Here is a 123474-nt window from a genome sequence, read left to right on the forward strand (position 1 = left end):
CCCGCATCTCCTGACTTCAAACCTTGCCGTGCTGTGACCCGATTTTGTCTCTCTCTCAACGAGGTGGTTCTGAGATGGTCTCGAAAACCTCAGCAGATGTCAACTGTAAGTCCAGTCTCCATTTTTAAGTATTTGTTCTGGTCCAGCTCTATGCCAAGCACTGTGCTTTGTTCTGGGCGTACAGAGAGGACTAAGACGTATTTGCTACTTTCCTAGCAGAGCCCAGCCCCGCAGCCCAGCGGCCGGGAGCCACGCTGCTGCCTCCGTTTCCAAGCGCTCCCCTCACCGGCTGCCTCACCCCTGCACTCCTGCCAGGGCCGGGCCCTGCCCAGAACCCGCCACAGAGTAACAACAATCACCCGCCAGGAGAGCTTTATTGATGTGCTGACACTCACACTGAAATAGAGATTATTAACCCATTCTACAGGTGAAACCGAAGCCAAGTGGGATGGGAATTTCCCCAACTGCAAAGTGGTGTCCCCATGCCTGACTACGTAGCTTGCTCTTCCAGTGCCCTGCAGTGGCTTCCCTGGGCTCTGGCCTCCAGCCTGATGCCGGCCAGGCTCTTCCTCCCAGAACCTCCTGCCAGGAGCCGGGTCTCCACCCTGACGGCACAGCCACACACTCCTCTGGGGGCTCACCCGTGTCCTCGCCTCCTGGGCCAGGGCCACGCGCTGAGCGGGACATGCTCGTGCCAGCCCTGTTCGGCCGCACCTGGGCTGGCTGTGCCTGTCCAGCACCGTTTTGCAGATGGCCTCCTGCCCGAGCCGGGCCAGCCTTGCTGGGGAAGCCGCGTCCCCCGCCCTCCAGTCTAGGTTCCCCCTGCCTCCCAAAGGCATTATTCCCTGGCAGCCCCTCGCCACGTGGTGGCACACTGGACCAGCAGCCACAGCAGAAAGAAGCCCCTCACTCCCAGGAGGGCCAGCGAATGCCACTCGGTGATGCTCACTGGTCTTATCATTGGCTCAGTTTGGGCAACAAGCCTGTCCCTGTTCTAATCTCTGCGCTCTGGTTGGTCAGATCTGAGACACATGCCCACCCCTGATAAGGAGGTTAGGTCAGCAGCATCTCAACCACGTGGACTGAACATGGGAAATGGGGCCCTGCTTCCTGAAGTGGAGGGAGCGGATGCTGCACAGGCAAGACCGGCCCGTGTGCACCGCACAGAGCAGCATGTCTCCTTAAGACTGGGCAATGCCAGACCGGCGTGGCTCAGTGGTTGAGTGTCAACCTATGAACCAGGAGGTCACGGTTCGATTCCCGGTCGGGGCACATGCCCAGGTTGCAGGCTCGATTGCCAGTGTGGGGTATGCAGGAGGCAGCCGACCAACGATTCTCTCTCATCATTGATATTTCTATCTCCCTCTCTTTTCCTCTCTGAAATCAATAAAAATATATTTTAAAAAAGATAGGGCAATAAGACACATTTTAATTTGCACCAACATCCCATTTAGGTTCATGACATGCTATGCAAATGCAGAGATAGTTAAGTAGCAGACCCTCCTAAGGCAGAATGTAAACAAAGGTGAACTAGAGCAGAAAGCAGCCACAGTCCTGGGGCTGTGATTTTCACCGAGGAAAGGTTGCAGTTTTGGCAGTCTTCATGGAGGAGGTGGCATTTGAATTACACCTTGAAAGATAACCGAATCTCTGCCAATTAAATAAAAGGGGGGAAGGGCCCCCCAGGCAGAGGGAGCAGCATAGACAGGGCCGGAAGTCTTGAAAGGGGAACAGTGTGTGTGAACATAATGCGAGGAGGCCACGGTGATGGAGGGGTTGAGGCAGAGCTGAGACAATTCCATCAGCCCCGCACCGGCTCAGTGCCGAGCAGGTGAGAGGAGAGCCTGCGCGGCGGCCCGGGGCGGCCCCGGCCCTGAGCTCGGTCTTGCAGCTCATTGCTTGGCCCGGCCCAGGGTTTTGTCCGGCTGGAGAAGATGCCCTTGAATGGGAATAAGCCGATTTCCCCTCCCTGCAGCCACCCTCCCTTCCCTTGAAAGCATGATTTGCCCCAGATTGCCCTGCTCAAGCTTCCTAATCTTTATTCTGTTTCTAAATGGGGGAGTCTGTGGGGAGCCCCAAGTCCCTGCCAAGCGCTCCATCTGTAATCAATCCCTCCTCTGAAATCCAGCCCGTCAGAAATTCCAGCCTCACAGTAAATGTGCCAGGAGGTCTGCAGGGACGCGCTTTCACAGTGAATGAGAAGCAGAATCGCTGTCCAAACTATTGAATGGAGAACAATGGGAATCCTACAGAGGTGCTTACGGGAGGGGCAAGTATCCAGCCCGGGGGCGGTGGGGAGGCCTCTGAGCCCTGCCAGCTCCGGCTGCAGCCGCCCCCTTGGCCAGCCGGCATCACCCCCAGCCTGGCCTCCTCGCCTGTATTAGCTCTTGGTAATGGATGTTATATCTGCTCAGTGTGACGGAGGAGTCTTGGCAGTCTTCACAGACCTGCAGAATCTCCTCCGGGCCCTCCAATAAGGAGCCGGCAGCCTCCGTCAGCGCGTAGGTGGCTCTCCAGCCGCGTCAAAGAGAAATCCCAGGCGTGTCTTGTTAACGTAAAAAACCATTGAAACCTGTAAAGAATTTTTGTGAGTTTATTTGAGCCAAGCTGTCGACAGATGCCGGGAAGCAGAACCTCAACGAACTGAGATCATGCTCTGGAGAATGGCGGGTTATATTTGTATTTATACATTGCAATCAAAGGAGGGACATAGGTGGGTTACATGAAATTCATTGGTGATAGATTAAGGAGGTGGGATAAAGCAAAGCGGTGGGAAACCCCTGGGATTGGATAAAAAGTAAAATGATGGACACATACTTAAGTGGGTGCAGGAACAATTAACATAACAATGAAGGAATTTGTGGTATCTGTCCTGGTGCCCACCACATTTGGTTGTGCCCCAGGGGCTCCAGAAAAAGGGAAGGTACAAGTTACTCAGACATCTCACAGATATGTTATCTTAGAGGCAAAAGGCAAATGGGCTCAGTAAAGATCTAAGTTGATCTTTGTCAGGGAAGATACCAGCCTAGGATATAACTGCCCACCATAATTGCGTTTAGTTAAAGTTTAATTTCAGACCATCCTCTGTGATTACTTTAGGTCTCTGAGTTTGCAAGACCGCCATGCAGGCCTCCCCTGAGCTTGTCAGGTCAGCATGTGGCCCCTTTCGTCCACAGTCTGAAACAGATGTGGGCCCCTGAGCGGTGGGGTCTTCCTGAGGACAGTCTGAGCCCGCCAGGGCCTCGGCCTCGCCGTCAGGCTTGGTCCTGCCGACCTTGCCTCTGCAGGGAAGCCCGACCTGGCAGACCAGTTCCTCACTCCACGCTGGGGCCCGAGACCCATGCAGAGCACCGTGCAGCCCTGTGACCTGTGGCATGTGTGACAGAAGGCCACCTGGCCGTGGGAGGGGACAGGGATGCTGGCTTGGCTCTGCCAAAGCGTTTAATTAACTCGGATAATCATTCACAGGTTTGGACAGCAACAAGCCCCGGACTCCCCACGCTCACTTAGGGGGCCCGTTTCCCGTCCACACAAAGGGATGGACAAAAATAGGAGTTCTTGCTATTTCGAAGGGTCAAGATCTCTTTAAAAATCTGAAAAAAAGCTATGGATCCTTTCTTCACACACATACACATGTACACACATATACATATATGGGCCTATACTGGTTCATGTAACATGCATACACTCATATGCACATGCACACATATAAATGTGCACACATGCACCCACACTTGCAGCTTCACATCCAGTCCCAGAGCCTCACAATTCTCAGGTCCAGCAGGTGAAGGAACCCGAACTGAGAGACTCTGTGTTCTGGTCCAGCCCCTGTCACACTCCCAACGTTGTCTGTGTACACAGCAGTGTCCCCACCACTAAGCACTTCCCAGTCTCTTACTCTGAGGAGTAGGAGGAGGATCTATTACCGCCCAACCCACAGACAAGAATAAAGGCCCAGAGTGGGGATGGGAAATCAGAAACCAAAGTGGGTTAGCCATAGGTCTTCTCCTGCCCAGTCTGGGGCTCATGGACTCCATCACTGTTCCTTCTCCCTTTTTGTAGGCCATGCATCCTTTTGATGCATGAAAAAAATCTGACTTCCCCCACCCCAGGAATCCTAGATAATAAAAGCCTAATATGCAAATTGACCGAATGGCGGGACAAGCAGTGGAACTACCGGTTGCTATGATGCACACTGACCACCAGGGGGCAGATGCTCAACGCAGGAGCTGCCCCCAGCCCGCAGGCCCCAGGCCAGCCAAGGAGGGTGCTAGCAGAGGCTCCCCGATCGCCCCGCCGGTCGCCTCCCAGATTGGCCCTGATCCCCGGCCAGGCCTAGGGACCCTACTCGTGCACGAATTTCATGCACCAGGCCTCTAGTTTCCAATAACAGTGTGTGGAGAGCAGAATACCTCCCCAAGTTGCAGTTCACTGTGTCACAGGCCAAGGAGGCTTTTGTTAATTTTATTTCCTATAGCTTGAAATATAACTTAAACTCTGGAAATTTTAGTTGTTCTTATTTCCCAAATATGAAATATTGTAATGCTGAAAAGTTAAAAACCTTACAGCCTGCGGCAGCCCCAACAAAAAAGCCTCTTCAGGTATTGGTGCCGGATATCTAGCCCCTTCCGGGGATGCCGCGGGGCTCTCGTGCATGGAGTGCCCCCTACACAGCAGGCAGCGGGCCTTTCCTGGAGGTCTTGGGAACCCTTAACTTTGGCAGGAATTCAGGAGTGAGTTTTGGGGGTTTGCAGGGTCTGTAAGATGGCATAGCTCCCAGGATCGAAGTACCTCGCAATTCCACGACACAGCCTCTCATGAAAACTGTCCAGCCCCTCACAAGTGTATGGCACCCCCAGTGCCCCGAATACAGTCCTGTGGCTGCAGGAGCCCACCTCCCACAGCGAGACTCTCAGAGGCCCCTCACCCACTCCTGGAGGCTGGGCATGCCTGGCTGGACTGAGTGGTGCAAAGATGAGGTTCCATTAGAACCCAGTCTGTGATGGAGTGTCATGGTGAAGAGTGGCCGTCAGGCCAGCGGTGTCAGGCTATGAGAGAGCTGCTGTGCTTCATGGTGCTTGGCCTTGAGCCGCCTCGGTTCCCGGCTACTCTCCAAACCTGTCCCTGCAGCCTCCGTGGAGTCCCTGAGACCCCGATCACCTGCCACGAAATTCCCTTTTGCTGAACAGAGTCCAAGTCTGAGCCTGTTACCCCAGGAAGCGTCCTTGTTGCACGCACATCTTGTTTTATTTCTCAAGCGAATGCTGCCCTGGCCCCAGCAACACATCACTGCTTCTCCAGGCAGCAAGGGGTGGAGAGGACAAGGAAAAGAGTAGAGGAGACTCCTTGCCACAAGCCAGTCAGCCTTTCCTGCATGGGAGGCTGTAAGGAGCCTGGAGATGCCCACGCAGCATATTCTGTGCCACCAACACCCTGTTTTTGATCCCAGTACTTGGGGCCCCGCTTCCCTCTCTGTACAGAGAGGTGCTGAGCCCAGGGAGCTGAAGCTCCATCCTGCCGACTCCGACAGGTCCCGAGTCTATACACACTTCTGATCCTTTAACTTCCTCATTGGCATAAGGCGGCCCCCACCCACTTAGGAGTCACTGCCCAGGGACTCTGAATCTGGAAACAAAGACAACTCAGGCCCCCTGCCCAGCACCCCTGTCCATCACCTTCTTAGCGCTGCACCCGTGTGCCTGTTCCTCCCTTCTCACACTGAAAGCCCAGGCGTCCAGGAATCCTGTCCTTCAATCCTTTGGAAATGGACTCACATCAAATGACCAGAGGGGATGTCTAGAGCTGCCTCTTCAATCACCCGCAGCCCTTCTGGGCCAGGATGTGTTCTTGACGCACCGCGATCAGCAGGTAATTTAATTGGCGCCTGCCTGGTGAAATGCCTCCCACCGAGGTTTACCGGGAGCGGCTCGGAAAGGGATGTCTCTCTCCTGAAAGGCGGCGAAGCCTGGAGTCCCCTGAGTGTCCTTACGCTTAGCGAATAATCTAGTATATCTTTAATAAGTGAAGTCAATCCACTTTCAAAGCCCTTGTAAAATTCAGCCTTTTAGTTATTCTGATGAGAAGCATTCAAATTCCAATATGAATACATAGCCGAGCAGTGCGGGAGAGCTGCCTGGGGGTGTTGGGTTGTCAGCGGAGGAGGAGGAGGAGGAGGAGGAAGAGGAGGAGGAGGAGGAGGAGGAGGAGGAGGAGGGAGGCAGTGATAGGCCCTGGAGGCCGCCCCTGGGCCAAGGCACAGCATCTGTGCCCTGGAGGATCCTGCGGACTCCGCTTCTCTACCTGCCAGGGCACCCACCCGGGGCTTTGGGAACCCGGGTCGCAACCAAGCTGCAAAAGAACTTGGGCCACTGGGAGTCTAGTGCAGGAGCCGCAGTCTGAGCGGGCGGTGAATCAGGCTGCATCTGGAGGGAGTGGTAGAGCCTCACTTCTGGGTTTCCAGGGTCTTGTTTTTGGTCTCATCTTTTCTTGTCTTATTGCCTCTGGTGGTTAAGGCAGGATCGTGTGCATCGGAAGCGTGGGTTAGCCCTAGCCGGTTTGGCCCAGCGGGTAGAGCGTCCGGCCTGTGGACCAAAGGGTCCCTGGGTTCGATTCCAGTCAAGGTTGCAGGCTCCTCCCCAGCCCAGGCTCTGGTCAGGGCTCCTGCAGGAGGCAACCGGTCGATGTGTTTCTCTCACATGGATGTTTCTCTTTCTCTTTCCCTCTCTTTTCCACTCTCCCTAAAAGTCAATGGAAAAAATATCTTCAGATGAGGACTAACCAAAAAATAAAATAAAATAAAATAAAATAAAAAATAAGGCTTGGGTTAGCATACTTTTGCTTCAACACTTATTGGCTGTGTGAGCTAAAGAAATATACCTAGAGTCTCTGATCCTCAGTTTCCTTACCTGCAAAATGCTCATAACACCTCCCTCATGTTGCTGCTGTAAGTATTAAACGAGGTAACACATGCAAAGCACTTCAAAGTAGTCACCCAGCAAATATCTATGACTGGTTGTCATTACTATTATTGTCTACTTACCGTCGGGGAGACTAGAGCAGCCACGAGGAAGAGCTTCCCAGCTAGCCTCTCTGTTAAGAGGTGACAAGGTTTTAGCAAAGTCTGGAGGCAGGAGGATGGACAGCATGAGCCTTCCTTAGGGGTCTCCTCCCCCCAGTGACTCTGTCTCGGCATTTATTCTGCAGCTCCCTGAGCCCTGAGCTGTGGGCTCCTCTGGGGGGAATCAAGACTAATACACTGTGAGATCCGTATCCACAAGGACAGAGCTGAGCAGGGGTGGGGGCGGGGGGGCAGGGGCTGTGGCTGAACTTTCATCGCACATGGGCAGTGGGGCTGCAAGGCTCATTCCTGTGGTTGTGCGGGAGGTCTTCCCACCCCGACTTCCGCTCGGACCTCCCACCTTCTCTGCTGTCTACTGCCTCCTGGGAAGGTGCGTGGTGGGTACCATTGTACTGGGACATGCTGGAGACAGACAGTTTGTATCACAGGCCGGTTCCGGATCAGGGCTGCAGCTGCAGGGCTGACTCCGTGGGAGGCTGCAGGAGCCGGGAGAGGGAGAGGCGACGGAATGTTCTGAGCCAACAGACCCCTGGCTGGAAGTCGGAACACAGGTTCTAAACTAGGGCACAGTCGCTGCCCTGCTGGGGCCTCCGTCTTACCATCCGTCACCGAAGGCACTGACAGCACAGTCTCTCTGGAGAGCCATTTGGCCACGCGGTCTCTAGGGAAAGGGGCAGGTTCGGCAGCTCCGCCATCCCTTGCTGTGCGTGGGCCCCGGGGAATCTCTCCCACGGGGATGTGTGTTGCAGCAGCATTTGTAGCTGCGAGGGACTGTGAACCAAGGAGGCCGTTAAGAGGAGACTGGGAAAAGAGATGAGGTGTCATCATACTAAGTGCTCAGATTGGTGGGAGAGGCCGGGAGCCGGGGAGCAGGACAGGAACACCGATGCCATTCTGTGCATCTCGGGTTGAAACAAAATAAACAAAGAAGGTTTAGGTCTGGATGGTCCTCAGGACCTTCCCACGCTGCATCCCGAGTTTCCGTGTTCTCGGCCAGCCTGGCCGGAGCTGGGAGCTTGCTGGCATCTAGAGCAAGGCCCGTGCCTGAGCAGGAGGAGCTTGAGGGGAGGCCGTGCCTGAGGCAAGGGGTAGGGGAGCCACAACAGGTGCAGATAAAGCCGCCGTCTGCTGCGTAATCTGTTTACCTAACTGGTTCCGACTTCCTGCCCTTGTCCACACTGCTGCGTCACTAGTCACTAGTCCGGAGCCACAGGCCACCTTCCCTGCCGACCTGGTGCTTTTCTGGCGCCTCATCCTCTACAACTGTGTTTGGTTTTCTGAGTTCTGGAATTGGTCATAAATAAACAATGCTGGGGGGCGGGGCAGGAAGGGGAGCCTGGGGGCGGAGCTCCTCCTGGCACCTGGCTGATGGGCGTGGCAGCCGGCCAGGGCCGCCTTTGCAACTCAGTTTAGGTGTTCGCCTAGTTTCTAACTCGTGTTTGGTCTAAGTATAACTTGAAGACAACTGAGCTTGCTTGGGGCCAATCTCAGCAGTAGGGACATCAAACAAACGCAAAACACAGCTCCAGGGCTGAAGCTGAAGCTGAAGCTGGAGGAGGAGGCAAATTGTTGCTGCCTGTTGTGGGCAGGGGAGGAGGGGTCCCGTCTCCCTTACCCAGTGGGAACTATCGGACGGCCTCTGTCTTTAACCAGCTGGGTCCCCACGGTCCCTCCCCGCAAGCCCCTGTAGCAAAGCTGCTACATCTCTCTGCCTCCACTCAACCACCCTTTTTCTTGAAAAACCTCTGGCTCAGCCTCTCCAGACCCTCTCTCCAAAATCCCTCTGGGTGAGACGGAGAAGCGAGCTAAAGAGCAATTGCTGACATGAAATCCACGCGGCCTCAGCTCATCTCGGCACTCGAGTATTCATTCAATGAGGTAGCAGCTGGCCACTCGGGAGGCAGAGGCGGAACAGATGTGGTCAAGCGAAAGTCTGATGAGGTCCCATTGAGCAGGTTCTGCAAGGTGTCCCAAGGATCTTTTCAAAACACCGAGGATACACGCACGCAGATGTCGTCTGGATTTCCCGGCCACCCCCGTGGCGTGGAGAGGGGACGCAGTCTGTGTCAAGTAGAGCATTCAGCTTGGTCTGCTGGGTGGGCGTCTGTCTTGGCTGGGGGTCCTTACACATGGGGGTCTGGGGATCTCCTTGGGGGTCATTTGTTGATCTTAAGGGAATCTTCCTGCCTCTGCGGGAGACCGCAGATGAGACCCTTGGTGACAGGACCCAGGGCTCCTCTATTGAATCTGCTGTGAGGGCAGCGAGGGTGCGGGGATGGGGACAGGCAGGGTCCTAACCCTGCTTTTGGTTGAAGGTTGAAGCACAGACTAGGTAAGCCGCCTGTTGCCAGCAAGGAGGAGACCCAGCCGTGCTGGTGAAAGGGCTCATTCTGCCCAGCGTCCTGGCCGGAGGGCAGAACTGGGGGCCGCCTTTGGCAAGAAGGCGGTGGTGAGAACACACCAGCCGTGCTCCGAGCTATTCTGGAAGGCTCCAAAGAAGAGCATCTGATTCTGGGGCCACTTTTGTGATCGGAGGTGGACCCCATGGCAGTGTGGGAAGCAGTGAGGAGGGAGCCAAGAAGGGTACAGGGCGGGCCAGGAGGCCCTGCAGGGAGGGAGGACGTCTCCAGGGGCTTGGGTGAGAGGGAACAGGTGACCCTGGCAGAGGCAGTGGGACCTCACTGTCGTGGTCACCCTTGCTGAAGTGCTTGAGCTGGTCCCAGGCCTCCTTCCAGGTTCGGCAGCTCTGCCATCCTTTGCTGAGCGGTGGACAGGATTAAGTCCCTTGACCGGCCATTGTCCCGCTCCTGACTCCCATGCTGCTCAGAAGCTCACTACCGGAGAGCTGGGCAGCAGCCCTGCCAGGCCCAGCGGGCAGGGCAATACCGAACTCCACCGGTCGTAATGTGTCCAAAAAGGAAGGGAGCGTAGCCTGGCCTGACTGCCTTCCCACGGGCCATGTTGGCTCCTGAAGACTGTCACGTACCTTCCCAAGTGCTTGGGTACTGCCTGTCCAGGATGGAGGCCCTGGCCTGGGCCCTGTCGCCTTGGGGAGTCCTCCCAGCCAGCTCCCACCACCTGCCTGGAGCTCTGTCCACATCTGTGCACACACTCTCGCAGAGAGTAGGCAGCTCGGGCCTCTGCACGTTTCTGTTCCAGTTCTCTGAGCCGTAATGCTTGGCTGGGGCTGGGAGCAGCTGGCCACTCCGGAGGCAGCGACAGAACAGGCTGTGGTCCGAGCAAAGGCCTGGGCAGCGGGTCCCAGGGAAAGCGTGTGGTCTGGAGCCCGGATGCCGTCACTCTCCTCACAGGGCTGCTGGCTCCTGCTCCCCTCCTGCAGGCAGCCGAGGTCAGCATCTCCAAATTGCTAGTTATTCTTTTCTTCAATTAAGGGCGATTCTGCTGAAGCAGGAAGTGAACTCCCACCGGTTGATCTAATGGCCTCGAGTCCTGAAGTGTTTGCTCTGTCTGAAGGCAGGGCCAGCCTTCCTGGGCAGCTGCTAACAGCCAGCACATCCTGGAGCTGCCTGGAGTGGGGGTCGGAAGCGGGGACCTCCATTCCCTGTCAGACCCTAGATCCACACAATGGGCCTGCATGTCAAACGGGGCTAGGGTGGTGGTGGGTGACAGAGGGGAAGCCGTGGATCCAGCCTGGAAGTCCGTTGTCCTGATGAAACACACTGACACACACTGCGTCCCCTCTCCACGCCACGGGGGTGGCCGGGAAATCCAGACGGCATCTGCGTGCGTGTATCCTCAGTGTTTTGAAAAGATGCTTGGGACACCTTGCAGAACCTGCTCAATGGGACCTCATCAGACTTTCGCTTGACCACATCTGTTCCGCCTGTGCCTCCGGAGTGGCCAGCTGCTACCTCATTGAATGCCGAGATGAGCTGAGGCAGCGTGGATTTCATGTGGCAAGTCCCCTCCACCTCTGGCCCGTTGTCTTCCCCTCTGAGAAATGAGGGTGTGGAGGGGGTTCTGGCTGGGTGATTTCTACAATTCCCATCAACTCGGCACCTCCCTCAACTGCTCCACCCACCCTCTCCCCAGGGTTTGTGGTGACTGGGCTCCGTGGGGCTGGGGGGGAAGGGTCTCAGTGCCCACCTCAAGGTGCATCTTCCCTGAGCAGGATGTGTTCTCTCTCTCTCTCTCTCACACACACACACACACACACACACACACACATACACACACACACATACACACGTGCAGAGGGCCCCTGCCAGACGGTGGTCACTATTGCTGCCGTGAGCCAAGGGCTCAGGGGAGCTGCTCAGACCCAGGTATGTCGCCTGGGAATCAGGTATATTGCTCCTCTGTGACCACTCACACCCACAGACCAGGTGGCCAAACCTGGACGTTATCCAAGCGGCCAAGCCTCTGACTGTGCCCCACCTGCAGGGAAGGGTGAGGGCAGGACAGAATACAGGCCTGAAATCGAATCCTGCGTGACCATGGCCACCAAACCTCCTCAGCGTCCATTTCCTTACATGTAAACTGGGGGCGATAGAGTGGACCTCAGAGAGCACCTGAGCACCCTGCCTGTCCAATAGATATCCATGGCTGTTCCCATCGCTCCTCACCCCTGGCTCACACTGGAGAGCAGCTCGGGCTCCCGACCTCGGAGCTTCTGACGTTCTGTCTGCTGGAGGCAGCACTGCCGTCTGGTTCCGGGATCCAGAGTCCTTGGGACTGAAGGGGTCCCCGGGATGTGGGACTTTCAGTGCTACAACCGGGACCGTCTCTGCCCACCAGGGTGGCTGGTGAAGCCGCACGAGGGCTTTGGGACAGGGCCCCGGGGAGCTGTGGATTTGCGGGGTGAGGCCTCAGAAGGACTCACAGGTGGGTCATGAAAGACACAGAACTGGACTCAAATGAGGGAAGAAAGCATCTTCACAGTCAGCACCACCCAAAGATGGAAGAGCTCTGTCCTTGGATGTACTCGGCTGAGAGCCGCAGGACCACTGGGTGGGGATTCTGTGGGTGGAGTCAGAGCCCTAGAGGGGGTGCTGGACTAAATGCCCCTCGAGGCTCCTTTTTGCCCCACGGGTACCCAGTTTCCACAGGGGGGCTGAGGGAACCCCTGGCTGGCCCAAGGATGGAGTTATCTGATGGACCTTTTCCCTGGCAGGGTGGGGATGGGACAGGGTGGGTGGGGTGACTGGCTGCAGGTTGTCACTGGGCTTTCACCCATGCCTTAGAAGGAGGAGGAGGGCATCTGCTCGGTGCAGAGGAAAACCATTTGGAGAGTAGCTACTCCCTATCCCTTTCCAGCAGCAGGGAGCCAGGCATCCCGCCTGGGGGGTGTTGGGAGGTGCCGAAGGCTGGTCAGACATCTGTTGGGCCCACGGACCTGGTCTGGCCTTGACCAGGGAGGAGACTTCTTTCCCCTGGGGCCTCCCCTGGCTACCACCCAGGTCCCACCAGAACAGCTGGCCACCTCCTAACCCCTGTTGGGGCAGGACGGTGGATCCCCGGCTGCGGAAGCCACAACCCAAATCTCCCCGGGCTCCACCATGGCCTGTTCACCAAAACGCCTGCACCCCAGGTGCGGGAGGTGGAGGGGGTACTGCTCACAGCTGGGCTACTGGCCTCTGCAAAGCTCGGCTCCCGCCTGGGTGGGGTCGCTCGGGGATTTGCATGTGTTGTGCGTGTTCCTTTACAGTTAAGGGCGTGGGAGCCTCTTCCCCTCTGAGACTAGGTCGGACCCTAGAGATGACCAGAGTTCTGGAGGGGGCTGCTGAAGGTCCCTCCCTTGTCTCTGATCTCTGGAGCCACCTCCTTCTTGGCTTCGTGGGAGCCGCCCTGAGCCCCTTCTTCCTTCCTTTCTCCTCATCTCTGCTGCCTCAGTCACTCTCCGGTGCCAGGCGCTGTGTTTCTAGTCTCTGAATTTTTTTCTCTGAATTCCTCTCCCCGCCGCGGCTCGGCCCCAGGGAGGTGTCTCCAGCGCAGTGTCTCAGCGCCCCTGCCTCCCCGTCCCCGTCCCCGTCCCCCTCTCTGTCTGGTCCGCAGTATCTCGTGTCTCTCGCGCGGTCTCTGCGCGTCTCTGCACCCGCCCGGGGCTGGGTGGCCGCGCGCTGCGACCGGAGCGGAGCGGGCTGGAGCGGCGGCCGCGGCCGGGCGGGTGCGGGCCCGCGGGGGCGGGTAGGGCGCCTTGCTCGTTAGTCCCTCCCCGGCGGCGGGGGGCCGGCGCGGCGGCCGCTCGGCGCCTTTAAGGGAGCGGGAGGGAGCGGGGAGGCGGCGGCTGCGGTGGCGGCAGCGGAGCGCGCGGGGTGGGGGCGCGGGGCGCGGCGCTCGGAGTCCACTCGGGCCGGAGGCGGCTCGGAGCCGGGGGCCCAGCCCGGGAACCGCGAGGAGCCGGGCAGCTCAGCGGAGCCCGCCGCCCGGGACATGGCCAAGGCGGGCCGTGCAGGTGAGGGCGGGCGGGCGCCGGAGGGCAGGGCCGTGGCTCGGGGGAGGGACCCGCGCGGCCCGAGGGGGGGCTGCGGGTCCAGGTGAACCGCTCGCGCAGGTGGGCGTTGGTTCCCGAGGGCGCAGGGGGCGGCGGCGAGGCCAGACCCCGGCGCGTGCAGAAGGGGCTCGGCGCGCCCCGCGTCCTTCCTGTGCCCACAGTCACCTCGTGGGACACCACGTCCCCCTCGCCACGGCCCCGCTGTAAAGGGCCAGGGCTGCTGCGCCCTGTCCAGCCAGGCGGTGGGCGCCCTTACCACCTTCTGGAGACCCGGCCAGCCCGGGCGCGGGGGCCGAGGGGCTGTCCCGCGGCCGCCGCTCCATCCCATGCTCCCCAAACCGGGGCGCCCCCCACGTCCTGCCACTCGCTATATCCAGGACGCGACAGTCCCCCGCCCCCAGCTCAGGCAGGAGACCAAGGTTTCTTCTTGGCAAGGAGGGTTGCCCCACGCCGCATCCTAGGGACCGTCCCGCCCCCTCCCCCCATGGGACCCGGGGAGGCAGAGCCTCAGGTGCGCAGGTCTGAAGGTGCGACCTCTTCTGGGGTCCTGCGGGGCGCTGCCCTCCCTCCAACTCAAGCAGTGTAGCCTGCGGTGTGGGGAAGTGGGCGTTAGTCATTCGTTCACTCATTCAGCCAGACGTTCATTCACCAACATCTGCTGTGTGCCAGGTCCCGAGCTGGCACTGGGGATGGGATGAGGACCAGACTCTGCCCCTCTTTGCACACTCCCCGCTGGTGCCCTGGGAGGCTCAGGTCGAAGAAAGCCCAAAGGGCTGGCCGTACGTGGGGGCAGCAAGCCGGGTCTCAGCAGGGCTGGCTGGTGAGGCTGGCATGTGTGAATAGATCTGCCATGAACTCATACCCAAACCTGTGACGTTGGCAGGTGCCATGCCATCCCCTGGGACTAGGCATTGGCCTGGCACAAACCCCACCACTCTACCCGTAAGTGATGAAAGTGATGGAATGCATGAATGTGTGAATTCATGTGTATACATACTCAGCGTGCATACCACCGGGCTGTGTGTAAATCCACTGCACCCCGCAAATGCTGGCCCAGACCCTGGACTGGGTTCACATCTCCCCTGAATACCACCGGGGTGTATGATTTAGCTGCCTGAGAATAGATTCCCATTCTGTCCCCCAGGAGTCCTGTTGGGGTGGGGCAGGTTGTGTGAGACACAGCAAGAAGGGAACACATTTAAACACCCCCTTTCTCACTTCCCTCCCTCCTCCCCCCTGGGGGAGGCACAGTGAGATGACACCATTGGGGCTGGAAAAGGTTCTCTCTCTCCTTCCCCCACTGAGCTGGGTCCTTACCCAACTTCACTCCTCCCAAAGGGCACAAGACAGGGTGTGTGTCTGCCTACCGCCTCTGCTCTATGTGGGCATGTGTGTGCACGTAAGTGCCCACCCCTGGGCACAGATCACCTGCCTGGGCACTGCCATCACAATAGCTGTTAATACGTAGTGCTTGTCCTATGCACCGGGTGGTGTAACAGGAAATGTTACCCTCCCCTCTCAAAAACATCTGGAAATAGACACTCAGAGAAATGGCTGAATGAAGGTGGCCCAGAGGGTCTGCGCAGAGCCCGACTAAGACCAGCTCTGTTGGACTCTCAGGGCTCTAAGTGGCGGGATTTCTCCATCGGTGTCCGGATAGGTCACCCCTCCTGGAAGGGGGGTGCTGTCTCAGTCCCTCTGCCTTTGGTCCCCCGGCTGAGAGTCCGTGGGAATGTGTTCCAGTGACAGGTGGGAAAAATGGCCCTGCTCTGAGCATCAAGCAGTTTATCTCTTGTGCTGCAATTTCACGCTTGGCCCTTTCCCTCGGGGCGGCACAAACTCCCCTCCTCTGTGGATCGAACTGTCCATGCGCAGCTGCCACCCATAGCAGCCTTGTGGGCTTGACCCCAGCCAAACAGGATTACTCCTTTCCTCAGCTCTTCCAGGCCACTTTGCATGTTGCAAATGCCCCTCTTCTTTAGGCTCCTAAACCCACTGAATTGAGGGCAGCACGCAGCCATGGGTGTACGGGGGTGACCTCTCCCCCACTGGCAGAGTCCCTGAGAAGAGACGGGTGAGCGTCAGGACAGAGCGAGTCCTTGGAGACAGGAGCTCAAGTCCCTCACTTTACGGCGAGAGAGAAACTGAGGCCAAGGAAGGGGTGTAACACAGAGAGGGATGGCTATTCAGGACCATCTTCCTCGCAGGGACAGAGGGATGGTCCGAAGTGCTCAGGCCTTCACTCTGGGGACAGATGCCATGAGAACCAAGGGGGGCTGAAGGCCAGGGGCGGAGGCTGTGGGCACCTGGCCTGGGAGTGAGGGGAACCTTCATCATTTGTGAGGTGTTGCCTCTAAAACCTGGCCAGGGACCACCTACTGAGGGGTTTGGGCCCGAGGACCACCCCAGGGGGTGACGCCAGGGTCATCGCAAGGTAGTCTGGTGAGTGGCATCCTCAGACTCGCACCGGGCACCGCCTGAGCAGCCAGCCATGGCCGTGTCACCTGTGCCAGGCTCGAGCTGAAGGGGGGCAGTGAAAGCACTGCCACGCGCCTGGAGGTCCCGGGGACCAGAGAATCAGGCCCCAGGCAGGACTGGATCAGTCGTGGAGGGTGAATCCCAAACGGGCTATTTCTAGCTCCCGACCTCTGGGGGGGGGGGGGGTTCAGTCACACGGACCAGGATCTTCTGGTGCCCGCTCAGTCTTGAGAGGAAAAGGGAGGAAAGGGGAGCCCTTGCCCTGGTCCTTGCCCTGACGGTGCTCTGCTCTGGGTTTGGGACAAAGGGGCAGAGGGGCCCACCTTAGGGATGAAAGGCTGCTGCAGGGAGGTGGGGCCAGGGGTCGGGGAGGACCTAGGAGGTCCATTTAGGAAATGGTGACTTGCAGTAAGAGGTCCCGATGGGCAGGCCTCAGTGCAGTGCGGACACAGAGGAGGCCAATGTGGCGTGGGATGGAGAGGCGGGATTTCTTAGGAGTTGGGCCTCAAAGACCAGCAGAGTTTGCACAGGAAGGTGACGAGGGGCAGGCTTCCAGGTGGGACTCGAACAAAGGCGAGGAGGTTGCAATGGGACAGAGGTTAAGTGTGGAGGCACTGCTGCCGGTGGGAATGGCATGCGTGGGCCGGAGATGCCCCAGGGTGCCGAAATCTGTCTGGCTGGGCTGGTGGGTTCCTACAGGGGTGCAGATGGCTGGAAGGAACTCTGGGGAGCATCGAAGACAGAAGCAAGGCAGTGAGATTTGGGTGTTTCCACAGGTCCCTTTGGCTGCTACCTGAGGGCTTCTGGGAGGGCGGGGAGAGGCTCTCCCAGGCTGGGAAAGGTTTGTTCTGCTTCCTGCCAGCCTCGCTGCCCCTCCCTTCCTCTCTATGCCCCTGGGGCCCTCCCTCTACACCCCAGCAGGCTGGCAGGGTATCTGCCAGCCCAGGAGCAGGGTAAGTGGGAGGCCCCTGGCCAAGCAGGAATAGAGGGGGCAGCCAAGAGGGTCTTGGAACCTCTCAAGCTGGGACAGGACCGCGGGGAGAGGCCGGGCTGGGGCTGCAGGGCTGGGCCTTCCAGGCTGGAGGAACCAGTTTGCTCCCAGGTGCTGGCCTCTGTTTTGAGGGGAGGAGCCAGCGGGCTGGAGTATTTGGAACCCAGTAATTCCAGTAAAAAAAAAAAAAAATACTGATCCTACAGTGGCACAGCTGGAGGATGCGTCCAGATGCCCATTTTCCAAACCCTTGTCAACAGGGGGACACTGAGGCCACAGAGGAAGGTGGTGGCAGAGCTGGGCCTAAAACCTGCCTTTCCGGGGTCTCAGTTTGGACCTTGCTTCGCTGAGTCAGCTGCCCTCTCACCACCCGAAGCCAGAGCTCCTCCTGGGCCCCCTGCACCTTGGTTTGGGGGAGGGGGAGTGGCCCAGTGTCTCAGAGGAGGGGGTGCTTGGACGCTGGGAAAGGGACCAGCACCAGGCTGCTCAGGACACTGGGCAGGTGCCAGGGGACGGAGGCAGGACTCTCAGGCCCAGGGTGTCGGGATTGCATCTTGGGAAGGGCATCATGCTCTGCAAGATTATACGTTCACCTGCTCCGGTGCCAGGGGGAAGGCTGAGGCCACATTGGATGCCACTGTCCCGACTCAAGGCCTCTCTACAATCTGCCTCCAGGAAGCCTTTGTCCCGGCAGACCCGGGGGGGCTGGAGCTGGGCAGGTCTGTTCCTGGCTGAGTCACCTGTCCCTGCAGACCCGCAGGCCACAACAGGCCCCAGCTTGAGACCCTTTGTGGCCTCAGCCCTGGCTGTGGTGTGATTGCATGAGTCAAGGACAGCGCAGCTCCAACAGCAGCCCCACCTCAAGCATGTGGCCCTGAGCCCAGAATCCCCTGTCCCTATGGAATGAAGGCCCTTGCGGCCTGCCTGGGGGCTGGGAATCCGGTGGAGGAAACAGAGAGTGAGGACAGGGCTAGACCCCCCTGGTCGGGGCTGTGTCTGTGTTGTACTGGCCAGAAGGTGTGGTGTTTTCTCCCCTACCTTAGTCTACTGTGACAGTTCATGGCTGAAAGAGGCTGGGAGGCCTTCCAGTCCCCCTGGTCACCGTGCAGGGTGGGAGACCGAGGCCAGAAAGGCCAAGTGTCCTTCTCTGGGGTCTTCAAGGACCAAGAGTGTGACCTCCCAGAGACCAGTGAGGCTCTGAGGACTAGGAACTTCCTGGTAGGGCCGAACTACCCACAGGAATTCTCTGGGATCCGGGCTTGTGAGAGGGAGGACCAGGACAGGGATTAGCATCCTGAGAACAATATGGATCTTTTTTTGGCAGCAGTCCTCAACGTGCTCTCCTGTCCAATGGATCAACAGCAGCTCTTTAAGGTAGGGCAGATGTTATTCCCATTTTATGGATCAGAAAACTGAGGCCCAGAAGGGTTAAGTGTCTGGGTCTGGAATCACACACAAAGTTAGAGGCAAAGCGGGAATCAGCACTTAGGTCTCTTCTACTCTTGGGGTCAGCATTTCTAAGAAGTAAATTGTGCAACAGAGAAGAGATCCCGCTCTGTCACTGGTTGACCTTGAACTGCTCCTCCGGGCCTCAGTTTTCTCATCTGTAAAGGGGGAGGGGAGGGAAAGAGTTGGGGAGTCTGAATGAGCTTTAAGTCAGCTCTGGCTCTGATATACTGTTCCCTCTTTTTTGGCTTCCCTCCCTGCTGGCTTTACTGTGCCTCCAGGGGCCTCACCTCCTCTCTCTAGCCCCACAAGACCCTCCCAGAACGGTGGTGGGAGATGGGGAACAATTCGGGGCTGAAGGCTTGGACATAGAGACCACCTGCCTCCTGGGCCCAGGCCCCTGCCCATCACCACATCTCCCGAAGGAGCCACATGGAAGGGGTGTCAGAGCCTCCAGGGAAGGGCTAGGGGTAGGAGGGGGCAGGAGACAATGCGTAACAAGTGAGTGTAGAAACCAAATAAGATCTGAGCTCCCCACCCACTCTCTCAAATCTCTCTACACTCTTGCTTCTAAAATTCTTTTTTTTTTTTTTTTTAAGGAGAAAGAAAATGCTAAATTGCACCCCCTTTCACAAAGGAATGGGAGCCTTAGTGAGTCACTCCGGAGGTAACGCCACCTCCAGGGCCCTTTGCCTGCGAAGGCCTGCGCAGCTGCGTGGCCACCAGCCCCCGTGGAGGTCATGTGTGGAGGGGTGGCGGAGTGGGGAGCCTGCTGCCCGTCAGTGGCTCCCGGTGGGCGCTGGTCCCTGCAGCGGGGCCCCACCCTGCTTCCTCCGGGCTCTCTCCGGGGTTCGCTTGGGAATAGGGCCCTGGCTCAGGCTGGGGCCAGGCTGAGAGCCTGTGTGGCCACATCAGGGCTTGGTTCAAGACTTGGGTGGCATGTAGGGGCTGGGGCTCAGGCCTGTCTGTGGGGTGAATTCGCTGCTGGTGAATTGTGGCCGTGGGGGGTGAGGTCACTGTGTGTGGGCAGGGTAGGCAGGGAGCAGGTGCCTTTGCATCTGGAAACCAGAGTTCTCGGGTGGCACGCGGTCTTTCTAGGCGTCTCGGTGAGGCTCTTCTCCAGCGCCGAGGAGCAGGCGAGGGCACAGATGGCGCTCTGCCAGGGGAAGGTGCACCGGGGGGTCTGGGCATCACCTTCTGTGAGGGGCAGCCTGTTTATTTGCAGACCTGGGGCGGGGAGGCCAGCGAGGAGGCGCTTCTCCTTCCCGGATGACCCGTTCTTCTGGAGGGAGGGGAAGTAGCCGACTGTTAGCTGGGGATGCCAAACAAGGGTTGAAAGCAAAAATAGAAACGCGCCAGGCTGGGTCTGGGAGGGGCGCTGAGTTCTGGCGGAGGAGAGACCTCTTCTGAGCGGCTGCCGCGGATGCCCTGTTTGCTCGGCGCCCCGTGTTTGCTGAGCACATCCCGCCCTGCACTCCTGACTCCTCTGGCGAGACCTAGGTGTGCGCACCGAGCTGGGAGCTCTCGGGAGTCTGTCTGTGGGAGGCGTGGAGCGTCTGGGCCGCCCATCACTCGCACACCTCTGACCTTTTCTGGACTGGCTCCTCCTGGGGCTTCCTTCTCTCTCCCCACCCCCACTTCCCGCCTCCTGCCTCCCCTGAGGCTGGTCCCAGCTGAGCAACCCTGGAATCATCCCCGGTGGTAAAAAAGCTATTTTCGGCTCTCCTGTTACTGCCCGGTGGGGGGTGGGGGGTGGGGGTGGTGTTTATCCCTGGCTGCCTGTTTGTTTCCTTCTTGTACAGTGAAGCAGCCGGGAGAGCATTATGCAGCCCCGCCTCTGGGGTCCCTCCCGGCTGGCAATTCTCAATTCCCCGAGCTGGGATTTGGCACCAAATGGAGAGCCTGGGGATAGAGGCAACCGAGGCCCCATCTTTGCTTAATAGCCGCCTGGAGTGGCAGGTGGTAGGAATGGCCCACGGGAGCCACCTAGGTCCTGGCTGGGGGAGGGCTGCTTGCTTCAGGCTCACGGTAGCCTTCGGTGCCCTTACCAGAGAGCTGGCTCACTCACTGAGGTGGGGGTCTCAGAAAGCGCCCCCAGCATCCTCCATGGAATCTGTGACCCCCAACCAGGCCCCCACATACCCTGGTTGGGTGCCTGGGTCCCTAGCCACCCTCCCCACTCCCCAAAGGTGTCCTGGGTTGATTGGAAGGAGTGCCTTCCTGTGGATGCTGAGGGGGGCTCTCTGTCCCCTCTTTTGGGGCCCCCTCCCTGCCCCCAGCTGCCCTCCTGAGGAGCCTGCAGGTGGCAGAGCCATCGGTGGCAGATGCTGTGGGAGGAGAAAGTGTCTCCCTTCTGGAGCAAGAGTCTGGAGGGACAGAGAGGGGACATCTGGGGCTTGGGAGACTTGTTCCAAGTAACTCAGAACTGTTGGGAGCCGAGTTGGCAGAGCAAATGAAAGTACAATAGATAGCCAAAGCTATTAATCACTAATTAGTTCCTCAATAAGGTAATTAATGGGTATTTAAATGCCATATTTATGAGATACCAGCAGGTCTTCAAAAAGCACATCTTTTCCAAGGCAACTGACTTGGCCAACTGTGTCCTGCTGGGGGGCCGGATTCTCATCCCCCTCAGCCCACCCCGGGAACAAGAGCCGACAGTGGGCAGGTCAGTTTCCTGCTCCCAGCTTCCCTTTTCTCATCTGCGAACAGGGATCACGGCCCTTCTGTACTGACCTCACTTGGGCTGTTGTGGAGACAGTAAGAAGTGAAGGCCACGCAGATCCCTGGCAGTGGTGGGAAGTGCTGTGCGGGATTTAGTGCTGGCCCTGAAAACATCCTTGAAGTGATCGGCTAGGCCCCTTGATGGCGCCTCGTGCAGTTTTAAGGCCAGGGTCGGGCTGGAGTCATTGCTTGGTGGGCTGTGAATCTGCGGCTGGGTCTGATTCACTTCCTAGCTTGGTTTGAGATTGGGGCTGTGGCCTGATCTGCAGCTGGGTCTCAGCTTGTCCGGGGATCATGCCTGTGACTTGATCTGTGGCCAGCTCAAGGTTGGGGCTGTGGCCAATCCCAGGATAATTCTGCAGTCCAGAGACTCAGCCTCAGTCCTGAGTCCACCGCGGGGCCGATGGAGCTGCCTGGTTGCCCCAGAAGCTGGATTCCTTCCGGGCCCTTCAGGGTCTGGGCTCCAGGTGCTGGGAACCCCAGCAGACAGGCCCTCCTGGGACTCCTGGCATGTCCCCTGAAACAGCCTAGCACAAGCTCATCAGTGGCGCATACAGCAGTTTGGGAGATAGTTAGGACGTGTTTCTATAGCAACCAACCCCCAACCAGCACTGGTTTCCTTCAATAATGCCTTTTTCTAGAAGCAGCATCTCCGGGCCTCTCCTCCCTCCCTGGGTGGCCCCGCAGCCCCTCAGCATGGGCTGGTTGGCCCTGGATGGGTCTGGTTCCCACACTCATCCTGACCCCGAGAGGGGGCCTGGGGACCTGCTCTACGGGACACTTCCCTGGGAGGCCTCCTGCGGTCTGGCCCGTGCTGGGCCATGCTGGCATAACAGCAGCTCGCTTTGCGCCCGTCCCTGGACCGGGAGAGGCTGGGGCCTGGAGCGGTTCTTACCTGCCAGGAGGAAACCCACAGCTCAATGGGGCAGGCAGGCCTGGACCCAATCTGGGGATAGGTGCTCTGGTGAGCACAGACAAAGGATGTTTTGGGATGTAGCTCAAGGTTTGGGGGGCAGGTGAGACTCAGCCCCGGGAAGCTGTGCTGGGGGAGGGGACCAGCCAGGCAGCAGGAGCACCTCATGGGCATCAGGGCAGCTTCAGCGAGAGAAGGCAGCACCTGTTTTGCCCTCGGGGCTCCCATTCCAGGGCCTCCGGAGGAGAGGGGCATCACCCTTGGGAGACTCCACATAGGAAAGGACCAGAGAAAGGCCTGTGGGTAAGCACGATTATGTCATTTAACAAACCCCTCTTAGCACTGAGCGCCAGGCATTATGCTAGACCTTTCCCAAGTACTCAGTCACTTCATGCTCATTGCAACCCTGTGTAAGTGCTGTTATTACTCCCATTTCACAGAGGAGGAAACTGAGGCACGGAGTGGTGGACAGTGACACTTACCAAGATCATCAGCTGATAAGTGGCCGAGCTGGGATTTGAACCGGCCTCAAGTGGGAGTGGGAGGGGGCGGTGGTTCATGTGAGAGAGCAGGAAGGCCAGGCTCCCAGAGGAGGGCAGAGAGGAGGGCCTCAGGCAGACTACGCATGTCACACTCTACATCCTGCATGTGGGACCCCGGGCCAGGACAGAGAGCAGGGAAGTGTCACCTAGATGTGCCTTGTGAGGCTGTGTGTGTGTGTGTGTGTGTGTGTGTGTGTGTGAGGTTGTATGTGTGTATGTGTGAGGCTGTGTGTGTGTGTGTGAGGCTGTGTGTGTGTATGTGAGGCTGTGTGTGTGTGAGAAGCTGTGTGTGTGTGTGTATGTGAGGTTGTATGTGTGAGGCTGTGTGTGTGTGTGTGAGGCTGTGTGTGTGAGCCTCTGTGTGTATGTGTATGTGTGTGTGACTGTGTGTATGTGTGAGGCTGTGTGTGTGGCTCTGTGTGTATGTGTGTGCGTGGCTGTGTGTATGTGTGAGGCTGTGTGTGTGTGTGTGTGTGTGTGTGGCTGTGTGTGACAGAGAGAGAGATGGGGGCCCCCTGGATGAGACTCATCCGAGCAGCCAAGCACTTTCCCTCACCCCTGACCTCCCCTGAGGCACAGTCTGCTTGGACCCCACCACCGGGCCAGGCCCTGGTTTCAGATGCAGCCTCCCAGGGCTGGGCACGCTGTGGCCACAGTCACGGGAGGCAGGCCCAGCGTGGGCACCCAACCTTGACCCATTCAGAGGCGCCTGTGGCTCCCTGGAGCTCTGGGGATTGGCACCTCAGGGCTGTGGCTGTCACAGCAGACACCATGTCCCCTCCCTGTTCTGATGAGCCGGACCTTACTCTGGAGGAGAAAGTTCTAGATCCAGCTTCTCCTGGAAGTGGCCTGGTTGCTTTGACCTGTGTCCTCCCTCCCTCCTGCCCCAGCCTGGCTAACCCTGCTCACCCTCCCTTGAGGCTCAGCTCACCCCTCCTCCAGGAAGGCCTCCTGGCCCCCAGCCTGCAGGGGGGTGCCTCAGGGAGGTGCCATCTAGACCCAGGGTGGGCGGGGGGGGGGTGTGTGTGTGGCATTCAGCCCAGGGCTCAGGCTGCGCTGTCCATCCTGTGCTCCATGCAGGGTGGTACAGGGCTGGGCTCAAGGCTGCACCCCAGGGACGGGCACGGATCCAGTTCAGCTCTGTCCCCAACTCCTTCCGCTCGGCACCATCCAGTCCAAGGTCTGGCCCAGGAAGAGCTGGCCACACCCACATCCCGCACTCCCTGGCTTTTCTCACCGTGAAACAGTGTTCCCCTCAGACCCGGCTCCTGAGGGCAGGTGGGGCTTCCTTCTGGTGGGGTGCTGGCCCTCAGGCTGGGGCTCGGGGTCCTGGTATAGGGCAGAGCATGCACAGCAGGCTCTGTCCATCTGTCCGTCTGCCTATTCCCGTGTCCCCGAGAACCAGGGTTGAAGTGGGGAAGTTGGGTGTGTGCAGCGGACGATCTGAGTCAGGGCCTCTGGCTGCACCCATTCTGGGGAGACCTAGGTCTGTGACAGGACCGCACTGGACCTGCAGGCAGTGGGTAGACAGACCAGGAGAGGAGGGGTTGGCCCAGCTTGGAGCTCTGTGGGGAGATCCAGGCATCGTGGGTGGCGAAGCATCCTTGTTTCTCTCTGGATTGCTGGGGCAGGGTTGGGATAGGCCCCTTTCTCTTTTATCCTGATTTAGAGTTTTCAATAAGTGTGGGCGTGAAGGTGGGACAGAAGGACAGTGTGCGGGAGGGTGTAGGCTGAGCCTTTGAAGATGCAGAAGGAACTCTGTAGCCTTGGGGAGGACCCCGGAGGCTGCTGGAAGCCCTTCAGCCCATGAGGCCCCCGTCTCCCAAGTGCCAGGCAGTGCTGGGCATGATAATGGATGATCTTAAATCTCCTAACAGTGAGGTAAGATTACGATACCCATTTTACAGATGAGAAAAGTGAGGCTCAGAGAGCTTAATTTGCTTCAGGTCATACACTTGTAAGTGGTAGCATTGAACCCAGGTTTGTGTTGCTCCAAAGCCCCTGTTCTCACTTTTCTGCTAAATTTTCACCTATGGCTGGGAGCTGATTGTGTGTGTGTGTGTGTGTGTGTGTGTGTGTGTGTGTGTGTGTAAAAGAGAGGGGCATAAGGGAGAGAGTAAATGGATGTGTCTCAGGGATGGGCTTTGGAAGGGGGTGTAGCTAGTTGAGGACGCTCACACTGTTATTGGACAGGGGCCAACCCGGAGCAGGTCTGCCTCAGGCCGGCCTGCAGTGTGTGCGCCCTTGACTTTGTGCAGGAAAGATTTCACAACATGAGTGCAGATGGGTGGAGCGTATGTTTATTAAAGCTGGGACAGGGAAACAAAGGAAGGGCTTAGGGTAGAAGAAACAACAGGGGAGAGCCTAGGCGGGTGCTTTGTCTCCCTAGAAACGTGACAGGAAAGAAGTGAGCCACTGCCGGGCTGCTGCTAGCTCACTGGGAAGTCAGAGGAACAGGGGCCTTGGAGACAGGATCAGGGGGTGAGCCCGGGTCAAGGTGCCACTGCCCAGCGCTCCCCTGGCTGCAAGTTTCCTGCGGACCCTTAGAAATAAAAAAAATTCGTGCTTGGAAGGGGATTGGGCATGCTGAGTGAGCCTTCATTGAGTTTCTCTCCTGAGGGCCTCCTCCTCCTCCTTCCTCCTCCTCCTCCTTCTTCCTCCTCCTTCATCCTCCTCCACCTTCTCCTCCTCCTTTCTCTTACCTCCTCCTTCCTCCTCCTCTGTCCTCCTCCTCCTTCCTCCTCCTCCTTCCTCCTCCTCCTCCTTCTTCCTCCTCCTTCCTCCTTCTCCTCCTTCCCTTCCTCTTACCTCCTCCTTCCTCCTCCTCCTCCTTCCTCCTCCTCCTCCTCCTCTTCCTCCTCCTTCTCTTCCTCCTTCCTCCTCCCTTTTCCTTCCTCCTCCTTCTTCCTCTTTCTCTTCCTCCTCCTTCCTCCTCCCTCCTCCTTCCTCCTTATTCATCTTCCTCTTCCTCCTCCTCCCTCCTCCTCCCTCCTCTTCCTCCTCCCTCCTTCTTCTTCCTCTTCCTCCTCTCCTTCATCCTCCTCCTCCTCTTCCTCCTTCCTCCTCTTTCCTCCTTCCTCCTCCTTTTCCTCCTCCTTCCTCCTCCTTCCTCCTTCCTCCTCCTCCTCCTCCTCCTCCTCCTCCTCCTCCTCCTCCTCCTCCTCCTCCTCCTCCTCCTTATTTTTCCTGCAGGTGAGAATCTTAGGGAAGGGTTTCAGTAGCTTTCCAGGTGCATTCATTAGCTTTCCAGGTGCATTTTTAAATATGTTGATGCATTAAAATGAGTATATAGGGGAGTTTTGCATTACTCTTTGGTCTGTTTTACTGTTATCTTAGGTTTGTCTGGCATTAATGGGGTTTTTGTTATTTGTTCCCCAACTCATCTGTCCTTGGGTTTAGTTGGCACACATGGCACTAATTGGGTCTTTGTTCTCTATTTTCCAGGCCAGGGTGATTTAAGCTTTGTATTCTCTGGGTAGGGAGGAGAGGTATAAACCATTTGCTCTCAGTGTCCTTGGTTGGGGAAGATAAGGTCTTGCAACTCACAAGCTGGCTGCAAGCTACCCAAACTGCTTGGCCTTGTTTGATTTTCTTGCCTCAGTTTCCCATTCCACCTGCCCAGGGATTTTCCTAGCTTCTTACTATCCTGCTACAATACTTGCCAACGAATGTGGACACACATCTAGATTTTCACACAGATGCAAGGATACCCAGACACGGATTTGCAGACCTGGTAGGCAGATGGTTGTAGAACTGGGACAGCTGACCCCCAGGGCTAGGGCCCCGAGAACAGCCAGGGTCCTCCAGCCCCTTGCCAAGCTGGCCACCAGCAGGTGGAGAGTTATTTTGGCCAAGAGAGAGAAGGATACCTGGGACCTGCCCTGAGCACTGACACAGAGCACCCAGCATGTGGTCCTGAGCTCAGACCCTGGAGCCTGATGGACCTGGGTTCAAATCCTGCCTCCATCACTTCCTAGCCTTACGACCTTGAGCAAAGGACTTCCTTCCCATCTCCGAGGCTTCCTTCCCTTAGCTGTAAGCTGGGGAGTCGTGCTAGCTACTCCACAGGGCTTGGTTAGGACGGGTCATACCTGTGAAGCAGCTAGCGGAGTAGATGTCCTCATCAGACCATCTTTATTAATTCACTCTTTTGCCAAAAACACTTCTTGGCCCTGTTCCTCTTGGGACCACGTATTGGACGCAGGCTCTGCAGAGAGGTGCAGGGCAGGGAGCTGCTCAGGGGACCGAGCTTCTGGCCTTCACCCTCTCTGTGTTGGAATCACGGTGCCCACCTTTCCTGACGGTCAAGACTGTGTGTGGCCTTTAGCACACCTGACCTTGTCCGAGCCCTGCCCCGCGGGAGACTTCCTGACCCTCTGGGGCATCTGTGTCCCTTCCTCCTGAAGTGTGTGGGGGATAGATGCTGGGTGAGGCTTGGAACCTTAGCAGCCGCCTGTTCTGAGCTCCCATCCACAACAGGCCACCCTCTGGCGCCATTTCCGCTCCCACCTCCTCTTCTGTCTGCCTGCCTCTCCATCACAGCCTCCAGCCCCTCGGAGGGCCAAGCCCCCCACCCCACCCGTGCAGCGCTGCCCTGCAGTTCCTCCTTCCCGAAGGCTCTCATGCACGCCCCTGCCTGTCCAGCCTGTACGTGTGTGCAGGAGCATACATGCACACACACACACACGCGCGCACACACACACACACACACACACACACACACACACTAGCACTTAGTACGTCTGGCTCCTTCTCATTCAAGCCTCCACTCCTCTGACACTTCTCAGAAAGGTCTCCCGCTCACACTCCTCCCAAGATGTTCTGTCCATCGCTGTTTTTCCTTTTTTGAAATGCGACCTTTGCCGTTTGCGAAAAAATCTGCAAGCTGGAGGGAGAGCTGGAGGGAGAGCTGGAGGGAGAGCCGGAGGGAGAGCTGGAGGGAGCATCTCCCGCCCAGAAGCCAGGGCCCGGCTGCTTCCTGGCAGCATCCCTTTGCCCAGGCTCTTCTCTACACAAGGGCAGGCAGCCGAGGTGCCCCCAGGCACCCACTTTCCAGAGGTGGTTTCGGGCAGCCCCTGCCTGAGAGGAGGGAGGGACTGGTAGCACATTTAAAGAAACTTATAGGATATGTTTAAAAACCAGTGCGTTTTACCCTGGCCCGTGTGCCCAGTGGTTAGGGCATCAGCCCACGCATGGAAGGGTTGCGGGTTTGATTCTCGGTCAAGGGCACGTGCCTAGTTGCAGGTTTGATGCCCGGCTCATGTGGGAAGTGACCCATCCATGTCTCTCACATCTTTCACATCAACGTTTCTCTCTCTCTCTCTCACCCGCTTTGCCCCTCCCTTCCACTCTTAAAAAAAAATCAATGGGAAAAATATCCTTGGGTGAGGATTAACAACAACAAATAAATAAATAACATAAAAACCAGTGCCTTTTGAAAACAAGGAGGATGGCAGTAAACAAGATAAAATGTGCTTTTGAAGAAAGAAATTCACATACAGATTTTGAGCACAAAGAAGAGTCAATAATCAGGTGACTGGTCATTGGAAAGGAGGCACAGTGTTAGTCCAGCATTTGTAACTCAAATAGGTGAGTGTTGTTTTGATGCCTGGGGCTGACTGCCCCGGACTTTCTCACCCGGATGTACAGACCCACGTGTTCACACCGGCCTACCCTTTAGGCTTGAGGAGGGAGAACATGGTGGAGACAAGAAGGGAGAGGTTTTCTCTTCTTCATAGCACTTTCTACTGCTGAAATGATCCTCGCGGTTCCCTTCTCCAGGTCTGCCTCCCCCAGCACCCCCCCCCCTGCAGAATGTATGCTTTGTGAGGGCCCCACTTTATCCCTAATACTCCCCAAACCTAACACAGCGCCTGTGTGATGGGCAGATTTCTTTGACACCCCAAAACCCTTCCCTCTTTGCCAACCTCTAGCCGGACAAACATCTCTTTCAGATCTAGCTGCACTGGCCTGCCTGCAGCCTCCACCTGCCCGGTTCTCCCGCTGGGACGCCCATGGTGGCCAGCTCAGCACCCAGGCCCCAGTGTTGCAGTGGCCTGAGACAATGGCCTGAAGAGATGGATGCGGTGGGGGGCGAGCTTTCTCTCCTCTCTCCCTCAGGCTCTGTCTCGCACATGCTGTTCGTGAGGGGGAGGTTGGCAGGAATGTCCTCCACTTTGTTCGTGGGTGGAGTGTGTACTGTACAGGTATGAGGGTTACCATAGCCAGGAACTTCTCCCTAAACCCTCGCTCTTCAAACTCAGGGACCAAATAGACTCAGATGAGCCTTCAGATGAACCTGTCACCACTTCAGCTCTTGCTGCTCTCCACCCAGCACTCAGGAACTAAGTAGGTGAGGATAATGGGACTGTCCTGATCCTCCAGATTCGTAGGAATGGAGCAGATGTGGACAGCAAGGGATATTTGTGTGTTAAAGAATGTGTGATAGCTTTTATACCTTTAGTATCTGTTGCTTGAAAAAACATATAAATGTAAATTCAGAAAGAAGTTACATTTAAGTGATTGTATTTTTTGAGTCACAGAATCCTGCACGTACATTTGATTTATATCTCACATTCCTTTTCACTTTGTTGATTTTTGTGTGCTATTGTAAATGGTGTTGGTTTTTAAATTTCAAATTCTAATGGTTCATTGGGGATATAGGAGTGAAACTGACTTTTGCCTATCAATCTTGCATCTTGGGATCTTGCTATACTCAAAGATTAGTTTTAGTGGGGTTTTAAAATAGATGTTGTAGATTTTTTAATCTTCTATGTAGACTATCATGCCACCTGAGAATAAAGGCAGTTTTATTTTCTATTTCAATATACGTATACTTATTATTTCTTGTTCTTGTCTAATTGCACTAGCTCAGACCTCTTCCACGTTCGTTTGGGAAACAGTCCCATATCCACATTAGAAATACTCGGTTATGGTGCATCTGGATTCTCAAATTCCCTTCCAGCAAATCCAGGGCCCAGGGGTAGGAAGTTGCTGACCAGCCTGTCAAGCTGTCCACACTGGTGGGTGAGAACCAAAAGCTTAGAGGGTCCTCATGGGGAGTGTGGGGAAGGCCCAGCTTTGCACCCAGAGGTCAGTGTTCCCTGTGGCTTCTGCCTTTTCTGTGTCTCAGAACATGCTTTTGCCTGGCTCCAAGCCATGGAGTTCAAGCTGGTGCGGTTTTGGCAGCTTGCAGTGGGTGGGGCAGGAGGGACAGGCAGGAGGACCGAGGCCCTGGGCTGACCTGGGCTGGCCTCTTGCTTCAGGAACAGTTTATGTTCTGAGATCTGGGCTCAGGGTGGGGAACAGTGCTGGCATGCTGCAGGGCGACAGGGCGTGGTGAGCGGAAGCTGCAGTAGGTTCTCCAAGGACTTCATCATAATGTGAACTGTAGCTGTGGCGGGAGAGGTGGTGGGGAGATGGGATGCCCACCTCTCACTTGTTTATGGTGCCAGATGGGCTCCTCAAACATCAGTCAGAGCTGAAAAATTTCAAGGGACTGTCTCTGTCAAGGATTTCATTGTACATATGAGGAAACCAAGGCAGGAGCTTTGCTGATACAGAAGCCCAGGTCTCTCTGGAGAGAGGACATGTGCACTTGGTGGCCAGGGCTGAAGCCTCAGGGAAGATATATGCTGTGTGCCTGGGGATTTCAATGTTTTTCGTTGCATCTAAGATACAATCCTATATAATGAAGAGGTAATATGCAAATTGACCATCACTCCAACACACAAGATGGCTGCCCCCATGTGGACACAAGATGGCCTGCAGGGGAGGGCAGTTGGGAAGGACCAGGCCTGCAGGGGAGGCCAGTTGGGGGGGTCAGGCCTGCAGGGGAGGACAGTTGGGGGGGACCCAGGCCTGCAGGGGAGGCCAGTTGGGGGGGACCAGGCCTGCAGGGGAGAGCAGTTGGGGGTGACCAGGCCGGCAGGGGAGGGCAATTAGGGGCAATCGGGCTGGCAGGGGAGCAGTTAGGCATCGATCAGGCTGGCAGGGGAGTGGTTAGGGGGTGATCAGGCTGGCAGGCAAGCTGTTGGGAGCCAGCAGTCCTAGATTATGAGAGGGATGTCCAACTGCCCGTACTGGGATTGGGCCTAAGCGGGCAGTCAGACATCCCTCAAGGGTTCCCAGATTGGAGAGGGTGCAGGCTGGGCTGAGGGACACACAAACACACACACACACACACACACACACACCCTGTGTATGAATTTCATGCACTGGTCCTCTAGTCAATTATAAGATGCACCAGTTATAAGATCCCTGAGAAACAATAAACAATGCCAACTCAATTATGACACACCATCATGTAAGATGCACCCCAATTTTAAAGATGATAAAGTGTGAAAAATGTACATCTTAGAATTGATAACATAAGATGAATTCATAAAATCAATAATCATATAAAATTACATGTGCAGTGTAAAAACGGAGTTTCCCCTGCCTCTTCTAATCAAATTCTACTCAGTAGAGATAATCTCTATTGACATTTTTGGTGCATGTCCTCCAGACATGTGAATGCATCTGTAAGTATGTTTATACAGTAATTATTGTTGAGAACACTTGCTGTATGCTAGGCCCTGCGCTAAGCACTTCGAGGCCTGTTAGTTAATCTTTACCACAGGCTCATGAGGCAGGTAGGAGCTAGCCTCCCTTTATAGCTGAGGACACTGAGGCCCAGAGAGATGAAGGGTCTTACCTGACATCACAGTTTCCAAGAGGCGAGGCCTGAGCCTGAATCCAGGCCCCTTCAACCTCAGGGCCCGAGCTCTTAACTAACATGCTGCTCGGATCCTCGATGTGCAGATAGGAGTGTGTCTTTCAAAAGTGAGGCCCGAAGGAACCCACGGTTCTGGGCTCTGCCTGCAGTCTTTTTCTCCTAACCAGACCCCGTGGGCATCTTTCCATGTCAATATCTAAGGGGCGACTTCATTTTTCGAAGAGTTGCCAAGAACTCTCCTATGACGGCATTTGAACGGACGTCCAGTCCCCTCCGGCATTTCTTCCAGTTTTTTGTTGTTACCAGAACGCTGAGACGATCAACTGCGTACTTCCGTCTTTGTGTACTTCTCTAATGATTTCCTCAGGAAAATTACCAGGTCAATTTCCTTCCAACACGTTTATGGCTTTACTTTCTGCAATTAGATTTTAATCCATCTGCAATCCCCAGTATTTCATGTGTCCAGAGAGCATGCGGAGAGGTTCGCGGATGTGCTGGGCACCAGCTGGTTGCATGTGAGTCCCCAAGTGCCTGTGGAGGGGGCAGACAATGGGGGCGGGAGAGAGGCTCCTCTCTCCAGCTCTGTCGCTGGCTTTCCCCTCCCTGGTTCAGGGGCAGGAGGGGATTGGGGCAGAGTTCAGGGAAGGGGCCACATTCTCTTGCTCCTCCCTGCTCAGAGAACCCCTCCGCCCATGCCCTGGCCTCTGTAGATATCAAGAACAATAGCAATTGCCATGACGGGGCCTCCTGAGATTCAGGCTATAAACATGCACTGTTTCTGATGGTTCGAGTTTAGGATTGTTGTCAGTTTTCTATAGATGGGGAAACCGAGGCTGCCGTCTGGAAAGAGACAGGCTTGCACATGACAGAGATGGGGCAGAGCTCAAGCTCAGGCCCCTTCATTAGTGCGGGGATGTCTCTCCCGAGGCTGCAGCCCTGGCCTGGCCTGCACAGGTGTGTGTGGTGGGTGGGACCGGTGCTCACCAGGGGTCCGCTTCTCCCTCCTCCCTCTCCTGAAGTTGGGCGTGGCCACGTGACTGGCTTCGGCCAATGAAATGCACGCAGCACTGCACCTCCTGCGGGAAGGAGCATCTACGACTGGGGGTGACTTTGTGTGCTCTCCTCTCGGGCTTCAGCAGGCTTTGGGGTCTCCTTTTGAGACGATGGCATCACCAGGTGACCACCATGAACAAGCCCCTTCCAACCAGTGTGTGTGAGTGAGAAACCAGCCATTGTTGTCTTAAGCAGCTGAGAGCATTTGTTAACGCGGGGAAAGTTACCTTATGCTTCCTGATGCACTGTCACCCTGACCCTCTCCTAACTGCCCCCTGCTCCGTTTTAGGGCATAGAAGATGGGCACACTTGTTGCCGCCCCGCTGCGCTAGCTCAGAAAGGTATGGGCTGACCTGGAACCACGGCGGTGGGAGGGCTCTGTGAGGTCTGAGCACCGCGGGGAGAGGGCAGGGACATGCAGGACGCCAACGGGCCCTTGGTCCAGGGCCATCCTGGTTTACCTCCTTCACGCTGGCCTTAGGCTTGGTTAACAGGTGTGTTCCCTTTGGCAGGTGGCCCCACCCCGGGCGGCGGTGCCCCCTGGCACCTTCGAAATGTCCTCAGCGACTCAGTGGAGAGCTCGGATGATGAATTCTTTGATGCAAGAGGTGAGTGAACCGCGTCCTCCCATCATTGCTGGCTGATCTTTCTGGAAGCCCCAAGGAGGAATCTCTGTTGGGGGTTCGTATCTCTCCCCACTCAGACACTCAGTTCCACTCTTCAAACTCACCCAGTCTGGGGGCCCCCGAGGGCTGGGGCTCAGCATTTGCTCACTCACTCACTCACTCACTCACTCACTCTTTGAGATGCTTGCTGAGTCCCTTGGATATCCCAGGAGCTCTGCCAGGTGCTCCCCATACTGTGGGAAACTCATAGGCATGGTCATGCCCCCATCAAGCTTACAGTCTAGTGGCAGAGGCAAACACTGGACAGTTTCACAAAGGGAAACGCAATCAGAATGGGGACTAATGCCACTGAGGAGAAAGTACCAGCTGTTAATTCAGAGTGATGACAGGAGCAGCTAACTCGGTTAGGGCTGGGGGGTCGTTAACATCCTCTCTGCAGAACCGAGGGAAGGAGGAGGCCAGGTGAGCAGTGGGACAAGGAGCCTCTAGCCAGGACACAGTAGGTATGATGGGGCTGAAGCAGGAAAGATGGGGCCTTCTAGGAACTGACGGGGGTCCTCGTGGCAGGGAGGCAGCGAGCCAGGGGAAGAGGAGAGATGACGCTGCCTGAGATTCAGTAAGTGGTTTATAGGGTTAGCCCAGGGATGGCAGGGGAATGGTGATGGAGGTAGGGGCCTGTTAGAAGCCTGTTGCGGCCGTTCAGAGGAGAGACGATGGCGGGCAGGATGTCAGGTGTGTGCCCAGGGCTGAGTGCATGGCCAGCACACAGGACATAGCCGGGGGCATTCTGTAAGCGGGGATGGAAGAATAAGCAGCCTTGTAGAAACTGGATAAGCGGGCACCGAATGGGGTGACACTTCAGGCAGAGGGATCGGCCCGAGCAAAGGCTTGGAGGGCAGGCGTAAGGACCAGCGGGAGGCGGCGTCTGTCTGGAATTCAGGAGAGAGCACCCTCGCAGGTGTGCTCACCGGTGCTGTGTGCGAGTGGGCGAAATGAACAAGGGCCTCTTCTCTGGCCCAGGAGGGTCCCCACTTCTCACCTGGCTGGCTTGGCCCACTCTGGGAAGTCGCCATACCTGGGGGGTTAACTTCCTTCGGAGACAGAGCCAACTGTGAAATGCCTGGCAAAATGGGGTCTTGAAGGAGAAGCACACTGTGCTGGGAAGACATCTGGGCCCAGAGCAGCACACTCGGGACATGGGCTTACCCATGCCATTACCTCGTTTGTGATCTTGGGCAAGTCTTTTCCCTTCTCTGGGCCTCAGTTTCCCTGTTAGCTCTGTGCCTCCGGAAATGGAGAATACCCAGTCCAGGTGTTTTTCGGGAAGCACAGCTGGGTGGTGGGATGCTGTCTGGCTCCAGCCTCCCTCATGCTGGGCTCTGGGCAGAGAACCCTCTCCCTGATGCCAACCCTCAACCAGCCCATTTGGGGCTCATTTCCTGTCTCCCATGGGAGCCGAGTTCCTCCATAGCAACTAAGCCGCAGTGTGACAACAATGGCTTCAATATTTTGATGGTTGTGGCACATTTATTTGAAGTATTTTTGGAGTGCCTCGGGGCTCGCATTCCCAGATGACAAGGATGGCTTGCTGCAGAGGCGTCACCTTCATCCCTCGGGGCCCTGCTCACCTGCTTCCCCTGCGAGCCGCTGTGGACGCGTCTGCTCTCCTCCCTGCTGACCGCTGCCTCCTTCAGCTCCCCGTCCTCCCCTCCCAGGACCTCACCGCTTAGTCTGCGGTTCCCAAATTGGCCTCATCTGTCACCCCTCTCTCATTGGAGGCCCCTCCATCTTCGTCTCTTCCTTCGCGCTCCCCACTCCGTGTTTCCTTCTCTTCACTGCCCCAGAATTCCAGACTCTCTGTCTCTTTGCCGGTTCCCCGCCTCTCGGCACTCCCCACCAGCTTCGTGTCTCTGCTCCCTCCCCCCTCGCCCTTGCAGAGCATCCCTAGCCCTCAGCCACAGGAGCTGCTCCACAGGCCAGGGAATCCTCTTTAGTTCTGAGTTGCCACCTGCCCACTTCCTGTCTGCTCCGTGTGGCCTCCCTGGACAAGGCCTCTGCGTGTTTCCTCGGCTCAAGGCAGTAGGAGGTGAAGCCATCCTTCTTCTCTGCTCCAGGAGCTGGTCCAGGCCCCACCTGGCCTGCTCTCTCGGCATACGGGCCAGGCTGTGGGTGTCCAGCTTCCTGGGCATTCCTCGAAGGGCCACCTCCCTGGCCTCCTTTCTCCAGCCAGGCTGAGCCCTGACCCTGACCTGGGGGTGTTCTCTGTCCTCACCTGAGCAGGCCCTGCACCCTGCTGCCTCGGCGTTCCCACTCCAGCGGGACTATACTGGCAGTTGTCAGCACTGAACAGGCCCCTGGGACACCATGTCCTCCTCCTCAGTGCATGATGGGGAAACTGAGGCCTGACCATGGAAGGGACCTCCCAAGATACACACCAGGGTGGGGATGAAGGGGCTGGAACCCAGGAGTTGAGTGGCCAGGTCAGGCTGTTTTCTTTGACTTATTCCTGAAACATGGGCTTTTCCCTTCCTTTCTTCCTTAAGCTCCAGCCCTTGGCCCAGTGCTGGGTTACCAGGTGGGATGAGAGACCCTCACGGCTCATGGTCTAGTAGCAGAGGGGAGGCTCTTGGGCCCTGGGGCTCTGGTGGTATATGAAAGGCACGGGAGGGATTGGGCTTAGTCAAGCAGGGGTATGGAGCCCTCTGGGTCTATACAACCCTGGGGCAGCATGCTGGCTCCTTAGGCCAAGGCAGCAGGCCTGGGGCTGGGGGGTGGCTGATGCCCCTGATTAGATGCTGCAGGGTGGCTGATGGGGTCCAGGCTCCAGTCCAGACCAGCTGCCACTCCCTGTCCTGTCCATACAGTGAAAGGACATCTGGGGAGCCATGGCCTGGTCCACCAAGGTTGGAGGGCAGAGTGAGGGGATGTGCCTGAAACCTAGGCCATGTTATAGCTGGGGGCCCTCGGGGTTTTGAATTTGACAGCCTATCCCATTTTTCAGGCTGGGAAACGGGCCAGAGAATTGGGCAACCTGCTCAGGCTCACACAGAGTCAGAGAGGACAGGAGCCAGAAATCAGACTCATTCATCCACTCTTTCAAGTTTACTGAGTATCTGCCCATCAAGCACCAGGCAGGATTCCAGGTGTTGGGGACCCAGGGGCAAGTAGGTCCTGTCTCAGCCCTTCTGGAGCCTGCACTTCAGTGTTGACGGGCAGTGGTGGTAAGACAGTATACAAGCATGTAAATTATATTGATAATTAGCATAAATAAAATAACATAAAGGAACAGACACCTCACCAAAAATATGCATGAATGACAAAAAATTAAAATATGCGCAACATCATTAGTCATCAAATGCAATTAAAACCATGAGATACCACTACACACCTATTATGACAGCTCATTAAAACAACTGATCAGGCCCAGCTAGTGTAGCTCAGTGGCTGAGCATTGACCTATGAACCAGGAGGTCATGGTTTGATTCTCAGTCAGGACACATTCCTCAGGTTGTAGGTTCGATCCCCAACAGGGGGCGTGCAGGAGGCAGCAGGTCAATGATTCTTTTTCATCATTGATGTTTCTGTCTCTCTCTCCCCCTCTGAAATCAATAAAAATATATTTAAAAAAAAAACACTGAACAGGATACGGAGGAACCGGAACTTTCAAACTCTGCTGATGGAAATGGACAATGGTGCAACCATTTTAGAAAGTGGACTGCAGCTTCTTAAAAAGTCAATCAAAGTTAACTGCCACATGAGCCGGCCCTTCCGATCCTAGGTAATTGACCCAAGAGGATCAACTCCTAATGCATCTTTCACCTGGGACATGTCCATGAGTGTTTATAGCAGCTTTATTTGTTAAAGCTCTGAACCAAAAACAACTCAAATGTACATCAGGGGGCGAAGAGATAAACGTTCATGCAATGAAATGCTACTCGGCTGTAAGAGGGAATGAACCACGGATACACGCACCACGTGGGTGAATCTCAAATATAAGCAAGCTGAGTAAAAGGAGTCAGATGGAGAAAGAGTACATATTGTATGATTCCATTTACATAAAACTCTAGAAAATGCAAACAACTCTGTAGTGACAGGAGCAGATCAGTGGTTGCCTGGGGCAGGAAGGAGGGCTAAAAAGGGACAGGAGAAAACTGAGGGTGATGGATACATATTCACTGTCTCCATTGGGGTGACGGTTTCACAGGTGTGTCCACATGTCAAAAATTATCAAGTTGTACATTCTACTTTTCATTTGAATTAGGCAGCATCCCAACTAGTAAATAATAGGGAGGTTCTCCCTCAAATTGTACATTTTAAATGTGTATACTTGATTAAATGTCATTACATCTCAGAAATACTGTTTAAAAAATGGGAGAACTCCCTTCAATACAACATAAGGGAATGTAACACAGTGACTGGTTGGTGGTAAGAAGCCTTCAAATATGGCCTTGAGCTGAGAGCTAAATAACAAGAAATGAACCATGTGAGTATCTGGGGGAACAGTGTTCTGGACAGTGGGAACAGCCAGCGCAAAGCTTTTACCGGAAGAATGAGCAGAAAGGCGCGTGTGCTAAGAGTGAGCAAGGGGGTGCCCACTTAGTGTTGTCAGCCCGCTGCCCCAGTAGGGGGCGGGAGAGCAGGCTCGACCCAGTAGCCTCAGGACATGTGCATGAGGAGTTTACATGGGCAAGATAATCCCATGAAAATTCCAAAGACAGAGAGGCAACACTGGGCATATAAGACATTTTTGGACAAAGGAGAAGGTTGGAGGAGCAGGGGACAGGGTATTAGATCTCAGAAGCAGGATGGGCCATTTGCAGGGAGTGGAAGGAGGATGGCATGCACATGGCAGGCACATCCTTGCTAAATGACTCAGAGATAATGGGACACGGGGTATCTAGCTAACAGGCCCCCTGTTTACCATACTTAATGCAAGTTAGGCTAAGGTGACACCCTAAACCAGGGATCCTCAAACTTTTTAAACAGGGGGACTGTCCCTCTGTCTGTCTGAATCTCTCGGGCAGGAAAGGGGGGTGGGCCAAAGGTTCTGTCTGAGTTTTGCTTAACAGTTTAAAATCAATATTCCGAAAGGCAGCTTCAGCTTCACGGTGGCAGAATTTGGGTCCTTTCAACTGCAGTGAAGAGAGAGTAGTGGTGATGGCTGTGGGCGAGGGGATGGCTCGTGTCAAACAGCTCCAGGGTGGGGTAGCAGTCTTGTCTCCCCCAGAGCAATGCACATCCAGGTCCTCGGAAAAGCTGGCATCATGGGCCTGATGCAAAGGGTGATGCTCGGTGTTGGACGGACCAACTGCAGAAGGTGACACGCCCTCGCCCCATGAGCCAGAGGTGACCTCTTCCTGGTGTGGGGCAAGGAGATTGCCTGCTCTGAAGGCCCCTGGATCCAGCAGAAACAGGCCTGGGAGGAGGAAAGGCTTTCCTTACGGCACCGGAGGTTGTGCTTAAAGGGGTATACCCAGACTTTGGCCAGGGTTGGAGTCAGTCTGGGGTCCAGGCCGGGTTGTGGTGCCTCTGGATGGGATTCAGCCTGACCACCTAGTCTGGGCAGGGACTGGGCTCAGTTGGAGCGACATAGATGCAAAAACTGTGTCCACACCGGAGGCCACCGGGGATGAGAATTAGTGTGCAGGGAACACTCACCAGAAGTCGAAAAGCAAAATCAATAACCAGGACATTTATCCAGAGAAGCCATTTGTGGCCTCTGTGGGCCCTGATGCGGAGGCACGTACCGCAGTGAGGGGAAGTAGAGCGGAGACCTGGAGCTCTGATTTGCCTGAATGACTCCGAAAGGAGCAGTCGTGTGTGTGTGTGTGTGTGTGTGTGTGTGTGTGTGTGTGTGTGCGTGTGTGTGTGTGTGTGCATTCTCACTGCCTCTCAGGGAACATAGTGAGAATCTGAAGGCTGAGTGTTGAGAGCAGGGGACAGAGAAGGGAGGGTGGGGAGCAGCTGGAGAGACAGGGATGTGGTGGAGGAGCAGGGAGCGTAAGGAAGTGAGGGAAAAGATGAGAAAGCAGAGAGAGAGAGAGAGAGAGAGAGAGAGAGAGAGAGAGAGAGAGAGAGATATCCAGAAAGGGTTAGAGAGAGGGACACACACACACACACACACACACACACACACACACACACACACCAGAGAACCAGAGAGGGTTGAAAGAGAGACAGTGACTCAGAAGGAGAGAGAAGACCAGAGGAAGCACGGCAGACCTGCATGGGCAGAGAGATCCTGAGGGGCAGGACCCAGAGAAAGAGAGAAACCCAGAGAGTGAGAGCGATCAAGACAGAGACATCTTCCCAGAGAGAAGAGAGAGACAGATGCTGGGATAAAGAGAGAGGAAGAGCAAAGAGTGTGGAGCCTGACTGAGGTCCACCCAGAGAGAGGGACAGATGGGGCTGAGAACACTGGGAGCCCGAGAGGCACAGAGAAATGCAAGGACCCAGAGGGACAGAGATCAATGGAAGGATCTGGCAAGATCCGATCTGAGTGGGACAGGGCCAGACGCCCAGCATAGAGGAACACGGTGGGAGTTGGCGAGGAAGACACATCTACTAGAAAGACAGACAAAAGACCAAAAGGGAAAGATGGAGGTGGGTCATGCACAAAACTAGGAAGAGAGGAAAGAGGCCGAGGATAGTGCAGAAGTGGGCATGCTCCGACCTCAGAGTCTGGGAGGACCCTCTGGTTCTGATAGCCTCATACACACCCCAGGAATAGGGCTTACACATTGTAGGAAAAACGAGAGCTAGGATGTGTAAGCACCTGTTGAGCACCTGTTGCATACCGGGCACTGGACCAGGACCCCCAGCATACTCATCTTCCTGCACCAGAGTTATTTACTCTTTTTTCCCTCCATAAAATAGGGTAGAGGTCATGTCATGTCACACTGCACACAGTAGGTGCTCAGAAGTCCACTCATTGCAGAAAGAATGCTCGAATGAATAAGTGGGCAACAGAGAGCCAGGAGACAGAGGCACTCACAGTGGGCTACAGGCTGATTACCCCATCTGGGTGTGGGGCAGGGTCACAGGGGTAGAACACAGCATATGTGGGGAATGTTGGGGTATATACCACATCCTCTGGGGTGGAGGTGATGATGGACCATCATCTTCATGTGCTGATACCCACTGCTGTGCTGTTATTGTGTAAACACTTCAACCTTCATTGTCTCATTTAAGCCTCACAACAATCCTGTGACATAGGCATGACTGGGATGTCATTTTATAGATGAGAAAACTAAGGCTCAGAAAGCTACTTTATTGTCAAAGGTCATATATCTAGCAGGATTGGAAAGAGTCAACATAACACTGAACTGAGCTCTTACCCCTTGGTGTCCTGCTTCCCCCAGAGTTATACTACCTGATGTTTGTTCACAGCATTTTGGCTTGTGTAGCTTTTGCAAATTTAGTATGTCATTGTCTTCATGGCATCTTGCTAGACGGAGTTGTAAAACTAGAGTTGTTATTCTCATTCAAGGAAAAAAAACCACAGGAAGAGCTGAGGGATGTATGCAAAGAACAGGCTCACTTGTAGCGTTCTCTGGACTGGGACCTGGTCAGGGCTCTGCCCAGAGCACAGTGCTGCTAAGAGGTGTACACTGGTGCCCAGATGGAACACACCACACTGAATAAATTGTCTGGGTGTGAGTGGTGCTTGGCTGGAGTGTTGGGAAGCCAATATAGGATGCCCATGGCAGGCCATTGGGAGGACAAGATTATAGGACTCTTAAAAAATGATTTTATTGATTTTAGAGAGAAAGGGAGAGAGCGATAGAAATATCAATAAGAGAGAAGCATCAATTGGTTGCCTCCAGTATGCCTCCCACTGGGGATCAGGCCCATAACCTGGGCATGTGCCCTGACCTAGAATTGAACCATCAACCTCTTGGTGCATGGGTCAGTGCTCAACTACTGAGCCACACTGGCTGGGCAGATTTAAGGACTCTTGAAATAGTATATCTAGGTTTCAATTCTGGCTTTAGACAGTGACATTGGGCAAATTCCTGAAATACTCCATGCCTGAACTGGAGATAATAATAATCGTGCCTTTTTAGCATTTTATGAAAATTAAGTGAATTATATTTTAAAAACACCTATAATAATCTTAGTGCATAGTAAGGATTTGATGTGTTGTTAAAGCAATCAAATAAATCAAGTAACTAAGGAATCATCATTGTCACCACCACCACCACCACCACCACCACCACCACCACCACCACCATCATCACAGTCATCATCATCCAGACATGAGTCCTGGATTAGTGAGTTCTAGGGGAATTCAGAACTCTGGACAGCGCCCCAAGCTTCCGATCCACCATATTGGTCCCACCTGCTCTGTAAAGTTCTTTGGCAGTGAAATGGGTCTCATCCCTTTATTTTTGGTTATCATGAACTTGAGGATTCTCCTCACCACTCTTTAATGTCTATTCTACAAGGGAGGACACAAAGCTCTTTACCAGGAAGGCCCTTCAAAGAGAGAGGGGGGCCACTTCTGTGGGTTTGTTCTTGAGGAAATGCCCCTTTCTGGGATGAGGGACTACACCAGATGTGTGGGACCCTGGGACCTGTATTCAGCGTGGTTAGGTAATGTGGCCCCATCAATTTCTCTCAGAGTAATCACCAAGCTCAGACTGGGAAAGAGCAAGGATACAGACAGGGTTGAGGGGAGGAGTAGGGATAAGGAATGAAGGCATTAATAAGTTCATAAAGTTATGACATGGGCTAAGGGTTCCACACAGCTCAAGGCTCACTTAGAGCAGAAGTCTTCTGCTCTTCCAGTTACTCTAGAGCTACCCCTGCCCCACTCAAATCCAGGTCGCAATTCACTTCTCATGTGAAGAAATAACCGTGATATCTCTCGCTTATGACCACCTTCTATGTACCAAGACCTTTACACCCATTATCTCGTTTAGTCCTCACAACATTTCTGTGAGTGAGACACTTCCTGTACCATGTTACTGATGGAAAAACTGAAGCTCAAAAGGCAAGGTACTTACCCAAAGAAAAACTGCTAGCGGTGGCAAGGACCCCCTCCATCCCCAAGCACACTTCCTTTCAAGAAATCTCTCTCTTAGGGCTAGAAATGGGACCTTCTGTGAGTTTTCAGCCTCTCTCATGACTTTCTTTCGATGAAAAATTCCTGAATGTCTTGTACCTGTCATAACTACAGACACTTCAAGTCAAAGGAAGACATAAGTACTCCCTCAGATATAAGCTACTGTCAGGACTACCTATACCCTGCCCTCCCTGCTCATGCCCATCTTTGCTCCTTCCACAGAGGAGGTGGCTGAGGGGAAGAATGCCATCCTCATCGGGATGAGCCAGTGGAATTCGAATGACCTGGTGGAGCAGATGGAGACCATGGGAAAACTGGAGGAGCATCAAGGTGAGAGTCTGCTTCTCTCATGACCAGGGTGTGTACATATGTACATTGCAGGGTGGGTCGAAGTGCTAGGACTTGGGGCTTCTATCTGTCTGGGCGCCTCCCCTCTCTGAGCCTGTGAGCCCTGAATTCTGTGACCTGCAGGAACCCTCATGGAGACTTTTGTGGGGTTTTTCTATGGCAGACAAGTTCCAGCTCTTTCACAGAGCATCCTTTGTCCCCAGGAGAATGGGTAACTAAGGGCAGGTGGCAGGGTCCAAGCTCTTTGGACTGCCAGGCCAGGCCTGTGGTGCTGGAATCTGTTTGGTAAAGTAGGGTAGCACCTGGGGGGGCCTTTGCAAGGGAACAGGGCAGAGGGGCAGGAGGCGGGAGCCTTAAGTTTTTGGCTGAGTTGTTGAAGACGGAGTTGTGGCTGGGAATTAATCCAGGAGGCTTTTTATGGAGAGGAGTTTTGACCAGAAGATTAATCAGCAGACAAAGCAGCCATATCCTTTTAGGCATCCATCCATCTGTCCATTAGACCACATTGTGTCACTAAGAGAATGTTTGTTAAAAGTCTACTGTGTGTAAAGTGCTTATAGGAGGGACCAAAGGTGACTCAACTGAGGCCCTTGGCTTGTGATGTGTCTCACAGTATAAGTCAAGACCTAAGGGAGTCGGGCTTAAGTGGAAGGTTGTTGGGCCCAGAGGTGAGAGGCAGGAATTTAGGAAGGAGGCAGGAGAGGGCGGCTCAAGGAAGGGTTCCTGACAATGAAGCTATGGAGCCAGGCTTTGAAAGGCAAGTGGAGGATGTAGCAGAGGAGGTCATAACATCTGAGATGACATATGGGGAAAGTGAGGCTCAGAGAGGAACTGTACAAGATTAAGGTGGGACTGGTGTGAGGCTCCCACCTATCCCAGATGTAGGTGCTAACCTCCGTATTCGTCGTCCTGAGGCCAGTTCTTTCTCTCCCTCCTCCCCACCCCCTATATCACTCCTTCTATTTCCCCTCTTCCTCATCTCCTCTTTTCTTCCTCTCCTGGTCCTGTAATGCCTCAGTCACGGTCTGGGTCAGCGCTGCTTGCCTGGGAAGGCCATCCTATCAGGAGCTGTTTGGTGAGATGCGCTGGCCCAGCCCAAGAGAAAAACTCAACTTGATGCTGGCAGTCTCGGCGCTGGCTGTCCTGCCTGCAGCCTCTGCTCCTTTCCTCATCCCCATCCTGCCTCCTTGGTTTTGAGCCCTCCCGTGGCAAAGGGCCCATCCTGAGAAATGGACAGGCCTGGGATGATGGTTCCATTAGACAAGTGAAGAAACCCAAGGCTCAGGGAAGCTCTGTCTTGCCCAAGGTCCTCCAAGATGGTGGGAGCATCACACTCAGATCTCTAGTCTCTTGATTTCCAGACCAGGGCTTCACCTCCCAGATAGGACTGAGGCCATGAAACCCCTCGGCCACTGGCACATTCATAGGAAGGCAGGCTCTGAGTCTGATCGTCAAGGCCAGTCCAGGGCCAGTTTCTCGGTCTTCACAGGCACACATTTGCAGATGGACCCTCGTCTGCTCTTTCCTTCACCTTGGGGACCCTGCAAGGGGCCACAAGAGGTCATGGGTTCCAGCTGCTTCCCCAGGACAATGCTTGGTAGCTACAAAAAGACAAACCCAGACTTGTACTCGCCACCCATCTGGTCACCCATGTCCCACCACCAGCCTCACTTGCCTGCCAAAAAATGTGTGACTCAGACACAGTGTGAGCTAAGGAGTGGGTGAGCGAGAGGCAGTGTGACTGGGAGGGCAGGAGAGAAGGAAGCAGAGGGAGATTGGTGGGAGAGGCGGCAGCTGCAGCTTTGGAATGTAAGAGGTCTGGGGTTTGAACCTTGGCCCTGATGGTCTGTGGCTTTGTGGCCAGGGAAAGTCACATCACCTCTCTGAGCCTCAGCTTCTTCATCTGCAGAGTGGGGCTAGTACCAAAGCTGCCAGGATTAAATGAGCTAATACTTGCAAAGTGCATTCAATAACAGGCCAGGAGAATGCTGGAAGCGGGGAGAAGAGTGAAAGATGGTTCACAGGTACCATGCTAACCGACGCTTCACGGTACTCAAGAGAGGCTGAATTAGGGGCAGTGCTTTATTGAGTTGAGAATTGATGCTGTCTCCTCCCAGCACAGATGGGGAGCAGGAGGGCGAGAGAGAAGAGGAGGAGAGGAAGAGGGAACCAGCCGTGTTTCCAGCTCCTTCTGAGCCTCATTCCCCAGGAGACTCCTAATGTGAATTCCCACAACACGACAGAACACACACATTAATTTCATTCATTTCAACAGTCATTTATGGAGCCACAATGGGCTCGACCCTGTGCGAGAAGTGGAGGAAATAAACAGGAGCAAGCTGGCATTGCCACTCTCTTAGGAGCTCACAGCAGAGAGGAAAACTATGCAATGAAACAGGCTGAGGCGGGGGCCTTAGGAGAGGCTCCGAGGCTCTTGTGGGGAGAGAAATGCCTGCAAGCACTCCATGGGAAAGGCTGATATCAAAACAGGTGGCACAGATAGAGCTCTACTCCTGCCTCCTTCAAGTTTCCTTCCCTGAAACGTGGTCGTGTGTCTCTGCTGGGCCAGAGTGTCTCCCCAGTCTTAGACATTTTGCATGCTCAACTTACAGTTCTGCGTTTCCATGCTGGTGAGCGGTGCAGATTTAGACCCCATGCCCACAGGTGGCAGAAGCTGAGGGTCTTCATTACTCACGTGTGACTTTTTCTGTTTCGCTGTCTGTGAACGGTTTCCGTGCTGCTCCCCCTAAGGAGTGCTGTGTTTCTTTTCTTTTCTTTTTTTAAAATATATTTTATTGATTTTTTACAGAGTGGAAGGGAGAGGGATAGAGAGTTAGAAACATCGATCAGCTGCCTCCTGCACACTCCCCACTGGGGATGTGCCCGCAACCAAGGTACATTCCCTTGACTGGAATCAAACCTGGGACCCTTGAGTCCGCAGTCCGACGCTCTATCCACTGAACCAAACCAGTCAGGGCAAGGAGTGCTGTGTTTCTAAGTGCCTTTATGGATGGAGCAGCCCTGCCACCATCCCTACTGTGCACAGGGCTCACTTCAGTGCCTCACCAGCTCCCACAGGCTGAGGCCTAGTGTGTGGAGTTGACTGTGCGGTTTTCAGCCTCTAGTCCCGGAGCCTCTGTCCACCTGAGTTTTCCGTGGGCCTCCTCTAGGCCTGCTTCTGCTTTCGTCTCCGCATTGTAGCTCCCTTGTTGTTTCTGGCACTTCTGTACGATCCATTCTTTATCCTGAGCTTGGTTATATATTGACATTTTTTGGTAATATATTGCCCAGTCTATATGTTTTTAATGAAAGGGATCCTTCAGCATCAGTTCAGTTCACTTTATTTATTATTATTACTATTTTTATAATGGCATGCATCATTATTTTTATTTATCATTTTTTAATCGGGTAAAATATACATAATATAAAACCATGTTAACATTTTCAAGGGTACAGTGTAGTGGCATTAAGTATATTCATATAGTTGTGCAACTATAAACCATTCCTGTCCAGAACTTTTTCATCATCCCAAACTGAAACCCTGTATCCATTAAACATGAGCTCTCCATTCCCTAGTCCCACCCCGCCCCCCACCCCACCCCTGTTCCACCATTCTGCAATCTGGCTCTATGAATTTTACTACCCTGGGGACCTCATGTAAGTGCCATCATGCAGTGTTTGTATTTTTATGTCTGGTTTGTTTCACTTAGCATCATGTCCTCGAAGTTCATCCTTGTTGTAGCATATGTCAGAATTTCTTTCCTTTTTAAGGCTGAATAATATCCCATTGTATGTTTCTACCATAATTTGTTTACCCAGTCACCTGTTGGTGGACATGGTTCCACCTTTAGCTATCAACACTAATAAAAGAGTAAGATGCAAATTGACCGTACCTTCGTGACACCCACCAGCCAATCAGGAGTGACTATGCAAATTAACCCAACAAAGATGGTGAGTTAATTTGCATATGCAGGTGCTGAGCAGCTGGGGGTGGGGCAGGACGCTTGCATCGTCGTGAGGATGCAGGCATTCCGCACCACCCCAGCTGCTTCGGGCCTCTGGGCAGCGTGGGAAGGTGGAAAGGCGTCTCCGGGCCAGAGAGAAAAGGTGGCTGTGGCCAGAGTGAAGGCGGTGCTGGCAGCCAGGGGAAGGAAGGCCCATTCTTGCACGAATCTTTGTGCATCGGGCCTCTAGTTGTGAATAATGCTTCTATGAACATTGGTGAACAAATAATCACCTTATTTCTTGAATACATTTTCATTGTAAACAAAAAAGCACAAAGAAAACCAAAGTCTCCCTTATCTACTTCTTTCCATCACAGACCTCACTGCAGACTTTATCAATGTGGAGGGTATCTCTATAGAGATAGATCATATCATGTGTTATTGCTGCCACTTAATTTTCACTTTTCACTTCATAGTCGATCTTGGAGAGCTTTTCACGTGAATATACTATATATTTTTAAATTGCATTGCACAGGATCTCCAGATAGATGCTAAGTAACAGGAATGATAGCGGGTTTTCTTGTTTGATCCTGACTATAATGCTGTCATCTCCTCCTCCTCCTCCTCCTCCTCCTCCTCCTCCTCCTCCTCCTCCTCCTCCTCCTGCTCTTCCTTCAGTTAAGCACAGTAAGGTATGACTTACATTCTGTAACATTCACCCTCTTTATTGTATAGGTCTCACTGCTGCTTCTTCATGATTTTCTCTTGAATTTACTTCCTCTTTTCACTAGAATATCACCTCAGATAGGAACTGTGATAGAAACTTTACAAGTCCTTGCATTTCTTTTATTTTTAAACTAGAGACCCAGTGCATGAAAGTCATGCACAGTGGAGGGGGGGGGGCGTCCCTCAGCCTGGCCTGCACCCTCTCACAATCTGGGACCTTTCTGGGGATGTCCAACTGCCAGTTTAGGCCCTATCCTGCCTGAGGATCGGGCCTAAACTGGCAGTTGGACATCCCTCTTGCAATCCGGGATGGCTGGCTCTTAATGGCTCGCCTGCCTGCCTGATTACCCCTAATCACTCTGCCTGCCTGCCTGATCACCCCCAACTTCCCTCCCCTGCCAGCCTGATCACCCCCAACTTCCCTCCCCTGCCAGCTTGATCTCGCCCCTAACTGCTTGCTCCCCCGCACTGGCCTGATCACTCCTAACTGCCTCTGCCTAGGCCCCCACCACTGTGGCTTTGTCCAGAAGGAAGTCGGACATCCAGAAGATGTCCGGTTGATCTGGTCTAATTAGCATATTACCCTTTTATTAGTATAGATTGATTTTAGAAAGAGAGGAACATAGAGGGAGAGAGAAAAATATCAAAACCAACCGGCTGCCTCCTGCACGCCCCCTGCTGGGGATTAAGCCTGCAGTCAGGGCATGTGCCCTGACCAGGAATGGATCCTGTGACCTCCTGGTGCCTATGTGGAAGCTCAACCTCTAGTCCTTGCATTTCTAAACATGTCTATATTTTGCATTCTCATTTGAATACGAATTTGCGTGTGTTCATAATCATGTTCCCAACCACCTTTAAAGATATTCCTCACGGCCTTCTTGCATTTAGTGTTGTTGGTGAAAAGTCCGAGGCAAATTTGTGGGTAAACTGATTTTTTCTCTCCTTGAAGCTTTATGTTTTAAAATATTTATTTTTTTTCTGGAGTCACAGACAATGCTTGTGGGTGAGGCTTTGTAGCGTGTCATGCCTTTGCTTACTATGCTATTTCTTCATTGCTGTGATGCTTTCTTTTTATTTCTTCAAGTGTTTCTTTATGTTTTCTCGCTCCAAATTTTATGTTAGACAGACACTGGGATCATGTCTCAACTTGCTCTTTCTCTTCTTATGTCTTAATCCTTGCTGGGTTCTGGAACTATTCCTCCATTCTAACCTGACAAACTGCTCATCAAATTTCTCTTCCCCCACTGCTCCCATTCTTCTGGTCAGCTCTTCTGTGGGGGGTTTTTGTTTATTTGTTTTTGTAAATACGTTTTTTATTAATTTTTAGAGAGAGAGAGAGAGACGAATAGAGAGAAAGAAACATCCATGAGAGAGAAACGTCATCGATTGGCTGCCTCCTGCACCACCCCCCCCCCCCCACTCGGGATTGAGCCCACAACCTGGGCATGTGCCCTGACCGGTAATCGAACCTTGACCTCCTGGTTCACGGGTCAATGCTCAACCACTGAGCCATATTGGCCAAGCTACAGTTGATTTTTGTACATTGATTTTGTATTCTGAACCCTTGCTGAACTCATTTATTAGATTTTTTTTGGAGGGGATTCCTTAGGATTTTCTGTATATAAGATGATGTCATCTCCAAATAGAGGTGGTTTGACTTCTTCCAATCTGGGTGCCTTTTATTTCCTTTGTTTACCTGGTTTTCCGGGCTAGATCCTTTGGTATAATATTGAATAGAAATGGGGAGAGCCAACATCTTGTCTTATTCCTGATCTTAGGGGGAATGTTTTCAGTCTTTCACCATTAAATACTCTTAGCGGTGGGTTTTTCTCGTTATCCTCTATCTGGTTGAGGACGTTCCCTCTTATTATTACGAGTTCATTGAGTGCTTTTATCATGAAAGAGTGTTGGATTTTGCCAAATGCTTTTTTTTCTGCATCTGTTGAGATGATCACGTGGTTTTTTGTCATTTAGTCTATTAATATGATGCATTGCATTGATTGATTTTGAACAACCTTGCATTCCTGGGATAAATTCCACTTGGCCTTTGCCAGGTCACTAATCTTTTATGCACTGGGTTTACATTTCTCTTCCAGAATAATTTATGCTAACAGCCTATGAGCTGTCACTTATGGGACTATGTATTAGTACAATCAGGGCTCTTCTTGTTTTTGAACAGTGTCATTGAGCCCCATTTCCATTGAGAGGAAGGAAGCAGTCACTGCCTAGGTGTCCACAAACATTTGCTCTGACTTCAGCTTCCAGAGAGCTGTGTTTGCCTGCCATTCACCCCCTGACTCTGATTTATGCCCTTGCGTCTAGATACTTGGTTCTCAAAGAGTGGTCCCTGGGCCAACAGCATTAGCGTCACTTAGAAACGTGTCAGAAATGTAAAGCTTGGAGCCCCATCCCAGCCTTACTGAATTAGAAACTCCGTGAGTAGGGCCCAGCGCCTGTGTATCAGCTATCCCTTTAGGTGATTCTGGTGCTGGCTAAAATTTGGCCACCATTCATTATTATGACACTAGGTTGGTTCAAGGAATCCACGGATCCATTTCTCCACAGGCCCTGCCTTCTGCCCTTGAGCTGGATCTCATCCTTCCACATTGTTGGTTTTCCTTTCATACTCAGCAGTATTTGCACGTGTACTCCACTTCGTATTTGCGGGTCCCTCTTATCTGTCTCCGAGGAACGCAATGTCTGTTTACTGTACCCTGCTGGCCTCTAATTGTTGGGGGTGAGGGCGGGTAGAAAACGCTGCTGGGTGAGAGGACCCATTTGCTTCTGACTTGTTCAGCCTTCCAGGGCGTCCTGTCCCTCACACATTCATCCCTTCTCACCCCTGGGGACAAATGGCCCTGCTTGGAACAAGCAAGGGTTGGGGGAAGGACTACAGACCTGGCTCCTCTACCATGGAAGCCCTGACAGTGGCAAGAGCAGGAGGCGCCTGTGTTTCCCACCTATGGGCTTGCTGTTATCTTCCAGCGGCCCCATGCTGCCACAGGCCTTCCTTCGTGGGATTGTGGCTGTGGTTTCCTGTCTCCCGAGGTGGGCATTGGACCTCGGCAGTCACACAGGCTCCATACTTCACAGGGTCTCACACTGGCGTTTATGCTCTGCTGTTGCCATCTTAAAATTTTAAATCGTTTTTAACAAGGGCCCCACATTTTTGTTTTTTATGGCCACTGCAAATTTTGTAGCCAGTCCCTCCCTCCCTCCATCATATCTCTCTGCCTTCTGCCTTGGGGCGATGCCTTACAATTTCTGGCCTGCCGAGGACACCCCTTGTTATTTTACAGTGATACTAAAGATGAATTCATAGGAAACCTGTAATGTCATTTGCTAGGGCTTTGGGGCAGGAGAAAAAGGCTGGATCACGTTTACCATCTCTATCCAACCCTACTGGATGCTTCTAACGTAGAAACCCGGCAATGTCGTTCTGCTGTGGAGTTGGCAGGCCTTTATTGCCTATAGAATGAAGTCTAACTCCCCAGCCCGGTGTGGAAGGCCATCCTAACCCCTCTTTCTTTGAATCATTATAATTGTCCGGGGACAGTAAGGTTGCCATCACTACAAGAATCAAGCAGGCCTGGAGCAGCTACCAGGAGGGATACTGTCCGATCTGATTCTGGTATTCATGACATCCGGGCCACACCTCTCCTCCTCTTCGTTCACCCTGTGTTCCAGACAAATGCCCGGAGGCTGCTTGCTGACCCTCAAGCCCACGTGAGCTAGTCCGTCTCCTGCCTTCACCTGCTGTTCTCCCGAGTTCATCTCTAGCTCTTGCAATCCCATGCACCTCCTCCGGGAGCCTCCCTGATAGCGCAGCTGCTCCCAGACCTGCTCCTTGGGGTCCAGCATGGGTTAGGGGGCTGTCCGCGCAGCGCTGACCGGTCTGCTTACAGTTGGGTCTCTCTGGGGTGTGCTTTGCCTCTCTTTCTGAGCCTGAGTGGTGAGGGGCTCACATGCATTCGTGCATTCTCTGCCCACTTGTGCGTTCAGTGCACGCGCACTGCTCCTCACTCTGTCAGACTCTGTGCCCGTCAACGTTGGGGCACACGGATGACTTAGAAATAGACTCAGAATCGACCAACCCCCACACTCGGGGTGGGGCAGTTACAGTCCAGAAAGCAAATTGCTCTAACGAGAGTAGAAGCAAAGGACAGAGGGATCGAAGAGGACGTGGGCTCGCGCTGAGCCAGGAGGAGTTAAGGAAGCCTTTCTGGGCTCTGGGCCGACCCACAAGGACGCAGCAGGCGGAGGGAACAGCAGGTGCAGGGATGTGCGGGGAGGTATAATTTGGGGAACCACGCAGAGTTCATCTTGACTGAAGTTGGGGTACAAGGTGTTGGGCTGGGGGATGGTGTAAGGGCTGGGAGGTCAGGGAGAAGAGGTGGAGCCCTCACCCCCACCTTGAATGTCAGGCGAGGAGAAGGTTCTTCTCAGGAGCACCCCTGGGGACCCACGGAGCAGTGTAACCAGGGGGCTGAGGAGCTATTTGTTTTAGAAAGATCATTCCGGAAGCCAGTGTAGAAGATCCTAGCAGAGGCCAGGGCATGAGTGCTGCGGGCGTTGTGATGGCCCAGGTGAGAGGTAATGAGCGTGAACCTTGACCTTGCAACTCAGCAGAGGCTCAGTGTTGGGAACACCCTGAGCAGGGAGGGAGCATGTGGGTCAGCCCTGCTCCCTGGGCCGAGTTACCAGGCTGGGCCAGAACCTGGTTGGGGTTCAGTTACTCCCATCCCTGCTCCGTGGAGGCTGCCTGCATGTTCGGGAGTATCAGGAGGGGGGTTCCCAGTGTCTTCTCCCCCAGGCCCATCTGTCTGACCCCCCCCCAGCGGCACCCAACCCTCCCCTTAGAGTTAGGAGGACGCCCCTGTTTCGGCGTTTGGTGGAAGCCTTCTGATCTTAGCCACACAGTCCACTCTCCAGCTCTTGGGCCTCTGGGTTTGGCCGAAGGGCCTGGGAAGAGGAAACATAAAATCGCTCAGGGAGCCATTGGAGCAGGTGGTGTGGCTCCCACGTGCAGGACGGTGGGGTTGGGACAGGCAGGATGAGCGGGGCTGAGCCTGGGGCAGGCGACCAGGGCCCTGCCCCCAGTTCCCAGCCCTTTCTGTGTAGCTGAACTGGCAGCTTCCACCTGTGAAGAAAGCTCCAGCTGAGGCAGGGCTGTGGGGCCCAGGGCCCTGGAAAGCTGCAGGCCAAGTGGGGTCTCATTTAGCCAGCTGCACATTTGATTAATCACCCTCGTCCTGGGAGCCTGCTAATCTGGAAGCTGGCTTTGTGGCTGACTCCTCCGCTCACTCGCTGGTGGCTGGAGGGAGCTGGAGCCTGGGCTGGTGCTGGGGCTGAGGCAGGGGCTGTAGCAGGGGCTAGGGCTGGGACTGGGACTGGGGCAGGGGCTGGGGCTGAGGAAGGGGCTAGGACTGGGGCTTGGGCTGGGGCTGGGGCTGGGACTGGGGCAGGGGCTGGGACTGGAACTGGGGCAGGGGCTGGGGCTTGGACTGGGGCAGGGGCTGGGGCTGGGGCTGGGGCTGGGGCAGGGGCTGGGGCTGGGGCTGGGGCAGGGGCAGGGGCTGGGGCTGGGGCTGGGGCAGGGGCTGGGGCTGGGGCTGGGGCAGGGGCAGGGGCTGGGGCTGGGGCTGGGGCAGGGGCAGGGGCTGGGGCAGGGGCTGGGGCTGGGGCTAGGGCAGGGGCTGGGGCAGGGGCAGGGGCAGGGGCTGGGGCTGGGGCTGGGGCTGGGGCTGGGGCAGGGGCAGGGGTAGGGGCTAGGACTGGGCTGGGCTGGGGCAGGGCTGGGGCAGGGGCTGGCCTGGGCAGGGAGGTCAGTTTCCTGCTGTGCTGGCTCCACACTCACCTTGTTAATACAAGCTCCTTCGTGCCCAGGTTGGTGGCCTCAGCAGCCCCTGCCCCTCGGATGCCCGGCTCAGGCTTTACAGCAGGAGAGACTAAGCCTGAGGAAACATGGGTCAGTCAAGGCCTCAGGACACTTCTCACCAGTACCCTGTGCACACCCCTCTTTTCCAAACCCCCTGACCCCCACTACTCAGCCCCTGACTCGTAGCAGCCTTGTTTGCCTTGATGACTCCCTGCTTCAGGAAGCATTGCCCGGGCCATCCCAGCAAGCCCTGGCTGGAGAAAGCGCTCTTGACCCCCCATCAAACAGGGGCACAGGTGAGGTCATGGGAAGAGCCCTCAGCAGAATTGGGGTATCAAAGGGACTAGATCTAAACATTGAGTAAGTGACTTTATCCTCCTGAGCCTCAGTTTCCTTGTCTGTGAAGGGGGCCTCTTCTATGCAGCCGTGGGGTCACGGTGGTCTAATGGTGGGGGCCACGGGGCACAGGGAAGCCGTAAAGCACCTGCTGGCCCAAGGACAGCCCCTCCTGCTTACACGACGGCGCCCTCGCTCCTGGACTGGCTCTTACCTCCCTTCTAACATTCTTCCTCCGCCCGGGTACATACCCAGGTGAATCCCGCACACAAACACCTCAACCATGCCCTTCGGACTCCTTCCTCGGAGACCTGGGGTCCTGATACATTTTTAGGGGAACTCATAGTCAAGTTCAGAAGAGACAGCCTTATCAGGCCCCAGGATCTGGACTCTAGATCTGAGCTTGGGTTCAGGCTGGAGGTGAGGCCTCTACATTGCTTATCCATGTCCCAGACCCCAGTCCCGCCACTGCTGTGCCATCCCCCAGGCCCAGGACACCTCACCTGAGAAGAAAAGGCAGAGGAACGGGGGCGGGGGGAGGGAAAGGGGGATGTCAGCGTGGTAGAGGGCAACCTTCCACTGGACAGGTGGGAATGTTCAAGGCCCCAAACACACAGGGCAGCTGAGAAAGGCTGGGACTCCTGGCGCCAAGGGGCTACTGCCTGCAGAGCCTTGGGGGCTCAGACAGAGCTGCTGACTTGCTGAGCTCTCAGAGGGGCGTGGCTCTCAGAGGGGCGTGGCTCTCAGAGGGGCGTGGCTCTCAGAGGGGCGTGGCGTGAGGCCTCCACTTCTCAGATTCCAGCCTCCCTGTGGATTTAGGGAGCTTTACTGTTCCTGGGGGTTTGGGCTTAGGTCCCTTTCTGAGGTTTCCAAGGCAGATGGGGAGGGTGAGGGAAAGGGGGGCGTTGAGGGCATTTGAGAGGGAAGGGAAGGGGCCTTCACTGACCCTTGGGACCCAGAGTTGACCTGCGAGGACAGAGGTCCTGAAAATGGAGGTTTCTGGGGAAGAGTTGAAACCTCATGGAAGAGATGGCCGCAGGGTTGATTCTCACCTCCCCGCAGGCCACAGTGAGTCTGAAAGAGGGAAGTGGGAGGAAGAACAGGTAAAGGTGTGCAGGCTGTGTGACCCGGCTGGTGCAGGGTGAGCAGGAGGGGCGGCGGGACAGGGCAGCTGTATGGAGGGCCTTGCTTGCCAGGCTCGGGATTTGATGATGGGATGCCACCGGAGTGCCAGCTCTAGAAAGATGAATCTGGAGAAGCCAGAGGCAGAGAAAGTCAACAGACCAATGCCAGTGCCAGGGAGGTATCTGCTGAGGACAGCAGGTGCCTTCTGCTGCAGGTGGGTGTGCAAATCAGAAGGTGCGCCTCACTGGAAAGCAAGCGGGCGGCGACATCAGGGCCTTAAGGTTCCTGCCCTTTGACCCAGAAGTCTCCTTCAGTGGATGTCTTTTTTGTTGTTGTTGGTAATTCTCATCTGAAAATATTTTTTTCCATTGATTTTTAGAGAGAGTGGAGGGGAAGAAGGGGGAGAGAGAAACATTGATGTGAAAGAGACACATCAATTCGTTGCCTCCCACTCTCGCCCCAACTAAGAGTTGGGGATTGAACTTGCAACCCAAGTATGTGCCCTTGACTGGAATTGAACCCGAGACCCTCCAGTGCACGGGCTGATGCTCTAACCACTTAGCGACACCAGCCAGGGCTCAGTGGATGTACTTTAAGGAAATCACAGAAAATGCTGAAAGAGCTCCTATCACAAAGATGTTCATTGCAGCAGCAAGTACAATGGTGCAATTTAGACACTCCACCAATGGGATAATGTCAACGTCAACCACGATATATCATCTCAATAGCTGATTATGTAGCCATTGGAATGATGTTTTAAAGGTTTGGGGGCTATTTATGCTTCAACTTGAAGTACGGAAGGTGTATTTTATGCTTCTTTATCATGTACGATGCCTTCCATGAGCCAGCCATTGACCTATTTATTGGAAAGACAGAGCTAATCTGATGGGAGACACAGGAAGGAATGACATAAATGGGATCTGTGGTTTTCTGCCAGTGATGGGATTGTAAGGAACCTTTTCCTTATTAAGGTTTGTTAGTGTTTTCCAAATGTTCAGTAAGAAGCTTGTATTACTTTGTAATTATAGAAAAAGGCGCTCTGCATTAAAAGGAAGACGCTATTCTGAGAAGCCAGGACGGAGTTCTGTATTTGGGTAGCATGCGTCTGTGTGTCGGAGGAGAGGGGCTTGTTTCATTCACTTATTCATTTGACAAATATTGAGAAGCACTGTTCTAGGCCTGGGGCACCCCCCCCCCCCGTGAACAACACGGACCCCCACCCCCCACCCCCGCCGTGAACAACACGGAAATGCCCCCCATCGTGGAGTCGACGTCTCTCGTAGCGGGGTGGCGTGTTGAGGAGATTAGGAGGCAGACCCCACACCCCCCGTGACTGATTGAATGTGGGGACAAAAGAGGGAAAGGGTTGTGGCCAACGCCCAGCCGGGGGAGGAAGTGGTGCCTTCGCTGAGGTGGGGCCTTGGGCTGAGGCAGCGCCGGGACCCTCGCGGTGGCGTGGTGAGGGTGTGCGGCCCAGAAGCGTCCAGAGCTGATGTCCAGGAGGAGCAGGAGATCTGGATCAAACAGTTAGAAGAGGGGGCTGGACTAGAGGCAGACTTGGCCGTGGTCTGCAGGTAAGTAAGTGTGTAGGGGGCAGCGCCGGGGCAGCAGCTGCTGTATGGAGGTGGGGAGAGAGGAGGTGCCAGAGAAGAAGGCCCAGGAGGAAGGCGGCCACCCCCCTCCCCCGCCTTTGTCCCCAGGCAATGATGGGCATGCTTTGTCTTGCATGAAGAACCCAGAGCTAAGTGGGACTGGGGTGGGGCAGGGCCTGAGGGGCTGGGAGAGATGCCTGCCCACCCCCAGCTCAGGAGGGGGACATTGAGTGGAGGGGCAGAAGCAGCCATAGTGACCTCCCAGTGTCTGGCCAGCAGTGATGGGGAGGCCTGCTCATGGTTCTTTCTCTTTCTGCAGGAGAAGGGAGCGCGCCCTGCACATCCAGCGTCCTGCAGGAGAAGCAGAGTGAGTCACCCCCCCTCCCCCCACCTCCATCTTTCCTTTCCTTGGATGGGTCCAAGCTCCACCAGCCTGGGGCCTCTCTCGTCCACTCACGGACCAGGGGGTGGTAGGGCCTTCATCACCGTGTCTGTGGGCAGGATCAGAGGCCTGGGACCACTCTCTGCCCCATGAGCTGAGCCCTAGGTTCTGAGTCCCCCCCGCCCCCCACACACACTGGGCAGCTGGGCTTCAGAGCCAGAGGGACAGCCCGAGGCTGGGGCTGGGAGGCTGAGCCCAGCAGAGCAGATGGGACCTGGGAAAGCCTCGAGCGTTGTTTGCATGTGGGAGAGAGAGGAGGACGGGAATGGGGAGCAAGGCTCCCTGAGCCTTTGATACCGTCTCCTTCGGGCGACACAACTACCAGGAACCCCAGACGGTGACATGGTGTCCTGTGAGGGTTGTGCCAGGGCATGAGCGGTGCCTCCCATCCCTCAGAGCGATGCCTGCAGGGCCCGGGCCTCCCCAGGCCTTGTCCTCCTCCTTAGCGTACAGGCTCCTCCAGGCTGCTTCTGCCTGTGTTTTCTCCGGGTTCGACCAGGAAAGACTTGGTAAAGATGGCAATTTGCTGACAAAGTCACCTCAGGACATAGTGCCTGGAGGTGTGGGGTGACCTGGGTGGGCACTCTCTGAGCCACACGTCTTTGTTCTGGCAGTACTGAGTTTCCCACGAGGCTGGGGGCAGGGAGAGGAGCCTGTGTGTGTTTGGGAGGAGGACGTATGCTCAGAACTTCCCTTGCTTCTCTCTCCTGCTGTTTCGATCTGTGGTTGCAGCTTTGGGGGTGTGGGGAGGAAAAATAATTTCCCTTCTACCCTTCTAAGTTCTTGTAGCTGGACTAATGATGAAATGGACATGAAACAGATTAACAGAGAAAAAAATGACCAAATTGATTACATATGTACTCATAGGGGTTCCCTAAGGACACATTGGACTGAGGAGATGGAGGCAGGGGTCTGGGACTTCAAACGACAGGTAGGCAATTCACAGGTAGATGAGGAAGAGCAAACCTGTGGCAAACAAATGTTTGCTGGGCCCAGTGGGCCACGGAGGGGACTGTGCCGGCTCCTCCCTGTCCCACACTTGGTTCAGATTGTGCTGGGTGACAGCCCTCTTCCTGTGGGCAGGTTTTCTACCCAATTCCTTTAGTCAGGTGAGGGGGAGGTAAAGACTTTTTCTGAGTCTTTTGTTTCTTAAAAATAACCAGCTTAAAATAATATCTCAAAAGCCATATTTTGGGGTGGTAAACTCTGCTTTTCTTCAGGGGGCTCAGCCCGCTCTGCCCACCCCTTCCGCAGGCGCAAGCCTTCCGTGAGGCCTCCCTCCAACCTCTTCCGTCCCAGTGCAGGTCGGGTACCTGCAATGCCAGCTTCCCAGGGCCTGGCTCCAGCTCGAGGAGGTGCGCAGGCCTCCCGAGGAGCTTGCTATGGTCTAACATGCAGTGGCGATCCAAGACAGAGCCCTCAGGGCTGGGAGGCATAGCGTCTGTCAGGGGCACCCCAGACGCTGGCCACAGGGCACTTGCGGGGTGGGGAGGGGAGGGCAGTGCAGGGAGGGGTCACTTTCTCTTTCCTGTGTGCTCACCAAATGTAAGGGACTGAGCTCAGCAAGGTGAGGGGAGTGGTGTTAAAATGTACCCCGGGATTTTAACTTATAGAGGCGACTGAGTGACAAATCAGAGAGATCAATGCCATGAAAAACCTTATTATTTACAGTTCGCAAGTGGAGGGGCCACGCCACGCCACGCCACGCCATGCAGGGCCACGGGGGAAGCATACAGAGGTTTGGTCGGGAGGCAGGAGGAGGGGAAAGCCTGTGTGGAACCTCTTGTATTTTCTGAGGGAAGGAAGGCAGGGAAGAGGAAACCACGTAGGACTGGCTCGTTCCAAAAGTGTCTGAGGCTCCGGCCTCCAGGGCTAGTCTCTAGCCTGCTACCTGGCCCTGGGTCATTTAGGGCAGGGAACTATGGGCGTGGTGTGAGAGTTAGATAAAGGAGGTGGATCGATTGGTTTGCATATGACAGGCGAAGGCCAGTTTACTGTGTCCAGGAATTGGCACCCCCCCCCCCCAGATGTCTAAACAACATAAAATGAAAAGAACATGATTAATATGGGGATGTTGGGAACCTGAGAGAGGAAAAGGGCCCAGATCATTCCTTCTGAGCCTCTAGGACCGGAAACCACAGCCAAACCACAACGCCAGTCGAATCGACCAGATGTTTGGTGTCTTCTAGAACTGGCTCAGAAACATGTGTGTATAAGTTTATTTTTTCACCGTAAGTATAGATTGTGGTCAGAATTATGCTGCTTAAGGATATTATTTTTTTAAACATATTTTTATTGATTTTAGAGAGGAAGGGAGAGAGATAGAAACATCAGTGATGAAAGAGACTTATTGATCGGCTGCCTCCTGCATGTCCCCTACTGGGGACCAGGCCCGCAACCCAGGCATGTGCCCTTGATGGGAATCGAACCCAGACCCTTCAGTCTGCAGGCCGATGCTCTATCCACTGAGCCAAACCAGCTGGAACTGGGATATTCTTATTTAGTGGAGAATAACAGTAGGTGATGAAAGAATTCCGGAGCTGAAATGCTCGCTGAAGTCAGTGATTCCCAGGACAAACCTATTTTGACAGTGAAAAAACAGCAACACTGTTATATGTTTTTCCATTCAATTGGGAGGGCTGTTTTTTATTCCACAATTGCATCCTGCCTACAAATTTGTGCTTTCAAATACTTTCTCTTTTATAAAATGATGGAGGTAATCGACGGTGATTTGTTCATTTTGAATCCAAAAATTGGCAAAATAAAAGTCCGCGACCCTTAATAAAAACAGAATTACAGCAATGCCTGATGTTTACAATGTGATTTGCCATTTACAGTCACATCCATGTATATTATTGTAATTTCCACTGGGTTTTCAAAACCTCACTAAAAACAAGGTGGGAAGTGCCACCAATTGCCCTGGACCAGGAACCAGAAGATCTGGGGCTGGGTTAAATCCTGTGGCCTTAAATCCTAACATCTGGGCTTTAATGGGATTGACCTTGGGGCTGAGGCCCAGTTCCTTCATTTGCTCGCTGTGCCACTTTGGACAAGTTATCTAATGTCTCTGAGCCTCAGTTTACTCAGTTGTGGAAAGATGACCATAATGGCTACTTCCTAGATTTGCTGAGGGGGTGGAGATAATACACGTGGGTGCCAAGATCTGCACCTCTCACAGAGGAAGTGTTATTGGCGGGGTGCCTTCTGTGTCCCCTCCTGTAACTGGTAGAAGTGGAGCTCTTGCATTTCCTGAGGCTCCCCCGGGAGGACGAGATGTCGTGGAAAGCTTTATCGATGATGTAAGATGAAAGGGGTTCCCCTCCAAGGTCCCATCTCCCTCGGTCTTGCCTTGGACACAGTCCAGCTGCGTCTTCAGCAGGGCAAGGATTAAAGCCACTGCCCAGAGTTCCCGCTCCACGGTACAGCCCAGTCCAGTCTAGCATCTGGCTAGCTTAGCTTGTGTTCCCAGCTGCAGTGCATTGGGCGTGGGGCCCACAGGGCTGTGGGCCATGTGGTTGCTAAGGCCACGTGATGGGCTAGTGCGCGGGTGAGTGCAGGTCACAGAGCAAGAGAGTGCAAGGAAGCAGGAGAGAAGCAAGAGAGAATAAGAGAGAGAGAGAGAGAATTCCTTTGTCTGGGGATTAGGTATTCCCAAATTCTCAGGGGCTTGCATTGGGGTCCACCCTCCTAGCCAATGATCTTTCTTCCCAGGTTAGACTGACAGGCAAGCACCTTCCCTACTTCACCCTGACTTCATGGCCCATGTGCCCATTTTCCCCTCTGTTGACCCCTTTCCCCAGTGGTCTGCAGGGAAGGGACTGGCAGTGGTTCCCTGGGGAGCATGACGTTGCTGCTTCCTGGTGAAGCTGCCCAGATGACCATGCTGATGATGTCTGGCTTCCCCATTGCTTTCTTCCTATTATGAGTATTAGCTAGCTAATTATGACAGCGACAGAAGCACTTAATGGTTCTCACTTAGTATGGGCTTTTGGCTGAGCCCTGGCAACTGGAACGCCGGGCACAGGTGTGGGGATGGAGCTCATCACCTCACGGAGCTGTGTCTTTGACACTCTGCTGGTCCTGTGGCTGTCTCAGTCGTTACTGGCTGAGTGTTTCCTCATGAGTCTGAGTACCAGGGAGCCCTCATGAGTCTGAGTGCCACAGGAAGTGTGAGTGCAGGGAAAGAGGCCTGCCCCGGGCCATCTGCCCTGGCCGTGGCCGGGGGAATGTCCTAGAATCCTCCCTCCTTCGTGGCTACCAGGCGGCCCCAGCCTTCATCACGCCGTTGCTGTGCTTCTTATTTGGAACCAGACATGAGAAGTCCGGGGAGCCATTGTGTGTGTGGCTGGGTAGGGGCAAAGGAGAGAGAGAGCCTGGGTGGTGGTCCGGAGACCTGGGTCCCTCCCACTGACTTGCTGTGCAGCCTCAGCTCCTGCCTGTGGCCCGCCTTCCGTCCCGCCTCTGGCGCCCCCTGCACGTGGAGTCCCTTAGCTGCTCTGGTTTTCTGTTGCTGCCTCTTTGTCTCCTGGTTCCGTGGTCTGCATGTCTTTCTGTCCAGCCCTGTCCACGCCACTCCACGGCACAGCGGACACTGACAGAGTGCTTCCAGCCCGGCCGCCACTGTGCTGGGTGCGAGCCCTTCAAGGCACTAAGCATCTGCTCCTCGAACCTCATTCCCGAGCCTCCATCCAAAGGAAATGGTGCCATTTTTCACAAACCCAAGCTAGAAACATGGGGTCCTACTAGACTTCTCCATCTCTGTCACCTTCCAGAGCGAGATCAGACCCCTGAGAGCATCCATTCAACCTCCAGCAGATCTTTCCGCGCCTCCACCCCTCTCTGTCCCCCGTCCCTCCTCTAGCTGAGGCCACCACCTTCTCTCTCTCAGGCTGGTCCAGCCTCCCTCTGCTGCCTCCCTGCCTCCAGTCTCTCCCACTCCAGTCCTCCCTCCAGAGTGTCAGGGAGACCTTTACAGGAGACAGATCTGTCCTCGTGGCCCCTGCCATCCTCCTGCGACTCCTCGCCAGCCAAGGATGAGCCTCACCCCTGCTGACCCACTTCTTCACTATCCCATCAGCTCTCCCCCTTCCTGTCCGCACTGGCTTCTAGAAGGAGCGTGGAGACTCTTAAGCACAGTTTTCTCCTAGGCCAATTGGGAAGCTTGAGCATCCCATCCATCCCTGTGGAGGGGACCCAACCAGCCCCCTGGGCAGCAGAGTGTAGGAAGGACTGGGGTCCCAGAGCGATTCCTTGGGACCCAGCACTGTCGGTCCCTGCCTTCTCTGCCCCATTCACCACTGTCCGGATCAGAAACTGGGCCTCCCCTCCCTGCTGGTTCCTGCCATCATCTCAGAAGAGGCTGAGGGCGGGGCTGTTGGCTCAGTGGAGCAGTAACTCCTTCCTCTGCCCACCAGGCCCATCTCCAGGGAGGACCCTGGCTCTCCCGGAGGACACGTGGCCACCTCCCTCTCCCCCTTCCCATCTCAGTAGCTTTACAGAGTGCAGGGCGCTGTCCTGGCTGGTCTCTGATCTCCACGATGACCTGGGAGCTGGGAAGGGCTATGGTCATTACAAGCATGTCACAAAGGGAAGACAAAGATTCAGGGTCAATAACCTTTTGAGGAAGGTGCTTGAACCCGGTCTCCTCACTCCTCCACCTCCAGAGCTTGGTGCCATGTCTGGTCTGAGCTCCCATTTTCCTGCAATTTCTTCTTTCCACGGTCACCCCAGGTCTCTGGGGAAGTGCCCCCTTGTCCCCTGTGTCATGCAGGTGCCCCCTCAAGCGCCAGCTTCACTCCACCCCCAAACACCTTGGGGTGCAAGATGTGCACAGAAAAGTACGAATTGGAGGGGCTCCTTCTATCTCACCCCCACCTGATGGGGGAGATTCTAGGACGGGAGGACTTACTATGGGGCCCTCTGGTAGGACCTGACCCATGTGACCCACACTCGTGGTTGTCAAATGGCTTTCCCGGGGCCAGTGCCTGACATCGGAGGCGGGAGTGGCGGCAGCCAGCGGCTGCCCCAGATGCGGGAGGGTCTGTCCATGGCCACGCCTGCTCATTAGAGTGGGGTGCCCAGTGGGACTCCAACCTCTCTCTGTCTCCAGACCAAGACCCCACACTGGTCCCGACTGGGTCTCAATGGTTCCAGACTGACCTTGGTCTTCCTGCCCACCCAGTGCTGCCCTAGCCACCGAGGGAGCCTGGTTTGTCCCAGGCTGTGTCCTGACTGAGCGTGGCTCCTTCACCAGATTCACTGTCAGACGAACCTGCATGGTTGCCACAAAGGGACGTAGAGAGAAAATGGGGGTGTTCAGCATCATCTACCCCATCGTGGGGATGTGGTCTGACCTCATGCCCACAGCCAGGGGTCAGTGACCAGAGCTCTGAATGCTCCTGCACCCCCTCAGTCCTGGGGCCCCCTAGCTGCCCACACGGGCGTGGCACACAGAGCCCCTTGCCCACAGCTGGCCTCCCCACTCCTCTGCCTGGTAACTGGTGTCTTTTTCTGGCCTGTGTGGGCAGCTTGCTGAGCACAGCTGCAGACGAGCTATATTTAGCCAGCTTTAATGAGCTCAGGATGGCAGACATCCGCCTTGGGAGCACTTTTCTTGCGTGTGTGTGTGTGCGTATGTCTGTGCTTGGCATGGTCTGCTGTGGTGTGTAGGCACCTGTGTGCCCTGTGTGCCCATGCATTGGTGTGTGTGCACTGCGTGTACGTCAATGCATTGGTGCATTCATTTATACACAGATACCTGTGTGTCTGTGTGAGTCTACCCTGTGGTGTCTGTGCTCTGCTGGGGTGTGTACAGCTTCTGACACCTACAGGGGTGCAAACTGGAAACACATTATTTGTTCATTTATTCATTTGTTTGAAAATGAGTAGCTTTTGTGTGCCAGCACCTTGATAGCCTCTGGGAATAAAATAGAGCAAAGAGGACCCCCCCCCCCCCATTTCAGTAGAGGGACCGGCCTCTAGTGACCTGGCAGGGAGGGAGCCTCACTCCCCAGTTCTCCTCTGGGCGCCTTCCCCTGGCCACGCCCAGCCCAAAGCCAGAGTCTCCGCCTCAGGCCCTGGCTGGGCTGGGAGCTGGAGGGTGGGATGGGGGCAAGTGGAGACAGTCAGGCACAGCCCACAGACTTACACAGGAAAGAACAAGCTTTCCCTTCATTTTTCTAGACACCGATTTATAATGTTCACCCTGCATATCCATCCAGCTGTGCTGGGGAAACTCCCCCTCTGTGATTCCAGGGGCCTCTCAAAGCCCCAGGTGTCTCCCCGCCCTGCAGGAGCCATGTGGGGGGGCGGGGGGGGGGGGCGTGAGGGTGTGCGCCCTCCCCAGCCTGCCGGTCCCTTTGTCCTGGTCTGCAGCTCCTGGGGCCAAGGGGGGCCAGGCCCCCTGGAGTTGTTGTCCATCCCCCTGGAGTGGTGAGGGTACCCCATGTTGGGAGGGCACCCCACATTCGTCTCTGTCCTCCTCTCAGCCTGGGGTGGGGTGGGACTTGCAGCCCGAGAGCATCTGTTTCCTCAAACCCTTTCTTTCTGGGAACAAAGGCACTTTTGGAAACAAAGCGCATGGAGCTCAGCCACAAACCTCCCCAGAGGCAGAGCGGCCAGAGCCGGGAGGAAGCAGACAGTAACATCTCAGGGAAAACCACCCTGCTATGGGCGCCTTGAGAGAATTCTGAGTTTTAATCTGCCTTTTGCGTAGGTAACACACATGGTATAAAATTCTACAGGAACAAAATGTGACGAGTAGGCCTCCCTCTCCCGTCCCCCAGCTCACCCAGTCCCTCTTCCCGGAAGCAAAGGTTATGACGAGTTTCCTACAGACCATTCCAGAAATATCCTCTGCAAGCAGGAACATCTCCATAAATATTCATCGATCCACATTTTTACATATAACCCTCACAGATGGGAGCACCCAGTGCACCCCACTCTGCACCTTGCTTTCCTCAGATAATACATATGCATTGGGATTATTTTATTATCTCAACACATTTAGAGGCGGGGCTTTGCAACGGTATGTCGTATTTCAGCGTAATTTGTTTCTCCAGTCCCCACGTGGCGGGCACCGGGGGTTGCTTCATGTCTTTCATCTATATCATAAATAGTTGGCGATGGTTAGTGTTGTGCATGTGTCATGATGCACATGGACTTGGACCTGGTGGGTCAAGGGCATTGGGCATTTTGAACGACACCGGCACATTGCCCTCCACGGAGGTGGGACTGGTTCTCCCCTTCACCAGCAATGAGTGAGGGCTGCTTTCCCACACCCTGGGTAGCAGGGGGTTGGCAACTGCGAGTCTGAGAGGTGAGAACAGGCACTGTGGAGTAATGAGCGTTCCTCTAGTTTCGAGGTCTAAGGCTGAGTGCACCTTTTTGTAGGTTCAAGGGCCATCCCCAGTCCTTTTCCTGGAACCCACATTCATTGTGAGGGGATTGCCGGGGTGAGACGGAATGTGTGGGTTGGAGCAGAGGCGGCGGGGGGCGGGGGCTGACAGGGTCCTTCCTTCCAGGGACCACTCTGCTGGGCGGGCTGTGGTGTGGTGGCATTTGAATGAGTGACGAGAGCACCGCTTTCCTATCCCTCATCTTTGTGCGACATCGCTGCAGGAGGATGAAGGAGTCCTGGCCTAGTGACCTGGTTCAAATCCCTATCCCTTCACGTGCATATAGAGATAATTCACGTACCCTCTCTGAGCCTCCATGTTCTCATCTGTAAAATGGGGAGAGCACCCTGACTTCTCAGGATGAGTGGGAAGATTGCCTGAGACCCTGGATGACGATTAGCCACGCGGGACAGATCTTAAGAGGACTGCGTTTATTACAGGAGAGTCACCAGGAAAGGGGGCGCCATGCCCTCCTAGTGTCACGCTGCAGCACGCTAAGGGGGTCCTCCTGTGATTGAATATCTGGAAGCTTCCCCGGGCCTGGTTTGAGATGGTGACATTCCTGATCTGGACTGGGTTCCAAGAGGAGCTGCTCCCTGGAGCCATCCCCATGCTCACTTGGGGTGGCCAGCAGGTTTCCCAGAGGCAGGATCTGGACTCAAACCCTGGGAAGGGTCAGGCCATGGTCTGGGCTAGGGTCTCTGTGGGGGGCTAGTTGGCCCTCTGGGGTTGTGGCCTCATTAGCCAGGTGAAGCCAGGCTGACCGGATTGGGTTCTGACACTGAAAGGGTCACGGAGTCCGAGGAGGGACCTCAGTCTCGAGGTCCCCGAGCCTGGTTGGAAATTCCTGCCCTGGCGTCCCTGCTGGGCGGTCACTTACATAACTTGCTTGTGTAACCTGGTGATGGAGAACTCCCTCCTTCTTCAGGCCGGCGTGGGCCATTCCTGAACGGTTAAACATTCCTAGGTTGTGTGGAAGCTTGGAACTCTGCAGAGACCGCCACACCCCCTTTCATCCTGGCTCTGCCCTCTGCTCCTGGGACCCAGGCAAGGCTCTGCAGGGATTTACGGGCAGCCGCCAGGTCCCCTAGAGCCTGCGCTCCTCCAGGCGGCCCCCCCCCCCTTTCCTGCCCAGTTACTGGTCTGCAGCCATGCTGTCCAAGTGGCCCGAGGTGCAGGGCCCAGCAGGGATGCCCCTCCTCATGGTGAACTAAAGTCTCCGGTGCATGCGGCCTCAGAGGTACCTCTGGAGGTCCTATTATCCTGGCTCAGGCTGTTTGCAGCCTTTGGTCATGTGGCCGGGCGTGACCACGTGATCTAGGTCTTTGTCATGTGACTTGACCCTGATCGTGTGAGCCCAGGCACCTGCTAGATCCTTGAAGTCACTGCTGTATCTGATTCATCTTGGTATTTTCAGCCCTGACACAAATTTGGGCAATAATCAATAGAGTAGAAACCAGCAAGTGATGTCAAGTTTTTGTTTTTTTTTTAAGAGAGAGAGGAAGGAAAAGGGAGGGAGGGAGGGAGGGAGGGAGAGAGAGAGAGAGAGAGAGAGAGAGAAACATCCACGTGAGAGCCCAACATTGATTGTCTGCCTCCTGCACACCCCCTACTGGGGATCCAGCCCACAACCCAGGCATGCGCCCTGACCAGGAATCAAGCCTGAAACCTTTCAGTGCCTAACCAACTGAGCCACACCAGCCAGGGCTTGAGTTTTTTTTGTTTTTTTTTTTAACATTTTTTATTGATTTCAGAGAGGAAAGGAGAGGGGAGAGAGAGATAGAAACATCAATGATGAGAGAGAACCACTGATTAGCTGCCTCCTGCACACACAACCCAGGCATGTACCGTTGACTGGAATCGAACCCGGGACCCTTCAGTCTGCAGGCCGATGCTCTGTCCACTGAGCCACACCAGCTAGGACTCAAGTTTTGTTTTTTTTAACCCAGACACAGGATCGTAATTCAGTCAGTGTGTTTCATGTTTATTGGTTCCTTGCACAAGCATTTCTTTTCCTTGTTCTATTCCCTCATTAGCCTGCCAGCTCTGAGAGGGCAGGACATTTTATTTTGTTTGCAGTGTTTACATTTAGTAAAGGAGGGGCTGTGGCTTGCTTAAAATGTTCTTATCATCAATGTGACACATGCTTGTATTGTCTATTCAATAGAAACGTTCAGGAATAATTTTAAACTAAAAAAAAAAACATGGGCTCACTGGAGAAAAACTGGAAAATAGAGAGAAGTAGGACGTTAAAAAATATCACCCATTGTCCTATCATTTAGAGAAAACCATTTGTGAACATTTGGCGTGTTTCCTCCGAAAACACAGCCCCATCCACCCACCTCCCACCTAGTTTGCTGTTTCTCACAGGGTGGGGGTGCGGGGCCCTGTGGAGGAGGGCGGCCTGGAGTTGGGCTGGTGAACAGGTGGTGGCGTTTTAGTTGTGTTCTGTGGAGCCCCAGGGGCCGCTGAGGGGCAGGGGTGAGTGGAGCAGGAAAGTGAGGCTCTGGGCCCCCCATCCTGCTTCCACCAGAGCTGGTCCACTTTCATCTGTTTTGCAGATTGGGCTCCTAAAGAAAATTTCCTGGGATAAAAGATTCCCCTGTTTTTAAAGGTTTAAGGATCCTCAGAGGAGGGTCCCTTCTTTTCCCTGCTTTGTGCTGTGCCATTCACAGCAGGCAGAGCCGGGAGGCCTGGCGTTGATGCTCCCTGCGCGGGCCCCATGCATTCACCCGCACTCCAAGCTGTCCTGAGAGCTGCGCGCTCCCTTCCAGTTTGTCATTCTGCTCCTGTCCCCGCTCCCCAGTGCCCCCAGCCCTAGGTGTTCCCTTAAGTTCCCAGGCCAGTGACCCTCCTCAGCAAGCAAGGAAGTGGGGTTGACGAGGAACGGTGCAGGAGAACCTATCAGAGCTTGCTCCTTCCTTTGCTAAGGGCCCCCCAAACACGTGTTTCTTAATTTGCACCAGGACTCGTCCGGGAATCGACACCAAGCTCCCTAGTTGGGATCAATCGCTTTGAAGTCCAGGTGACCTTCGCCACCTGCAGCTCCCTGGTTCCTCTTCCTTCCTCATAGTCCCTCAAAGACACTCACCAATCGCACCTGCCGGTGTTGTTGGGGTTCTAGGGGGGAATTCTGCTGGGCCCGGAGGCTTGAACTCACGCGGGGCAGCGTGTCCTCATGCTTGGGCTCAGAATCTCTGACTGCCAGACTCGGCACCCCTCGTTCTGCCATGGTGTGGAGAGGCCGTCCAAGGTCACCCTCTGACTAGGGCATTCACTTCCCACCGGCTGACTCTTTCCATGGCCTGTCTCCTCCAGTGTGTGTCCCTCTCCATGTGGCTTACCTGGGGGCTCTGAGCCGCCTGCTTGCTGCTGCAAGAGGCTCTGCACCTCCCAGGTCTTCCCAGGTATATACACTGAGTGGCCAGACTATTATGATCTCTGAACACATGATAATCTGGCCACTCAGTGTGTGTGTGTGTGTGTGTGTGTGTGTATATATATATATATATATATATATATATATATATACCGTATTTTCTGGCGTATAAGACAACTGGGCATATAGAAGATTTTCCTGGGTTAAAAAGTCGTCTTATACGCCGGAAAATACGAGATATATATATATATATATATATATATATATATATATATATATATATATATATTAGAGGCCTGGTGCATGAATTTGTGCATGGGTGGGGTCCGGCCAGCCTGGCCAGGGGGAGGGGACATGGGCGGTTGGCCGGCCTGCCTGCTGGTCAAACTCCTGGTCGAGGGGACAATTTGCATATTAGCCTTTTATTATATAGGATATACACTGAGTGTCCAGATTATTATGCGTTCAGAGATCATAATAATCTGGCCACCCAGTGTATATCTCTTGCACCCACACCGAGCAGGAGAGCAAAGCCATTGGGTTCAAACACAAGATGGTTTAGGCCAGGGCCTGTGCTTCCACGCGCCCACAGAGGCTCAGGTGCTTTGTCCATGCATCTCAGGACATGCCCCACGGTCCCAAGCTGGGCCCAGCTCCACTCAGTTGACCCCAGGGGTGACTAATGGAAATGGGGCTGCTGCAGGGGCTGGCAGAATGGAGGGTGAATGGAGTGGTCTGTTTTAGCTAGGGGGCACCCCAGCATCCACCCCTCCCGGGTCCCAGCCGCAGGTGGCAGGAGAGAATGGAGACAGTGGGACTGGGCCAAGCCGGGCGACTGTGCTTAGGGTGCTGGGTGCGTGGGTGACGACCTTGGCTGCTGTCTCAGGAGCAGTAATGGCACATCAGTAGTTAGAAGGGATGATCACTGTTTGTGCCTTTCCAAGGTAGTGATTAAGCAAAAACAGCCTCTATTCCTTAGCTGGCAGGGGGAGCCGTGGTGAGCTGGGTGGGCCACCGGTCCCGGCACCGGGACTGGCAGGGGTGCTGGAAGCAAGCGTGGTGGTAGCTGGCCCGCCTCAAAGCTGTCACAAAATGTTGTCACAAAACAGCTGTCCCCCCTCCCCCCTCCCCCCCCGCAGCCCATATCTGGGCACGCAGGGACCAGCCTGAATAGGAACAAGCAGGCAGACATGAACAGGACGTGGGCCACCACCGGCATGTGGCTCCCACCGCCCAGGACCCCGGCCAGCGGATCTTGTCACCAGAGGCTCTGGGGAAGCCCCTAGATGCGGCGCCACAAGCCCGGGCGGGGCTGTTCCAGAATTCCCAGGGGCTCCCGGTACGGTTTCCCTGGGGGCTTTTAAGAAACGTCTTCCGCGTGGCCGATGTTGCCCTGAACCAAATTTCTCCTGGGGCTCGACAGCCCAGAGCTGCCTCACAGGCTGTGTGCGCCCTGGATCCTCCCTCGTAATGAGTTTTCACCGAAACGCCACCCTGAGCCCTGGCAGCTGCTGCGCCCTGTCTCGGGGCCACGGGCTGAGGGGGAAATAGACAGGTGACCTCACAGCAAGGAGCCTGGCCCCGCTCCCCATGCCCTGGGCAACCACCTCTGCTGAGGGCGAGCGGAGAAGGCTTTCCGGAGGCGGTGACAGCTGAGCAGGGTTCTGAGGACAGGTGAGACTTTGCGGTCTGCAAAGGGAGGCAGGGCTTACCAGGCGGAGGGAGGGCTCAGGGCAAGCAAGGGCAGGCGCAGGGAAGGAGTGATGTCTTGTGGGTGAGTCAGAGCCACTGGCCGCAGTGACGGTGGTGGGATGTCTGGTTCTTGGAAGAGCAGAGAGAGCCCTTGTGGGCGAGGAACAGGCAGGGGGCCCTGGGCGGCCTTCCTGCTTGTCCGCCGAGGCTTCTGCGAAGACGGGGACGGACCTTTCTGGTCCTGATAGTCGACTCTCTAGGGGCCAGAGCCTAGATCTGATGGGCTGGGACCACCTGCCGGCCTCCCATCCCCACCCAGCCAGGAACTGCCTCAGCAGAGTTTGCAGCCGGGATACAGCACTTGTCCCCCGATTTGATGCCCGGAACATCGCGTGGGCCCCAAAGGAGCTGGGCTTCGCAGCAGTGAGCCAGGCCGATCAAGGATGTGGGTGCTCCCCCATCTGTGTAATCAGTGAGGGTGCAGGATGCAGCCCCCACCTCACGGGGTGGGGGGGCACGGTGCCCGCGAGATGGCAGGACCCTCATGTCTTCCCTGCGACTTATTTATAGCCTCGCTGTGGTCCTTTGTGGCAATCACAGTATTTATCCTGTAATCACACTGCACGCAGGCTCCCCGGTGCAAGTAGGCACCCAGCCCAGCGAGGCCCGGAGCCTGCCAAGGCTCAGGGAGGACCTGGGGACAGGCAGGGGAGTGTGGAGGCGGCAATGTCCCTATCAGCCTCTGGCCCATCTTTTTTTATTTTTAATATGCTTTTATTGCTTTTAAAGAGAGAGGAAGGGAGAGGGAGGGGGGAGAGAAAAACATTGATGAGAGAAACATGGATTAGCTGCCTCCTACACACCCCCCTACTGGGGATTGAGCCCAAACCTGGGCATGTGCCCTGACCTGGAATTGAGCCAGCAACCTCTCAGTGCATGGGACAACGCTCAACCAACTGAGCCACACCAGCCAGGGTTGGCCCCATCTTATCAGCTGTCCTAAGCCCCCCAATGCACCCTGGATGATAATAGTAATAATATGATAACAATAATAATCACTTACATGGCATTTACTATGTTCCAGTTCCCATTCTAAGCCCTTTCTGTACATGAACTCATTGATCCTCATCACCATTCTAGGAGGTCACTACTATTATCATCCCCATATTCCAGACGAGAAAACGGAGGTGCAGATAACACAGCTGGTAAGAGCCAAGATTTGAACTCAGGTGTTCCGGCTCCAAAGTCCATGGTTTCCAACGGGTCCTTCCCAGCCCCAGATCAGGGCCCTCCCAGGCTCCACACCCACGGACTCACCTGGCTTCTCCCGGGCCACCTGCCCTTCAGCAGCACCCGAGGCTGCACACACTAAGCCACACTCGGCTTCCCTCCTGGCCTCTTCCTCTCCTGCTGGTGAACTGGTCCCCCATGGCAGACTGGGCTTCCGTCCCCGGGGTGTCGCTTCTGGATTTGTGCTCCTATTTCTTCTGCAGAGTGAGGAGTTCCTTGTCCACCTCCCCCGGAAGCCGTGGATGTCAGATGGATGAGGGAACACTTTGTCAAGCATTGTCCTCTGTTGAGTGTGGGGCACTCTTAGCTGGGGTTCATGTGCCAGCTCGCTCAGTCTTCTCAGTTGTGTGGCCAGGGGCGAGTGACTTAGGTTGTTTGAGCCTCAGTTTTCTCATCTGTAAAATGGGGTAATAACAAGAGGACCAAAACCCAGAGGTTACTTGTGGGGACTAATGAGATGATCCCTGTACAGCACACAGTGCCTGGGACGTACGTCCTCAGTCAAACAGAGCCATCTACTGCTGTCCTTCATTTTGATGCTGTCCCGAGAGCAGGGCTCAGGTGTCCTCTGGCCAGGTCCAGGGCAAGGCATAGGATGTTAGAAATAAGGCAGGAGAGTCGGAGCCCCTGGAAGGAGCCTTAGGAAGTGCTGGGCAGAGCCAGGCCTCAGAACAAGTTTTTCCTCTTCCTCCTCCAAGCCAAAGCCCTCCATCATTTACAAAATGATTTCCTGTCTGTGTGGGCAGCAGCTCCGGACTCATAAAGCAGTTACCCTTAGACCAGGGTTGTGTCTGGGAGGACAGATGATTTCAAAAATGCACTTCCCTGCTGAGCAAAGCTTCTCATGGGGGATTCCTGGCAGATGCACCCTCCCCCGGGGCCAGTGTGGCTGAGGAGATGATGACACAGGCACACGTTGGCCAAGGCTCCCACCCACACCAGCCCACCTGCTGCAGGGTTGCCTGCAAAGCCCCTGGGAAGGACCCTCCTCAAATGTGCTTCCTGGGAGGGTGCAGCAGGCTCTCGGCAGGCGTGGGGGTAAAGTGAGAAGAAGGAAAGGGCCATCCTTGCCTAAAACCGGCTGCTTTAAGAGATGAGCTCCCTGTCATTGAAGGCAAACAAGTGGTCCACAGTCCAGCTGCGAGGCTCAGCCACACAGAGAAGGTAGTATCCATCACAAGGGGAGAGTGGTCAGCTGGATGGAAGGAAGGACTCCTCACTTTCCTGTGATGGCAGCATCATTGTAGGCAGTGAGGGGGCTGCTGGATGTCTTTGAGGTCTCTCTGCACCTGAGAGTCCAAAGCAGTGATATTCAGGCATTAGATCAGGGGTCAGCAAACTTTTTTTAAAATATATTTTATTGATTTTTTTACAGAGAGGAAGAGAGAGGGACAGAGAGTTAGAAACATCGATGAGAGAGAAACATCGATCAGCTGCCTCCTGCACACCCCCTACTGGGGATGTGCCCGCAACCAAGGTACATGCCCTTGACCAGAATCGAACCTGGGACCCTTCAGTCCGCAGGCCGACGTTCTATCCACTGAGCCAAACCGGTTTCGGCAGCAAACTTTCTTTTAAAGGGCCAGACAGTAAATATTTTAGGCTTTGTGGGCTGTAAAGTCTCTGTGGAACATAAGCAGCCACAGATAATACGCAGATGAATGGGCATGGCTGTGTTCCAATAAAACTTTATTTACAAACACCGGCAATGGGCCAGATTTGGCCCATGAGTGTAGTGTCTGTGTTGGAGGCAAGAGAGATCAGGGAGAGCTGGATGCCAAGAAGCACTTCCTGAAGGTGGGGGTGTTGAGCCAGGCAACTGAGGGGAGCAAGGAGAACATTTCTGGCAGCGCTGGCTCCCCCCACAGCTCGAGGGGAAGAGTGGCCGTGAGTGTGGCCCCCAATGCTGGCCTTGTCTCTCTGAGGAGCCATGTTCCCTGCATGGGGGGTTCCCATAATTCAGGCCTCTGACAGCTTCAAACATATTCAGTTTTTTAAAATTCAGCAACTGTGGTCCGTTTAAAAAAATTATATATTTATATATGGTTTTTTAAATTGATTTCAGAGAGGAAGGGAGAGAGAGAAATATCAATGATGAGAGAGAATCATTGATTGGCTGCCTCCTGAATGCCCCACACTGGGAATGGAGCTCACAACCCGGGCATGTGCCCTGACTGGGAATTGAACCATGACCTCCTGGTTCATAGGTCATCGCTCAACCACTGAGCCACGCCGGCCAGGCTGTGGTTGTTTTCAGGAGGATGCTCGGCCCACATTTCCGTCTAATACAGGAAGTTGAAGCCATTGGACGACCCTTACGCTGTTGCTGTCAGTGAAGGAGAGACAGCAGGGTACTGTGGTTCCTGTCTAGGGTGGCCCTGCTGGCCCCTGGGACAGCGCCGTGACGCGGCCTCATCCTGCTGGGCTTCGGCTTTATAGGAGGAGAAAGGGTTTCACGTTGTGTTTGGTTCGGAGGCCAGGGCTGGCCAGGGTGATGCCCTAGCTCCGACGCTATCGCTCCACGGCCCGTGGGCCCACGCCTCCTGCCAGCTGAGCTCTGCTCTGTTCCCCCGCAGGAGAGCTGTACCGGGTGTCCTTGAGAAGGCAGAAGTTCCCGGCCCAAGGAAGCATTGAGATCCACGAAGACAGTGAGGTAGGCGGGGTTTCCGAGGCTGTCTGGGCCCACCTGTGTGCTCAGGACGTTAGGCAGAGCCCGGTGCACAGGCTGCCCGGTTTCCATCTGGCTCATCTGGCTTGCTGTGTGACCCTGGGCAGCATCCCCGCCTGCTCTGGGCTTCTGGCTCTCATACGAACAAGCAGGGCCTCCTGGGATCCTTCCGACCCTCCTGGCAGCCTGTGCCCCTCATCATATGGGGGCTGGAGAAGTCCCCGACTTGGAGCTGAGGCAGGCTGGGCACAGGGCCCGCTTCTCCTGCTGCAGCCCCCCCGCACCCCCCCGAATGTGTGTGTGTGTGATTCATTGTGTTACCCCTCCCCCACCCCGTCCTCCTGCTGCCTCTCTCTGTCCCCACCAATGTCCCTTCCAGGAAGTCTTCTCACAGCGCTCCTGCAAGACGCAAGTCCTCCTGCTCGTGTTGCATGGGGGGAACGTCCTGGACACGGGCTCGGGGGACCCCTCCTGCAAAGCAGCCGACATCCACACTTTCAGCTCCGTGCTGGAGAAGGTCACACGCGCCCACTTCCCTGCGGCCCTGGGGCACATCCTCATCAAGTTTGTCCCCTGTCCTGCCATCTGCTCCGAGGCCATCTCACTGGTCTCCAAGTGAGTCCCTTTCTGCTTGTTGGGACTGGCTGGCGCTGGTTGGTAGTGGTGGTGGGGTTAAGTGGGGGGACTGCCCCCCGCCATGTGGGTGTTGGTGGGCAGGGGCATACCTGCCCAGGCCTCTCTGGGATGCCAGGTCCTGACTGACCATGAGCATCACGTGGGAGGTGGTCAGCAGAGTTCCCAGCAATGAGCACTGTGCACCGTGTCCTCCTCTGCCGGGACCAGGCGGTGCTGGCAGCTCAGATCCACTTCCTGTGCTCACAGGCCCTGGTCTCGTGGGCCCAGGCAAGGAAGTAGAGGCACTGAGAGGTTAAGCAAAGCAACTTCCCCCCCGGGTCACCCAGCGAATGGAGCCAGGAGTCAGCCCCAGGCAGCCTCGCTCCCAGGCCACGTCCTTAGAGCCCAGGAGGGATGTGTGCTCTAACGGAAGTGGCACAGGGCACTGAGGACCCTCAGGAAGAGGGCCAGGGCGGCGCCCGGAGGCGCTGACTTTGGGGTGTGCAGTGAGAGTAGCACAACATGGTTAAGGGCGCGGGCTCTTCGGTCAGCCCGGGTTTGAGTTCCAGCTGTGTGAGCTGGGGGAAGGCATTTAGCTTCTCCCTGCTTGTTTCCTCGTCTGTACAATGGGGATACTCTGGGGCAGGCGTCCTCAAACTACGGCCTGCGGGCCACATGCGGGTGTTTTTGCTGTTTTGTTTTTTTACTTCAAAATAAGATATGTGCAGTGTGCATAGGAATTTGTTCATAGTTTTTTTTTTTTTTTTAAAACTATAGTTCGGCCCTCCAACGGTCTGAGGGAGAGTGAACTGGCCCCCTGTTTAAAAAGTTTGAGGACCCCTGCTCTGGGGAATAACCACCCCCCAGAGTTTTTCTGAGGCGTCTGTGTGCCGGCCTATGCGGAGCACCTGGCGCAGCAGCATGGGGCACTTGGAAAGCACACGGTGGGGGTGTGCTGTGACTCACCACCGTCCTCACAGGGGAGAAAGCGCTCTCCCATTGGTGCACAGGGGGCTGGGGAGGGCAGTGTTTCTGACTGCCAGCAGAGAACCCGGATGGTGGGGATAAGGCAGCAAGCTTACCAGGCCTGGCTCCTCATCCAAACCTGCCCCGTCCCTGGGGTGGGGGTGGGGGAATTAACAGGGAGACCAGGGGCCCCCCAGGACCCGGGGACCTGTGGGAGGTCCTGCCCACCGCCCCAGGACCGGAGGGCTCTGCTTCCCCGGTCCCTGCCCTGTAGGAACACAGCTAACGCGGGCACAGAGGCCTGGCGCCTGCAGAGCACAGGTCTGATAGAGCACGCGGCACACTGGGGCCGGCAGCCGAGAACTTGGAGCAGTTAGGGATGAAAGGGAGGCCGGGCACCTCTCTCCTGCCCTCGCTCCCTTTCATGTCAACTCTGCCAGAACCCGAGGCCTCACAGAGAGGAGCCCTTCGCCATGTGGGGCTCGGGCTGGGGAGGGTGGGCAGGGCGTCCCAGCCCCTCCCTCAGGTGTGGCCCAGACAGGGCTCAGCAGTGCTGGGAGGGGAGGAGGCTGTGCCCAGCGTCCTGAGGGGAGCACCTGTGCAGGGCGTGCAGGCCTCACTCCTCTGGTCTCTGAGAGAAAGGGAAGTTGGTGCCTGCAGCGGGGGCAGAGACCTGTCTGATTGATTGATCTGTGCTCCAGGACAGGGCAGGGCCGATCTCAATCAGAGTGGGAAGGAAGGAAGGAAGGAAGGCGATGGGGTCCATAGTTCCCCAGCCTGGCTAAGGGCCCCAATCCCCGTGTGATTCTTGTGAAACCACAGGGCGGGAGACCTCACCCCTAGGGAGGGCCCTGGAATCTGCTTCTTCCACAGATTAATCGGCCGCGTCTGCTCTGTGGCAGGATTGGGGAGCTGGGTTGACGTGGCTCCGTTCCCTTCACACTCCAGCAGCTGGAGTTAATTGGGCTCATTCATAATCAGTCTCAGGATTCCCCCAAACCCCGCGCCCCCAGGACATCTGACCCCCAGAGCTGGGTGACCCAGCCCAGGCCTGATGGCCAGTAAGATGGATGGCCTGGCCACTGGAGGGGCCAGCGAGGGGATGGCGGGAGGGAGTGTCCGTCTCCCCCAGGCAGCGCCTTGCCAGGCCATCCATCAGCCCTAATCACTGCTGGGAGAGAGCTCTTTCTCAGCTAATTAAAATCTCTCCGGCTGCCATCGAGGCCTGTTTCCTCTCATTTGTGTTCTTTGGAGATGAGGGATGGTTGTTAGGCTGGACTGGCACACCCTGAGGTCTCTGTCACCTGCCCAGGGTCCCTGAGCCCTGTCACCTGTCCCCGGTTTCAACCTCAGGCAGCCTGAGCTTAGGCCATGAGGGAAGGGCAGGGGCTGGGTAGCCGTTGGGTAATTCCTCCCTGTGTGGCCCCTCCTGGCCAGCTGGGCTCATTGCCCCAGGGGACAGAGGCAGGACAGGTGGGGCGGGGTTGGGGAAGAGATAGGCAGCTGGACCATGGACACACTATCGAGCATAGAGCTAGGTGCCCACCCCAAGCTGCAACATGCCTGGCAACCCTCTCTCTTCCTTTCGACTTTCCCTAAAGCCTTCCAGGAGACCTAGTTCAAACCCCACCTGCTCTAGGAAGCCTGCCAGGATGATAGTCCCCGCCCACATCCACACAGTGGCTTCTTTCCTGATGGGGGTTCCTTGGTGCCATGCAGAACAGGGCAGGAGAGAGAGATGCTGTCGCAGGAGACTCCAGGGCCCACATCACAGGCTGGCACGGGGTGGGCACAGGGGAGCCTGGAGTGGAGGGCCCCGTTCCTGGTCAGCACGTGCTCTCTCCTGCCCAGTCCGAAGCCCCTAACCCGCCCCCTGCCTGACCCCGGCTGGGCTTACCTTGGCCCCCTGTCCGCAGCCTGAATCCCTGCAGCCACGATGAGGGCTGTCTCAGCAACAGCCAGGACCACGTCCCTCTGGCCGTGCTGCCCCTGTTGGCCATCTCCTCCCCACAGTACCAGGATGCGGTTGCCACCGTCATCGAGCAAGCCAACCAGGTCTACGCAGAGTTCCTCAAGTCCCCGGATGGCATCGGCTTCAGTGGGCAGGTAGGACAGCTGCGCCCACCTCCCTGCCTTGGCCCCACGCGGAAAGAGGCTCGAATCTGCCCAAAGGATCTAGACCAGGCTGCTCAGGAGCCATGGTGTCTGAGACCCAAGAAGGCTTTTAAGATCTTTGGGTTTGACCCCATTTTACAGATAGGAAGAGTGAGGCCAACATCTGAGTTCTGATTGTGAGCCCATGCTGACCACTGGCCCATGCCTGATCCCTAGCCTCAGGCTGACCCTGGCCCCAGTCTGACCCCACACCCTAACCTGGTCCTGTCGTCAGCTGACCCTGGCTCCAGTCTGACCTTTGGCTCCAGTCTGGTCCTGTTCTCAGCTGACCCTGACCCCAGTCTGACCCCTCACCCTAGTCTGGTTCTGTCCTCAGCTGACCCTGGCCCCAGTCTGACCCCGCACCCCAGCCTGGTTCTGTCCTCAGCTGACCCTGGCCCCAGTCTGACCTCTCACCCTAGTCTGGTCCTGTCCTCAGCTGACCCTGACCCCAGTCTGACCCCTCACCTTAGCCTGATCCTGTCCTCAGCTGACCCTGACCCCAGTCTGACCCCTCACCCTAGCCTGGTCCTGTCCTCAGCTGACCCTGGTCCCAGTCTGACCTCTCACCCTGGTCTGGTCCTGTCCTCAGCTGACCCTGGCCCCAGTCTGACCTCTCACCCTGGTCTGGTCCTGTCCTCAGCTGACCCTGGTCCCAGTCTGACCCCGCACCCTGGTCTGGTCCTGTCCTCAGCTGACCCTGGCCCCAGTCTGACCTCTCACCCTGGTCTGGTCCTGTCCTCAGCTGACCCTGGCCCCAGTCTGACCTCTCACCCTGGTCTGGTCCTGTCCTCAGCTGACCCTGGCCCCAGTCTGACCTCTCACCCTGGTCTGGTCCTGTCCTCAGCTGACCCTGGCCCCAGTCTGACCCCGCACCCTGGTCTGGTCCTGTCCTCAGCTGACCCTGGCCCCAGAATGAGCACCCCTTCCCTAATGCAGCTCTCTCAGGCCTCCTGGGACAGGCTCCTTGTTATCCAGGTGCTCTGGATGCGTGGGGGTGAAGGGTCAGCAGTGGCCAGGCCTGTAGTCCCAGCTGTGCCTCCTGCAGGTGTGTCTCATCGGGGACTGTGTGGGGGGCCTCCTGGCCTTTGATGCCATCTGCTACAGTGCGGGGCCCTCGGGCGACAGCCCTGGCAGCAGCAGCCGGAAGGGGAGCGTCAGCAGCACCCAGGTGCGGGCCGGAGGGGGGGAATGGTGGAGGGGTCTGTCCTGGGGAGCAGGGGCCTCTCTGAGGGCAGTACTGATAACCCTTGACACATGCACCGTGAAATCCAGGTCACGAAGTATATATTGTATCGCAATCTTACAGGAGTAGCAAGAGATTACTATCACAGGGGAGGGAACGGAGGCCCAGGGGGGCTAATTTGGGGTCGGGCCCCCAGGTAAGCTGCCCCGAGTCCCACTAAATCGCCAATCCCTCTGGGGGCAGGAGACAGCCCTGTGACTAGACTCCCACCACTACCGTATGGTGGCTTTCACGCTTCTTTTGGAAGACGCACTGCCTCTCACGTCTAGGAGAAAGGTGTTCCTTGTGCCTGGGGAGGAGGCAGGGCCCCCAACCCCCCGTGACTGCAGTGCCCTCCTGCCCTCTCCTTGGTCCCACAGGACAACCCCGGGGTGGAGGAGGAGTGCAGTCTGGCCAGCAGCAAGCGGCTCAGCAAAAGCAGCATTGACATCTCCAGCGTGTTGGAGGATGAGGAGCCCAAGAGGCCGTTGCCACGGAAACAGAGCGATTCCTCCACCTATGACTGCGAGGCCATCACCCAGCATCATGCCTTCCTATCAAGGTAACCGTTCCCTGTGTCCCATCTTCCTTCCGGCAAAGCATCCAGAGCAGAGAGCACCTTGGCTTAGCATCCTAGGGGTGGCTTAGGACCAGTCACATGTCCCAGGTCTTTCCTGGGGGGCCCGGAGACAAGCCTGAGCCCAAGGCTGCTCCCCATGGGCCCTGGGCTGAGACCTGGGCCCTGGACTCTGTCTCCGCTCCACCACCCCAACTTTCAGAGGGAGGGGACAGCCAGCCTCACATCCCCGAGCCTCAGGTTCATCTTCTGCAACATGGCACATGCTGCCCAGCCTCCTTTCCTGGCGGTTTTAAGAACCTGGTGAAAGAACAGTTATATTGTGTGTTTTGTGAGCAACTCCAGGCGTGTGTTCTGACTGTTTCTCAGACGAGGCAGTGCAGGCGAAGTCAGTCAGGAAGGTTCCTGGGACCACACAGCCTGGGACGAGAGCTGGGCTCTGCCCGGGTTCCCCAGCCCCCAGGACACAGCACACTTTCCTCGTCGGTGCCAGGGCCTCCATGGAGCCGCCCGCCCTTGAACCTTTTAGAAGGGTCATGGTCATCGACACCGGCTAACTGAACTGTCTGCACGTTACTCAGGAGACACGTGGGTATTGAGCATAGACCCACCTCGGAAGGAACACCTCTTCCCTTTCTCCTCAGTTCTCTCCTCCGTCGCTCCCTCCTCCTTTCTTACCCCAGTGACAAGTAGCAGGAGGCCAGCTCAGCATTTGGGAAACAGATCACCTCAGCACCCAGAGGGAGCCACGGCTAATGCTTTGGTGTTATTTTCTTTCAGTATTTATATATTTTACATGCCTTGCAATTGGCTTTACTTTAAAAAACACACACACACCTACCCTTATAGTGCAGTGGTCGGCAAACTCATTAGTCAACAGAGCCAAATATCAACAGTACAACGATTGAAATTTCTTTTGAGAGCCAAATTTTTTAAACTTAAACTTCTTCTAATGCCACTTCTTCAAAAGAGACTCACGCAGGCAGTGGTATTTTGTGGAAGAGCCACACTCAAGGGGCCAAAGAGCCGCATGTGGCTCGCGAGCCGCAGTTTGTCGACCACGGTTATAGTGTGATCTTTCCCCCATATAATTAAAAATACTTGGTAGAGCCCTACCTGGTTTGGCTCAGTGGATAGAGCATCGGCCTGCGGATTGAAGGGTCCTGGGTTCGATTCCAGTCAATAGCACATGCCCAGATTGCGGGCTCGATCCCCATTGGGGGCGTTCAGGAGGCAGCCGATCAGTGAGTCTCTCTCATCATTGATGTAGCTCTCTCTCTCCCTTTCTCTCTGAAATCAATAAAAATATTTAAAAAAATAATACTTGGTAGATAGTCTTAACAATATTTTATTGAGTAAACGGACACATTTACTTAATCCCAGTCATTGGACGCTTTGGCTTGTTCCAATTCTTCAACATTATAAATAGCGCCCTGGTGACGACCTTCGTGCATCAACATTCATGTGCATATTAGGGCTTTTTTGTTTGCATGGATTCCTGAAGGAGGGATTATTAGGACAGAGGCTCTGCATAGTTAAATCTCTGGCTATTTAAAGCCCCTCTGACAGACGATTCTTTAAAAGAAAAGCAGTTATGTTTCAAGTTCGGGCTGCGAGGTAAAAATCTCCACATTTCTGGCTCATCCTTGAAAAATCCTTTAAGAAAACCCCACATTTGGGGAGTGACAAGAAGCTGGAGGCTTTCCGTAGCTGGTCCGACGCAGCCCGCTTTTCCCTCTGGTGCAGGGACAGATGGCTGTTTCTTTGGCAATTAAGTAGTTGGCGTGTGGTTAGGGACCACGCTGTACATGAAATACGTCTTGTTAAACTCCAGTCATCGTCCTCACGGGGAGATGCTCACACCACCAGAGGCAAAGGCGTGTGGCAGGCAGGACCCTTGCCCACACGCTGTTCCAACTGTGATTCCTAAAATTCCCCCTCTCTTCCAACTGGAGTATGTCCGACGAATCTGCGTTCTATCGATTGATTCGTCCATCACATAATCCCACGGGATTGTCTTCAACTCAAGGCTGCCAGCTGGAAGGTCAGGGAGGGCCCCCGTGTTCCTGCCCTTCTGGGGCAGCCTGCTCTGGGCCTGTGGCTAAACATCAACTCGTACTCTTTGGGGGCAACGGGGTGCCTGGGATGCGAGTGATTGGAATTCTGTGTCTTGCCGTTTTCTCTTTAAGCTCTGCTTCATCGGCAGGCTGGCGGGGAGGGAGGACCGAGCTGTGTGCATCTGTGTCTGCGGGTTGCCTGGAACATGAGTTACAAACGAGAGCCCTAATCTGGCAGGACCGACACCGCCCAGCTGGTCTGCGTAGTGGCCAGCTGGGCTTCTCTGGGAGCGGGGGCAGGGACTCGCTGTGTGGCCATCACAGAACCGGCACGAGGGGCAGGCCTGCCAGCGCGTGGGAGGCTTAGTGGTCTCAGGTTCTCGGCCAGTTGCAGTGGGTCAGGTTTCATTGGCCATGCGGATTTGCTGAGGTGTCATCTGCGGCTGCTTGCATGCTACACGGTGGAGTTAAGTCGATGTGATGGAGACCATATGGCCCTCAAAGTCTAAAATATTTACCATCTGGCCCTTGACGGAAAAAGTGGGCCGATGACCCCGGCCTTAGCCAAATGTTGGCCAGGCCTCGGTGGCCAATGCTGAGAGGTGGCCAGCTTGTGCTGATGGCGTCCAGCGAGTGGACTCTGGTCTGGGCCCTGCCCCAGAGATGGAGGGCGGGGCTCTCCGTACCCAGACTTCAAGCTGCCCAAGTGAATGCTTCACTTCCATGGCCCTTCCCTAACCCGCCGCCTCTGTCTCCCCCGCTCCCCAGCATCCACTCGAGCATGCTGAAGGATGAGGCCGAGCCCCCTGCGGTCAGCCTGGGCCGCTTGGACTTTGACGTGTCTGACTTCTTCCTCTTCGGCTCGCCCCTCGGCCTGGTCCTGGCCATGCGGAGGACGGTGCTGCCCGCGCTGGATGGTGGGTGTGGCACAGCCTGGGGTTGAGATGCCTTTGTGTCACTAGCCCACTGTGTCAGGGCCTCAAACTGGGGGCAGGGGGAGGGTGGGTCACAGAGTTGGGGTAGGTGGACAGAGAAGAGAAGAAGGAGGGGGAGGGGAGAGGAGGAAGAATGGGGTGGTTTCCCAGATGGAGCAAAGGTGAGGTAGCCTCTGGTGGATTTCACTGTCCTTGTCACATGCCCTGGGCTGACCTGTGGGCCTGTTGTTCAGTTGTCATGCTCTATGGGAAGAGAAGCCCTCACTGTTTGCCCTGTTGCACCTACCCTCTCCTTCCCCAGTGCCCGGGCAGGCCCACTGCAGCCAGGCCCGCCTCGGTGCCTTTGCTCACGCAGTGCCCACGGCCTTGAATGCCGTCCTCGTTCCTCTGAAATACACATGCAGGTGGTTAGGCCTTGATTCTGAGGATGCAAGAGGCTGGAGGCACCTTGGAGATGAACCCACCAGGGCTTCTCAAACTTCTTTTGTCTCAAAGCTCTCTGACGCCCTACAATACAGAACAGAGAAACAGGGAGGGGCTCTGCATGAAGTGGGGAGAGAGAGGGGAACCCCTTGGCTGCCCTGATGTCACTAAGGAACCCTAAGGCTCCCTGGATGTGGTCAGTCCAGTCCCCTGACCTAAGAGCGACAGGGAGACGCACGGAGGAGAAGGAGGCCTCAGTGGAGACACCTGCTGGTCTGTGAGAGAAGTGTACTGTGGCTCTGGCAAACCAAGGACTACCACCAGGCTAGGAGTTGAGTGGGGCTGGAGGAAGGGGCAGTTGATCCTGAGGAAAAGAGCCTGGGTCGGCTTCATAGGTCAGGTAGCCGCTAAGTGAAAGCTGGAAGAACTGAAAGGGGGTTGGCCAGCGGAGACAGAGGGAGAAGGGCCTGCTGGGAGGAGGGCAGCTGGAGCCAAGGCACAGAGAAAGCAGGCCTGCTGGGGGAGTTTCCGATGGCCATCGTGGCACAGTCTGGGTGCCTACAGCAGGGCTCCCAGGTGGGGCCGATGGGCAAGGCCTTGATGCCAAACTGAACGTGTGGCTTTGAGGCTGGTGGTAGCAGGGAGCCATGCACTTCGTGAGCAGAGGAGCAGGCTACGCAAAGCTGCGCTCAGGGAAGCCTTCTAGGGCCGAGTGAGCAGGGACCAGCAAGGGGCTCCCCTGTGTTGCTCCCAGGACTCCAGGTGCGTCCAGCCTGCAGCCAGGTCTACAGCTTCTTCCACTGCGCAGACCCCTCCGCCTCACGGCTTGAGCCGCTGCTGGAGCCCAAGTTCCACCTGGTGCCGCCCGTCAGCGTGCCCCGCTACCAGAGGTTCCCGCTGGGCGATGGACAGTCCCTCCTCCTCGGTAGGCTCCTGGGGGGTGAGAGCGTGTGCTGAGCCGGAGGCTGGGCCCCGCCAGGCGCCCTCCAGGGTCCCCGTCTCTGGTCCCGCCTCTCCAAGCTGTCAGCTGATGGAGTGACTAGACGCGGCTGAGCAGGGGCTGTGTGCTCTGGGGGCACAGGACAGGCAAACAGCTGACCCACCTGCTCTCCAAGCAGCCCACCTGTGTGAGCGCCTGCTCAGTAGGAGGCAGCTTGGGGCTCAGAGACCCAAGCTCTGCTCCCTGACAAGCTTGCTGGCTAAGCTCCTGGGCCGGGGCCAGCATAATGCTCGCGCTGTCAGACCTCATTGGAGGTCCCGGGGTCCAGCTGAGTGCTGTTGCCCAGTGCCCAGCCTGCACTCGGAGGTGCAGAGCAGGAGATATCTCATCCCAGCAGGCTTCACGCACAGGGGGCTTTTGACCAAGGCTTTTGGATCGCTGGAGAAGAGCTGGGGGGTGGGTGTTGGGGGATCTTCTAGGTCGAGCAGAAACAAGGGCAGGTGGGTTTGGGGGAGGCCAGTGAGGCCAAGGGGAGGCCTGTAATGGACAGTCAGGGGCTTGGAGATGCGGGCCTTGGCTCCACCCCCCGGAGCCTGTCCAGAGGTGTGGCCAGATTGTGGGGGGAGGGCTGTGTCTGTGGCTCATTCAGGATGCAAACCACCCCCCAACCCGTTTCGATGAAAACTCAATTTCCAAAGCCCCGCTTCGTCAGGAGCTTCCACCGACAGAAGAGGCTCTAAACCCCCCTCCCCCACCCTCCAATGCGTCCCTCTTCGGTCAGGGCATGCCCACGCCCCCAGAGAGCCCCCCAGCTCCAGGCTGCAGTGCCCATGCACTTGTGGGCTCAGCCACAGTCCCCTGTAGCTCAGGGCAGAGGTTTGAACAAGAGCACATGATTATGGGTCACCCGTGACCTCAGCTGGTGTTTGAGGGTCCTCTCCCAGGGGCGCCCTCGGCAGCTCTATTAGGGGAGGAGTGATGGTTGGGACCCTGACTTGTGCCCACAACTTAGAGGGCATGAAACCCAACTATGTATTATGGGGAAGGCGTCCCAGCCAGGTTCCGGGGGGTGAGAGGTGCAGGTTGCCTGTCTGGGGTGAGAGAGCAGGGCCGGGGGTGGTCACTGCTGACCGCCTGCCTCCCACGCGCGTGGGGCCGGCACAGCATGGGGCTCTGTTTGAGACGCTCCTCGGCCCTGACTGTGAGGTTCTCCCTCCAGCGGATGCCCTGCACACCCACAGCTCCCTCTTCCTGGAGGGCAGCTCCCAGGGAAGCCCGCCGATGGTGGACGCCCCCGCCTCGCCCCCTCAGGCCCCGAGGTCCCAGCGCCCGGGGCGGAGGATGAGCCAGGGCAGCTCGCACAGCGGGAGCTCCGAGTCCTCAGACAGCCTGGCACCCGTCGGCGCCTCCTGCAGTGAGTGAGCGTCATCTGGGGGGTCTCCCTGGGTTCAAGGGAGAGGGACCTACCTCTGGGTGGCTGCTGGTCCACCGCCAGAGCTGCCGAGGCCCGGGAGGAGGGGTAACTGAAATCACACTGAACTCTGACCTCAGAGAGAACTTTGACCCTGACTGTGGAATGAGCCAGGATCCCTCCTGGCACAAACTGAGCTCTGACCTCGGCCAGAGCCCTGATCCCAACATTCTGTTTCCCCATTGGGAACCCTGCTGACCGGCAGCCCAGCGGGTGGGACCGTGGACGCCTCCGCGGGTCCCCACTCCTGGGGACCAGCCTGCGGCACGTGTCCTAGAGGAGGGGAGGGTGGGAGGTGGGGAGAGAAGCCATGTCCCAGAGCTCATTGTGAGCTGGCTGCCGGCCTCACACATGTGCCCCGAGTGGGACGTCCACTACTGCGCCTGTGCATGGGGTCCCACACTGCCCCCAGGGTCAAGGCCCAGGCAGTCTGCTCTGTCCTCACCTCCCTCTCGGCCCCTCAGTCACGGCCAAGTGGTGGGGTGCCAAGCGCATCGACTACGCCCTGTACTGCCCTGAGGTCCTCACCGCCTTCCCCACTGTGGCGCTGCCCCACCTCTTCCACGCCAGCTACTGGGAGTCCACGGACGTGGTGGCCTTCATCCTGAGACAGGTACGCCGCCCCTCAGGGCCGCCGCAGGGTCCTGCCCTTCGGTGTCTGGAGAAGAGCTGGCCCTGCAGCACTCAGCCAGGTGGGGGGGCGACAGCCAGACCATGGGCTTCTTAAGGAGCACTGGCTCCTGGCTGATGGCCTGGTACTTTCTAGAAAGTTCAGTAGAAACTACATGGGAGAATGGACCCACGTTTCGACTTGGAGAGCGGAGTACTAAAGGCCTGCTCTCGGCGGGTCTCAGTGTCCTGGTCTGTCGGTGGCTCAGAGGCCAGAGGGTGGGGAGAGCCTGGGGGAGGAGGTGGGAGGTAGGGGGCGGGCCCCGGTCACACACAGCCTAGATGGCCAAGGTCAGGAGTTTGATGCTATGCAGGGTCCAATCAGGAGCCATTGCAGAGTTTTGAACAAGGGGGAGATTTCAACTGACTTGTGTTTTTAGGAGGAAGGCTGCCGTTTGTGGGGAGAGAGCATGAGCCCCTTCATGAGGCAAACACAGGAGCCCAACTTCACAAGGGCAGCTTGGGCTGAGGTGCTGGTGGTGGAGGCGCTGAGGGTTTGAGCTGGGGTGACAGGCCCCGCTGAGGTCGGAGCTGTAAGGGAGAGGGGAGCCTACGGGTCCTGTTCCACGTGAACATTCACAGGAGTGCCATTCCTTACGGTTGGGGAGGAGCTGGGCCGGGGCGGGGAAACTGAGTCTTGTCTCTGGGCCTGGGAGGGTGAGATGCCTGTCAGATGTGGAGAAGGAAGGGGAGTAGAGAGTCTGGAGCTTGGGAAGATGTCAGGCTTAGAGATAAAAATGTGGATGATCAGAGCCGGGATGGCATTTAAAGCCAATGACAGGGTGACAGGTTCAATGCTCTGACTTTGACACCAATTCCAAAGTGTGGCTTCTTCCCTGCACCAAGCAATTCTCCAACACCAGCCGGGTGCCTCACAATTTAACTCAGTTCTGACACTGCCTACCTGGAAATAGCTCAGATCCCACAGGGTAACGGTTCAGTCCCACAAGACTGACACCCCACCCCCCCGCCCCCCTGCCCCACACTCAGACGCCAATCACAAGTCCAGGCTGCCACCTGGGCTTCTGAGGGACTGATCAGAGGTCCCCATTTCCCTTCCTTGGGTCTGATGACTGTAATTTGCTAGAGTGGCTCACAGAACTCAGAGACATTTTCCTTACTAGATCAGCATTTTATTATAAAAGGATATAACTCAGGGGCAGGCAGATGGAAGAGACGCCTAGGGCAAGGTGTGGGGAAGTGGCGGGAGCTTCCCTGCCTCCCCCGGGATGCTGCTCTGCCCAAACCTCCACGTGCTCACCGAGCCAGGAGCTCTGCGAACCCTATTTGTGGAGGTTGCTATGGAGGCTTTATTACTAGGCTCGATTGATGAAATCATTGGCCACTGGCTGCTGATCCAACCTCCAGCCCCTCTCTCCTCTCTGGAGGTGAGGGGTTGGGACTGAAAGTTCAAACCCTCTATTCACAAAGTTGGTTTCCCTAGCAAGCAGCCCCCCACAAGCCACCTCACTAACATAAAAGACACCTTCGTTGCTCTCATCACTTGGGGAAATTACAAGGATTTTAGAAGCTCTGCGCCATAAATGGAGGTGAAAAAAACAAATATATATTTCTTATGATAAGTCACAACACCACAGATACTGAGGGACTTTCCATAGATAGAGAAGTTCAAGGTTGAGTCCTGCAGCTCCAAGAGGGAGAGAGGAGGAATCACTGCCGAGCAAGAGAGGATGGATGAGAGAGGACCTCTGAGTGGGGCAGAATGGAAGTCATGGGCGGGGCTTTGGTGAGAATGGCTTCAGTGGAGCAATGAGGACAGAAGCCTGATTGGAGTGGGCAGAGGGAGGGGGCAGGTAGGGAGGGAGGACAGAGCTCAGGGGAAGGGAGAGCAGAAATGTGATGATCATTGGAGAGACACTGGGGGTCCCAGAGAGAGTGTTTTTTCTTTCTTTAAGGTGAGCACGGTTATAGCATACTTGTATGCAAAGAAGAATGGTTCAGTGGAGAGGAACCGATCAGTCCCTTATAGGATTGAGAGGGAATGCTGCAGGAGCAATGGCCTTGAGTGGCAGGAGGGGCTGGGATCAGGGCTGGGATCAAAGCTTCAGCCACCTTAGGTGAGGGTCACCTACCTAACAGGAGGGAAGGCAGAGAATGAGTACAGACACAGCTAGCTGTTAAGTTGGGGTGTGGAGGGTAGAAGCTGCTCCCAGGTCAGAGAGCATTTGTGGGCCTGTGCTCTGGTCCCAGCAGTCAGGACAGGAGGGCAGGGACATGGGTCCTGGGGTCTCCAGCCTCCTGAGGGTTCCAAGCTGGGAGGTGAGGAGGCTTGGGGGTGGGCCTTCTGGCCACAAGCTGACGGGCCCTGACACTCTGGGAAGGAGGAGGCGGGGTTGAGATGGCCTGACCTGGAGCCCTGCTTGGCATCTATCAGGTGATGCGCTATGAGAGTGTGACCATCAAGGAGAGCGATGGCTTGGATCCTGCCACCCTGAGCCCCACTAACCCCCGAGAGAAGTGGCTTCGTAAGAGGACCCAGGTCAAGCTGCGGGTATGTGCTGGTTGGAGTCACGCCCTGGTTGGGATGTGACCTCAGAGAAGTGGGGCTGCCCTGGGGGCTGGGGCATCCACATGGCAGGTAAGGCCTTTGATTTGCTCCTCAGAGCTGAGCGCTCACACATGCTGGGCTTCATGCTTAGATGAGGCCCAGGGTGCTGCAGTGGGGGTGGGCTGGGGTTTGGGGGTGTATGTAAGATGGGAGAGTTGGTTCCAGGTGGCCTGAATCCAGAGGAACCCGAAGAATGGGGGTCCAGGGCACTGGGGATAATGAGATGCCAACTATGGAGCAACTGCTATATGCAGGGCCTCTAGAGATGTAGGTGTGAATTGGAAAGAGCCCTGTCCATGATCATGGGGCTCACAGTCTGACTCGCCAAGTATGGTCTGGAGAGAGATTTGCCATGACAGAGGGAGGCAAAGTGTAGGAAGGAGATAGAAAGGAGAATTGCAGGGCAGGACATGCATAGCTTCCATGAAGAGTCATCTTTAAAGGGCACTGAGATATAAATAGGAGTTTGCTCTACACATTCATTTATTCACTCAGTAAGCAATCAGTGCCCACTGTGTCCCTGGCCCTCTTCTAGGGAGTGAGTGAAGAATAGGAGTTTACAGACACAGCCACTGCTATGGGGGACACTTCCAGTCTGGTGGGAAGATCCAGACATAGACCCCACAAGGAGTCCTAACAGGTAGAAGGTGATCAGTGCTCCATGAATTGACTCTTCTGTTTTGACATGTTTATTGAGCTATAACTCAGGTATTATTCACCCACTTAAAATTCAATAGGTTTAAAAAAAAAATTCAATAGGTTTTAGTGTATTTGCAGGTGTATGCAACCTGACATTTCATTATTTCAAAAAGAAACACCCTTTCGCCATCATCCCCCAGCCCTAAGCAATCAGTGATCTTTCTGTCTCTATAGATTTGCCCATTCTGGACATTTCACATAAACAGAATAATACAATACATTGCTTTTTGTGTCTGGTTTCTTTCGCCTAGCATAATGTTTTCAAGGTTCATCCATGCATCAGTACTTCATTCCTTTTTATGGCTGAATAATATTCCATTGCATGGATATACCACATTTTTGTTTATCCATGAATCACTTTTTACCCTTTGTCCACTATGAATAATGTTGCTGTAACTATGTGTGTGCAGGTTTTTATGCGAACAGATGTTTTCATTTCTCCTGGGCATATACCTAGGAGTATGGATCAAAGGGTAACTCTAGTTTAATAATTTGAGGAACTGCAAAACTTGTCTAAAGCAGCACCATCATTTTACATACCCCCACAGCCATGTACGAGGGTTCTGAGTCCCCCACATCCTCACCAACACTTGTTATTATCTGTCTCTTGGACTCTAGTCATCCTAGTGGGTATGAAATGGTATCTCATTGTGGTTTGATTTGCATTTCCTTGATGACTACCTAGTAAGGTCAAGCATCTTTCCATGTGTTTGTTCCCATGAACCAACTCTTCCCCCTCCCGTGTTCCTGTGAGGGGGCCTGGGTCCCGCACTTGATGGAGTGTCCCCAGGGCAGGGTTAATGTCTGGTTCCTCTTTGTGTCCACCAAGCCCAGCCGAGGGACCGATGCAGACGAGGTGGCTACCAATGTTTGTTGAACTGAATTAAAATTCCCTGGGAACTGAGAGGAGGTAGAGGCCTTTTGGGGGCGTCCAAGCAGTGTTTCTGGGCGGGGACAACATTGAGTCAGGTCATGGTGGATGTGCTGGACTCCGGGGGCAGGAGGCCAGCGATGGCATGTAGGGTGGGGGGCCCAGTGTGAGCCAAGGCCTAGAGGCCACTGCAGAGCCCAGCCTGAAAGGACCAGAGGGGCTCGGAAGGGGAGCAGGAAAGAGGGCTGAGAGGCTGCCGGGCAGGGCTTTAACGCTGAGCTCATGGTTTGGACTTCACCCGGGGGTTCTGGGGCTAACAGATTTGTGCTTTATAAAGCTGGTGGACCTGCGGGGGGTCTGTTTTTGAATATGGAGCTTCATTAAGATGCCATTAGCAGAGCCCAGGTGAGAGAAAACACGGTGTGGGGGAGAGATGCCAGGGGGGCAGTTCTGTAGGGGAAGGGCCGCCAGACTGAGTGGCTATGGTGATGAAACCAGGCCGAGAGTGGGGGTGCTGGCCAGTGGAGGCCTCTGAGCTGCAGAATGAGCTGACACCGGGAGGGAAGAAGGGTGGGACGCTGGGATGACTGCAGATGAAATGATGTGATGTCCGGGGTGGCTCCAGATCCTCTGGGGCGGGGGTGGCATGGGGATTCAGCAAGGGAAGGGCACCAGAGTGGCCGCGCGTGGATCGGCGGAGGAGCTGGTGTCAGGCACACGATTCTCTCTGCTCTTGTCCATCCTCACTAAGAGCTAAGACAGATGGTAAAGGGCTGTGGCATGTGAGCAGAGAGGTGGAAGGAAGAAGCGAAGGGAGCAGACTGGCCGTTTCCAGCCTAGGAACCCAGGAGGATGCCAGGCAGTGAGGACTGGCGTTCCTCGGGGCCGCGGGGACAATGAGAGCAGAGAATGCTCCCCTCCGGGGACCCCAGCACTCGCGGGGGACAGCGTTAGGGTCTCAGGGTCTGTTTTTCTCATGTGAACGCGTCTTGGGAGCTCTAATGGGGACTAATAGGAAGGCATGCTTTGGCAGGTCCATGTCCCTCCAGCCAGTCCTGAGGACAATGCCACGGAAAGGCAAGCGGCAGCCCCTTATGCAGAGGCTGAGCTGGTTTCTGTCCTTGCAGAACGTCACTGCCAACCACCGGGCCAACGACGTGATTGCCGCCGAAGACGGCCCCCAGGTCCTGGTGGGACGGTTTATGTACGGGCCCCTGGACATGGTGGCTCTGACGGGAGAGAAGGTACAGAGGCTGGGCATCCCCTCCTTGACTGCCCACACGCGCACCAGGTGCCTCATGGTACCACATGGCATGTGGGCTGAGGGCTGAGGGAGGCCGAGCGGGGAGACACCCTGTCTGGGGAGGTCAGGGGCGGGGGGCAAGCCAGGAAGCAGGGGTGAACTTGGTGCATCTGAGGGGCCAGTCGTAGCTGCAGTGGGGAGAGAGAGAGGGTGGTAGGAACCAGGAAACATCAGGCAGGACCCCAAGCCCCAGAGTCCTGTTTTGGCAGAGAGCTCCCTGGCCGAGCCCCCAAGCCAAGCCTGCAGCACCCCAGTCTCAGTGCATTCCCTGGCCCCCTTGCTGCCTCCAGGTGGACATCCTGGTGATGGCGGAGCCGTCCTCGGGCCGCTGGGTGCACCTGGACACGGAGATCACCAACAGCAGCGGCCGGATCACGTACAGCGTGCCGAGGCCCCGGCGCCTGGGGGTTGGCGTGTACCCTGTGAAGATGGTGGTCAGGTGAGACCCAGGACACACTCCCATGGTGGCTGCACCACTGCTCTGGCCCTTCCAGCCGAGCCTCTCCAGAAGATGGGGCCCTCAGGGTACTCTGTTTTGGGCCTCATCCCTGCCTGTGGGGAGAGAGAAAATGGACGAGGTCATCATCAGATTCTCTGGACCCAGACTGAGCTCTGACCCAGTGGCACGCTGACCTCTGGCCCCCAGCTAACCCCTGACCTGGGCACATGGCTGAGCACCAGTGGTACTTTTCAGGGGCGACCAGACCTGTGCGACGAGCTACCTCACGGTGCTGCCCCGTGGCATGGAGTGCGTGGTATTCAGCATCGACGGGTCCTTTGCAGCCAGTGTGTCCATCATGGGAAGTGACCCCAAGGTCCGGCCAGGGGCAGTGGACGTTGTCCGGTGAGTGCTACTTCCCTGCAAGGGACATGTCCCCCGTGGGCAGGAGCCAGCAGACCTGGGGGAGACAGATAAGCTTTTTCTGGTTTCCTCCAAGAATCCCACTGGCCTTGGGGCCAGGCTCCAGTGTTAATTTACCTGCGTCCCTGAGATACTTCCTGCCGCGTCCTAGACCCCAGATCCCCCCGCCCGCCCTGCCCTCCTTCCTCCGCCCGCCCTGCCCTCCTTCCCGCTTACTCTAACTCTATCTGAGCCTTCTCTGCAGGGAATCAGGCCTGGTCTCTCACATTCTGACCCCAATCAGGATAAATCCGTGTGTTCTGATGATCTCCTGCTGTGTAACAAATGGCTCCAAACTTAGCTGCTTAAAATAATAATTATGATTCTGTCTCATGGTTCTTCGGACTGTCTGGGTTCTTTTGCAAGGTTTCATGTGGGGTGTCTCTAGCAATTTCAGTCAGAAGGTGGTCTGGGCTGGGGGCGTCTGAAGGCTCCCCTGGGCCGGATGTTCAGGAGGGCTGGCTGCTGACTGCATATGCTGCTCCTTGCCTGGGGGCTCTGTTTCTCCCCATGGCTGCTGCCCGTGGCTAGCCTAGGAGGCCTCAGGCTATTCAGACGGTGCACAGGGTGGCTGGCTCCCCCTGGGTCCCAGATCCAGGTGGAAGCTGCAGGCCTTCTTCTGACCCAGCCTTGGGAGGCACAGAGTCCTTCCCACTGCATTCTGTTCGTTATAAGCTAGTCGCAGGATCCGCCCAGATTCAAGGGGATGGGCCCACATACATGTGAATGCTGGGACCCAGGGCTCACTGAGGGGCCATCTTTCGAGACTAGCTAACCACAGGGCTAGTTGAGAGATGGGATCTATTCCAGCTGGTTGGAGAAAGCAGAGTAGGCTTCCTGGGAGAGGTGGCATTTGAGATATCCCCTAAAGGATGGATGTATACATGATTTTCAATCCATGCCATTGTACAAACATTATCAAATGAAAAAAGGCAAAGAAAGAAAGAAAATTGACTGATTTAGACAGGCCAAGAGGAGGACACACGGTGACAAGGACAGGGAAGAGCAGAGAGCATATGGGGGGCAGGAGGGACAAGGTCAGGGTTTGATTTTGGAGACCAGATTAGGACAGGGCAGGAGTGTGGCTGGAATCGCAAGGCCATTGCATTGCTGAGAGGGGTGCAGAGGGTGTTGACAATAGAAAAGCAAAAGAGGCACCACTTTCGTTCCTGCCGCCCTCCCTGCCTCCCTCCACCCCCGCCTCCCTTTCCTAAGCCAGGCCCTGTGCTGGGCACTGATGAGGGGAGAGATCCGAGGAGGAGGAGTCTCACGGTCCGTGGGGAATCAAGTCACGGGTGTGAGACGCTGATCCAGGACTCCAAGTGATCAGAACCCCAAGAGTGGAACGGGTCCCGGGTCCTGAGAGTCCTTGGTGTTGGGATAGTGACGGTCCGGCCTCACCCCAGTCGCAGTGACCGCTTTGGGGAGAGAATACTATCCTGGCTCGGGGGCTCCTAGGGGACGGCTGACTCATGACGCCCTGTGGGAACAGGTCACGGACTGGCTCAATGTCATCCCCCGTATAAGGCTGTGCCGTTTATTCCCATGAACATCTCCTCCAAAGCCGCCTTAGTCATTATCCCACAGCTGGGAAAGGGAGGCTGTGGTTGGTCCTTCCTCTCTGGGGATCCTTCTGGTGCTCTCCCCTCTTTCCCGCGGGCTCCTGGGGCCACTCGGTGCTCCCCAAACCTTGCTGCCCATCAGAAGCTGCTTTTTGTCATCACAGATCACTGGATCCCACGCCAGTGTAACCAGACTCTCTGGGGGTGACACCGGGGCCCGTGCATTGTTACAAAACCTCCCCAATCTCCTCGGTCACCTGCCAGGTCTGGAAACCCCCCATCTGTAGTAGCCAGTGGGTGGCTAGTGCCCCAGCAGCTCCCAAACAGGTCTGCGCTTAGCTGACGTCTCCCAGCCAGGATGCCATGCGAGGCAGCGGAGCGCTCGTCCCACTGTGCTGTGTGAGCACAGAGAAGGGACGCTGCTTCTGCCTGGGACGCTGGGAGGATGGGAACACCAGGAGATGGACGCTGAGGCTGCTGGGGGAGGGTGTGCAGCGGGAGAGTGCAAGGCTGGTCCCGGGCAGCCAAGCAGCTCCGTGTGACTGGGGGAGGGAGGCCAGGCTCAAGGGCACAGCATGGAGGCCACTAGTGAGGAGAGGGCTCATGACCTCAGGGCACTGGGGAGCCAGGAATGGCTTTAGGCAAAGTTAGATCTGTGATTTACAAACATCACCATGGAAACAGTACAGGGCATAATAGTGCAGCACCTGTATGAAGCACAGCAGGCCAGGGACATTTGGGATTAATGCATTTATTTCATCCTTAGCATGACCTGCGTGGTAGGTGCTAATATTATCTCCATGTCACAGGGTTAATGAACCTGCCCAAGGTTGCAGGCCCAGGTTAGATTGAAGCGTGTGGGGGGTGTGGAGCAAAGGGCCCCGCCAGGAGGCTCCTGTAGTGGCCACGGCAGACCTGGGGCCTGAGCTAAGGCTGAGAAGTGGATTGCAGTGGGAGAACGCAGTAAGGACCTGGTAGAATGAAAGGCTGCTCCCTGATTGGAGGAGGAAGGAGGGCGGCAAAGGGAAAGGGCGGGAATCAAAGGCGCTTATCTCTGGTTCCAGAAACTTGAGTGACATAGGCAGCACCACAGAGAAGGGCCATGGGCAGAGGGGCCCGGAGTCGGGCGACCAGTGGCTGTGAGCACGCGGTGCCTGTGGGGCATCCGAGAGAGATGTCCAGGACTCAGGGGCTCACCTGGGAGGATGGATTTGGGGATCCCCCTGGTTTTCCTTAGTGCTCCTTGGAGCAGCCCCCCTGTCTTCTCAGGAAGGCAGCAGGCGGGCAGACCCCTGGGCAGCGGGTGGACTGGGGCGGGGCTGGATGCTGCAATGCCCTCTCACCAGGCACTGGCAAGACCTGGGCTACATGATCCTCTACATCACGGGGCGGCCGGACATGCAGAAGCAGCGGGTGGTTTCCTGGCTGTCCCAGCACAACTTCCCACAGGGCATGATCTTCTTCTCGGACGGGCTGGTGCACGACCCGCTGCGGCAGAAGGCCATCTTCCTCCGCAACCTCGTGCAGGAGGTGAGCGGCCCGCTGGGGCGGGGCTGCGGCCTGGGCAGGGATGCGGCCCCTGGGACTCTCCTCCCTCAACCCCGTGGGCCCTCATCCCTTTACCCACTACCTCCCACTGTGCACGTTGGATGGCCAGTTGGCAAAGGACATTCGAGTGGATCTCAGTGGGTCCTCTCACAGCCCTTCCAGGTAGGTATTGTTATCCCCAGTGACAGATGAGGAAGGTGAGGCTCACCGACTTGCCCAAGGTCTTGAAAACCTTAGAAGCCAGGCCCAGACCATGAACTCTCTGCTGAGGGCACTGGGAAACTATGGAAGAACTTAAAGCCATGGAAGAGCTTAAAGTGGCAGTGTCTTAATTTGGGCTGGAGAAAGATCCCTCTGGCAGCTCTGTGGAGAACGGATTAGTGGGAGCAGCAAGAGGCAGGGATGTCAGGAAGCTGTTGCCCAAACGAGAGACAGGTAGACCAGAGTCTAGTGGTAGCCATGGGATGGAGAGAAAGGCATGGGCAAGCCGGGAGGTAGAATTGCCAGGACCCAGTGATGGTTTCGTGGAGGGAGAGAGGAGCTCTCAGATGTCCCTCTTGAGGAACCAGGAGAAATCCAGGTGCTACTCATCTGACCCGACTGTAATCTCCATGAAGGCACAGTTGTGGCTGCTTTGTCACCAATTTATCTCCAACAAATGGGGCAATGATGACACAGGGTAGGCACGCAATAAATGTTAGCGGAATGAATGAGCAAATGAATGAAATGCAAGGGGACCAGGCTGGGGGAAGATGAACTTATTTGTGGACGCCTTGAGGCTGGAATGGCCATTGGACACGCGCTACCTCAGTCCCAGCTGAGCAGGCCAACGAAGCCATGGGCGGGGGTGAGAGGGGTTGTGATGAGCCCCCAAGGGCAGCAAGAGGAGCAGCAGAGGAACCAGGGGTGCCAGATGCGAGGAGGCAGGAGGGAGGAGCTTCCTGGGATAGGGCAGGAGAAGGTTTCAAGAAGGAGGGAGTGTCCTTGTGAAGGACAAATGTCCTTATGATGAAGGCTGGACACTGCTGACTTGAGGGAAGAAGGGGCACCTGAGAGGGTCAGAGGGGCAGAGCAGTGGGGTGGGAGCAGACAAGGCGGGTCTCGGCTCAGAGGGGCAGTGGTGTGGGTGAGTGTGGACTCACTGGACTGAGGCTTCGGGGAGTGAGCTGGGGCGAGTCAGGAGGTGGAACAGGGAGGGGCAAAGAAACTGCTCCTACCTTTGGGCTAAAGGCAGGTTGGGGGAACCAGCTAATGCGGAGAGGGCCAGTGGGCTGAGGAAGCCCTCTCTTTGGTTCGACACCCAGGACTGGGGAGCAGCTCAGGGAGGGAAGTAAAAATCGGCAGGTTTTGGGGTGGGGAGCAGAAAGACTATGCGGGGCCAGGGCTGTGTGGTTCTGTGTTTTTGCAGAAGCTCTCAGCAGCCAGCATGTAGAAACGGAGAAGGTGGATGTGGAGAAAGTCCAGGCTGAGGGGTGTGTGTGTGTGTGTGTGTGTGTGTGTATGTGTGAGTGTGTGTGTGTGAGTGTGTGTGAGAGTGTGTGTATGTGTGAGTGTGTGTGTATATGTGTGTGTATGAGTGTGTGTGTGTGAGTGTGTGAGTGTGTATGTGTGAGTGTGTGTGTATGTGTGAGTGTGTGTGTATGTGTGAGTGTGTGTGTGTGTATGTGTGAGTGTGAGTGTGTGTGTGTGTGTGAGTGTGTGTGAGTGTGTGTGTGTGTGTGTATGTGTGAGTGTGAGTGTGTGTGTGTGTGTAGGATGAGGGCCTGGAGAATGCAAGGTGGAGGAGAGAGAACCCAGGGAAGCCATGGGGAGCCCCGGCAGGGTGAGGAGGGGTGAGGCAGGAGAGGCGTGCAGAGAACGCAGGTGGGCAAAGGCCAGAGGCTGTCAGAGACATCGAGGGAAGGGGGCGGTCAGCATGGGAAGGCGAAGGTTCAGAGTTCAGAGGGGGCTGTTCCCCGTCCAGTCTTGGAGGTGCTGGTTATTGACCTTAAAGAAGGCAAGACGCTGAGAGGTTCAGGCGGTGGGGGGTCATCCGTGTGGACAGGAGGTCATCCCAGTGATGGTGGGACTTCGGAGGAAGAAAAGCTGGGGCCAAAAGTCCCCAGTGAACTTGGGGGGAGGGTGAATGGGAGAGAAGATGACGTCAATGGGGGCTCTAAGTGAGGAGCCGCGAGATGGTGAGCACCTCAGAGCAGGTGGGGTTTCGTCCCGGTGGGGTGGGCGAGGATCTGGAAGTGACTCTGGAATGAGGAGGAGCTGGGCCATCCTCTGATGGATGAGGCTTCTGGGGAGGACATCAGACCAGCCAGCACCAGGCAGTGGCCAAATGGCGCCTCCAGTCTGATGCGGTGGGGATGGCACGGAGTTGGAGGACAGACAAGACTGGCTCTGTGATATGGAAACCTGGGAACCTGGCCCTCAACTTCCTTGTCCCCAAAGGAGCGCTTTGCCCCATTGTCACGTGACCTATGAATAGTGCAGCTCAGCTGACAGGGTGGGCCAGGGGTGTAGGGTCAGTGCAGAGAAGGGAGGCCACTTCAAGGCAGACCCATGACTTGGATTCTATTGGTTCACAGAGAAGGGCTCCCAGCAGGAATTTCCTGGGGGATGGAGATCCAGAAATCCTTTGGCGGGGGCGGGGGGGGGGGCGGGGGGGGGCAGTGACTGGGCCTCCCTCTCCCTCCATGAGCTGCTCTGTGTTTCAGTGCTTCATCAAAATCAGCGCTGCCTATGGCTCCACGAAGGACATCTCCGTCTACAGCGTGCTGGGCCTGCCGCCCTCCCAGATCTTCATTGTGGGCCGGCCCACCAAGAAGTACCAAACCCAATGCCAGGTGGGTGGAGGCTGGGCTGGGGCTGGGGGTCGGGGAATGGGGGCCAGGGAAAGAGTAAGGGGGAGTAGGTGGTTATTCCCTTATTTGCTCATTCCTTCATCTGCTCACTCACTCATTCATTCATTCATTCATTCAGCAAATACTGCTGGACCCCTGCCTTGAAACAGACAGGCCCTGTGTTGGGAGCAGGGGAGAGTCCCCGGTGGAATCGGGCGTCATGTCATCCAGCCCAGTAGGGAGATGGAAACATGTCCAGACAGTCACAGTGCAGTGTGGCAGGAGCCATACTAAATGAAGGGGGAGCACAGATGGTGGGGCCCCAGACAAGGACAGGTACCCTGGCCTCGGAGCAAGGCTGGCTTTCAGAAGGGTGAGGCATTGCCCTAGAAGGGCCTGCGGTTGGAGGAGCATTTGTGACAGGGGCAGCAGCAAACGCAAAGGTCGGAGGTGACAGAGAACGTGTGTATTCTGGGAACGGCCCGTGCCAGCGTGGCCGAGTGTGACGTGGGGGGAGCGGGAGAGGGGCTGGGGAGGCAGTGCGTGCGTGGCCTGTGTGCCTTGCCAGTCGAGGCTCTGGGTCTGCGGAGTGTTTGCAATTCAGAGGCTGCAGGTGGCAGGTGGGTGGGGGAGGTGGCAGCGCAGTGGAAGGGGAGGGAGGTCGGAGGGTCTGAGAGGCACGTTTAGGAAGAGGGACTGGACTTGGAAATGGCGGTTCAGATGTGTGGGACGAAGGAAGGGAAAGGCAAGGAGGGCATCCTGTTTCCAGCTTGGGGGGAAGCAGGTGGAGGAGCAGATTGAGGGGAAGGCAATGCTCTTTCGGGGCATGTTGAGTGTGAAGGTGGAGGGACCCCTGAGTGGGGATCCCTAGAGCAGTGCTGATCTCAAACTCGTGGTCCCATGGGGATGTTGTTTAAATGCGGATTCTGGTCTGTAGTCGGGGGGTGGGGGGTGGGGGCCTGAGGTGCTGCTGCTGTTGGCGCACAGACGGCACTGAGAGCAGCAAGCTGAGCGCACAGCGGAGAGGAGTGGCCAGAGGGCCACTGTCGGGGCCAGAACATGACTAAATTCCCTGGGCTAGAAGGTGGATGGTGGGAGAGGCTGACAGTTTGGGATTTTAGTGAAAGTGACAAGGATGGGAGTTCCGCCCCCATCAAGAATCCAGAGGATCCGGAAGGCCCACAGGTACAGACAGACGTGAGGGCTCAGCTGCCCAAAGCGGGGCGGGAGCCTTGAATGGTAAGAGCGTCCAGTTTCCTGCAGGTCCCACGGAGAAGCCGGAGGCTCCCTGGGAGGGAGCGAAGGGGTGACGCTGGGGCGTGGGGGCAGGACCAGGCGCCTGCCTGCCCCGCTGGCCTGACTCCTGTCCCCTCCGCAGTTCCTGAGCGAGGGCTACGCTGCCCACCTGGCCGCCCTGGAGACCAGCCACCGCGCGCGCCCCAAGAAGAACAACTCGCGGATGGTGCTGCGCAAGGGCAGCTTCGGCCTCCACGCGCAGCCCGACTTCCTCCGCAAGCGCAACCACCTGCGCAGGACCATGTCCGTGCAGCAGCCCGACCCGCCCGCCAACCCCAAGCCCGAGCGCGCCCAGAGCCAGCCCGAGTCCGACAAGGACCACGAGCGGCCCCTGTCCGCGCTCAGCTGGGCGCGCGGGCCCCCCAAGTTCGAGTCGGTGCCCTGAGGGTGGGCTGTGCGCGGAGCAGGGGGCCCCTACCTGGCTGCCTGCGGGGACGGGAGCGGCCGCCTTCTCCCGGACACCGGCCTTTTCCTGCTTTTTCCCTCCCGTGTCTGTCCAGTCGTGTCCGACCACAGGGGGGAGGGGCCCTACCCGGCCTTGCGGGGCTCCCTAGGCTGCAAGGGGGTGAGATCCTCAGTCTCAGTTGCAGCCACTGCTGCCTCCCCGGTGCCTGTGGCTTCAAGCCCAAATCGGGGTTGATGTCTGTGTAACCGGGTGCAGGCCTGCCCGGAGCTGGAGCGTTTGACCAAGTCGACCATCTTTCTGGGTTCTCCCGGCTTCCAAGGTCATGCGAGGCAGGCCCCGAAGGGAGAAGCCCCCAGACCAGGGATCCGCCGCCTCTTGGCTGTCCCGTGGAGAGGCGAGTGGCATTGGTGCCTGACATCCTGAGTCACCACCTTGGGCCTGGCTCTCCTACGGGAAAGCGGCCACTTTCTGGGAGAGAGAGGATGCCCCCGGGGCCAAGCTGTGTTCAGGTGTCTGTCCCCAGCCCTGGGGGGCGGGGTCTGGTGCTGCCGGTCTGTCCTGCAGCTGCTCCAGTCCTGCCTTCGGTCGGCAGTATCTTCAGCACCCTCCTGTGGCCCCAGAGGGCAGTGGTTCCTCTTTCTGGAGTCCCACCTGGTGCCGTCCCCTGTGAGGCTGCGGCCTTGGGCTCTGGCCTAGCTGGGCTGGCTGTGAGCCCTTGAGCCAGCTGCTTGCCCTCTCTGGGCCCTGCCTTCCTTATGTAATTGCGGGACCTCCCCAGCCGAGATCGAATGGGGTCGAGTTTTGACTCCGAGGCTTTCCAGGCCCAGAGCTCCTCAGAGGGCTCCGGGATCTATGCTGTCCCCGCAGTCGGAGAGCGGGACTCGGTGAGGGCGGGAGGGAGCAGCTACTGCCCCACCACTTCAAAGACGGGGCTGGGGGAAGGGGTCCCTGCTCCACGGAGAGGTTGTTTTGTACTGATGCCCACACCCGCTGTCCCAGGAGCAGGGACACCTGCCCAGAGGGCACGGATGGATCTGGCTCCTCCTCTCCGGTGCCGGCCAGTCTGATTCCTCCCTTTTGGCTCCTGGAAGGTGTAGAGCTGAGATCTCAGAGTTCTGGGGGTCCATGTAGTTTTGGCTCAAACTGTTGTATTCTCCTTCCTCCCCTTTGCCACTCAGCTTGGTTTGGTGCCCATAACTTCCTCCTGGATCATCCCCCTGAGGTTGGCGGGGCTTAGCTCTCCTGGGGCCCCTCGAAGCTTGTCCAGGCCCTCGTGCTGCTGGGCTCCTGGCCTGGGCATGGGTCTCCTGCAGCGCGGGCCAGGCTCTGAGCCCCTCGCGCTGACACTGAGGCGGTCCAGGTCCCTGTGTCACGGGCCAGGCCGCCCCAGCGCCCAGACAGCTGCATACACAGCAGGCACCTGTGTCAGCTCAGTGTCGCTTCTGCTCAATGTCTACCTCTTGCAGTTCCCATGTGGCCAGTGTCCTCCCCAATGGCCGGCCGCTGCCGGTGGGGGCGGCTGGCACCACTGGCAAACGGGGCACCCGACTGGGCTGGAGGGGTCAGGGATCCCAGCCCCTAACCCTGCTCTCTCGACTAGAAATGTGTCTTTTCCAGTCTGCCCGCTCCGGCCACCCCAGCCTGCCTGTCTGCCAGCTCTCTGCGTCCCTTTCAGTCCAGCACCTGCATTTCAGCAGCGCCGAGCGACTCTGCTGGGAACGGGCGATCGCCCCAGGCTTCCTCTCTGGTCCTGCCTCCTGGCAGTTCACATTCCTCCTTCACTGGACATCTTTCTCAGCGTCCATGAGGCACCAGCTCATGTGGCTTAGCCACCTCAACCATAATCCTCCCCTCCCCTCTTCTCCCCTCCCCTCCCCTCCCCTCCCCTCCCCTCTCCTCCCCTCCCCTTCCCTTCCCTTCCAAAATATCCCTGAATTCAACTTGGGCAGACTTATTCTGATTCTCTGAAACCCCATCTCCTCTTTGCAGAAGCCACTGATGTATTACTCTCAAATGATAACATAATTAGCGTGAGATACTTCTCCCCCGTCCGATTCCCTCTGCCTTTCCTGAGGACCCCAGGCCTGAGCCCGAGGGAGCAGGCATGCCCAACACTGGGGAATTTGAGTCCATGTGAGCAGGATTCTGATTTTGGGGGTGGGAGCTGGGATGTGGGACCTAGCGGGAGGGCCCCCCTTTCTTTCTGGAGCTCTGATGGGGGCTCCGAAGCCTCACGCCTGGGATGTGAGGGTGTACAGTGAGTGCTGTGAGCAGGCGCTCGCCCAGCGCTAGTGGGTGTGGTGTGACTGTGTGGTTCTGTCTAGTGACCAGTCTCCGACATCGTAGGTTTCAGTTCTGCTTTTCACAGCAACTGTAACCAATAAGCACTTTCTCTGCTAGTGGTTTGTTCCATTTTGTTCGTCCAGTTTTGTTGGAGAAAAACCAAGAGCCAAGTGGTGTTGTTCTCCGGAGGGGCCGCTGCCCCTCCCCAAGTAGTCCCGTGGCCCCGTTGGCTGTTTCCTGGAGAACCCTTCCAGCGCCCGTGAGCCGGCTCCACCGGAGCTGGGGAGCGGACTTCCCTGCCTGACCAAAGCTCCCCGTTTCTCCGTGGCATGTTTGTTCCTCCCAGTTGGGGGGCTGTCCTGCTGGAGGGCCCACCTGCCGCCTGCCTGTCCCTTCGCCCTGTTGGGGGTTCAGAGTGCATCCACAGCCTGGGCCTGCCAGTCCCTTCGCCCTGTTGGGGGTCAGAGTGCATCCACAGCCTGGGCCTGCCTGTCCCTTCGCCCTGTTGGGGGTTCAGGGTGCATCCACAGCCTGGGCCTGCCAGTCCCTTCGCCCTGTTGGGGGTTCAGGGTGCATCCACAGCCAGGGCCTGCTCGTGTGGCATCATGGTTTTTTTTTCCTAAAGAGCTCGACTCCTCCCTTGAGCTTCACAAAATATGAAAAAAAGGGGGACTTCTCATGCATTTGGATGAGCGGCCCTCCTGCCTGGACACTGGGCCAGAGAAAACAAACATATTTGCACCCCAGTATTCAGACATCCCTAGGGGGTGGGCTGCCTGGGTCTCCTTTTACCACTCTGGACCCAGACCCATGCCCAGAAGTGTCCTGCAGACAAAACGTGGCACCCATTTTTTTCAATGAGAGCTGGGCCCCAGGCAGAGTGCAGCTGTAGCGTGGCTCTGCGGGGGACACTCCCACCCAGCCCAGGTGCAGCCGGCCCGGGAGGGGTGCCCGGGCTGCGAAGGAGTCTCGAAATTGACCCCGCCTTAAACAACCAACTTTTCCAGCCGAACCCCAGGGGTGTGGGTGCCCAGTGCGCTGGGGACCTAATCTGCCACAAGAAGTCACCTCCCTCCTTCTGCTGCCTCTGGGCTTGGGGGAACTTTCTTAAAAACGATACTTAGGGTCAAGTCCAAGCATCGAGGCCTGGCCTGGGTCCTGCTCTCTTTGCTGAGAAACCAAGAGGGTGGTTGGGTAAATACCAGTTGGACCTCTCTCTCGTGGGGACAAGGATTGGCAGGTGACACCAAAGAGGGGCAGGACAGGAGGGTGGCTCGCTCATGGGGACCCCCACCCTCGGACCCCACCCTCCTTTCTATTTGTTTACTCGGTGGTGGCAGCCTGTCTGGTCTTGTTCGCCCTCTGACTGTTCTTACGTGTGTACCTCTCAGTATTGTCCGTGGTGGGTGGATCTGTGGGTAAAAAGGTTTCTATCCCTCATGGCTGCCTTGTACAAAATCTGTGAGAAAAGAACATGTAAACTATCAGATTTCTAACAAGACAAAAACAGCATTATGGAGTTCAAAGATTTTTACAACGGGTCTTGATTTTGATGTGAGCTGGTTTTTAACTCTCAAACGTTGTCACTTAAATAAAAACCTTATTTGCCTTTAAAATGTGCTTTGCTCTGAATGAAGCTGAGAAACCTGTCTTGTTACTCCTGCTCTCCCCGAGGAGGGGGCAGGCTGTCTTGGGGTGGAGGGAAGTGGGGAACAAAGCCTGGCCCCAGGACAGACCAGAGTGGCATGTGGTGGGGGAGTAACAGAGAAGAGATGTCAAATACAGAAAGTCTTTTTTTTTTTTAATGATGAAAGAAAATCTTTATTTCATTATTTTCCATAGACATACTGCTGGTACATCGAGAAAACCACTATTTTTGGTATATTTGTACATGGTTATATTGCTGAACTCTCCTCTTCATTCCTTCAAAAAATTATCTTTATTGTTGAAAGTATTACAGATGCCCCCCCACTTTCCCCCATTCATCCCCTTCTCTCCCCTCCTCCCCCCCAGGCCCTCACCACACTATTGTCTGTGTCCAGGAGCTAAGCACATATGCATATAAATTCCCTGGCTAACCCCTCCCACCCCCAGCCTTCCCTCTGAGACTCCCTCAATCTGTCAGTCTTTATTATGCAAAAGCAACGTTACGGAGGGAAGTTATGCCCCGATTTCTTTCTAATAAAATGACAAAGCAGATTTCTTAAATAATTTACAAAGGGCAGACATTGCTGAGCAGTGCTACTCCTCGCTGCCATCCACAGTGCCCGGTGCTGAGAACATAAATAGGGACCCGTAGGCCCCGGGTCTCAGAGCCTGGGTAAGTCTCCCATCCCTTCTTTTGGGGCAGGCCCGGGAGCTGTGCACCCAGCAGCCGGGTCTGCAAGGAGTCACCTCCTGGGCTGTGGCAGGCGGTCTCTGCGGGGCTCAGATGTGGTCTCAGCAGGAGAGCACAGGCCCCTGACCAGCCCCCACCCGGGCCTTTGCCTATCAGGTCCTTGTCAGCAGTGGCCCAGGGGCACTGCCAACTCCTGGGGGCTTCCTCCAGGAACTCAAGGGTGCGGAGGCATGGATCCCACGTGTAGGGGTGTGGGGTCAGGTATGGCCCACTTCCTGCAAGAAAGAGCTCTATTCTGGGCCCTCATTGCGCTTCAGGGGGGCGGGGGGGGGTGGGGAGGACACCAGAGCCTACCCCCAGAATGAGGAGCTGGACGGTGGTGAGTCAGTGAGGTCAGCAGCTCAGGTCCCAGCTGGAAGGAAGACGGCACACTTCCCACTCTGCTGGGCGTCAGCTCTGTGGGTTTCTCCAGGAGACTCAGTCCTTCAATGCGCCTCCAAATCTGCACATGCGCTCGTGGAGGAGGAGGAGGAGAGGAGGAAGGAGAGCACACTGGGAAAGATGCTCAGGAGGAGGGCATGACCTGGAGGGCACTCCATCAGTCTCGAAGGAGAGAAACCGTCATGTCAGCGCTAGAGATGGGGAAGCAGGAGAGACATGCCATTGGGTGCGGCAGGCACCGAGGGCCCTCCCAGCCTGGACTAGACAAGACCAGACCCGGCAACATGGTGGGAACTTGGCACACTCGGCATCTAGTCAAAGCTCGCAAGGCCACCTAGGAGCCCATCACGGCCATGTACAAATGGCCCCAAGTTAGGGCAGCTCCAGACCTGGGCTCTGCCCTCTGGACGGGGTCCTGAGCAGACAGACCAGGAACTCAAAGCAGCCACACAGCTTCCCCCAGTTCCATGGGCGGGCAGGGCATAAGGGAGCCATGGGGAGTGTCGGAGGCAGGGCAGGTCTTCAGGAGCCTGGGGAAGTTCCAGGTGATGGACACGTGTGGTGGCCTGAGGCCCAGGAAGCCACGAATCTCCAGGGTGCATCCTTAACTACCGCCCCAATCTAGGTCTTTTATGTCCTCTCATGTTGCAGATGAAGTGACTGAGGCTGAGAAGGGGAGGGACTGGCCAGGGTCATACAGTGGCCAGAGCCAGAACCAGAAGCCTGCCTAAAAAGGGGGACCCTGCCAGCCATTTTGCTTGGGAGGATGGATGCCAGCTTACCTCTCTTCAGCCGCAATGACCTCGTCCAGCTCCTGGGACAGCTTCCGGAGGCGCTGGATTCCTGCCCCCACAGGCTCGAGGTCACTGTCGGATTCACTGAACAGAAGGAAAAGCCATGGGCACCAGTGACTAGTTGGAAACCTGTGGCCGGAGCCTCCTTCCTGCCCCCCAAACCGGCACTGCAGCCTGGGGTCAGTGGGGGCTGGTCATCACCCCAGGAAGTGACATCAGAGCAACCTGGAGCAGCTGGCAGAGAACAGATGGATGAAGGCTCATGGGGTCAAGGCCAAGGGCAGATCTTGCAGAAAGGTGAGCCCTGTGGCTTCCTGCTTGAGTCTGTCTCCAGGTGGTTTGAAAACTGGCTTGTAGGCTCACTAGGAGGCTTGGGGGTGTCATACAGGCAGAGCTAAGCTCTCCCCTTCCTTTTATAGATGGGGAACTAAGGCCTTGAAGACTTCCCCAGGTCCCTGGCTAGTGGGGTGAAGAGCTGGCCAGAACACGGATGTGACTCAGCTCAGGGTGCCCCTGGCTCCAGGGAGCCCCCCGGAGGGGCCGTTAGTGTTTTGGGGGCCAGGCACTCTTCCACTTACCTGGGGGAGCAGAGGGGCTCTGTAGAGGAGTAGGGGCTCCGGAAGGCGGCCTCCCTCCTGGACCTCCGCAGAGGGTGGGCACGTGGGCCCATCTGGGAGGAGCGGCGGTGACGCTCCCACCCCCAGGGGCCCAGAGTTGAGCGGGCAGGGCCGGTTCCAGAAAGCCGGGTGCTCCTCTGGCTCAGGCTGCGAGCTGGGGGGCTACTGCCCTTCGGTGTCTCTCTCTTCTTCCTCCTGGCTTTCACCTGGGTTTCCACCAGCCACTTGGTGCCACTTTGGCAGGACTCCTGGATTCTCTGGTGGGTACATGGAAGCGTGAGCACAGACAAGCTAAGGGCCACCCTAGTCTCCAAGCCATACCCCCGACCCCTCCTCCTACCAGCTGTCCTACACACACAAGCAGCTTTGTCTCAGGGGTGAGGGATATGGGTGATGTCACTGCAGGGACCCAGCTCAGAGCCCCAGGTATGAGTGGTCTTCAGCAGAACCACTCTGGCTCACAGAACCTCCAGGTGCCTAAGACCAAGCCCTCCTTCGAACACAGACTGAAGCAGAGACTCAAGAGCAAAGCCTGACCCCCAGGACACTGGGAGATAATGTGTCCCCCTGCTCCTGGTCTTACTCTGTCCCACCCTCCACACTGAAGCACAGAGATCCTTCTCAAGGGCAGTTCTGATCCTGACACTCGACTGCTCAGTGCCCTCCCACAGCTGCTCATCACCCACAGGGCCAAGCCCTAACTCTTGGGCCTTTCACTCCGCTGGGGGACGGCTGGGAAGGCTCCTCCTCAGCTAGACTGTCTTTGCCTTGGCCAACCGGAGTCCAGAGTCGTTAGAGCAAGACCCGCGCTACCTTAGGTGAGTTCTGTGACCTTGGGCAGGCTACCTGGTTTCATCCCCGATCCCTGGGCATGAAACAATCATAGCGTTCTTCTAGACAAGGACTAACATTTGGCTCAGAGACCTCTCCACAAAGGGTCCCCAAAACATCTTCCTTGTTCCATAGCTTCAGATTCCCAGTCAGATACTAAGGAGAGCCCCCTACTGCCCCCAGTTCTCTCCTTGGAGGTCTTTTCACTCCCATGGCCCCTGTCCTTTCTAGGTGACACCTCCATGCCTCTCCGACTCTAGGTTTGAAGACACATCCACTTGGAAGGTCCACAGGCACCTCCCACCCAACATAAGTGACATCTTCCTGCCCACACAGCTTCTCTGACCCCTAAGCTCCCAAATCTACCTTCTGAGCAGCTCTGAGGCTGTTCACTCCTCTGCAAGGCCAGGCCCTCAGCCCGCAACTCCCCCCCTCCCCCCATGGGAGAATCTGCTTCTAACCCCATTCTAACTCCCCAAATAGCTAAAGAACAGATTCTAATATGCTAATTAGACCTGGTGCCCACCCTGCTGTAAATAAATTCTTCCCACTGGTTCCCAAGACTACCAGTCTCTCTTGGGAGTGCCCAAACACCCTTGGCACACTGAGCCCCCTCTCACTGCCCCACCTTGCTCTCTCTCTTCAGCTTTTGACCTCCCTCTGCTCTGGGTCTGGACTCACACTACTTCACCTGTCATAGGCTCCTCATTCTTCCCCTTTCTTGGGAGAATTCCATGGAATCACCTCATCTGGGAAGCCTTCACTGACTAAGCTTGTTTTTGGTGTCCTCCCATCATTAGCCACTGGCTTACAATTTCCATCACAAAACAGCTCTACTATCTTGTATAGTGAGGATGTTTCCTCCATGACACTGTTTTCATTCACTCACTCAACAATTTGTTGAGCACCTACTAGGCTGGGAACACAGCAACGAACAAACCAAAGTCCTTGTCTTCATGGAGTCTATATTCTTGGGGGCTCCTGTCTCATGGAGTCTATATTCTTGGGGGCTCCTGAGGGCAGCAGTTGACCTGGACATGGCCAGCATTACCTGGGACACGGCACCCAAGGCGCTCTTAGCTGAGCGAGCTGCAGCCTGGAGGCCCTGCTGCTCTGGCTCTGGGGTTTCCAGGCGTTTCCAGGAAGGGCCTGCCCCCAGGTTGAGGCTGACTGCTCTCAGGGGCAGCCTCCTTTGGAACTGTCTGCAGAGGGAGCCCAGGGCTCCGCTGGAGGCCTCCAGATGGCCAGCTGCAGGCTGCAGCACATCGCTTTCCTCCAGCTGCTGGTGGTCCTGGAGAGATCTCCTGCGCATGGAGGTGCTCATGCCGGGCCACCGAGAGGCCATCTGTCTGTTCTGTTCACCAGACCCTGGGAAGAGGTCAAAAGGCAGGTCAGCAAGGCATCCTCCATCCCATTCCCAGGCTCCACGGAGACTGGGTACAAGGGAAGCGATGGGATGGAGGCCCATGGGGTGGGGTGGATGGCCAGGCTGGGAACAACCTTGGGTGCGGGGAGGGAGGAGTATGCTTCCTGAAAGGGAGGGTGTGGTCAGCGATGCCCAGAAGAGGGCAGAGGCTGAACAAGGCTGGTCAGCATTTCCTGCGGGCCCTGTGTCTAAAACAGCTGTTTTTTCATCCCAGCCTCAGGCGGGGAGGGCGGCAGAGTCGGGAGCGGCCCTCCTTGAGCCTCAGCAAGGGGCCCAGCGACCGATCAGCGCCTCCTACAACCCGCCCTGACCCAGCGAGCTCCCACCCAGACCCTGGACGCCTGGCCAGAGCCCCCGATTTCCACCCTGCAACCCCCAGATGCCCCACATGCATGCCTGTCCTAACTAGACACCCCCCTCACCCCATCGCCTCTGGTCTCTTCTGAACAGAAGCCCCACTACGCCCCGGCCTACACTCACCCCAAAGCTCCCACGCCTGCGAGATGCGCAGCACAGATGCACCTCGCCCACCCCGGCCGATTTGAAACTCGGCGCGGATCCGCCCCCCCCCCGCCCGTCCTCACAGCTGATTGGCCCCGTCCCCGCCTCGCTGTCGCGCCGGGGATCCTATTGGCTCTTTGCTCTCGCGGCCGTGAGTCTAGCTTTCAGATTTGCCGGGTCGTCCCCATTCATCCTCAGGACCCCCGCGGGCTGGGTGCCGCGTGAATCTGCCCCTTTGTGCCGGCAGGTCCCGCCCAGGCCCCGGGCGCCGCCTCCCGGACGCCTGGCCCGGGGCAGCCGGCCCCTCCTCCAACCACCGAGGGTTCTGGCTGGTCTTAACGGGCGGGGCGGGGGCGGGTCCGGGGCTCCCGGGCTCCTTTCCCGTTCCGCCTGGAGGGTCCAGGGGTTTTGTCACAAAGAGTTCCCGTGGAGGTTTTGTTTCAAACTTCCCTCCCGACCCTCTGCGCTTCTGTGTTCCCCAGACTCGCCATCCACATTCTGCCCCCAAAACCGGTCCTGGAAAGGGGACGGATGGGCGTGCACCTCCGCTCCGCCTCCAGTTAAGCACCCTTCCACCCCAGCTCACTGACCCCTTCCCCCTCTCCAGTTGAATGCCTCCCTCCCTGCCCTTAGCATTCAAACCAGCGAAAATACGGCATTTAGAAAGCCGCCCCCCTTCCTCCCTTCCTCCCTCCCTTTAAAGGGGACCTCAAAGCCGCACTGACCACTCCACCCCTGGGGTTCCTAGCCGCCATCTTCACCGGGTCTCCCCCCCACTCCTCACCCCTGTGGCCACTCTCTTGCTGGTGGGCTCCCTGAAGGTCTGTCCTTAGCCTCACCTTCATCTCTGGGTGATCACACCCACTTCTCTAGCCTCAGTTATTGCCTCCCCCCCCCACCCCGCCCCCACAATGGAATGGTGAGAACCATGAACGCATATGGGGCACTTACTGTGCACCAAGTCCCTGTGTTCCAAGCACTTTCTATTATTAACCCATTTGACCCTCCTTGCAGCCTGTGACCAGATGAGCAGACTCTGGTACAGCAAGAGGTTAGTCTGGTTCCCAATGTCCCTCTGCCAGTCGGGGGCCAGGGTCCATGCGCCTCACCACCACACCACACTGCCTCTTCTCAGCCTGCACCTCTCCCAGACGGAGTATCTCACCACCTCCTGGATACCAACTCCTGGGCACTGCAGGCACCTCAAACCAACCCCCAACAAACATCACCCTGTCTCTCCCAGCCCCTCCTCCGTCCCCATGTCCCCTCGCTCATGTCTTTCCAAACACCTACTGGTGTCTGAGCAATTGAACACCGTGCTAAAAATGGGCCACCACCCTGGCCGGTGTGGCTCAGTTGGTTGGGCGTTTTCCTAGGTACTGAAAGGTTGCTGGTTTGATTCCAGGTTAGGTTGTGGGCTTGATTCCTGGCAGGTGGTATGCAGGAGGCAGTCAATCAATGTTCTGCTCTCATATCAATGTTTCTCCCTCTCTCTTCCTCTCTCTAAAAATCAATTTTAAAAAAGTAAAAAATATCTACATATATAAAAGGCTAAGTGACCGACTGTCCATCTGTCCGACCGTCCAACCGACCAACCGGCAGGTACATATGACATGCACTGGCAATTGAAAAATAAATGTTGACTCACACATAAGCTCTCGTTATAAAGCTCTTTCTTCTAATTAATTTCCTTTCAATGTGCACGAATCTGTGTACCAGGCCACTAGTCCTATCTAATAAAGAAGGAATATGCTAATTGACCCTCACACTGTCTCAAAGATGGTGGTGCCAACAGCCAATAAGGAGGGAATATGCTAATTGACTGTCCTGCCCTCAAAGATGGAGGCGCCCATAGCCAATAAGGAGAGAATATGCTAATTGACTGCCACACCCTCAAAGATGGTGGCACCCACAGCCACAAGATGGCGGCACCCAGTCCCCTCAGCCCCCCAGATGCTCAGGGCCGGTCTGAGGTGCAGGCAAGCCTTGGATGGCAGCTGCCCAGCGCCCAGGGCTGGCCGAGGCTCAGGTAACCAGGGCCAGCCAGGGCTTGCGTTGCCGGCAGTAGCAGCAGCAGAAGTGTGATGGGGTTGTTACCTTCTCCTGATCACCAGGTCACCTCCCACCCCTGAGGGCTCCCGGACTGTGAGAGGAGGCAGGTGGGGCTGAGGGACCCCCCTCCAGTGCACGAATTTTCATGCACCGGGCCTCTAGTATATATATAAAGAGCCACGAAGTCAATGAAACAGATGCATCCTTACCTTAATGGACCTCACATCTAGTATTTGGGGTGTGATGGACATTAATGAATCAAGTTATCAACAATCAATTAATCAAACAAAATTATGACAAAAATATGTCATTTAAAGCTGAGACCTAGAGAATGAGTCAACCAAGCAAAGAATGTGTGTGTTTGAGTGTGTGTGTGTGTCTCTGTGTGTGTCTTCTTGCACAGGGAATATCATGTTCAAGGGGACCAGTATGTAGCTCACACACACACATGCAACTGAAACAAACTTTTCCTGAAGCAATACTTGCCATTGTGCTGTCCTTCGATATTTTATCTGTTTCACTGTTGAAAAGGCTGGTGACAGCTCACCACAGCGATTTTACAACGGTCACTGCTCCAGTTCGCCCGTTCGCCTTGTTCCCTGGTTGGATTGTTTTCCGGCTTCAGAAGTATTTGTTCCCAAGCCTGCTTATGCCACTAGTATTTGTCATTGTAATCAGGGAATTTAATTCATGTCCTTTATCAATGAAACATGAGGGGAGAAAAGCAGGAGTTGGTATTTTTAGGAAAACTAAGCTGAAAGTGTGGGAAAGACTAGTGAAAGTGAAACACTTCGACATAAGTATCTCAAATGGGATTGTCTTGCTAATCGCCTGTCAGTAGCGCCCAATGCCTGGCTCTTCATGTTCATCGATACAACAGCTTAGAGCTGTCCAGCCCCTAGCAAGCGTGTGCCAAGCGCATTTCTTTATTCTGCCTTATTCCTCACAGCAACTCTGTGCAGTGGATACGATTTGTGTTCCCAATTACAGATGACAACACTGAGATTCCGATGGTGCGGTGTCTTGCACAGGGCGGAACAGAGTCAGAGCTGAAACTTGAAGCACAGGTGTCTGACTCGACATCTGAGTTCTTAGCCTTTGGTTACGTGGTCTCATGGAGCCTCAGGAAGGAATGAGTGAATGCCCTCCCTGCCTGGGGCGTTTCCCCCCCTTGCCCCAGGACCATAACTGGCCAGAGAGGTGAAGGAAGAGCAGTTTCCATGGCAATGAGAAAGGCAGGAAGAAACATGTGCTTCTGAATGAGAAGGCTCTCTCCCTCTGCCTTTGCGTGAAGTGGTGGAGCCGGGGGCAGGGCCGTGGGGTGGAGCATGTGCTGAGGTGAGCGGCCCCCCAATGGAGGTGGAGGGGTGGGGGGTGCAGGGCTCCTGCTCCTCCCTGGAAAGAGGAAAACCAATCGGTTGTTCCAGGCGGAGGCTTTCTGGGGGCTTCTTGTCCAACAGCAAAGCTTCCACCAGTTTCCTTGTCCTCGGGGACCCTCAGCCTGCGGGAAGCAGCAGACATTAAACTGTGCAAAATCCCACAGGGGTGGGGGGAGTGCAAGGGGCGGCGAGAAGAGGGAAGGGGGCAGGGACCACATCTGAGCTGCGGTCAGAGCAGGCTGCCCTGGGCATACATGGGGTGCTGTAGCTAAGGAGTTAGGGGACAAAGCGAGGGGATGAGCGGATGCTGGGAGGCCGGAGACTGCCAGGACCCAGGACCAGAGAGGCTGAGCGAGAGGAGGGCAGGGGCCTGGGTGGTGAGAGCCAGGAGCGCAGGGCTCCTTGGCAGGAAAGGAGTTAGAATTTGTCCGGAGGCAGAGGGGAGCCTTGGCTGGGTTGGAAGAGGGCAGTGGGGTTATTGGAGTTGCATTTGAATGAAGTCCATGAGGAGGTTAGTTTGGGGGCCACAGGGTGGCTGGGGGTCTGTCTGGAGGCTGAGGCCTGAGCACCTCATTCTTCTCAGCAGTGAAACCGAAACCACTGGCATCAGTTGTAACACCCCCTTCCCTCAGGCCCCAGCCCCCACCTCCCACCCCTGCCACCCAGGAGCCCAATCTGTGAGTCTACCTCCTCTCGGTAACTCTGCAACCCCAGCGTGTGCCCTTTGACCCTTCTATACAGGGAAGCCATTGAAACAGTGGGAGAGGTTTAAGTGTGAGACATGATTAGAGCCTTTCCTACCTGTGTGAATTATATCAGGAACAGAAACATGCTTAAACCATGAGGCTTAGTATGATGAATGCTTAGAAAGCAAACACTCATGTAACTGTCACTCAGGACATCGCCAGGACCCCACCCCTGCTGCGTGTCCTCCCTCCCTCCCTCCCTGGACTTTATGGTGATCGCTTTTATTTTCCTTTGTGGTGTTTCATCTAAGAGTTCATCTTACCTCCGATGCACGCAGGCAGCTCTAGGTTGCTGTGTGGCCAAGAAAGGATGGGACAGGAGAGGAGGATCTCTGCCCCCCACCCTGATTCCCTGCCCCCAGAGAGGACCGGAACTGGGCCCTCCGGAAGTGGGGGTCTGAACACTGGCGGGGGGTGGGGGGAGGAGAGAGGAATCTTGGAGGGGTCTGACTTGCTGCCTCAGTCTGGGCTCCTGGGCCCAGACCAGTTGGCCCAGGCTGGGCTTCCTCTATGCCAGCCGCTATGGGAGACTTTCAGGGGTGCTGGGTTTCAGGGTTCCATTCACTGCTCAAGGGAGGCCTCTCCACTTCCAGGAGAGGGAGGTAGGAAAGAGTGCTTTTTCCGTTTCAGCTGGGAAAATGGAGTTAGGGATAGGAGACAAAGGTCAGCCCTTTGCATGCGGCTCTGTCTGGCTCCACCGGCATCCCATCTCTCCCCGTGGCAGGGTTCTGTTCCATCTCTAGGAAACACGTCAGCCAGGGGGCCAGGAGAGAAAGAAAGTCTTTGTGGTGCCGGGAAAGAATCCTCATCACCCTCAGGACCTTGGCAAGACCAGGTAAAAAAATTTGAATCTGCCACAAGGTGGCGCCAAACACCAACTCTTTACATGATTTTCCACTTTAGACCAGAAAGGGGATCCCTAATACTCTGAATAAGCTCTGCGGATTCCTCCCCATAAAGGAGTGGGGAGCCCCGCTGCCCCCAGCCAGACATTGTAGGAGAGGCTGGAATGGGGTTGGGGCGGGCTCCTCCAATTTATCCAAGCCTGCTCTGCTTTTCATACCCCGTTTTAGGGTTCTCCCAAACTAGAAACCTGCCAACCCTCTCCCTCCACAATTCACCTCCTCTCGTGGGCGGACAGAGTTTGGGGAGAAGAGGAGGGAGAAATGGGAAAGAGGGAAAGCAGGGACCACACAGTCCACAGCCCGGCCTGGGGTTCAAAGAGACTAAGAATCCGAGACCAGGGCCAACGCCAGGGACCAGGCAGGGCGAGGGGCTTTGGGTCAGTCTCTCCTTTTCTCCTTCGGTGGCCCGAGTCCTCGCTGCTGCCGGCTCCCTCAACGCTGTCTTCTTTAAGAAGGCTCCAGCCCACTTCCTCTCTGCTTGACCTGGGACAAAACCAAAGCTGATGCAATAATGTCTGTCAGGCTGGGGCTCCCATCCCTGAGAGGAGCAGTGGATGGATGGATGGGGCAGAAGGCTGGGTTGCTGGGGAGTGGCCCAGAGGAGCAGCCTGGAGCCACTATGGGGCACTACCCCGCCCCACTCCGCTAATTCGCACCCCCCCCCCCCCCCCCCCCCCCGCCTCCACAGGACAAATCCCCGTTTTAGCCTGAGCGCCTTCCCTTGGCGAGATTATCTCAGCCTGGGCTGGACAGCTCCCGGAGCCATGGACGCCGCTCTGCTCCTGAACGTGGAAGGGGTCAAGAAGACCATCCTGCACGGGGGCCTGGGGGAGCTCCCAAACTTCATCACCGGATCTCGAGTGAGTGGGGCCCGTCCCCCCACCCCAGGGCAGCATCTGCATCCTGCTGGCCCCCCGGCACTGCAGACAGGTTTCAGCTTTGCCAACAATGGCCGGGTAGGCCCTTCCCGGGATTGCCAACCCTGAGGCATCTGAACCGGTGTCTTTCACTGGGCATTTTGGGTACTTTGCAAATTAAACTACAGCGTGGGATGGGGGACGGGCTTTGGGAATTTCCTGGAGCCCCAGAGGTTGAGTGAGAAGGAGGGGCTCTCAGGGATCGTGGTGTTTTTGGCCACAAGTCTCTGGTGGGCTTCCCTGGGTGGTGGGCTGTGTGTGTGGCCTCAGACCTGGGGCTGATTTAAGGAAGGACATCCTGACCCACAGAGCTGTCAAGAGTGGGATGGGGGTCATTTAGGGGGCTGGGGGTTCCTCATCCCGGGGGAGTGCAGGCGGGTGGGGATGCTCTGGGGGTGGTGGTGGGGTCTGAGGCATCTGACTGGAGCTGGGGAGCTGACCCGGAGGACAGCCCTGAGAGTCGGTGACAGAGAGGTGGCTCCTGCTGGGCCTCGGGAGGTGTGTCTAGACCAGGGTCCACGCTCTCGGGGACCAGGTGACCTTTCATTTCCGCACCATGAAATGCGACGAGGAGCGGACGGTGATCGACGACAGCAAGCAGGCGGGGCAGCCCATGCACCTGATCATCGGGAACATGTTCAAGCTGGAGGTCTGGGAGCTCCTGCTGACGTCCATGCGGGTCCGCGAGGTGGCTGAGTTCTGGTGTGACACCATCGTAAGTAGGCCAGGCTGGCCCAGACCCTGGGCTGATTTCTGCAGGGCCCACCCACCCACTCTGTGTGTTTCAGGGCTGCTGGGTTTCAGGAAGGGGGGCTAAAACAGCACTCCCTGCCCCTGGGAAGTCGGAGATGGATTAAGAACAAGCCCCTGTCGTGGCTGGCTGGCGGGATGTGGGTGTAAGGAATACAGCAGGCAAAGTCCCTGGCCTTCAATGAACTTGAATTCTGGAGGAGGAGCAGACACCTAAGCACACACAGGGCAGGCAGCCAGTGCCATGGCACAACTCAGCCAGGGCAGCGTGCTTTAGGGCCACAGGAGAGGGGCAGCTGACTGCTTTGGGGTTCCGGGGAACTTCGTTAAGAAGGTGACATTGAGCCCTGGCTGGTTTGGCTCAGTGGATAGAGCGTCGGCCTGCGGACTCAGGGGTCCCGGGTTCCATTCTGGTCAGGGGCGTGTACCTTGGTTGCGGGCACATCCCCAGTGGGGAGTGTGCAGGAGGCAGCTGATCAATGTTTCTCTCTCATCGATGTTTCTGGCTCTCTATCCCTCTCCCTTCCTCTCTGTAAAAAATCAATAAAATATATTAAAAAAAAAAAAAAAGAAGGTGACATTGAGCGGGGCCTTGAAGAATGAATAGGAGTTCGCCAGGTCTAGAAGTGGGACGATAGGCAGCATCCTGGCCAGGAAGTGTGAAATGGCTTGGCAGGTTTCATTTGGTTGGCCCCTCTCTTTTATGGGGTACCTCTTCACCTCATCATTCAGTTTTGGAAAGACTAGGCCATCAGTGGAGCACGCATGTCTATTTGACAAAGACCTTAAGAGGCCTGTTTCCCCCTAGCAGATGCTGCTTGTCAGCCCCTGCAGAGCCCTTTGCTTGGACAGTCTCTCCAGGCCAAGGGCCCCCCTCCCTCCTTCCCTCCCCACTCCCTCCCCTAAACCAGAGGGGCTCTGGGAGCTTCTGCCCTGAAATACATCCCTCCCTGTTCCCCCCTGGCCCCCGCTCCTTAGGGAGGATGCTGGCCTCTGTGGGAATTTTTGCCGGTGCCGTCTTATGAGGCCAGCGGTTGCAAACTAAAGTCCCACGAGGAGCCAGGAGCCCTGCTGACTGGAGGTCACCTGCCCCCAGCTCCCGCTGGACAGGGTGAAGTGGATAGTCTGAGTTTTTGAGACAAGCCAGACAGCTTCATCAGCCTGTACACTCTCAGTGTTTAAATGTTGGCAACTAATCTACAAAAGTCCTCACCAGACGAGGGGTGAAGCATACCAGTGTGGGAGCTGAATGAGGCCGGGAGCATGCCATGCACAACCGCCAGGGTGGATATAGCCCCTCAGGCGGAAGCCGGCTCTGTCCTTGAGCCCCAGAGAGGGGCGGTGGCGTGGGGAATCCAGGCCACCAGCAAAGCCCCAGGGCTGAGTGAGTGCTGAGGGCTGGAGTCTGGCTCCAGAGAGTCTCCTGAGACCCTGGCTGCAGAGTCGGGGCACAGAGCCGGGACCCCCTCCCTCCTTCCTCCCTCTGAGGTGCTGCCCGGGTGGGGGTGGGATGCTGGAGTCTTGCCCCTTCTCTGGCCTTTATCTTCCTTTCTGAGACTTTATGCCATGCCCAGTGGCATCCCACAGCCACTGTGCTGACCAGGCCCTGGCAGTGCCCGGGCAGCAGGTGTCCAGAGGGACAAGGCCTTTGAGGTCATGGCCAACCTGCCACCTGACCTTGGGGCCCACAGCTTGCAGTTGACTTGCTGGAAGCAGGGGCCTGTGAGCTGGGGCCGCTGTGTCGGGGCCTGGAGCACCTCCTCCCTGTAGGAAGCTGATCCTGGGCCTCTCCCTCCGTCCCCCCCCCCCACCCCCCCCCCTCCCCGCCCGTCCACCCCTAATCCCAAAGGCTTACATGCCATCGCCATCGGGTCACCTCTCTCACAGAGAAGCCTGGGGCGTTCGGGGCTGATCCTGGCTGGCGGGGGCGGGGCGGGGCGGGGGGGGGGGGTGTGACCTTCCTCCTCATGCCCGTGACTTCCCAATAGTGTGTCTTTACTGGAGCTGCCACGTGGAGCCTGACAGGCGCCTTGTCAGGACCCAGCCCGAGGAGCGGGGCTCTCAGAGACCACCCTGAGGGGCTTTCCAGCACCAGGGGGCCAGCTGAGGTCCAGCATGGCACAGGCCCCGCTGAGGCCAAGAGGCTGGCTTTCCCAGGCTTGTTCTACCTCAGGGTGGCAATCCCAGCTCCTCGGGCTGGCCGAGGCTGTGGTGAGCCGGACCTATATCCGCATTATCGCACTGAACCCTGCAACAGCCCTACTGCTGGACACGTGCAACCTGGGGGCCTGGAGCTCGGCGGGTGACCCGGGCTCACTGCTAATCTGAGCTCGGCCAGGAAGCCAGCCCGGCCCTCTGGGACCCAGACCCCTCCACTGCTCTCCTCACTCCCCTCCCCGAGTCCCAGGCTTGGTGGGCTCAGGGCCTCCTCGGGAGAGAAAGTCGTGAGCGTGACGACAAGGGCCGGCCAGAGGCAGCGCGGCATGGTGGCTACGGCGTGGCCTCTGGAGCTGGGTTTGGGTCCCAGCTCGGACCTTTCCTAGCTGTGCGACCTTAAGCAGGTCACTTAGTCTTTCTGGCTCCAGTTTCCTCATCTGCAAAGGGGGTTCTAGTGGTGCCTCCTTTGCCGAGTCATTTTAAGAAAGGAAGGAGCTAGCAGATGGGGTGCTTTGGCCGGCAGGTACTGCAGCTATTTGGGGGCGGGGGCAGGATGTTGGGGCAGGGGTAGGAGGGCGGTGGGATGCTGCTGCGGGGCTGGGAGTGGGCTGTTTGAGGCCCGGCTGAGCAGACAGCCCGATGCCATCCGCCGTCTCTCCCCCAGCACACGGGCGTCTACCCCATCCTGTCCCGGAGCTTGCGGCAGATGGCGGAGGGCAAGGACCCCACCGAGTGGCACGTGCACACGTGCGGGCTGGCCAACATGTTCGCCTACCACACGCTGGGCTACGAGGACCTGGACGAGCTGCAGAAGGAGCCGCAGCCTCTGCTCTTCGTGATTGAGCTGCTGCAGGTGGGGTTCGGGGGCGGGGGGGGGTGGGGGGGCGGGAGGGATGGTGGAGGGCTGTCCCAGCATCAGACAGCAATGGGGTCGTGGGCATCCTGGGAGCCCCACCCCACCGGTCCCTGGCCATCACCCGGAAAGGGCTCATAAACCGCAGGAGACTTTGAACACTCTCCCCCTCCCCCCAAAGGTACTTGGCCTTTTCCAGGGAAAAGCCCATTCGGCACCAACTTTTAAAAATGTCATCCGTTTTCACTTGGAGACATTTTCCTTCTATTGGTTCTCAGCTTCCAGTTTTGTCTTTAAAAGTTTAGATTCTAGCCTCATCCCAGTCCCTGTGGGTTGGGGGTTCAGACTGGATTCTCCCGAGTGACTGACAGCCCAGGTTATGGAGGTGGGAGAGGGCCACGGCCTGGAGGTCTCGGCTTATGGCCAAGGCCAAGGCTCAGCCCGGGGACCCTCGTGAAGACAAATGAGACCCGGGTCCCACGGGGCCTGTGTGAACAGTGGCGCGGCGTGCACCCTGCACAGGGCAGCGCTTCTGAGGTGCTCAGCAGGCATTGCACGGTTGTACCTTCATAACCACAGTTCCCAGCAGATGGCAATACAGTCCTGTTCTAGCGGCGGGAGTGTTATGGCAGCTTCTGGACATCGGAAGTGAAGTTGTTGACCAGCAGGTGCCTGTGCCTGATGGCACGGAAGGGCCGGCGAGGGTGGGCCCTGAGCCGTGGCTTCCTCCCCGTGTGTGTGTGTGTGTGTGTGTGTGTGTGTGTGTGTGTGTGATCAGCAAGCACGGTTTCTCTGGAACTCCCTGTGGCCAGTGCAGAGCTGGCTTCAGCGAGTGAGCTGGGTCCCTACCTGCCAGGGCGCAGGCCCCCGGCCCCCACCCCCCACGGGCTCACCTGCAGCTCTCGGGCAGGTGGAGGCCCCGAGCGAGTACCAGAGGGAGACCTGGAACCTGAGCAACGCGGAGAGGATGCAGGCGGTGCCGATCCTTCACGGAGAAGGAAACCGGCTCTTCAAGCTGGGCCGCCACGAGGAGGCCTCCGCCAAGTACCAGGAAGCCATTGTCTGCCTGAGGAACCTGCAGACCAAGGTGGGGGCTGCCCGCCATGCCACTGGGGGTGGGGGAGCAGCCCTGTCCCGGCCAGGGCCACGGGGAGGGTGTCACGCAGCAGCCTCAGCTCACGGCAGCCCTGTCTCCACGGGCAGGAGAAGCCCTGGGAGGCGCCGTGGCTGAAGCTGGAGAAGATGATCAACACCCTCACCCTCAACTACTGCCAGTGCCTGCTGAAGAGGGCGGAGTACTACGAGGTGCTGGAGCACACCAGCGACATCCTGCGGCACCACCCAGGTGGGTGTGGGGCGGGCGGGCGGGGCGGGGCCGGCCAGGGCTGCAGACCTCCGTGCGCTCTTCAGTCACCACCCAGCAGTCCCCGCCTGCGCGCCTGCCACAGGGGATGGGTGAGCAGAGCTCATTGCACAGGTGTCTCACGTGAATGTGCACCAGGACAGATGCACAAGCGGCTCCCACGCGTGTGATTGTGTGGAGCGTCGACAGGCTTTTTAGGAAGGGGCCCTCAATAGAGAGCACACGGTGATGTGAATACAGTGCTGGGCACACAGGCATGTCAGCACCACCGTGCGTATGTGACAATGGTGTCTGAACTCGTAGGAACAAATCAGACACTTACTGTGCGCCAGGCACTCAGTCCTCTGCATTGGTCACGCCATTCATCCGTGTCACAGCCGTCCGGGATAGGTGCAGGGGTAGGGCCTGCAGCGTGCACAGTTTGGGGAGCCTCTATAAGAAACATGATGGAAATTTATGAGTATAAAGTTAGTTATGAGGCCCTGGAAGGGTCTGCACCAAGGTGGGGAGTCATTATCACCCCCATTTTACAGCCAAAGACATGGGCTCAGGTAGAGAGAAGTTAAGGATCCTGGTCAAGGTTAAGGGTGTTGTAAGCTGGCAAGGGCCAATGGGTGGGGCTGCCCCTGGGCCTGGGTGGCAGGTCCAGTTCTTTCGTCCCTGCAGGCATCGTGAAGGCCTACTACGTGCGGGCCCGGGCTCACGCTGAGGTGTGGAATGAGGCAGAGGCCAAGGCAGACCTGGAGAAGGTGCTGGAGCTGGAGCCGGCCATGCGGAAGGCGGTGCGCAGGGAGCTGAGGCTGCTGGAGAGCCGCCTGGAGGAGAAGCGGGAGGAGGAGCGGCTGCGCTGCCGGCAGATGCTGAGCTAGGGCGGGGCGCCTCCGGAGGGGGGGGGGGCAGTGTCTCCCATCCTCCTCCCACCAGAGCACCCCCCACCACGCTGACCCCCTGTGCCCACCAGACAGCCGGGCACTGGGCAGCCAGCAGATGGCCTGGCCATTTCTGTTTTCGTTGGCCAATGTTTTGGTGTCACATTTTACAGTTTAAAATTACAATTTAAAATCCATTCAGTACATACCCCTGGTAAAAATAAAAGCCCCAAAGGGTTTATGAATAAAAGTGAAGTTTCTTATTTCTAAGCCCAGAACCAGCAGTTTGACTCTGGATTTTACTCCTTTGGCAGTTTTCTCTATCTCCAAATAATGTTTAAGTCACACTTTCTCCACGCGTGCTTTTATCCCAGGTCACTGAAAAGTGAGAATTCAATGCTTTGACGCTTTCTCACCCCTTCTGCCCCCTTCTCCCAGTTCTGGATAGTGATATTTTTGGTTCTTCGCTTGTTTACTTTTGTAATTGTACCAGCTTCCTTCAGAAGTCTCTATTGAAGCCCATTGACTCTATTCTGTACAAGGGTGGGAAAAAGTAGGTTTACGGTCCTTCATATGGCAACAATACAGACACATCTATACTAATAAAAGGGTAATATGCTAATTAGGCTGGGTCGACCAGCCATCTTCCAGACACCCAACTTCCTTCCGGACAAAGCCATAGTGGTGGGGGCTGAGGCAGAGGCAGTTATAGGTGATCAGGCCGGCAGGGGAGGGCAGTTGGGGGCGATCAGGCAGGCAGGCAGAGAGGTTAGGGGTGATCAGACAGACAGGCAGAGATATTAGGGACAATCAGGCAGGCAGGTGAGTGGTTAGGAGCCAGCAGACCCAGATTGGGAGAGGGATGTCTGACTGCTGGTTTAAACCAGCAGTCAGACATCCCCCAAGTGGTCCCCGATTGGAGAGGGTGCAGGCTGGGCTGATGGACACCCCCCCGCCCCCCGTGCATGAATTTTGTGCACCGGGCCACTAGTAATACAATAATCAATAAATAAGACAAGAATAAGCCGTGCTTCCTGTACTCACAACTGTAAGTGAACTTTTGCCCACCCCTGTATAGGTGGAGGGTGCAGCCCCCGGGACCCTTCGCCCATTTCCCACGTCCTCCCACCGAAAGTCGGATGGACCTTTGCGTTTCCATCCTCCGGGCTGTTAGCATCTGTGCTCTGCCTGTAACCAGACCTCAACCTTCCGTGCTGCGTCCAAAGGTGGACTCTCAGCTTTGAAAATCGATAAACGGCATCTCCATGGAACGGCCAGCGAGGCTGTTTCCTCACAGGGCCCGGTGGCGCCGTGACCGCATTTGCTTTCCTGTGGGTCCGAGTCCACGACCCCTGACACAGATGGAGGATATTCTTGGCATCACAAGTAGCAGCAGATATTTGAACTGGGGAGTGTTGTTGATTTTTCTCTTCTCCCAGCTTTTGCAGGACCAGGGGATTTGAGGTTTAAGCCCTCCCCGCAGGGATGAGAGAGGGTTAATCTGTGGTTGATTCAGGCTCGGTGTCTAATGGGGTGTCCAGGTGTATTGGGAGAGAACCAGGGGCGGCTCTAGAGGCGGCCACAGGAAGGGGACAGAAGCAGGAAGAGGAGTGTCCTGGGGCGTTTGCTTGGAGTGGCCAGCAGGGGGCAGCAGAGGACTGCCCCCTGCTCCTAACTGCCCTGGGAGAGAGGCCTGGATGGAGTCTGAGCCACCAGAGGCTTAATCAGGGCTCGGAAAGCGATAAGGAGGCTGGTAAGGGACATTATCTGAGGACCAGGAACTATGGCCTGCAGACTTCCCGGCCTCCATTGCGTAGTCCCCTTTTCTGGGGGCAGCATGGGTCTCCCTTCATCTGTGGTCCCGCAGCAGGACTGATGCCTGAATGTGTCCCTGGGCCCTGCTTGGCCCTGCCCAATGCACCCTGTGGGCAAGCCTCAGCTCCCAATGCCCGGAGGCATTTGTGAGCCCAAGCAAATGAGGGGCACGTTTCAAAGCCTCCTCAGGTACTCTTGTCACCTGTGCAGTCGTTAGGGACATTTCTATTGAAAAAGCCCTAGGAACTCCTTCTCACACGCCACCCAGTGGATTGCCATCAGGCCACATTTTGGTTCGTGACTTTCCCGGTAGCTCCCCCCAGCCTCACCGGCCCAGCATTCCTATTGCCTGTCTGTCTGTGTGGTGGACACGGAGAAACCCGGCCTCGGACCCGCCTCCGGTGTACGCAACCTCTTAACCACTGTGGCTCTGCGCTTCCCGGAGGCAGCCCTCTCCGAGCCTGGTCAGCAGACTTCTCACTGGTCATTTCTGCCTTGTCCAGCACGCCTCGTAC

The 123474-nt window shown here is 56.2% G+C and overlaps 3 protein-coding genes across 5 annotated transcripts; 2 read left to right on the forward strand and 1 right to left on the reverse strand.

The window, feature by feature from the left end:
• The first annotated feature begins 13402 nt into the window (after window positions 1-13402).
• Window positions 13403-103686, forward strand: PITPNM3 (PITPNM family member 3). Its single transcript, XM_079798971.1, has 20 exons — window positions 13403-13493; window positions 32908-33003; window positions 42311-42418; window positions 56357-56404; window positions 73813-73889; window positions 74284-74519; window positions 77402-77591; window positions 78688-78810; window positions 79245-79426; window positions 82267-82415; window positions 83611-83781; window positions 85016-85210; window positions 85732-85880; window positions 88332-88448; window positions 91203-91319; window positions 91669-91817; window positions 92073-92222; window positions 95188-95371; window positions 98095-98223; window positions 99599-103686. Exons 1-20 carry the CDS (start codon window positions 13472-13474, stop codon window positions 99899-99901), a joined length of 2895 nt encoding a protein of 964 aa, XP_079655097.1. The 5' UTR covers window positions 13403-13471; the 3' UTR covers window positions 99902-103686.
• A 637-nt stretch (window positions 103687-104323) lies between these two features.
• On the reverse strand, window positions 104324-109357 carry PIMREG (PICALM interacting mitotic regulator). 3 transcript variants are annotated; one of them, XM_079799100.1, is made up of 5 exons: window positions 109237-109357; window positions 108278-108594; window positions 106357-106652; window positions 105767-105862; window positions 104324-105175 (listed from the first exon to the last, which is right to left on the reverse strand). In XM_079799100.1, exons 2-5 carry the CDS (start codon window positions 108569-108571, stop codon window positions 105142-105144), a joined length of 720 nt encoding a protein of 239 aa, XP_079655226.1. In that variant the 5' UTR covers window positions 108572-108594; window positions 109237-109357; the 3' UTR covers window positions 104324-105141. The 3 variants fall into 3 exon arrangements, with proteins under 3 accessions (XP_079655226.1, XP_079655227.1, XP_079655225.1); XM_079799101.1 differs by lacking the exon at window positions 109237-109357 and adding an exon at window positions 109133-109197 and having other exon boundaries at window positions 104324-105045; XM_079799099.1 differs by lacking the exon at window positions 109237-109357 and adding an exon at window positions 109133-109197.
• Window positions 109358-114999: 5642 nt separating this feature from the next.
• On the forward strand, window positions 115000-121144 carry AIPL1 (AIP like 1 HSP90 co-chaperone; the record flags this gene model as incomplete). The annotated part of the gene is made up of 6 exons (XM_079799129.1): window positions 115000-115095; window positions 115688-115867; window positions 118724-118912; window positions 119823-119999; window positions 120116-120257; window positions 120942-121144. 6 exons carry the CDS (start codon window positions 115000-115002, stop codon window positions 121142-121144), a joined length of 987 nt encoding a protein of 328 aa, XP_079655255.1.
• Window positions 121145-123474: the final 2330 nt, after the last annotated feature.

The sequence above is a fragment of the Cnephaeus nilssonii genome (assembly GCF_951640355.1).
Source record: "Cnephaeus nilssonii genome assembly, chromosome: 19".
Classification (NCBI taxonomy): domain Eukaryota; kingdom Metazoa; phylum Chordata; class Mammalia; order Chiroptera; family Vespertilionidae; genus Cnephaeus; species Cnephaeus nilssonii.

What these genes read in the sequence shown, in the direction of transcription:
- PIMREG (XM_079799100.1), bottom strand. Translation starts at nt 108,571, where the DNA reads ATGGCCTCTCGGTGGCCCGGCATGAGCACCTCCATGCGCAGGAGATCT. An exon ending in CCTTGGGTGCCGTGTCCCAG is followed by an intron (nt 106,653 to 108,277) that starts GTAATGCTGGCC and finishes TGTACCCACCAG; the next exon opens with AGAATCCAGGAGTCCTGCCA. An exon ending in GTCATTGCGGCTGAAGAGAG is followed by an intron (nt 105,176 to 105,766) that starts GTAAGCTGGCAT and finishes CCCCATCTCTAG; the next exon opens with CGCTGACATGACGGTTTCTC.
- PITPNM3 (XM_079798971.1), top strand. Translation starts at nt 13,472, where the DNA reads ATGGCCAAGGCGGGCCGTGCAG. An exon ending in GGTGCTGCCCGCGCTGGATG is followed by an intron (nt 82,416 to 83,610) that starts GTGGGTGTGGCA and finishes TGTTGCTCCCAG; the next exon opens with GACTCCAGGTGCGTCCAGCC. An exon ending in CCTGTGAAGATGGTGGTCAG is followed by an intron (nt 91,818 to 92,072) that starts GTGAGACCCAGG and finishes GGTACTTTTCAG; the next exon opens with GGGCGACCAGACCTGTGCGA.